Below are 144,179 nucleotides of genomic sequence, written 5' to 3'. Positions count from 1 at the left end.
ATGAGGGGAGGTGGGAGAGGATAGAGAGGCTGTTGCACCTCTTTTTCTTTATGTGGAAATCCTATAGTGCTGGCGTTTATGACCAGCTGCCTGGCTGCTTCCACTCCAGGATTTACAAACCCTGCTCACACACACACACACACACACACACACACACACACACACACACACACACACACACACACACACACACTCAAATCGCACTATAGGCACAGTGTTATCTGGAGAGAGGACAGTAATAAATATCAGCAATATAAGAGGTCAACAAAGGTCAATCGGCGAGGAAGATCCCCTGTCATAATTTGTTTAAGGACTTCCATCCAATAGATGTTTTGGAGATTGTCAATCCATGTGTGTGTGTGTGTGTGTGTGTGTGGTGGTTGAATGGGGGGTGGATGGATAATGCAAACACTTCATTATTCGGTGAAGTTAAATGGGCTTTTGTTTAGATCAGTCACAGCCGTGAGAGCTCTCAGTGACACTGCCATATAAACTGGGTTAAAAAATCCTTACTGGGAGCTCGGCATTTGTGATGATTGGTGATGTTTATCTTATTAAATACAGTGAAAATCAATCAAGGAGGGTAAACCCCATAAACTAGGTTTAGTCCGACATTTGACTCGTGTACGTTCGTTAGAAATTTCAAGTGGTACATTTAAAAGGTTGTGCATTTAAAGGTAAAAAGGTTTAAATTCAGTTAGAAAGCATTATTGATTGTTTGACTTATAACCACTGACTAGAGGTCAGGGACTATACTCAATATGATTTTGATCTTCATATTTATTTCTGTTTTACAGGTCATAATAGTAATCAAGTAATGAAAACTGAAAACAGCCAAGTGTTCACAGAGCCACAGCATGAGGAGTCATTGGCAAACAAGATTTAAACAAGCTCCAAATAACTAAAAAGAAATGAAAATGAAGTTATGTGGGCTATGACACACATTTGCATTATTTATCAGGTGTATATATAATAGTATGTACCATGATTGATACAGTAATATACAGTATATACACATATGATGCATTTACACATCACCACATATCTCAACATTTGGTGATTTAGAATTGTTAGGGTCAACTTCTGGTTTAAGTGTTTTTACATGAGCTAAATAATCAATTAAAAAACTTACAGTGGGTTTAAAAAGTTTGGGACCACTCGTCAAATTAGTTCTATTTTGCATTTGTTTCAAATGTACTACTATTTTTTTCATTACACATGATAAGATAAGCTTACTTCTCTACTTTAGAGAATGACAATATTGTGAAACACATTTGTAATAATATAAAATGATCTTTGTATAAGAAGTTATAATTGTTGACAAACACTGTACATTAATAAGAACTAAACATGTCCTTGTGTCTCCTCGTGACTTCCGGCGCGTCCTGTTACTCAGCCGTAACTGGTGTTTTCCATGGTAACAGGGCGCTAATCCTCTTTCTCAGAGCGAGTGGTATGGCATATCAGTCATTCATGAAGCTCTACTTTAGGCTGTGACTTTATAGAGTGGTAACTACAACAGTAGAAATATTGCTTAATGCTCCTTAAGCTTTGAAAGTGCTTCCAGCTTGTTATTATAATACCTTCTTAATTATGCTACTTCCGCCCAGTACCAGAAATATCTCCCATAATCATTCCCCAGTGACCTCCCCCGGAAACTCGCGGAAACTGCTTATAAATGCCAAATAGGGGGATTTAACATTTTACCAAAATGGTATTTCTCTCAAAACTTAAATATCTTGACAAAGAGAAAAATAAAATTAGTTGTTATTATTTGTCTCTTCTTTGGGAATAAACCTGTGTAACTTAAATTTGCTTTTATTTTGAAATAGTGTGATGTCCCTTGCTTATTAAAGCCTGTTGTTTATGTCCCTGTTGCAGGCAGGACAGGACCAGGCGCATAAAGAACAGCTCTGGGTATAAAGGACAGCTCTGAGATGCAGATCCCTCAGCAGGAGAGCTATAGAAACATACACCTTGTTAATTATTTAAAAGGCTGCGCAGGCTCAGAGGCTGTCCTGATAAAGCCGATCAGAGATGAGGGCTGGTTTGCTCGCTGTCGGGGGAAGAAATGTGATAAAGAAGACCCCCACCTCGTGTCTGCCTGCCTTTAGACCTGCTCCTGTGCTCGGGGTGTGGCTGATGGATGGACCTGCATTTCCTAAGCTTGGGACTCACCCTCCATAAACACCCCCCTTATCCTATCCTCACTGCACCCCCCCTCCAGCCTCACCCCTCTCCCCCAGCTTGGACAGGTGATACAAGTGTATATTTATTTATTTCCTTTAATACTCTTCTTTATCTCCTTCATTGTTAGTGGGCCTGTGAGATTGATCAATATTTAATTTTCTGGGAGAAGGAGTGGGGAGGAATCGGTGCTGCAGTGACACTCAGGAAATCTTCCTCCACATACCTCGCTTCACTCTCACATCCTCTCCCTTCCCTCATCTCTTGTCTCATTCCGTTCCTCTATCTCCCTGACATCTCTTCTTTCACACCTTCTTCCTGTTACTCTGTTAACCACTGTTTCGCCAGGCTGAACAAAAGCGCCTGATCGTCCCCCTGATGGAAAAAAAGGGCTGAGGTTAACCTCTAATGTAATGAAGGATCATAAAGGGAGCTGCCGTGCCCTCTCGCAGGAAGGCCTTGCTATGAACAGGGCCCTTGTGCAACCTTTGACCCCATATGGTCATTGCCCAGTGCTTGGATGTGCCCTTTAATGAGCAAGCAGGCTAATCAATGGATCATTTTTCACTTTAGAGACTGGGAGGTCCAGCCTTATACCATAAGCAGGGAAAGACAGCACAGCGGAAAAAGAAGCCGAAGATTGTTCAATAGTCATTTTCTGTGTCTCCATCTGTTTCTGGTGGCAATCTCAGGAGAAGGTGACACGTTGATGTGCTCGAGCCGCTTTGCAAAAACCCTGAAGTTGCAGCTGTCAAAATAAAGGATGAGCAGTGACAAAGCAAAAAAAAAAAAAAAAAAACTGCAGTGCTGTGGTTTGAAAATGAGAAATCGGAAGCCCGGCCCTGCCAATAAAGCCTTGAGACAACTGCTTAGTCAGGTTCAACTAATCATGTCTTTTTGTCGATGTATTTGAAGCGAGCGCATCGTCATCAGTGACAAAACCATTATTGTCTTGACCCTTGAGCCCCGTTTAATTAACCCGTACATTTGATTTAATACCGGAGGAATCTTTTCCGCACTTTCTCCTGTTTTTCGACGTGCAGATGTTACACGCTGGGAAGTATCAAACATCTTTGTTTATGTTAAGTGGCTTTAAATGTTGTGATTTAAATCGGAGTCTAAGCTCACTTCAGGCATCAAAGGAGCGCACACGTGTTGCGGAAAAGAAGGGTATTTTTTCCTCTCAGATGCCATTTTACAGAAGAATGTTAAATGGCTCTCTGCGGATTGAACACATTCTTGTAGTTACTGAAAAAAAAAGAAAAAAAAAAGACGAAGCATCCCCATTTTGCTCCTTTCATTATCACTGCGCTGCAGTACAGTAGATGATCATGAAAGGGAGCTGATAGTTTTGACTGCAGGCCATCCAGGCTCTCTCCAGATAGAGGGCAGTGCCACCGCGGCTCTCATTATACCCCCCTTCCCTTTGCCCCTCTTGGTAATCGCCACCAGAAGGGTGCAGGAATTTCTCAGCACATGCTGGTGGTTTCTGGCTCGTTTCAACCTCTGCTTCCCATTGAGCGGTGAGGAATTTAAATTTTCATACACAGTGAGGAGAAAGTGCTCTCACAAAGTTGTTCCTGTCCCAGAACGCCTGGCTCGCTTTGAATTATCCCCTCGAAAGACTTTGAAATCGGCTGATAAAATGTTATCAGGAGAGCAGGAATAGAAAGGGGTGCTGGTCTTTTATAGGTCTTTCAGTCTCTGTGAAGTGGCAGCAGCCAGTTTTAGCTCTGTCTATCTGTGATCCACATAGCTGACTAATAGTGTTGTGCAGCATGCGGTCTCTGGGGCTTCAGGCCAGGTGTTGGTGTTAATGCCGGAGCCCTCACAACACCTGTTAGGGCCAGCTTCAGCATCCATACAGACGTCTGCTCTGGTTACCCTGCTTAACCAACCTGACTTACTCTCACTGAGAACTTTGTTAATCTTGAAATCATTTTTAAAAGGAAGTCATTTTGTCAACTAAAACATTTTTTTTAATTAAATCTGGTGGGAATGCATTGACGTTCTGTTATAACTACTATCACATGTGTTCACTTCCTCCAGCAACATGAGGGGTTTACTCATTTGCGTGGTGTTATTAATTGTCATACCAGCCAGCTGGTTAGTCATGTTTCCTCCCTGGCAAAAGTTCATGCTTTGATCCTTTGGACACGTGAGTCTTCACACAAACAAAGATTGATAATTTGTCATATGTCCTTTCTTTTTCATAGGAGCCCCTCTGACTCAACAAAAGGTAATTTACACACAAAACATCTGACTCTAGTTTCAAAAGAGAAAACAAAAATCTTAAATCAAGGTCCACGTACTAGCTGTTTTATCAGCTCAGCATTCATCAACAGATAGAGTTTTTCTCCTCAGTTGTCATCATGTGACCTAAACATGGACTTGTTGTAGCTCCATGACAACAGAGCGATCTACAAAAATGTAATAAGTGGACCTTGAGTTGTTTTGTTTGTTTGCTTGTTTTGTTTCTGGGGTTTTTTGTTCGGGAAGGCCCCCCGCCTTCCTGAACAAAAAAACCCAAAACAAAACTAGTTACTAAAGCTACTTATACCACTTCTACTCTAAAATTGGTGTATTTTTTAAATGCAAAAATAAAAAAAATAGGCAATTAAACAAGCTAATGAGCTGACTTATGAGCTCACAAGCACGGAAGCCACTAACAATGGTTATTTTTTTTAATATCATCTGCTTTAATCTCTCTTTAAAACTCAGCGCCAACTGACAGATGTTAAAGAAATGACTGTATTAACACTGAGGGAAAACCTTGGTTGACTGCTGGTAGGAGATGTGATATAAACAATTATTGCAAAGACTGTAAAAGTCAGCCAACATCTTCCTCAAAGGTCCGTCCACACAGAATATGGAGCAAATTTGAGACACTGTGTGTTTCCCATTCCAGTGGGCAGATATAGACACAATTTAGGTGGCGGAAGTTGATCCAAATGTGGGTCTGTCATGTTGAAAATGATCACCTTGAGTGATCAGCTAACAGGCATCTGTTTGGTTCAGGGACTGTTGGTGGTGAATAAATAGAGATTGCATAAACGGTGCTGTCGTCAAACTTGCGTAAAATGTGAAGACACAACACTTTTCTTCATGTTTTGTCCGAACACACCTGCAGAGGTTTTGTGATGATGCTATTGTGACACAACACTACTTGTGAGAGAGGGCAGTCTTTATTTGTGTGACCAGCGCTGGTGTTTCCTAGCAGAGACAGTTGTGTTTAGTGTCACAGGTTATCGGAGGGCAAAAGTCAGGGGGGGAAGAAATGCCAGAGAGAGGAAGAGGAAGGGGAAACTTGAAATTTGGCCTCAAGTAAGCAAGATTGTTGAGACCGTGATGGACAATCAATGATGATCCTCGTCCCTGAGGTATTTTTTTGGAGGTTGTGTCTGTGTTTACATGTTAAATTCAATGAAAACCAAGCAAGAGTGGTGACTTGGCAACACAAAAGACACGAGTTCTTGCTCCAAACATGTGTCTCAGGTGTGTCCCTGCTGGGGTTGAAGTAGGCTCGCATCCTCCCTCTGATGTTAGCGACCAAAGACACCCGTATCACTTCTGCCTTGACACAAGACACTTTGTCCAACTTGTCCCCCTAAACACTTTGTCTTGTTTTGAAGTTTCCCTCAATGTGGAGACAGCACAGTGCTCTACCTAACAGACCATGAGAAGAAAAAGGGTCAAGAGTGAGGGCAAATGAAAGAAGACTGACACAGGGTGAAACACAGTCGACTCAAACCCACCACACAGAGAGGGGAGAATTTCCCTGTTGGGAAAAGATATATCAAATCATATTCGATGCTTGAAATCCTGCCTTTTGTCTCCTTTCTCAGGTATCGTTACGTGACCCTCAGCAGCCACCACACACAGCTTTACAAGATGTTATGACCTCTTAAACAGTGGCACTTTAAAGTATTCCTCTCCTGCTCACTGGTCCACAGAGGCCAAGTTCTTGCCAGGGATTATCAAAGTTAACAGGATTTTAATGGGCCCAGGGAGACTGGTAAAGACCCTACCAGGGCCAGGTAGTGCCGTTCTCCTGCTGCCCCTCTCGCTCCCTAATGCAGTCAGGCTGCACATCCAAGCACCGGCTAAATAATAAACAGATGGCCACCACCAAATATAGCCAGCCCCAGTTCAAACTACAAAGGGACCCCAAAATGAAATGATAGGGTATTAAAGGGGAGATACAATTTGCAGGTCAAAATGTAATGGTAACCCTTCACTGTGCAAATTGAAAATTAACCTTTGGTGGCACTGAATTATTCACAGCTGATGTCGTACATGTACGGCAGGCGTTTTTCGCTGAGGCAGAGAAAGCTGTGGGGGGAAAAGGGGGGAAATCGGTGGTGATGAAGTCGGATTATATTTATGACTCTGGGGTTTTTCTCTCATTTGTCTCCCCTCTGCAGGACTCATTGCAGCCAAGAAAATCAGGAACGAGACGGGGCCGCTGAGAGAGCAGCAAGTTTAGAGCCTTTGAGTTCTGCGCCTGTCCTGCTCTCGCATTTTATTTCCAAAAAAGTCTGTATTGTTTCCCTGCTGGTCATAAATCAGCCCATGTCTGCGTGCCTACAAGGTATGAGGGCTAAACTTCCAGACGATCATGTTTGCAAAACAAAATGCCACTCATTTTTCATAGAATTATGAAATCCCAAAACAAATGAGTCAAGGTCCAGTGTATTTTTCTCCTGGATTAATGCATTTATACAAATAGGCTTGCCTCTTTTTCGCTGGTCCTTGCGCATTAATCCATGCCCTAAACCCCCATTGCAAGAAAAGGCTTATGATGCTAACCTTGTCATATTCAGCGGCTGTCAGCAAAATGGCCACTGTACTGGGCCAAGCTGGTAAAGTGGCCTATTCATTATCCTAATCTCATTAGTTAAGATCTGTTAAGTAGAGACCGGTTTTAATGCATGCTTTTCCCTTTTAATTATTGACCATAAATACATTGGAGTGCATTAGGGTCCGAGGGCGAAGAGCAGAGCGGCTCCTAATAGATTAGAGGACAAGCACATTATCTAAATGTACATATCTAACTAATCATGCATCAGCCATAGTCATGTGAGCACTGCGACATCAATCGCAGTTTGACATTTGACCCCCAGCTGCGGCCTCTCGGAGCTCCCAGTCACATAAAGGTCCGACGCGGTCAGAAAGAGAGGGAAAGAAACTGACGTCATGATTGCAGCGGCGCCTCGAAAAACGCAGCCTCGCTTTCCTTTTCCCAAAGTGTTATTTCTGAATGCTAACAGATTATTTCTAAATTGCTCCGCGGTTAATCATGTTACACGTTGAATCATTTGGGGATTAGCTTTGAATACATGAATAAGCACTGTACTGTGCTGTACGTCTGCCTGCCTGCCTGGTGATCTCATGTTGAGGAGATTCAGGAGAGAAAACGAGGAGGGGGAGGAGGAGGAGGAGGAGGGGGGAGGAGAAGTAAAGGAGGTTTATCTCTCCTGTCTCTCCTCTCTCCTGCTTCTTCTCTTTTTGTCACTTTTGCTTTCCATCTGTCTCCGACAAGCGTTCTCTCTCTCTCGCTCTCTCTCTCCCTCCGCAGCGAACACACACACACACACACACACACACACACACACACACACGCGCACACACGCACACACACACACACATACACACACACAAACACGCACACACAGTCATTCTCTCAGTGATGAGGGAGAGAAGTGCGCCGTTCGCCACACAGAGGGGCTCTTTTACAGTTGTGAGAGGCTATTGTGTAAAACAAGAGCGAGGTCATGCTGCTTAGAAGTATCATCCCAGCTGAGGATCATCCTCGCCTCGTCTGTGTGTGTGTGCGAATAAGTGTGTGTGTTCCTTATGCTTTATTCTCTATCTGTAATTATTAGGATTGACTTTTTTTATTTCATAAGGCATTGATGAGTTTATTTGAAGATGAGGTCCTTACAATTGCGGACCCTGATTGCAGCGTATGCCTCCTTTCATATGAGTAGAGCTGCAAGGATTACTGGAGTAGTTGTCAACAACTACGGTGAATCTCCAGTTTTTTAAGAAGAAAACATCAAAATGTAGTGATTCCAGCTTCTTAAATGTGAATATTTTCAGATTTCTTCACTCCTCAGTGACAGTTAGCTAAATATCTGTGGGTTGCGGACAAAACAAGACATTTTAGAACGTCATATTAGAGGTTTGGAAACAGTGATGGACATTTTTTCATTTTGTTGACCAAACAGCTAATCGATTAATTGAAAAAATAATCAGCTTTGACTGATTAATCGACTACAAAAGTAGTCCTTAGTTGCAGCCTTACAAATGATGTTATTTAGGTTTAATATTTAAATGCTGTCCTGGTTTAATAGTGATGGGAGTCGATCAGGATCCAGTCCAGCTGTGATGCTTTTACTGGGAGGTGATCCAGAAAAACAAAAAAAGGAAAGGAAAACAAGGCTTTAAATTGAGCAACTCAAGCCAAAGTTCACTCCAACGAAATCATCTAATTATTATTTTCCATAAGTACAATGAATACAAGAACTAAATCCTCTGTATTAACCCACAAAGACCTACAGCCAGTCGTGGCTAAAAAAGCTATTGTTCAAAAATAACTTTTGAACCACTAACTGTATCCATGTGCTTTAAAAACTCATATAAAGTGTTTCTCAGCTTGTCAGTGGTAACACACATATCTTGTGTGGGTATTCAGGGGCTCGATAGTGAACGTGATTACGCCATCACGTTCTGAAGCATTGATTCGTTGAGGAAACCCATTTAGTTTCATCCTCCAGGCCAACAGGAAATGGCTGTGGCCAAGCTACTTTTGTTGTTTATGTTCAATGGATAATATATTTTCTCAGAGAAAATTCAATTTTTCACAATTTCATAACCTTTCTATTTACTCATCTATGGTCAGTTCATGAAACGCAGGATTACAGCTGCTTTTCAGTGGAAAATGCCCTGATAATGTTATAATTAATGGCTCTAACTTGCTCAGGAAAGGTCAGATGTGGATTCATAAAAAAAAGTGAAAAAAAAGAAAAACACACATTTTCACTGATGTTATTTTTAAAATGTTGTAAATTCATCCATTCTTAGACAAAAAATATGTCATATTGGGACTTGAAATGAGCCAAACTGAATCACATGATGTACGGCACTTGATGCTGACTGCTAGAAAAGGGTAGAAAAAAACCCCCAAATTAATACTGGAGAGGCAGATGCCCCCAAAAGTTGTTCGTGGTTTGTGGGTTAAATTCTAAATCCACACTAAACAGAGTAAAGAGTACAGACTTGAATTCTATAGGCTGACATTTCAATAAGAGCGTACCTCAGATCTTAAAGGAAAAAGCAAAAAGACATTGTCTTTACTGCTCCCAGACAGACCTGCAAACAAAATCATCTGTTTAATGTTCACAATCACAAGAACAAAACCTTCACCCTTCACTTACTCATGATAATCCCTGTTGATTTACTGTAAATCTTTACTTCAAAATATGATCAAAACACGTGTTTATGATAACACATCATTCTATCTATTCAATGTATAACCAAAGAGGGACAACTTTTTCCTGAAAATATGTGTATATGTGGTTTTACTGCAGCATCAGGCCACACAGCAGCTATTGAACTGCAGCACAATCATCCCCTCACTCCATATCCAGTTAGAGACGTGCAGAATAACGACTATTGTCTCGTCCAGCAGATATCCGTAACAGCATACAGTGAGTTTGTGTGTGAAATAAGAGCCCCAGTGTTACTCAGCCTTAATGACTGGCTACAGCAGAGTCACCAGTAAAGCACATGTGCAATGTAAAGACAGTAATCTCTGCTCCCCTTACAATAACATTCAGTTTCATCCCCTATGCACGTCATGGTATACAACATTGTTGTGTCATTTTCGCATGTGAGGTAGAAATAATTGCTGTTTTTAAAACACGTTCATAAATCCTGCAGAACTCATGCAAACATACATCACATAGATCGGTTCTGTAATGTTTTCATGTGTCACACCTCTGCAGTCTTTTCTCAGCAACACACTTCCAGCATGTGTGTGTTTAATAAGCTGCCATAAGGATTATGAGTTTTCATCATCATTGTATATAGATGAGATGACACACTGCATGTAAAATAATTACTGTCTTCTTTTCTGATGCTAAATACAGGTGTTGCATTCACAGTGTTTCCCTTTAATCCTTTTAATTACTGTATGTGTGACAATGTGTGTGTTTATATATACAGTATATATACATATTTATACACACACACACACACACACACACACACACACATATATATATATATATATATATATATATATATATATATATATATATATATATATATATATATATATATATATAAACTCCCCTCCAACTCCTCCTTCAGCATTATCAGGCTGCTTCATACATTATGGTCTAATTCAACTGAGGCAATCATTGGCTGGCTAACATGTATGGATGTGTGTCTGAGAGCGGCAGGTCATAACAGTCATATTGTATCGGCCATATTAGCGAGTCAATAAAAGCCCCGGGGCAGGTTGATTTAATTACACCAGTAGCCTGATTAGACTGCTCTCCCTGGAGTAAGTACAGACTATATGTCATAATCATAACAACGGTGCAAATTATGAACAGGTCAAAGTAATATCCGTGTGTGGTTTGTCATTGCTAATCATCCTGGTAAATTATTGTGTGCTGATGTGTATTCACGCTGCGCCCGCGGTGTTGATTTTATTGGGTTGTGACAAATTGTAAAAGAGTGAATGAAAAATGACTGCAGCTTTTAATCTGAATATTAGAAGAGAGAAAAAAAAACACCTTTTACTTTTTTGTCTTTATTTCCTATTCTTTTAATTAAAAATGAAAAAAAAATAAAATAAACCTGTGTTGATTTGTGACAGTAAATACAGGCGTGCTTAAATGACACCCCGGAGCCCATATATTCATATCTCCTGAAAGCATACAGAGGTTAAAAATGAAATTCAAAGACTTAATGAACTATCCCAATCAAAGCAAACTTGACATTTAGTCTTTTTCTTTAAACACGCAAATAAATAAATGACACAGGTTTGTGTTTGTGTTGTCTTTGTTTTAAATTAAGGATTACACCCAAAACCTAGCACCTGTCACCAAGCAAAATAATTAATTTGGAAATGTTATTTAGACATAATTTACATATAAATGTGTTTTGTTTTAAAATAAATGAATAACACAAATACACCATAATGATAAATGACACCCTCAAGACTAAAATTTACAATTAAAATGTTGAACGTGGTGATTATATTCAAGAACAATTTCTTCTTGACCTTTCAGTCACTCACAGAGTGTTCGGGCATTAGGTGGAATTTCACGTTTTCTGTCGTTGTTAAGATTCTCATGGTTTACTTTTCATCACAGTGACATGACAAGTGTTTTGGGTGACACTATACTCTGGTGGTGCTTAAAATTCAACATATGGGACATGAATACTGTTGTAATCACAGGCAGGGTTGGGTGGGTTACTTTAACAATGTATTCTGATACACTGACTAATTACCTGTTGACAGATGTAGATGTAATCCAAGTATCACAATATTAAAGTAATGTAACTTGATTACTTTTTGTTACTTTTGCATTACCTTAGTAACAAAACATAGAAGAATGAGATGACTTTTATTTCATCTTAATAACAATAACTGGCACGTGCATGGTTACAGACTAGTATATCATTATTTACTTTAAAATTGTAATCCTGTTATTAATCCCTCTTTTACTGAATGTACAGTATCTGTAATCTGATTACATCTTTTTTCACAGTAACTTTACTGGAAGACACTTACCTTTTTTTTGTATCCTAATTATACTGTATAAGCCTATTACATGTATCCCATTACTCCGCAAGCCCGATCACAGGTGGAAAGTAACTAAATACGTGCTTGAACTTTACTTAAACATGTTCAACTTATGCTGAAAAAACTGACTTTTCAGACATTTATTTAATTGCTGTAGTTAGTAGTTACGTTTAATTCATATGCAAAACATAGGGTCAGCTTATTCAGCTCTAGTGCATTATGATAAATTAAAAGGCTTTGCACATTCACACAGGTGTTCTCAGTCACTGTGGCTCGTTAAACCTGCTCAGGTTGGAGCTGTTCCAAGGCTCCACAGGGATTTACATGAGGTCATCATGCACTAATAAGAATCACAGTAAATTGACCTGCAACTAAACTAGCAGGAGAGCCCCTAAAGCTCTGAAAAATATTTTACTTTTCAACATTTAGTTCCACCTTGATGCACACAATAATTAATTGTTTGCAAATGAATATCTTGTGTGCCTAATTATTATTTATTTTTTATTTTTTAATCACCTTACAGGACTTTCGGAGCTCCATTTGTTTCACTCTCTACCATAGTTAGAACTCCTATGTTTTAAGCTTATGTTGTAAATTAAACTTCTACACTTTGTTAAATTCTGAGATTTTGCTTTCAGAGTACTGACACTGGATTGTCAGGCTTGGGGAGTAACGGAATGCATGTAATTAGGATACAAAAATAAAAGGTAAGTACATTTTGGTACAGTTACGGGGACCACTAAAAAGTACATAAAGAACTACTCGTAGAAGAACTGACATCTGTCTGGAAATAATGTCTAATTTGTAAAAGTATACCTCCTCTGCCTGCATAAATCTCTCAAGTGTGATTTTAGACACATAAAGCCCTGATCACACGATGTCCAGCTCTAACTAAAGTTGTTAAATATTCATTAATTTTACTAAATGTATGAATATAGCTTCAGCTTTTATTCCTTGCTTACATGTGTAGAACATGGACCGTCAACATCTCGTTGTTGCTGACACAGGCAGATATGTCACGCCTTATCCACATGGTGGCAGCAAAGTAATACATTTGCATGTGATCACATACATTCTGTGTGTCCCTGTGTGTGTGTCTGTGTGTGTGTGTGTGTGTGTGTGTGTGTGTGTGTGTGTGTGTGTGTGTGTGTGTGTGTGTTTGGACGTGTATACACATGTGTATACCATCACATGTTTGACAGCGCTGATCTGACCCATGCTAATGAATGCTGCCACCGTGTCTGACACAGAGTGACACCAGGACAAGAAAAAGACCCTCTTCTCTCCAACGCCTCCATCTCTGGGCCTTTAAATAGCCCCACGTAGCCTGCTGCATGTTTATTAGTCATGTATCAGACAAGCGGCTGATGGACGCGGATGCTCATTACCAGTTAGTGTTGCTTCACAAGAGACCAATCTGTGCCCTGTGAGGGTCATCACTCAGAGGCACACGGGCCTGACACGGGCATAAGTTGAGCCTGAATAGGAAATGTTGCACATTATATTTAACTGACTGAAAAAGGCAGAAAAAAAGTTCCTGATCAGATCAGTGTGTCCATGCAGCATAAAATGGAGGGTTCCCATGTGAGTTTTGACTAATAATAACGTCCCTGTCCTGTTCAGGTATTTTCTCAGTAGGTTAGGTTACCTTACATCTGCATAAGTAGCACATGTCTTTTTCTCTATATGGAGATATCTGATATTTCGGCAATCATGCAGTGTGACATACACAGGCCTCTCTCCTGCCTGCCATGCATGACATCACCATGTCTGCTTTTAATTAAAAAGACACAAAACTGGCAGCGGAGGAAATATGAGCGAAATATTTGAATTTTGATCACTATACTGTTTCCCTTATTTCACACACGCTGCATCCGTGGAATGTGCCGTAGTGCCAGTGATGGGATCAGTCAGTGAGCGTTAGGCCTGGGAGCAGAGCTGCACAGTTCATGCCGGGACTGAAGGAATGCAGTCTGTCTGTGGCAGCAGGTACTTCTTATATAAGAGGGCTCAGCGTGTGGTGATGTTGAATATTTACACTTGATGCCCCTCGGATCTTCCACCACATACCAGCAGAGGTAAAATATTGAATAGAAGCAGATGGAGAGACAGAGTTGTAGTACATTTGAACACATATTTTAAATTCTTGAGAGATAAAGTTTTCTTTTGTCAGCAACTGCTTGGTGATGCTAATTTAAACTATGTTAACTTACTGGTAATATTAAAGTAACATGAAATACTGACTGTGTTCTCCACCAGATGGTGCAAGAGTCCACAACTCATCAGTCAGTCAGTCATCAGTCAGTGTGTCCTTACTTTTGAGCACTCTTTTATGCAAAAAACACACATTTTTTAGACAAACCATATCAAAATCATCTTTTTCTTACCTTCAACATTGAAAAATAAATCCCATAATAGAGCTCTAATACTCCTGTACTCTTATGATAATGAACATTTGCAGCACTCACCCTGTAGGGATGTTCATCATATCACACTGATGGTGTTTTTTGCATTTCCTCTTATCATATTTCTTCAAACTCTCAAAGAAATGTTCTTATAAATTAGTTACCTATGAGGAAGAAATGTGTTATTTATGAAGAATAAGTACATTCGTAAAAAGTGTTAACCCAATGAAGGCTTGTTCCTTTTTGTTTGCTGGTTTGTTTCCTAGCATACGTTGAATGTGTCCTTATATTACACACACACAATGGCCTGCAAAATATAGAGCAAAGATGATGTAGTACATCAGTTGCCCAGCAGATGGCAGCAACAGCATGTGAACTAGCATCACCGCATGTGTAAATGTGGACTGTTTGTTATTTTGAGGGGGAAAAAAAATGCTGTGCAAGTACCCACGACCTGTCACCGATGCACCCTCTATAATGAAAAGACCAGGGTGCATCAACAATGACAACTGGTCGTTATTCATTTCAGTCAGATATCTGCTCTGTCGGAGTATTACAAGGCCGCACAGTCTGCAAAGTGACAGCTCCTGTAAGTTATAAATACACCATAATACTTGTCAGTGGTAAGGTTGTGATGACAGGTGAGCAGACATAAGCAAATTTAACCTGTTAACTTCCACTTCATCAAACAACTGTCCAGTATCCTCAAATATTCCCATCATGCAATTTCCAGATAGCGATGAAGCCTATCACCCTTGAAGTGATACACGACAATCTCATGTTTTGCCAAATGCATGCAAGATTTGAAGAGTTTCATGAAAGCAACTTAGCCATTCGACACTTTAAAGTGGAGTAATTTTGTTTATTGAAACAGAATTGAGTCGAAAGCATTTGGACGTGAATGGCTACTCCTGGTGTACTGCATCAACGTCTTTGTTATGTAATCGTGTGTGTGTGTTTGTGCGTGCATGTGTGTAAAAGATTGAAACAGATGTCACAGTTGACTAAACTGATTTCAAGGAGGTCTGAAAGATGTGTTAAGGAGAATCAAGGATGTTGAGGTCTCGCCACCGACTGTCGAAAATATCCCCATATTCTCAACCTATTAGCTCTGTGACCATGTTTTTCCCTCGTCTTCTTGTCTTTTAAACTTGAAAAATGTACTTAACATATCATTTGAAGTAAATCCACAGTTTGCTGGTTATCTGTTACTACATTTAGTTCTGTTGTGTCTAGAGCCAACCATCAGTTTGTTATATGTCTTCTGTATTTCTACCACTGGATTAAAGTCAGCGTCACGTCAATATGTTACAAAATGGTACTGTCTTCTTCTCTGACTCATCCTCACGTAGCCTGCACTATACCAGGCTGGTCACTATTGATAATTGATAATTATTCAGTTGACCTGAGCAGTCAACTGCCAGCATCCTGTGGGCAAACTCTACCAGTCCACAGTAGGCTCACTTACTGGAGGCCTAAGTGCCCTGTGGACTTCAAGGCAGGTAGAAGGCAGCGATTGTGTTTATCTTGTAAGATTCTGAGTTTGAAAGAAATCAAGATCAATATTTGATCAAACATGCATGAATTTTCAGGGCCATAATTGTGCGTGCTCTTCAATGAGTTACATCAGGAATCAGTTGAAACTGGGCCTCTGTTGGAGCAAAGAAATAAAAATAAACATCTATAGCCCTATCGATGTTTTGTGCCCTTGTTTCCTCTGTGAACTGATACAGAGCTTTCCTGCGCTGGAAAGTAAACTCGTCACTGTAAAGATTTATGAAACTGTTTTCAGCTCTGCCCACAGCGTATACAGCCCACTGTGTAGACAAAGATCTACAGGTTGTTCCAAAATCAGTGTGCTCTCATCACAAACCACAGCTGCAATCTCAAAATCTGAAAACATTCGTTATGGTGAGTGTAGGTGCAGAATGAAACTACTCCCACATTTATTTTTGTTCTTCCTAAAGGTGCAATGTGTAAAACTATGGCCAGAAACAACAGTGCTGACATTATGTCAAAGACGTACTGTGTTGCAGAGATGTCTACTATCTAAGTTAGGCTGCTAACCAGCTACTGTAGCACCAACTTGTTTTCTCTCGTAATAACACTTTACCTCATAAGGCGACAGTCTGATAGTTTGGCCCCCATAGTCTCAGCTGGGAGATATATGCCATGTTTAACAAGTTATTTTAAACTAGTAGGCTAAGTTAAGTCTAATAAATAAACACAATCAACTCACAAAGTGTCAAATAAAAGTTTATATTCTTACACCTTTTTTCTTATTAAAGGTGCAATTTATGAGTCTTATTCCAAGGATGTCAAATACTGACACTCTGGGTTGGTGGTTGGTCTGACTATTTTGCCCAAAATGTCAGTATTTGACCTGGGAAGGAGACTCAAGAACCACATTTAGCATCTTTAAACAACAAACACAACTGTGCACTTTCTGAATTCATGTTTCTCTATTTGACTGAACTAAAACAAGCTTAATTGCCTCGTTAACTCCCTGTACACACTTTATTCAAACTTGACATAAACGAAGTAAAACTCACCAAAACGGTCTTGGTTTGTTTTGACACAATCACCTCTGGTTTGTTCAAAATAAATCCTCAATTTTCAGAGTAAGATGTGATGCCTGACTCTCTTAACTCTCTCTCTTCTCTCTGTGAGGTGCAGTGATCTGAGCTGGAGGTCTACGCAGACTCCAGTTAGCTATTTGGGTCAATTAGCTGCATTGGCTAAGTGAGCTAACTTGCTAACAGCTAGCAGTCAGTTGCTACAGCCAAAGCGTACAGTGAGTTGCAGTTACTATCAATCAAGGATGAGTGAAACTGTGCAAGTACCACTAATACAACTAGTCGGTTCCTCTGTACCATAGTTAAAGAAGGCTTAACAAGTGATGTCATAGCTAAGTAAATAGTTTACCCAGACAAAAACAACTTTTTAAGTAAAGCAGTCATTTTTGGTTTACCTACACTGAAGTCCCAAGAGGAACTGCTTGTTCTACATGGTACCACAGGAGCCGTAGCCCTCTGAAACCACATCATGGAACCATAACTGAGACATAATAACCTATTTGCTCTGCGAGTTTCGTAACCGTCTGGTTGCCTCTGAAAAAAAAAAAAGCCACCATGGCAGCCAGTCTGCACTCTGTACTTAATGTGAAGTAAGGACACAGATCTGGTTCGTGTGATGATATGTAAATACTTTCGGGGGCTAATTTTCCACCTTAAGGATCTTGGAGCTCCCTGTAAAGCCCGCAAGATGGGACACACACACACGCTCGCACTGAGACACAGTACTAATGTGTTCCGACGGTAGAGCGATCTGGAGCCCCACTGATGCAAAAAGTGGGAAATCTCATTCGTCTGGAGGTCTCCTCACTCATGGCCTGGCACGGCTTTCTGGGAAGTGCGGGAAGCCGAGGCATTGAGTCACTCTAGACGATGGGTCAGGGTGGTTTCAGGCTGTTGGAAGAGAATTATGCCGGAGGGGCCAGTAGGGAGTGTGTATTCTCAGCTGGGGTAGCAGGGATTCCCTCTGACAAGACCTGAGCTTTATTTTCTTACACAGGGAAGAGGGGGGCCTGAGACGGTGGGTGTGTGAAGGTGATGATGTGTGAAATTATATTGTCCAGATGTATTTACACATACAGCCACAATTGAATGGTACAGAGTAGAGGGAGCCATTATATTTGGCAGCAAACCTTTCATGACATATGTGCACACCTGTGTGCAGCTTAGCTTTCTAGGTACATTTGCTTGTGCACATGTGTGTATTTCTCGGCATGCTTGTGTATTTTTCTTTGGCTCCTGATCTACTTTTACTGGAGGATGATTATGGGACCAGACGCTTTCCCAGAAGCCACAGCAGTTACGTAGATAGCGGCAGGCTTGTGACACATGGGAGCTGCTGAGTAACACTGCCTCCTGCTGCCAGAACTGACAAGCTCACAAACGATGAAGGCATGCAGGCTTTCACAATATCATATTTTTTACTGGGGGGAATGGTGCGTCATAATCCCAAAACCTATCATGCATGTAGGTCCGGCACGATTATGCCATATGTTCTGGCAAATACGAAACCACACGCAGGACTGATTAATCCATCATGTGCAGAAAAAACAAACATGCTTCCTCAGAACATAACGGCCAACATAAGGGTGTGAAAAAGGGGGAGAATAGATTGAGAAAAAGATTACCCTAAACGCCCCAACCCCCGTGTGAGGAGCCATCATTGCCAGGAAGAACTTCAAAAAGAAGAAGTTGACGGGTAACATGATGCAGGATTACAGCCTGAGCAAGTGGTCTCACAGGAGGCAAGTGTTGGTAAGGAGGAAGGTCTTGCAGCGAGGGGAGTGAAATCTGGAGGCATAGCTCTTCTTCTTTGGATCTTCTTCATTTCTTCCACTTTCAGCAGCAAACTGAGTGAAGTGGAGGGCAGTAACCCAATCGCCAGAAAAAGCTAGCTAGCTAAGTGCGTTTCTGCAAAGCAACAGATACGTTGAGGTTCAATCTTCTCTCTTGTCTCTTGTCACATGCTTATGGTCTGGTTAGGTTTTAGTCATAAAAACCACTTGGTTGTGGAATGTTTTCTACAAATGTCCATACGGTACACCCATTTGTTTGCGTCATTTTGAAATCTGGAGATTAACAGGAGAAGTTACCAATGGAGTGCACGGCGGGAGAAAGAGTTAAAAATAGAGAGCCTCCCTCGAATAATTGTGAGTGTTTACAGGTATGCCAGAATAAACAGGATAAACCAACTAATGCATTGAATGAATTAAACAAGCATCACTCTGTATAATTAGTGATCTCCATGTACACACAAATGCAGCCATGCCCTGTTAGAAAACACCACAGTTTGTACAGTGCAACCAACACGAGTGCACACAATTACGGGCTGTCAATAAAAACGCCCAGCGGCAGGCAGGTGGGCACGCAATCCCGCCCTGTCCATTGAAAGTCGGTGCAGTTGAGGCTAATCCTGGATACACTCGCTTGCTTACACAGGACAGGAGGAGAGTATCCTGTTTATTGTCTGAAACGCGCACCGCCAGTCACCTCAGCTCTTCCCTGAATGTTTTATTAATTGCACAACAGCCACCACAACTGCAGTGAAATCCACATTGGGCTCTGGATCTCCAGACACTGGTCAGTGCTTGCTTGTCGGAAAAGAAGTGGAGCTCATGATTCATTGCATTTTGAGTCACTCTGCAAGAAAATATGACAATGTTTTAACTGAAAATGCTGATTTGTACTGCGGGCAGCAAATGTGAGTGTAACATTGGCAGACGCTATGAAGAAAAAACTAAAAAATGAATCCCAGATACAGAATGGTAATTTGTAAATTGAGACTATTACTTACTAAAATTGTGCTTTTATAATAAACCATGCAAGTTATCAGCAGGAGTAGCAGCCAGTTTTCCTACTTGAGTCTGTTTCCTGGAGAGGGATCCCTCATTACACGATTATACTATTTGGTTTCAGCACAGAGGGTCCAAACTGCAGCATCAGGGTATTCCTCCTGATTGGGCTCACTGTCTGAGGTCAGGAACACCGCTGTAGGATTCAAGTGAAAAACACACCACCAGATCAGGTTTCTAGAGACTGGGGAGACGCTTAAGGCTGCAGGGTTGAAGGGAATGACTTCAGATGGATCCGCAGCAGGGCAGCGTGCTCCCTCTCCCCGAGGAGCAGCACTTTATTATGTCTGGTTTCATCTCAGCAGTGTTTTAATGGTGTAAAATGGACTGAGAGAGGAGGAAAACTCTCCTCTCCTGTGAGTTGTGTGTATGAATTCAGCCACTCATGAGTCACTCTGACCCTGATGAGCTTTTCGTCCGGACACTCACAGTCTAATCTGACCGCCGTGCACACTCAACACGTGCGTTTAAATGCGTGTGTGGTTGCTGTTAAACCTTGTAAAGACCTTAAAAAGCAGAAAACAGCCTGATGTAAACCTGACATCTATCGGCGTGGTATCACTGCACAGGTGATGAGAGGGACGTGAAGGTCAAGCCTCGGCCCTCAGCGGAGTCGTCCAACTCTTCAGGGTCACACTATGTGGCTTATTCCTCATGTGATACATTCTCACCCCGGTCGTATCAGAGCCAGATGGGGCTGAATCAAAGGAGAGGGCTGACTAATAACACAGGGTGAATCACAGCATTCTTTACAAGGGCTTGTGTGTGCTGTCGCTGCACTCACGTGTAGAAGAAGTTACTTTGCCAAACATAAGAAGGATCATTACTAAGACAGAAGCAGTTTAAGTTTCATCAGTTCAGTCTAATTGATTTTTTCACCACAAACAACACAACAATAACATGACTGTAAACACAACACTGAAATATTATCACTTTTTAGAGGGCTGAAAAAAAAGAAACAAAACAAAACAAAAATCTATTCACATTTTCTTTTATAATAACAAAATAACTACACCTGCCTCGGAAAAGAGCCTTAGTCAACAGTAAGTCATGTGGTTACCTCCAAATAAGGAAGATCTTGTTTCTTCAGAATTTCTGTTTTGAGTGGCTTTTAATAAACACTGTTTCCTATTACCCCTGAACCATCTTAGGGAAAACGTCACCAGCTTGATAGAATAGGTGAGTCAAGAGTTTAGAGTGAAAAGAAACACACATTACACTTTAGAAACAGAATTTTGGCAGATACCTTGGAGATAACCAAGTCACAAGGATGCAAGTGCCCATGCTGCTGTGCTGGCAAATTATATGAGAGATACTTTTTATGTTAACAAATTTGTCAGAGACGTTATAAGAGAGGAGACAAACCACTGAAGAATTTTGAATAGAAAAGTCTGTGACGCCAGAGATGGGGGTTGTATGACACATATATACAAGATTTCTGCCTCTGCCTCTTGGTCTCTACCAGCTCCTGAATCACAGATCTGCTCTTTAGCTGCTAAATGCTCCACTGTGTTCATTTACTAGCTGCTAACTTAGTCTACTGTTTGGTGCCAGGCTGTGTGCAGTGAGTTTTTTCATTGAAACAGCAGTTTCCTGTGACTAGAAATGAGTGTAAGGAGAGTCAACCTAAACATTAAAGTTGCAGGTCTTAAAACAAAAACGATGCCAAAATGCACCACAGAGGTAATGGGACCTATAGAGTTGGATGCTAGTTTTTGTGGGTTCATCAGCAACACCTGTTATATTATGCAGTATTTTTTTTCCTTTTGATGCTATAAACAATAATAATAATAGTATACGGTGTAGTCATACGGCAAGCAACCACAACTATGAACAGAAATCAGTTGTGTTTTTATGATCTGTATCTCCATATTCCTTAATTATATTGCTTGAGTCTATGTGTTAGTGTGTAATACAATTAAATACTGTTCACTCATTATTTTATGGTTACAGAGGAGGACAAACCAATTGAGTGGAACGTGACATTACTTTTGCCCGTATATCAAAATGCCAACGTAAAAAAACTTTATAGCATCCCACCCATATGCTGACCTTGTAACCTTCCAACCTCCCCAGTCACACCAGTAAAAAGAAAAACTGGACAGCTGCCATGGTTTCCTAGCAACCCACACAAACAGCAGGAAACAGAAGAGGGGAACCCATCAGAGGGGCCGTGATAAAGGAAGGCTTTGACTGGAGACAGGAAAAGGAGAGAAAAAAAAGGAGGAAGAAGACTGGGGTTGGTCCTTCAGTTGACCCCCCTCCACATAAACGTCCAGCAGGGGTTATTTTTCTCGCCTCCTCAGTCAGAATGACTGTCAGACGATCTTAGACTGGTGTGACTTGCTGCAGCACTGTAAGCCAGGATCGCGCTATTTTTAATCTTTTTATGACATGTCAATACCAACACCAAGGACGGGTCATGGAATCACAGTAACAACACTGTAAGCGACCTGCCTCAAGCTTTCTGCGGGTGTGTACGCGAAAGCTCCTGTAAATCACACCTCTGTAGCAGCACTGAAGGACTTCAATTGAAATCTTCCTCCTGTCAATCCGCTGTCACACTTTCAGATTCCATGAATGATATAATTAAATTGCTCAAGTGAACTATAGTGTTAAAGAATGCAGAACATTAACCTCGCGGATGGGATCTTGTTTCAACTCGTCCCTGAAAATCTGGTGCTGCACGAGTGCCTCATTTGTCTTGCTTTATGAGGGCGCAGACACACGCTGCTCCCCTGACATGTGAAACGGTTTGGAAGAGTCAGAAACTGATTGGACAGAAGCGTCGGTTAGTGTGACAGCACACACAGTATTTATTTTAGTACTACTCAAACGAGTCAAAATTTAAGGAAGAAGCAGAGAAGGAGTGGACATGCTGTTCTCTGTGAATGATGAATGAATCACTTCTAAGCCAATCAGGAAGAAATGCAGTTTGTCACCTCGAGGCACATACATATTTTAAAGGAACTGATCACATATTGGACTGGATTATCAGTTATTTATCTTTTTAGTAAGTCTCATATAAGAAAATGTACTGTCTGACTCTGAGTGGTGTTCTAATTCATAACTTTAAATTAACCAAAGCTGACATTGCCCTATGCTGATCAGAGCTCTGGCCTACTTTAGAGAAACCAAAGTTTGGCCTGTTGGCAGCATTCGGAAAAAGGTCGCCGAAATCAATAGGCTTCCTCCTATTGGGAGTGGTAAAGCACAAAGCCAATATTGTGTGTTTTATGACAGAAGACTCGGGAGATATAGAGTCATTTGAAAATTGAAAGGTTGGCTTGATGTGGTGCCAGTAAAAAAAAAAGGTCATGGAGTCACCATAATTGCCTCTTTATTTTTTTTCCCCTCTTGGGATATTAAGTGTACGCAGCAGATTTCATGCCAATCAGGTCAATAATGAAGGAAATTGTATTTCTGAGGAGACAGATGGACCTCAGCCTTTTTACAGAAGTAATAATAACTATGAAATATGAAAGGGCATTATGGGGGAAATTAATGTAGTTTAGACTGATGGCCTCAGAGACAAATATGAAATATAAAGTAGCCTACAGCTAGCTGCTACTTTTATTATGCCAGATATTACAGGTTATCAGCATTTTCCTGCGCCCAGAATAGTTAAACATTGCTGGAAATACACACATTCACTTTCTTGCATAGAGTTAGATGACAAGGCTGACACCACTGTAATATCCATCCATTAAAATGTGCCTTCCTGAAGTGCCCCTTTAGTGCAGTAGTATAAAGAGCTAGAAAAGTCTGAGTCGGGGTTATTTCACTTATGTACTTTACAAAACTAAACATAGTAATTTTAACCTGAAGTTAGATCTTTTCCTAAACCTAACCAAGTATTTTTTGGAGCCTAAACATAACCAAACCGTGATAACCTTACTAACAGTCCAAAATTCATGATATGCCCAACTGTTTGTCAGTAAGCTTTATTTTGAAAGTCTGACCTGACTTTGCATATTGTGTGTTATTGTTAATTGGCTGTGGAGTCCTTCATGTAGGTAAAGCGTCATAGTTTGAAGCTAAACCCACTGAACAAGCTTCCATATTTGATGAGTGTTGATCAATCTTGACATCCAACTCCTCGCAGGAAAGCAAATAAGTGTGTACGGTATTCCAACATTTTGAAGATCCTCTAAATGTTTCTTCGACTCATATACAGAGATTAAAATGACCCAGTAATGTCATTAACAATTAGTTAGAAGCAGAGGTGGCAACAGAGGGAATTGTGATCCTCACCTGCAATAAGCACCATGTAATGATGCCCCGCAAACAGGGATCAAAAAAATGTACTGCTGCAAAATGCAGATTCATCAAACCCTATTATCAAATACTATACTATAAAGTAAAGTCGAAAAATGTTCTTCTTCTAAATTTGAATGCATTTGGAGTTTGCTGAGTGCCTTGGGTTTTTCCTGAAATAAAATATATATCACTTACCCGCCTGTCCTGTCATCCTCTAGTTAAATAATACAGCAATGGAAACAATGACTGCCTGTGACAAATCACCTCTCAGCATTTAGACGACAAAATGATTCAAGACGCAGGGAGATTGAGCTCAGCTTTGTGAGTGACCCTTTCGCATAACCAGGACCCTGGCTGTGTTGGACTATATAAATGTGTTTTAATGTAGAGCAGCCAAGCCGGAGAGCCCCTGCAGTAAAAATGGCCTTGGCATATATGCTTGGGTTTAAATCACTGTAATGGACCTGGATGTGACAGTCATAGGCCAGAAAAATGAAACCATCCGCCCTCATAATCCCATAACCATTACGGGGATTGTGACAAAAACTGAATGGATACACATTTCGGTGGAGGAGACGAAAAGAAAAACAAAGCTTATATCATGCTGTTTTGTTTGAAACTGACAATATGGCCCTCCTCAGATGTCGTGCCTGAGTAATTATCTGTGTTAGAAGTGATGTAGGAAAATTGTCTCATAGGTCATATGTCTTTGACCTACAGAAACTGTTATTGGCCACAGGTTTTGAATTAGCTACACATGTGGGTAAGATACAGTGCCCATGGTGGAGCGCTTATCACATCTCACACTGTCAGCAAAAAAAAAACAGGCGTAGAGAAAACAGCACTGACAGGGTGCAGTAATAGGTCTTTAGTTAAAAAAACAGCGTGCAGATATTTCAACCCTGTGGAGCTGTATTTAATCTAAAAAATAACAAACAAGCATTATCATACTTTTTATGAGTTTGTTCTGTCTAGTAGTCACTGCTGGTGTGTATTCAGGATTTTGTATTCTGCATTCATATATGTTTTTGCCCAGATATAACGTTAACAGTTAACATTTCTGCAAGTCACAGATGACATTTATACCAAACGTGGCATATCACTTTTACAGTTTGTGCCAATGTTAGCCACCTTTCACATTAGGAGGTGGAGGGGATGGTTAACCTTATTACAAACCAACAAGGCTGCCAAAGGGCCGACCACAGTTCAATATTTTTAAGGACACCTGTGGACATTTCTGTTTTTGTGGATACAAATCAGAGCGTTTTCTTAAGGAGCCCTGCAGACATTACCATCCGTTTTTGTGGAGACAAAGCCAGGTGGTTTTGTTTTTTTAGGTGACCTGTGGACATTTCCAGATGTTTTTGTGGAGACCAAAAACGACTATTTTTCACAGGAAGTTGTACTCACAATCTATGATCATGGCGTCCAAAACAGGTATTTTAAGGGTATTGACCCTAACCAAGTGGTTTTTGTGTGTAAACATAACCAGAGAATATGCACAGCATTGTGAAGAGAGAAATAGAAAATTCAACCAAGAGAATATCTCATCTGTGGTTTTGCAGAAATGTACTTTACTCTGGCAATTGGGTAGATTTTTCCATAATTTTCATGTTTTCAGAAGCTGTATTGCCTTAAGTTGACTTTATAATACAGCACAGTTGCAGGATATTAATCTCACTTATTGTACAAACCACGCCACAATAAGACTAGACCCCAGACACATGTTAAGATTTATCTGCAGTATATCATGTAAACAACTATGACAAAGCACCATCCTCACCAGTTCCTTCCCTTTTTTCTGCCAGCACAGAATCTTAGTCAATGGCCGTGTGACAATGACAGCCCGGCTCCTTTGCTTTACAAGCCAGACATGTACGTTACTTCCTGTTCATAAGAGGAATCTCTGAAAAAAGCCAGTAGCTAAACATACAGCAGTGTCCAGACATGCCTAAGATAGCTCCGAGCAGTTCTCCATTGTGAGCGCTCAAGTATGCGGCTCCACGCGTCTCAATACTAACAAAGGGAAAAGGAGAAGTGGGGAAGTGTGTACAACTGGCCGTGCGTGTGTGCTCCACTCATGCCATAAGGATGGAACTGACCGCAGCCACTCACAACTCACCTTCGTTAACCGCAGACTTCTTCATTCATCAGTCATATCAGACAACAATCAAATGAGCTGACTAGCAATCATGTCTGTAGCTGCAGCGGCTGCAGGGTTTTAAACACGGCTGAGTAATGAACTTGTATCGACAGAGTGCGCACAAATGAGTGTTTACAGCTATTAAAAGCTGCCTGATTCAAGTTATGGCTCATAGAAAAACTTCGAAAATACATAATAATAGTGTAGGGAACTCAAGATGCCAGTGTGCACATTTCTCCGGATATGTCAAACATGAATTATATGTTGTAAAAGGAGAGGATTAAGTGTGCAGCTTTGAGGGGAAGAGCTCGGGTTTGCAGCCTTGAATTTTTATCACAGAGATTCACCCAGAGTTTGCCACACTGCTCTTCTTTACATGTCTTGTTAGTGTCCATTTTAATATCTGCCTTGAGCTCTTTTTTTTCCCCTACTGGTAGCATTTCTGATGTCTAGACAAACAAATATGACAAGACTAAGCCCGCAGCTTGGAGAGCCTTAGATGTGAAAATTTATACCTGTCAACTTTTGGTTGGTCTTTTACATGTAAATCTTTTATGGAGACTTCTAAGAAATGGTTTCTGACCGTGCCAAGATGTAGCCCGAATCCTGGGCCAAACCACTGGTAGTAAACATTTGAGAGACTGGCATTAAGAACAGAACTTGTACTGAAAACCCCACTCTTGTCGTTTATTATATCATCAGCACTGCCGGCAAACATTTCCAGTCCCTTGACAGCAATGCATCAAAAAATACCAATGAGAGAAAACAGGAGGAGGAGAACCTTAAGGCAACATGAGTGAGGTTTGAGCTCTATATTAGAGAATCCTCCTCTTGCTTTTGGCACATTATGATGCGTGTATCACAAACAGCCTTGCATCGTGGAATGAGAATTAGGGGAAAGAGCAAAACACAACAACAACAACTCAATTTGTGTAAATGTCAAAGCAGCATGTGTCTGTTTACAGGACTGATCATTTTCTGTAAAACGCAGGCCACTCATAAATCTGAGAGGACGACATAGCATGTCTCTAATGCTCTCCGCAGACATGTTGTGGCTGCTCCGTACGTGCGGTGTCACAGGGCCAGATGTAGCAGCACTATAAATTACAATCTGTCATTTCTAGAGAAGATGTAAAGCGAAGGCAAATTGTTCCAGATAATACATACAACCTCTTTGGAGCTTTAGCTTTACAGACAGTTTTAATCCAAGTTTTGAACCGAGTCAGATAGACTTACTGTAAAGACAAACTTAAACAGTAGTCCTCTCAAAGAAAAATGAATGAAAAGGATGAGGCAAATAGTTAAAATCACAATGCACCCTTTAATGTCCATATGAGAAACATCAGGTTTTAAAATAGCTCCAATGTAAACCTGTCTTCAGCAATATTAGATGCTCAGAGCCAGTCAGGTGGCGTAGTGTAAAGAGCAGGAGAGGAGGGGTCAGCGGTCAACATATTACTTTAATCCAAACCATCATATTTTACTAAAGCTAGTTTTGCTGCCTAAACCTAACCACACAGCGACTGTTTCGCGACTTTGACCAGATTTAAAAGAAGTCTTTCCAGCAGAAAGGCTCTCTGCTAGTGTCATACTGACTCTAAAAGGTACCTTGTGCATTTGTTTAAGATGCAGTAGGACGTGACAAAACTTCACGATTTGACAACAATGGTTATAAATCAAGGAATCTCTGTCTGTCTGTGTGTTATTCACATATTTCGAGACCTAGTTCATCTGATCTACTTCACACTCGGCAAGTTTGTTGCTGAGGACCCAAGGAAGTGCAGTATCGAATTTGGTGAAATTTCAACACATAACACATTTTGAATGAACAGCCAACATCACTCTGTGCCACAGTGGGGGCGTGGCTTCAGCGCCTTGGCTTAATGGCTCTACAGACTTGCCTTGGTTCACACATGATCCCTCTCATGGGGAAGCAGACCTAAACTAAATGGAGATTAGCGTGGTGCAACAACTTGCTGTTGTCGCTGCAGTAAGAAAAAAAACAAAAGCAGAAGAGTAAATGAGTCTAGATGATCTGTTCTGCTGCAGAACTGGAGGTGAGGTTTTAAATTTCTGTCAACAGTAGTATGCTAGCTAACATTAGCCTCAAATGCAACAAAGTATAGCGTGCTTGGCAGCCACACAGCTGCTCCAGGATACTTATCTCTTTAGTTGTTGTGGTCCGGCCCAGACAGTACAGATGTAATCATCCAGTTTTTAAATCGTAAATATCCAACACATTTTATATAATGAGGGTGGCCTCGATGAGTATGTGAGCAGTTCCTGAGGGTTAAGTTTGTATCTGTAAACCCCACACATTATCAGATAATCTATGCTGAATAGCATGTTTTGAACGGGCACTGCACTAGTTAATTGTATAAATCAAAGCTTCATTAAGAAGCATCGTAACTGAGAGTTGAAGTGACGTAAAGAGGCTTCAGCAAATCACACACAGCATGCTGATGTTAGTTGGCCCATCTGTTGTGACTTTGCAAAAAGGTGAACGATAACACTTCACATAATGTGCTTTCTTATTCATAGCTGTTTAGGACACATTTTGGTTTAGAACCTTGGCTAAGTAATGATTTGGACCTTCCTGCAAGTGCAGAAGAGTCCAACACTGTAGGGTTTTATTTCTGGCACGTTAACAGTCTCAGTATGAATGTTTTCTACATAAAAAACTTACCTCATGTAGCTGATAGTTAAACTGTAGTAGGGAATTGAACCTGAGCCTGTATCACGCTGCTAAGAAAGACAGCCAGACTTATGAATTGATCCTGAGGAAAAGGTAAAGTTACTTAAAGCATACATTGTGAGGAGCATTACACCATCAGGTCTTTAGATTACGCATGTCTTTTTAATGAAGTATAGACTGATTAGTGGCCTGATGGCTACAGTGCCTGTCGCTGTAGAGATGCTCTAAAGTGCTCTGACTACTGTTGACAGACACTGCAGCTAATGGTTCTTTACTCAGCAGCACAGAATCCATCAAGATAAGCCCTCAGACTGCCACTGACCCACACCACACCGCAGGGTTTTTAACTTGTTCAACAACTCGTGTAAGCCCACCCCACTGACAGTGCCAATCAGTCGTGCAGCTACTTTTTTCCTACTGCTGGTTTTGTATCATAATTCATCTCCCAAAGTATGTGATGCTGCTTTTTCATCTCCGTGCTCACACGTGCACATCGGGCCAAGCCGCAGCTGACGCCAGCGAGCTACTGTAGGCAAAGAAAACAGAGCGTACTATTACTTTCCCCCCATGCAGTCTGCTCACGCTTGCCCCACCGCCGGCCTGCCCCCAAAAGGCAGTCTGCTTCTGATTATGTGTGATCATCCTTGAGCTTGGCAGCTACATTTCAGACTCAGGGGAGTCATTTTTTGCTCAAAATCTGGCCCCCGTTCAAAAGGAATTACATTGGAGCTTGTCTAAGGCATTGTTAATTGCACTCACGGTGGCCACCAGCACTCAGTGATATTCCTGCTATACTTGTTAAATGGAGCTTTTTTACTTGTCATTATCATCTCCATACTATTTGTAACACTCATAATGGAGACTCTATTTTCAGTGATTTGCAACAGCCAAATGATATGCTTTCAACTGTGCCACTCATCAGACAGAGTTAATTTTAAACACTCCATCAAGTATCTAAATGGCGCACATCATTACAAATTAAAACTACATTTATCAGTGTCAATAATTCTGCCAATCGCTTCAGTATTACTACCGCTGCATTTGGTAGTCCAGGATAAATTAACACTCAGCCAGGTATATTTAAATGTACACATAAATAATGTGTACATGTTATTTAAAATGTATATCACGTGTCAGCAGTATCTAACCTGAGCCAACAACAAGTCCCTTCGTTTTCACCTTTCTGTATCACTTTACAGCAACACAGTCATATAATGAGAGCTATTACTTTGATGAATGGTAATAGGAGTGCAATTAAGGAAAGAAGCTGAAAAGTGAACTTCTGTATTTTCCTTTAACAAAAGCATAAGGCCTACAGTATGCGCCCGCAGATTCACTTGGGACGGACTTGATACAAAGTAGTGGAAAGCAGAGATGAGGACAACGGTGTTGTTGCGCTGTCAGTGGTTCGGGATAGTTATTTTGGGCCGATCTGTGTAACCGTGCTTCCCTCAAACATGCGGAAAACACATTCAGAGAGGAAATCTGATAGCGTTTGAGTTTTGATTTTAATCGTATGGAGACGCTGAATGTTTGAATAATGTAAATGATCATATAATAACAAGATTGCGAACATTAACATGGAGGGCCATTATGGTCATATCAGTAGGTGTACTGCTGCCATGTGATACTCTGTTGTTCATGGAGGGGACCCCCAACTTCCTCCCCTTCCTCTATGAGTCAGAGGTCAGAATCAGCTACAGAAAAACATGGTTGGAAATGATATTACATTACATGTTTCTTGGCCTGTCACGATAATTACATTGCTGCTTTATCTTTATTTCCTATCTTATCCTATCTGTATTTCTATCATACATATAGAATACATAAATATAGACATTACCTCGATTTTGTGTAAAATCAACATTGTGTAGAAATTGGCATTTTGTGCGATTTGGCGCCCCCCCCACAGTTTCTGAGTGCAACACTGCTGTCGTAAATACAAATCCCAGGTCCGTAACAATTTGTCAGATGTAATGTAGGTGCTGACTACAAACAAAACTCATTATGTCATAACAATGTTATGTGTTGAAAACTTGTATGTTGAAGTAAACATGTATGTAACACTGTGATCCTACCCTCTCACTGAAGTTACATAGTGCAGAAATAAGTGATAGGGAGGCGGAGTGGCTGAGACGGAGACACCATTGACACACACAAGGCACTACCAGCAAAATGATTTTTAAGCTGTTTTTTTAAAGTAAAAAAGTTACATAATGTTACTTTGACAGAGCCGAGAGTCAATTTTGTTTATTGTTGTGGTGGTGTGGTTTTGCACTTTATTCCCAATTATCTATTTTGGATATTTTAACATTTGTTTTCCATTTCAATGTCTGAATATTCATTAGAGTTAAAAGTTAATTTCCCTTTTTGAAAGGGTGTACTTGCATTATAATGCTATTATATTGTAATCATAAAATGTTTTTGAAACAATTATATTGTTTTTTGCAATTATTTCTGGGACAAGAGACCCCCCAACAAAAGTAGCCATAGTGACAGGCCTCCATGTATCCTAATAATATACAGCAGCTGTCAGTGAATTATGGTAAGTTTACATGGCAGGAACAATAATGCTAGAATTCATCACATTTATTGATAGTCCAAGGGAACCACCATCTAGTGAGGAATACGTCCAAATTAATATTTAGCAATATAATAATGATTCATTTCATTAAATGTAATCAACACTGAAGAGAAGTGTACATTTTAACATCTATAATTGCATGACTATGGGAGAACTCCATCTTCTGAGTGTATGGAGTGAGATTGTTTTGTTTAATATATTTTTATAATTATGCTATTATTAAGTTTCACGTTACAGAGCTGGATCAATTGTCCAGAAGTAAAATAAATAAATAAATAAATAAATAAAAATAAGCCAATTATTTCCTTTAGGTCGAGTTAGAAAAGTAATTAATACATTGCTTAATTGATAAGTTATTGGCATTAACAGATTAAGTGGCAGTATTAATTTTGCAATGGAATTATGCCACTGGATGGGTGTAGAAATAGTAAAAAACAAAAATGTAACAGATAAACTTTACTTTACTCTCTCTCTCTCTCTCTCTCTCTCTCTCTCTCTCTTTCTCTATCTCTCTCGCACACACACACACACACACACACACACACAAACACACGCGCACACACACACACCTCCCACCTCCATCGATGGGATCCCAGGGTAGAAGACATCATCAGGCGGTCCGGGAGGTTGCAGGAGCCGGCCGCGTCATCCCTGGATGGGCGGCGCACTGACGGGAGGACGGAGGGTGTTTTCCAGCTTTAAAAGCACCGGAGCCGGCCCCTCTGACAAACCGCGCTGCGTCATCGACCTGGGGACACTCTTGAAAAAGCTTCATTGGGCTGAAAGAGCTCAAACTCACCTCAGCTACGGTGCCCCTCAGCAGCCCTACCTGCGCCGGTCTCCAGATCCAATAGCACAAAATTTAACCGGGTCCGTCTGGTGCGCACGGTCCTCTACGCGTAAACTCGCTTTGCCTCAACTCCGCTATGAATTATGCGTTTATTTGATGCTGTATGAAGTAATCTAGCGCTTGCAATATTATCATCGGCGTTGCTTGTTCCAGAGAAAGTTGCGCATCGCTTGTTGAATGCAGGATACCTTCTGCCTCAGCGTCAATTCCAAGTTCAGCTTTGGAGCAGCAGCCGGTAAGGAGCGGGGACTCCACTTTCTCACCGATATGAAGTCTGCAGAAGAAGGTAAAATACATTGCTTTACGCATTGTTTTTAATGTTTCAACCAGCGCTCGAATATGGATTTGTACTGTAATTTGATTTGAAGATGTGTTGACACCAGCTGCTGCTCCTATAATGGAAATCAATAGGAATCCAGCTGTAAAGTCTAGGTGCAACATTTGGTAAGCTGATATCACAGTGGAATAGATCTGGAGCAATATGATCAGAGGATGTATAATAAATAAAAATAAATAAATCCACTTGGAATTACCTTAAAACTTGTGCAACTGATGACTGGCTTACAATATGCTTTTATTTTGTAAATTTAATACATTATCACGTCATTAATTACCAGTCAAAAGTATTCTGTGTGACTGTTTTTTTTTCTAAAGATGACTCTTTGCGCTTGATCTTTGCTCCGCATGAGGATCACATTAGCACTCACTCAAGTGCGCTGAGTGGCATGCACCCATTTTACATCCACACCATTAGGTGTCTCCAGCTGTCTTTGCAGGTGCTCCTCATCACGAGCAAAGAATGTTGACGCTGTCACCTGCACTGCTCTTGATGAGAGGTTCACCAGCTGCACAACAGCAAGGATAGATTGATTAGCTGTCAGCAATTAAATGATTGATTAATCAGTTTTATTACTTATTGACTTTTTTTAAGTTGTGAAAAGTCTCTCAAATGTGAATATTTTCTGGTTTCTTTACTCCTCTGTGACACTAAACTAAACTGAATATCTTTGGGTTGTGGAAGAACTCACACTTTGAGGGCGTCATCTTTGAGGCTTTGGGAAACACTGGTTGACATTTTTCACCATTTTGTGACATTTTATTGACCAAACAACTGATTGATTTCTCAAGAAAATAATTGACAATGTTCAAATACTTTTTATAATCTTTAAAAAGCAGTGAGATTGTCTATTCGCCCAATGCACAGTGAGGTCAGAGGTCAGGGGTCAGCCAGTAAAGAGCTGCATCAGGGATTGCCTCAGATCCTGTGGCTTGTTTATCTTGGAGGATGATTTAGCCTGAACCATTAAAAGGGAAGCTCTTTGATTCACAATTTATGGTTGCAAAATTTGATTTGGTCCATCAGAAGTCATTGATAGCCTGTCTCTGTTAATTCACAGAGTCTGCCACTGCTGATGTCACCGGCTTTTTGTGGATTTTGTGAATTTCATTTTGTCTTTGAGGTTTCAGATGGACGGGTGCGGGCTGTATTATTATTCATTTCAGCCGCTCAGTCCTAGGCCTTATAATTGGTAACAGATGAGTGTGTGTGTGTGTATGAGAGAGAGGGCTGTGATCAGTGCGCTCAGGGATGCCGAGTAGCTCGCTTGACAAGGAGACGTGCTTAACCACACACAGCTTCAGTAGTATGCCCAGGGCTGCTTTATTATCACACACACACACAAACTCAGACGCAGATGCAGGCACACAGACACACACACACACACACACACACACACACTCCACTGGTGTTTTGCCATAAACCATAGTCAGCCATGTGCGATAAATAGCCCCGGGGTTCTTAGTTCCAGAGGCTGCAGATGACTTCTGTGGGCGACCACCTATCTCTCCCTGAGGTCCCGTCAGTCTGAACCCAGCCTCGACCACAATCCCCGTGGATAAACCCGTCCGTTCTTTAGTCATGCTGGTTTGGTTGTGGGGAGAGAGTGTTTTGATCGTGATAGCATAATTGAGAAAAATTGCTGAGGACAGAAAGAGCACGCTATAATCTGTGTGATAGTCGGTGTTTTCAAATCAACTCTGCTTACACCACATTTTCAATGCACTGCAAACAATTGCAGCGGCTTTGCCTTGAGTGCAAGAGTGAGTCATTTTTATTTTTCTCTGATTTGTTTCAACCGACAAATGAGACTGATCTGCTATAATTTTGTTAGTTCAGCAGATGTGAGGCGCGTGACCCGGAAAAGTCAAGTTTCAAGATCATGCAGCGCGCAAGAGTGAAAGCCCCAGTGTGTTTGAGTGGGTGTTAGAAGAAGTCAAGTTTGTTGCAGCACACGTTCAAAAGGGGGAAAAAAAATATGACAGCTGCAACCCTCAGCAAAGTCAGTCAGGCCTGAAGTAAGGAGGTGTGTCACACCGGGTGGAGTGGGCAGGAGATTATTATCTGTTCAGCACTAGAAGACGGTAAACCAGAGGAGGAAAGCATCAGACGACACTGAGCTGAGGGCAGACTAGTCTGAATGCTGAAGCGGAGATGAGTTTCCAGCATGAAGAGCCAGAGTTTGATTTCAGCTATGTGTTTGAGTACAGCCAAGAGGTCCAGAATGAACCTGAGACAGGTGGGTACTCAAGGGCAATGGAGGGCTTTTTTTTTCTGTATTGCATGTCCTGTATGTTGCACAGTGTGAGGGCACTGCAGTGTACTGTGAGACTTTTAGACATTTTATATCTGTGCAAAAATGCCTAATGCTGCTAACGAACAAAATAGACTATTTTATTGTAATGCCATAATATCATTCTTAAGTCTCTGTTTTGTGAATAATGTGTTTCAAGTGTTTTTAAAAAAGTAAACAGGTGTTCAGATTTGATTTTCTATAATGTGCACATATTATATAAGTCATGCACTCTATGAAAGGTGTCCTGTGCTTCACTGAACTTGTTTTGGCATATTGAACTTGTGTGATGCACATCACATAGTCACCTCTGAAAATAGACTCTCATAAACTAATTTTAGACTGCCTACCCACATATTATCTGGTGTGTGACAGATTCATCATTTCATGTGATCCACTGCATTGTGGTTAACAAATATAGCACGCTGCATCAAGGGGAATGCCCTTCACTGGGTTTCAGACTGAATGGTACTCATTCTTTGACCACTTTTACCCTCATTGACGTTATCAATAAAAGGCAGACGTGAGGTTTACAAGTGTTGACACAGCAACCAGCCACTACAAGGCTAACTGGAGAGGCATATCTGCTCAGCTACATGTGTCTCCACTGACTTGTATGTCATTGCACTTGTCTGCTGGTGATTTCCTTGCGTGCTTGCCTGTGCGCGCCCTTTGTTTGTGTGTGTACCGCGCCGTGCATCTGTGTGTAACGCTGCAGCAAACTCTGGCTTTGACTTAATCACAAGCTCAGAGCGATGCGAGAGTGCTGTCAGTTTTCCACAGGGGAGGGCCTAATTCACTCAGTGAGTGATGCAATCAATCAAATAAAGCATCCATCAGCGCGGCTGGAGGAATTCCTGCAGAGTACATATGACAGCAGGGAGTGCCAAATAGAGCCTTAGCTGAACTGATCAAACAAACAGAGTGGCTGTGCAACTCGCGACTACACAGCAACCACATACAGTAACTGCTTTGAGATGATTGCTAAGCTTCTCCAGATGTTTATGAAAAATGGAGGCAGTCATTCGCTGCAAGACATATTGGTAAGATGTGTGTAGGGGTGTTGTTCTAAGGTATAATGAGTTAACTGCCATTATAATAAGGGGTGTGATGATTTTCCAATTCACTATGCCATTGTCAGACTATGGCATCTGGATTTGTAAAATTAAACAAATGTCTTTGTCAAATTCTTCAACCGCTGAACACCAACAATGATCGGTGATCACACCTGAAAGCACATTTCGATTTCGGTTTAGAATCAAAATCATGACACCCCCAGTTCAAATGTAATGGTGCAAATCTGAGCATTTGCAGTTGCATGCTGTCATAAACTTTACTTCCATAAACTTAAAATATACTCCTTTCTTTTCAGATGCATACAGCTACACACCGAATGTCAGCTTGTCCCTTCCACTCGGCATGGGCAACCCCTGTCTGGCCACCCAGTACCACACCCTTCAGTCCAGCCCAGTCATCTCAGTTTCTTCCTGCCACCAGACAGGCTACAGCCTCCAGAATGATAACCATGCAGCATCAGGCTATTACCTGCCCCACGGCCTGAGACCCAATGGGGCCCCAGCCCTGGAAAGCCCCCGTATTGAGATCACTGCCTACAGCCAGTACCCTGAGGATGAGGTAGAAGAGAGCAGCAGTGAGGACCACATCATCAAACGAGGCGTCAACTCCATCGTGACGCTGACACTGCCCAATGCAGATGGCTACCGTGATCCCACCTGCCTCAGCCCTGCGAGTAGCATCTCCTCACGTAGCTGTAACTCTGAGGCATCCTCATACGAGTCCAGCTTCTACAACTACGACAACTCCCCGCAGAACTCCCCATGGCAGTCTCCCTGTGTTTCTCCGAAAGGCACACCCTTACTCTTGTCCTGCCCACATGCCAGTGGCCCTGCAACTTCCCCACAACATTCACCCTCCACCTCCCCTCAGATCGGAGCTGTGGCCGAGGAAGGCTGGCCAGCACAACCTCGAGGCTCCAGGCCGAACTCCCCTTCCTGCAGCGGAGGCAACGGCGGTGGCATGGGAAAGAGAAAGTACAGCTTCAATGGCACCCCTTACCCCCGTCAGACATCCTGCTCACCCATCCAGTCGCCCATTCCTTCCCCACATGGTTCCCCCAGAGTGAGCGTCACAGATGAGAACTGGCTCGCCAACACCAACCAGTACACCAACTCTGCCATTGTGGCTGCCATCAACGCTCTAACCACAGACGGAGTGGTAGACATGGGAGAGGGAATCCCGATCAAGACGCGGAAGACCATGCTGGACCACTCATCCTCCATGAGCCTAAAGTTGGAGCCTGGTGGCGAACTGCTAGGCCCAGATGGGGAGCTCTGCCATGAGGACTACCCCTCCCGCCTGGCCCTCAAGAAGGAGAACTACTGTGGAGGGTTCCTGGATGTGCCCCAGCATCCGTACTCCTGGTCCAAACCCAAGCCTTACCTCAGGTGGGTTGAGCGGCTCTAGGAACATAGTAGCACTGTAAACCTTAAAGGTCCAATCTGTGAGATAGTTTATTTTTGACTCTCATTCCGAACACTTTGTTCTCGCTTTGGGTTTCTGAACTTGTCAAATACTGACGCTTTAGGTTTCCAAACTCACCCTACCTTCTAACTAAGTGTCAGTATTTGACAAGATGGGAATGAGACTCAACAAAAGTCACAACTGTTTAACCAACCCAGTGGTACTTCCTCTACTGTCAATGTTAAACCAACACAGAAGGGCTGCCTCTAAATTTCCTAGAAAAGACAATGAAGCACACGCGTTTACTTATTTAGACAGATTTATGTTTTCTAACATTCTCCTGAAGGATTACTTAAAAACAATTCAGACAGCACAACGGAATTCAAAGAAATTCTTGCACTAATGCCATTACTTTATCCCGTTGTCGTTTTTATGTTTCTACATTTAGTGTTGTTTATTTTCTGCAAGGACAGGATTGTTTTAGTTTTTAATCTTCAAAGGCCATATCAAAAGGCAGAAATCCAATAGATGCCTGCTTTGCACTTCCAAAAGAGTTCTCTTTGAAGATCAAAACTATTTCATAAATCATATTTCACAGGGAGGAGTTGCTCTGCATGTGTGTGCCACTGTTTCTATAGCAACCCACACACAAACACAAATAGAGACACAATGACGTGCACGCGCTCACACAAATTTACACATGCACTCAACTATATAATTGATTTTTAGACTTTTGAGTGAGGTAAGCTTTTTCAATTTCAATTGTTACCCTCGTGGCATTTTTTTCCAAGCCAATAACACACTTTCCTGTCGGAAATCAAGTGTTTGATTAAGATAGTGAGCAACAGGAAGTAATGGTGACAGGCATGGCTGAAAGGGAAGCAGTCTGTGGGTTAATCAGCCGGCTCGCTGCTCTGGTCTGTCGCGCCATCGGCCCATCTCGTTCTGTGTAGCTAGCCTGATGTCATGCACTGACTGGGCAGATAAAGCCCTGCGGGGGGAAATCTGTTCGTTTTGGGTCAACAAACAGCCAGCAAGTTCCACAAAGATGCCAGAGATTGGTTTCAGTCGAGCCACCCTTCAGGTCAGGGGTTTGCGTTTACCAGGCATCCGGCATAGAGAAATATTGTCTTGCACATGTTTGTTTTGGTTTAGATATCTCCACGGTGTTCACATGGGAAGCTCCGACTCTCCATCTCAAGAACAATGATGTTAAGAGAGGCCAGCTGTGGCTCTGAGAAAGAGATATCAGGGTGTGCTGCTGACCTTATTCCATTGTATAACTCCATTGTCTTTAATACAAGTGTAGTTGGCTGGGCTGTGCTTTAGAGTTTTACAGCCATAAAATTAGAGGGATAATAAATGTATCAAGAGACGATTCCCAGACTTGTTTTTATGCCCTAGAAATATCTGTCATCCCACTGTCACTTTCCTAACTCCCTGTGTCTGTTTCCACCTGCCACACCATACTAGAAAACACACTGCTCTCTAACCGGGGCACATTCTGCTCTCAATTATTCCTCAAAAACAGGCCACTAATTATTACCCAGGCCCAAGGAATTACGGACGTCAACAATGACTTCAATTGATTAGATTATAGACTATGATGAAATGAAGAAGGATCAAGTTAGTTGGATTACACTGAAGTGTCCTAATTTATGGCTGATTTAAAGCACGTTCAGTGATTTAGTGTCTTGGCAGTGATGCTTCCTGCTTTGCAACTCAAATTTTACTACAGTTTTAAGAATAGAATTAAACAGAGAGAGAGAAAAAAAACATACAAAGTCAATACTTTCCATATTTTTGTTCCAAGAGACCTGGGAATGTAAAACACAGTACTTCCTGTTTTTTTTTTTTCAGGAAAGCAGAAGCAGACACAGGGTGTTTAGTACAGAAAATATTAACCTTTACAGACAAGATTCAAGTTAATTCACTATTATTTTATATCAACCAACAGTAGAGCATAAAAACAGAAATTTTCAGCATTGTTATTTTATCCTAACCCTACAAATGTGTCATGTTCCTGCAGCCCGTCACTGCCAGCTCTGGATTGGCAGCTTCCATCCTGCTCCGGCCCGTACAACCTACAGATCGAGGTGCAGCCAAAGTCGCACCACAGGGCCCACTATGAGACCGAAGGCAGCCGAGGGGCAGTGAAGGCGCTGAATGGTGGCCACCCTGTAGTGCAGGTATGTCACCAACACTATGTTAGTCAGCAAAATGGTTTTGGAATCAGATCTTTTATTAAACATCGCTGTTTACTAGAGACAAGGTTAGCTTTGTGTGTTTGAACTGTGCGATAATTTGCTGTCATTACAGCATAAGTGGGAAAACACGGACAAGTGCATGCTGATTAACAGCACTTTATTTCTGTCCAACAGCAAGCAAGTGACATGAACATTTGGCTGTTACTGAATTTATGACAGCATGCAGTCAGAAAGCGAAGTCAGGGCAGCCATTTCAGGGACATTTCTCTCATTAGTCTGGACTCTGTCATTCTCATACTATATCTCTTTTTTTGGACAAAAAATAAATCTTAGTTTAATTCTGAATTGTATGATTTCCTTTCAAACCATTATCATCTGCAAAAAATGTACAACCCTTGCAAAAATGTCACATGTGAACAAAAATTGGCGAAAGTGAAAAAGTGATTGAAGTGAAAAAGCAATTTTTTTGAAAAGTAAAAAACAAAACTAAAAGTTAAATTTCCACATAAGAAATGTGTTAAGTCAGTTCACTTATTCTGGACAAAGATCAGATAACCTTTTTTTATCATACTAAAAAAATCAAAATTGATCAGCTTGTCCCCATTTATTGAACTATACATCAGAGTTTGATTGACTGTTTATTGGCAGCCAATATCCGACATTTTACCAGTGTTTTTTTTTTTGTTTGTTTTTTTGTGACATATAAAAAAAAAAAATAATTTGCAATAGCACTTGTTTTGCACTCACTCAATGTTCCACTATCTGATCGGTTACAGTCTGCAAACTGATAACTAAAGGTATCAAATAAATGTAGTGGAGTGGAAGTATAAAGTAGCAAAAAATGGAATTACTCAAGTATCTTAAGCACTTTAAAATTGCACTTGAGGACAGTACTTGAGTCAGTTACATTCCATCACTGATTATTCTAAATGTTGATGCTAAAGATTTTTGTTTTTACTGCAAATATCAGTTTTACATTTTGGTTTTCAGTCTCCTTAATTAATTATAAGCCTTGAAAAAAAATATTGGTTGCTCCCTGAGAAAAAGAAACTATTGCAAAACAGAAACGACAAGTCAATTATTTAAAACTTTACACTATTCAATGCGTCATATATTGTACTATACTTGTGAAGCCAGTAAGGCAGACCTCAAAACCCTTTTTCTGTGACTTTTGCCAGCAGAGTTGCCCTGTATACACACCGCAGTCTATACATTTCTGTATGTGCCCGTATGCTGTGTTATTAATGTTCCCCGGAGCTCGCAGTCAATCTACTGCTGCAAAAGTTCGCCCTGACGAGCAGCAGTGCATGCTGACTCAATTAGTATAGAGCAGGGCCATCGCCTCTCACTATTGTACTTGGCGAACACTTAAAGAGCACACGTCAGTCTCACCAGCAGCAGCACAGAGCTCCTTTCTCTGCTCCACTGTCATCACACCGCGCTGACATCTTGGTTTACTTAAGGTGGGGATCCAGCCGTGTGTGCGTATACTTAAGGTTAAGGAGGTCACTTTGCCTTTTATGTCGTCAATTCAAATTAAAACTGCACGTAACCTAATATTTACAGGGGCACTGACCAGTACTGTTTCAAGACGGTGGTCCATCCCTGTGACACGCGTAGCATTAGACGCTGTTAGCGCCACGGCTGTTTTGTAAATAGATGTTGTCAGCACATCCTGGTCTGCTCAATGTCAGACGCACTTGACAGCTGTTGGCCAACGTGGTGTTATAAACAGGCCTGTCAACCTTGAGGTTTTCTCTGTAAATACAGGTAATCATCCCCTTTCATTACAAACCTTTGTATATCAACATGCGGGTGAATCAACATTTTACCCTCGCACCTCCCCGTGAGGCTGACCAGACCAAACTGCCATGCACAGCTGTGGCTGCAGGTGAGACTGGTTCTGATATAGTTTACAACACATTCTGACTCACTCCAGGGGCCAGAGGGAAACGTCATGAGTAAGCGTCCTGTGTCTGATTGTATACACAGTGTTCAGTCCAGATTTAGATTGATGACATGGGTTGTTTGTTTCATACTATGCAGGCACCAATTTATTGGCAGCTTTTGCGAGGATGTTTTCAGGTCTTACTGTGTACGACGGTCATTATCAGTAAGTAGTAGTCATGGAGAAAATATGATGACAGCTGCTTTACCATCAAACACACACCCCAACTCGCATAGCTCACACTTTACTCTTACTTTTTGGCGAGGAGTGATTAATGCATCTGATATTGAATGTGCAGTCAATTGGGATATCTTGAGGGTTTCCTAACAGTGGAAACCACTGGAAGCATGGCAGCTGGCAGAAAGATAAATCTATAAAGATGGTGCAATCATGTGTACATGCTTGAGGGTAAAATATAAAGAAGAGCATGTACTGTGTCTTCAGGGGGATTTTGCACAGTTTGCGGTACAAAGTCTCTCATAAATCTGACTGTCTTACTTTTTCTTTGTTGTGCGAAATGGTGTTGTTGTAGTCTTGGAGGATACAGCATGCTGCAGTCCCCAGTGCCCTGTGGTAATGAGTGGCAGGCGTTGGATGGGTGAGGTGCAGTCAAGGAGAATGAGTCAATAATGACACAGGGACACGGGTGTAGGAAGCAGCTAAGGAAGTGTGTGCGTGTGTGTGTGTGTGTGTGTGTGTGTGTGTGTGTGCGTGTGTGTGTGCGTGTGTGTGTGTGTGTGTGTGTGTGTGTGTGTGTGTGTGTGTGTGTGTGTGTGTGTGTGTGTGTGTGTTTGTGCGAAGGACTGGAGTGAGTAGAGAGAAAAAGAGAGAAGGGGCAGAGGGAGTCACCAGGCAGCTGGGGCTTGGCTGCCCCTGGAGATGCTCTGTATCCTGCTGATTAGGGCCTAGGTGGCCCTGAGGTTGGCTGAGCATGGCGCTGGTGGTGGGGGTGGGGTTGTGGGTGGATAGGAGTCAGAATCCCAGCACCCATCAGACACCGCCTCCCCTTTCCATGCACCGGTGCCTTCCTCCCTCCCCGGGGGGCCTGTGGATGTCACTCCTCGTGAACCGTTCATCCTTCAACCATCTCCCAAACCCACACCAGCAGGCCTGCCTCGGTTGAAGCCCAGTCATCCACGGCTCTATTGTTTTTTTCAGCTCATGGATGATCAGACACACGTGCCGTGAGTGATGGTGACATGTGTGTTGGAAAGCAAGGCTGGATGAAAAAACAGCGAGATGAAAAACATGAAGGGATACACTGTTTCTACAGCTCACGATGTCCTTTGGGGAGACAGCGACAGATAGTCAAACCGAGATGCTCAACTGCTCATTTGCTGTTGTTTTCTTGTTATTCAATAACAACCAGAGTTGTTTTCTCTGACAAGCATGCAGGAAAGTTTAGCATCTGTAAGGTCTGACATCATCCTAAGTTGCTGCAGAACAACCACACCACATTCAGGATGGAGAGATTGTGGGATGGATGAGTGGAGAGAATGGAGTGTCTGTACTTCAGCCGCACACCGATGAAAACCTCTAGATTATGGGTTACCTCGACTCATTACCCCTGTGCTGCGCACACCGGCTCTCCGGGCTTCCTGTTTCAAATCTCACTCATTTATTCAGGACTCGGACTCCGTCCTTCACTCCCCTCCTCCGCATCCGCAGCCTTTTAACCTCCTCTCTCTCGATTGGTCCGCTGTGTGACCCCCGTGACTGCTTTTCCACTTTATTTACTGCAGCAGACCACAACGCCATTAAGGGGATCGAGGGTACTCTATAGGCTCCTCTCACACTGTTCCAGACGCTCCCCTCTCACACCGCAGCTATGCCAAACGTCTACAGGATGACGGCGAGCCGTGCTCAGGAAGAAAAAACAACCTGGTCTACCTTCACTTAGAATACACCCCATGACATTGACTGATGGCTTTTTCCAGGGGAGAACAGTGGGAATAAAGTGGGATTGTGCCGAATTATTTTCATTGACAATATGGTGAGCGAAGACATGACCTGACTCTGATCTATGATGTGGGTTCAGGTGCAGCCCAGTCATCAGTCAGCCCAAGGAGTGTGCTGCCAAGCCAGTGATCACAATTTGAGACCGCGTTTCAACATTTGTAAGTGTGAAACCACTGGGTGTTTTTGAGGAGGGACCATGGCGTTTACAGGTCCAATTTGTAAGATAGTTGATTGCTTTCAGTATCCCAGGTCATCAAATATCGACACCTTGGGTTAGCAGATTGGGCCTGCCATCAACCCAAAGCGAGTTGGGAACACGACTCAACAATCAACTATGCTACAAATTGGACTTTTAAACCTTTATAGGCTTGACACTTGGATATTTTGAAGGAAACCTCGGGACAATTTCCAGCTGTCTTTGTCGCTATAAAAAACACAGATTTTTGACAAGAAGTCTGTGTTTATGGCAATGAAACCAGTGTTTTTGACAAGACCTCGGGCATCTCTAGCTGTGTTTGTGGTGACCAAAGTAGGTATTTTAAGCCAAACCTCCTAACCTCTAACCCTAACCAAGTGGTTTTTGTGACACGAGATAAAAATTGAACCCTGAACCTGAAGAAACACAACATAAACATAACATAAAGAAGTGTAAAGGTGACTGGGTTTTTCAGTTGAAGATGTTGCAAAGGCTTTCAGGTTCAACCTCAGTCAGGAAACACTCAGACATCCGCCAGGCCCTAAGTAACAGTAGACACCAACACCTGTGGAGTATTAAACCTATCGTTCTGCTTGCAGCGCAGTCCTGCATATGGCTACTCTGTATAGGATAATGACTGGGCTATAGGGCTTTGCCCCTCACGCATACACACACTCTCTCACTCAGTCTCTCATTAAGTCTAAAGCAGCAACAGACATGGTGTAATTTCAGCAGGATGTGGCCATCATCCCTATTAACGTGTGCGTGACTTAATACCCATCTCCCTTCCTCTGCAACTGTATGTAATGCACATCAAATTTGCAGTATGGTTCCACCACTGCGACATGAAAGACCTTGGCAAACATGTGCTCCGGTTCTTTCGCATGTGCGGTTTCACCTTGGGATCCGGTGCTTGGCGGCTGCGTAACGTCTCAAAAGAAAAGCCCTGATCTACTGCACCCTATACTGTAGCTGCTAATTGCTCATTAAATCTACTGCCGCCTCTTGTTTGATATTCAAAAGGCTTGGTGTACCCTGTAGTGCTGTTAGAGCTTAGTCAGGGCTGTTATTCGTTGCCCAAAGGGGTATTTATGCCACTCTTAAATTGTGGTTCTCCATCTGCGGGGCTTCCCTTACACTGGTATTGGGCTACCACTAATTACGAGTTAATAGCAAGTGGAAAAAATGGAGCGAAATGTGCATCGTTTTCACTGGTTTGAGGTGATAACCAGACAGGCCACAGATTTATGAGGTAAGACACTAGTGGGTAATCGAGCTATTGGGGGGCGCAGCAGTCATCCATGCATCATCTTACTCAAATTCTCTGTAGGTTTGGATGATATTCATAAAGCAGGCTGTGCTGGTAACAAAGTCATTCTTTTTATATGGAATTTGGACCCTCGCTGGTCTAGACATGGGCTTGTGCTTGAAACTATGCCCTCAATGACATAACACTAAAGCGCTCGCTTCAAGAAAAACTTTAGGGGGATATAGCTGTTTGGTTGCTTATAAAAGGAGCAGCATTTGGAGCTATGGGACGGCAGCACATTAAAGAGTTGCATATGTTGCCTTATGCATTCAATATGAGGCACTGGAGACATTAGCAGGGCTGGAGGGTGATGGAGTAAAGTCTGGAAGGAGAGACAACTTGGATGAGTGTACATTTAATTGGGTACAGCAGAGGGTGGCTGTGTGACTGTCAGCACTTGACAGAGAGAGAGGGGAGCGTGATAATGGGAAAAAGCCTGAATCTGCTGTTGTATTTCTCCTCCCCTCGGTCTCCCCCCCTCCTCGTCTGCTGCTTCCAGTCGTCTTCTCCCTCTCCTCTCCCCGATTCTCTGCGCCACGTGGACCTCTACGAGTCATGACATTTCTCCAGGCAGTGATGAAATCACTGCAGAGGGATAGAAGGCAGCAGACTGCAGGCCTGTAGAGTGTATTCACACTCAATTTCAAGCCAGGCCAGACACATCTAATTTACCAGCAAGTCCTTATTAAACATTACATGTTTAAATACTTTCTTTGAACTATTGAGGCCAGATGCAGGCAGCATTGAGAATGTCTCTATTAGTAAAGAAACAGCGGGATAAAATGTGCCATGAAAGAAAAATAGATAGAAAAAAACCTCTAGTATTATTTCATCACAACTCATTTTCATTGAGTGAAGGAAAGAAAATTAAAGGAACAACTCACACAAAAATGTTCAAATCTTTACTGCAGCTGCTAAGCTAAAAGCGTTAGCATGCATTCCGACTGAAGTAGGTGCAAAAGTTTGACCGCATGTCGAGGGTGTAAATAACTTTTCATTGGCATCTGCAGACTTGTCGAATGAGCTGTATGGAGATATATTGGGTGTTTTTTTGGCATTTCTCTCTTTTTTTTATATGTTTTGTCCCCATCTACTTCAGTTGTTGACTGCATTTTCATTTTTTTGGGTGAACTGTTCCTTTAAGAAACAAAGCTTTTTGAAACTTTCTCTCCTGATGATCAACTTGCAATGGTAAAAAGGCACTGGGGCATGAATGGTGGAAAATGAACGGGATGCACTCTCCTTAACACCCCTCCACATCATCACAACTGACCCAGACAATACAGCTGCATACAATTACACAATTAAAGCATCAGCTGCCATATCCGCAGTGTTTTACTTGAGCCTCAGCTATCGAAAATGGCACGTGCAATGGTGGCTTGTGGCGGGAGGTGTAAATGGATCTAGCTGACACAGTGGCAGAAGTTGGCACCCTGAAACAGCTGCAAATCAAGCCTCGATTCAAACTCGGTTCAGATGATCTCAAAATAAATATACAGTGCGTGTGCCAGATAGGCTGCAGTTACAGCGGGGAAGGCTCATCTGGTCAAAATTAGCTGCTCTCTGGTCTAAACTCACGGGCTGGATTACACACAAATACAAAGCTGAGGTCACAGGTGTGTGGAGCCTCTGTCGTCAGCCCACACTTAAAGTTTACGATACTATCTCGACTTTTTCGTTTTTATTCCCCCTTTGAGAATAAAATGAAGAAGTAAGTTTTGCACTCTGCTTGTGGCGTGCATTAGAGTGAGCATCACAGGAGTTACGCAGAAGCTAAAGGGAGAGGGTCAGGGAGCACATATGGTAAAGGGATCAGGGGAGGTCGCCCAGGGGGGACTAGACCGCCTTCCTTTGCTGCTTGGAAGACCAGCGTCACCAAGAGGACTACCTGACCTCATTAATCACTTCCTCCTCTCCATGAGGTCACTACGGCTTTGAGTGTGGACGCCACCGTCATTCCGGCTACCGCAAGACGAGTGAAGGGATAAAGACCCCCCCCATCCCCTCCCGTCCATCCTGCCTCTCTTGCGGGCCTCCTTGCAGCCACGTGGCGGCTGAGGTAATGGTTGGAGGTCACCGACAAATCCAAAGAAGTCTGCCGAGGCAGAAGTGACAGACGACACGGCTTTGTAGCGCGGCTGCCTGCGTTTTATTAAATCATAAGGGGGACGTCATGCAATTTAACGCTCCGGTGTTGCAGATTTGTACCTCATGCTCCTCCATAGTGCTCTCACGAGTCAATACACAAGTAACTGGTAGCATGTGTGGCTATGGATAATTACCTCTGGTGACACCATAAGTAAAATATAACAAGCAGAGCAGGGTCTGCTGGTGAGATCACCGCATAGATGAAGTGGTCCCTTGGGATGCCAAAACTTCAAGAAGCTCCTGACCTCGGCCTAACTCACTGATGACTAGCATGTGTGACTAGCTCACAGGTCAAGACAGCTGCTAGAGACACTATGTGGAGCTGAGGAGAAAAATAGGACAGTTGGAACTGGGGATGAATGACAGGCTTAGCTTTACCACTCCCTTTGCACTCCCTTGATATCTGAATCAAAGAACAAAGCCAGATAACCACTGGTGCTGGGGAACATATGGATATAAGCTCCACTAGTCATATTCTATTTTTATTCAACATAATTTGAAATTCTTTTACTGGAAAGAAAAAGAACATCCTCTGCCTTCCAATCCAAAATCCAAAAGATCTGTCATCAAGTTCAGACCAAAGACGTTTAATCTTCAAGTGTATTGCGAAGCCAGACAGCTTTTATTGCAGTGTCCAGACAAATTTGTTCTCAAACCAAAGACATTAGGTGTCCGTGACACTGTAGCACTAATTTCCACAGACTTCTAATGACGTAGTTCTCCAATCCTCCACCAACCTTCCTCCTCCTCACACCCCCGTCCCTTACCACCCTCCGAAGGATAATTATAAACCCATTAATCAGATAATGTCATAGGTTACATGTGGACTGCATTTTGTTATATGACTCAGTCCGTTAGATAAACAACAGGGGTCTTTTATTCCATGTGATGGTACGACTGTTTTCGCGGCGCTCAAAGAAAATTGGTCTGAAGTGATGCGCCGGTATTCGCCGGGGTAATTGACCAATTTGTGGGATCTTTCAGATGGCCGTGGCTTGGTGAGGAGCTGGTCTGGAGCAAGTGATCCCTCACAGTAAATGTCACATGCGGTCAACTAGCCACCTGGGTGGATCCAAGGAGGTCCACTCGCTGATAAGTTAGTCGTCTTGGTTTTCTCTTGGTTTGATCCAGATGGATTCTTCATTTTCTGATGGTTTTTACGTTGGAGAGGGAAGTCCACACCGACATCCGCCCATATGACCATATGACCACTTAGCACTGCAAAAGGGCATGGATATTCTGGGAGGTCTGCAGTGTGAGACTCCACATTTGGTTGGCAAATTACTCTGGTCAGAAATCACTCACTAAGTATCAGTTGTCCTTCACCACACTTTGGAATTTGAGCCATTACACACTTGGTTAAATCATCAAAATATGTTACTTTAGGCTCTGTCAGAAAACGATCCAGGGATGCTGAATGCAAATTGGCAGCCACAGTTTATATTTGAAGTGTCGTCGACCCCAAAGTCAACAGTACTTTTCAAACTATGCACAACCGTGGAGTTTTTCTTCTCTTTTAAAAAAAAAAAAAGATTTGATCTTTTTATTACTTGAGCAGTAGCAGCTAATGGAGGTCTCCTAGAGGAAGTGGGAGCTGTTTGAAGTGGTGGTTCTGATACAGGAGTCTCTTTCATCACAGTGGGACACAGTCTCGGAGCTTTAATGGAAATCATAATGCATGTTCATAACTGCCCAAAGGCAAAGGGGCTGGGTCCCGTCTGCATGCCAAGCTCCATGAAGTTCTCTGGTGTTATTGCATTTAGGTGTAAAGTTTGCTGAATTTGACAGCCACTGTACCAATATAGGGACATTTATTTTACTCACCCAGTTTGTCAAGGTCCTATTTTTGATTTCATCCCATAGATACAACTTGGTATTAGCCCAATTATCAGTTTCATGATCTTTTTAGACTGTGGACATCTTATCTTGAGGAAGACCTGAGATGACTACCCCGATGTCTTAATTTGTCTCTGTAACGGTCACTTTCTACTGAGTCACTGTCGACTGCCTTTTTAACAGCAGCAGTGAGATTTTAATGAACACTGAAGTGGTTGGAAGCCAGCCCCTCCATCAGCCCCCATGTCTCTGTACCCAAGAGATCCCTACCCCAGACAGACATGAGAAACATCAAAAAACCTTTATTTTTCACCCTAGCCTGAAGGAATGTAAAAGGAGCTCAGCAAAGACCACTGAAAAAGGGTCTCCATCCCAACCAAAAAACAAACAAAGAAAGGGGGCTCATTTTTGCAGCCCCTCTACCATGTCAGAGCTATCATTAAAGCCCCCATTAACTATCAGTAGCTGATGTGCATTCAATCTCTGTTTCCTAAATGAGGGGTTGCCTGAGATGGGGGTCTTAAAATGTGATGTTGCCTCTCACCTGGGTCCCTTTGTTCTCCCGCCAGCTTTATGGCTACATGGAAAGCGAGCCGCTCACCCTGCAGCTGTTCATAGGGACCGCAGACGACCGCCTCCTGCGACCACATGCCTTCTACCAGGTCCACCGCATCACCGGCAAGACCGTTTCCACCGCCAGCCACGAAGTCATGCAATCCAACACCAAAATTCTGGAGATCCCTCTGCTGCCTGAAAACAACATGAGAGCCATGTGAGTGCTCTCAGACCTTCACCTATCCATCTTCTTCTTTCCACATTTTTAGCCCCTACTTTAAAATACCCCCACAAAAACACACACGCATTTCTTTCTCTCTGCACCCTACTCTTTGCTTTAGCTGTCCAAACAGAATGCCTGATGATAGTTACTGTGCAGCACACACTGCTAAATAAGTGCTTCCACCCCAAGAGATGATTTCTAAGTAAGTAAGAAATAAGTTCTCAGAATTCATGACTTAATTAGGACCAATATGTGCAGGGGCTGTAGAGGTTAGAGGCTAGAGGCTTGCAGTTGAAAAATAACCAACCAGAAGCCCTCAAGAAAGTCAATTTGTATGCCAAATAATATCTTAAAAGTAACAACCAGGCCAGAGCCATGAAACATTGACATGGTCCACCAGTGTGATGTAGTCCCGTTACAGTGAGCTTGGCCAACAGTATCTGGCAGCAAGCCGAATGGTATAGATCGCAACCACTGAACAAACAGGTCCGCTAAACAGAATACTGCACCCCAAAATCAGGATCATATTTTCAGGTTGCTCAATTACTCACACCCCTTTAGCTTGTAGTGTACTCACACTAATGAAGCACTGCTTAGTTAGAAAATTGTAATCTGTAATGCACTCAAACGCTAGTCAAACCCAATTTCCCATTAGTGTTTTTTACATTTTGACTAAAATGATAGGCACAGGGGTTAGTAATAACATTATTGTTGGTGTTGTTCAATTCAGTTACATAAGTAATTATTAGGGGTAAGCGAGTACACCGTTTTCTATATCTGTTCAACCAACTAAGTACTCAGAATGGGAGGAGCTCAAGCTGTAAGTAGGTGGTGCTTAAAGCAGAAGCTGGTGGGGCTAGACGAAAGTTGTTCATTTATGCCTGAAATTGATAAGGGTTGATCAGAAGTTGATGTTTTTATTTTTTGATAGAAAAGTATTTACAGAACAGCCTCAGACTTTAGCTTCAGTCAATGTTTCTGATCACAAGAGACAGAGAACTACTGACAGAACAAGATCTTTATAAGCTTGAATGAATAAACTTCAGTCGGCGACCCAATGAAGAGTTTTCTTCATCACGATTACATACACTGACACTCATAACTTGGAAAAAGTACATCACCTAACCCAAACCCAAACCGTGGTAAACATGCATGTTAGCTAAGGTTAGTGTTTACCACATGATGAGCTAGCGAACAAGCTAATTTGCTCTGCCCATTAGGGTGGCTCTCTGCTCGTTATGAGTTCTGGTGGTCCTGAGCTCAATCAGACTTTGTAAAAGTGTGGTTAGAATCACATGAATTGCTCTTCTAAATATAATCTTGGTTTACCTTTCAAAACATTAGCATCTGTTTTATCCTCCCTCCAGCCTTGCAGTAATCTAAGGGGCTTTGTTCTGCAGTGTGTCCAGGCAATAGCTCCTGTCCTGAGGCTCCATTCAGACCAGGCAGCACTGAATATTTTGGACTGGTGCCCAGAACTCTGTGTTATGGATAAAACCGCTGTATCTGAACATAGGTTACATAAGGCCATTACCTCTTACTGCAGCCGGACTGTTTCAAATTTAAAAATACATACATTTATTTGTTAAAGGAATCAGAATGATTAAATGCATCTATATTTTGGTAGGACCTATTTAAACATTTGTTTAAATGCAGGGGAGCAAGATATTTATAGGACATTAGAGTTTCCTGACTGGACAGTGGCCTTGCCCGGTTGGATGATTTTAACATTCGTACTGCCTCACAATATCATTTCCGACACCACCGCAATTTCCCTTATATTGTATCATATTTAGGGGTGACCCTAAAATGACTTGACTTAACGTGTCCCTTGGGAAGAATATGATATTATGAAAAACATAGTAGAGGAAGTTGCTTTTCCTTTGTCGTCAGCACACACGCAAAAAGAAGAGGAGTGAAAGTTCTCCCTTTCTCCGTTGACTGCCTGAAAGGTCAAAGATGAAGAAAAACCTTTAACTGTCTCTTTCCACTGAGCTGTTTAACAGTCGTCTTGATAACGCAGCATCCACTTCTCTGCTCTCGTGCCAGCAATCATTTTCTAGCTGTGTGGGATGCAGACAGTGGAGAGCTGTAGTCAAACTTTCAGACAGTTTCAATCTGTCTTCCTTTCCTATTCTGGGAAAATCTCATCTCATACGCATGAAGTAGCTCAATTTAAAGCAGTATATATCCCCTTCTGCAAATTCTGAGTACAACATACTGTATAATCATTACTACCTGTAACCTTATTAGCAAGGTAACATAACACAAGGTAGGTTTTTGACTTGTTTTTGACTTGTCTTTAGCGCATAATGAGAAGTCTAAAGATGTCCTCATGGAAGATTTAACTGTCCCCCATCTCAAGTTATATAGGTCGTGGAAACGTACTGCCACCTCCTCCATGATGTCCATCATGTTGTGTTTGTTTTAAAACCATATGCATGACAGAACACTTACATCATGCGGGTGTGATAAGGAATGGGTGGTCAGTTTATTTAAACTGTCCAAACCAAAGTCAAGGGGAGGAATGACTAGGTATAAAACCTGACATTTACCATGTTCCAGGAACAGTGCCCAAAAAGCTACCACGTAAAATAATTGAAATGCCAAACCGTATCCCATTCGTATTCCCTCACTTCTTTTTTACCAGCCACACCAGTTTTATTTCAATTCATGAAAGGCCACGTCTGAAAATGAATGCCTTTTTTTCCGCTAAGAACAGGGAAAGAAATTCACTCCTTTACCTCCCAAATTGTGAAATGAAATAAATAAAGACAGGCAGCTCAGTGAAGGGTCTACTGCTACACGTGGCAATGATTAACAGAGGTTTAAACTCTAAATGTATGAAGTGTAAGGACTGGAGAGGCTCGGTGCAATAAAGCGACTCTGTGTACACAGCCTGCAGCTGATGGGACGTGGTGTGTTCGGTTCTGAGGATTCCTCCAGAGAACTGCTAATTCTTGGACCACTGTGACCCCTTAAAACTGTGATGTGAAGTCATTAATGTCCAACTCCGTCTTTGATGACATGCTGGATTAATAATGACACGGTCATGCTCTAGTGAACTTCCAGTGTATGATCTGTCACACCAGCGGGGACTTTGCTGTGCCGCAACTCCGCTCAGTATCTCAGTTTTAACAGCCAGAGTCGAGAAATCAGATCCGCTCCCATTTTCAGCTTTGTCTGAACAGTACTTTCTGTAGAAAATATTTTGTAGGAAGTGTAATAGAGAGGTGAAGTCATGCCCCTTCTGGTGGACCACCATGGGACCTTATTTCAGCAATAGGGTTTTTCTGGAATAAGGTCAGGGATTAGGTGTTAGGGTTGGGGTTGGGGTTATTTTTTCTGAAATAAGGTCCCATGGGGCACACCAGAGGGCACAGGACTACGCCTCTCTATAGCAGCGAAAGCAGAGACTGATACTTAAAAAAGTTGTTTTTTTATCAGCATACAGACCTGCTATCCTGTTTATGTAATGTCATCTATATGATGTTAAACTTTTCCCTTTTCTGCCTCCATCCCAGAATTGACTGTGCAGGGATCCTGAAGCTGCGCAATTCGGACATCGAGCTTCGCAAAGGGGAAACAGACATCGGGCGTAAAAACACACGTGTAAGGCTGGTGTTTCGAGTGCACATCAACCAGCCCAACGGCAGGACGGTGTCCCTGCAGACTACTTCCAACCCCATTGAATGCTGTAAGTCACACGCCCACACAGAGAAATAAACTCACAGCAAACTGGCATGCGTTTTCTCTTGGCTTTAAGCGAAAGGTGGCATCTATTGTTGTAATCCAATAAACTGAGCTGCTATTTTATTACCTGCTGGAGCAAATTCAGTGCCTCTGCACTCAATAAGCTTTATGTGATCAAAGCAATTTGCCAAGGCAATGGATGCATTGTACATGATGCCAGACACACGTGTTATCTATCTCAATTCCCATTTTATGACTGAATGCACAAGTTATTGTGGTAAGACTACCCCATTAGCGCAGGTTCCACAAAGGTCATTTGCCAGCCCCAGTTTTGGCACGGTTGAATGAGCACATTGAAAGAAACCTCTGTTTCTTTGTTATTCATTTGTGTATATAGGTGTGATGTTATTTGCACCCAAGGAAGCCAATTAAAGTTGGATGGTGTGACAGAGCTGGCGTTATAGTTTATGGACCACAATCCGAGCTGGTTCATCATTACAGAGAAGGTTTATTTAGTTTGCTCCTATTCTAAATTTATGCAATGGGATATTTGATGAAATGCAACGCTATGTGATGAAAATATATGTGTCTCTGGCTGTGAATCTGGTCACTGTGTCCCAGAGGCTAAAGGTGACAATCCAGCCAGATTTATAGAAAGCAAAGACAGGTGGTTGGCCGTAAGCTAAATGGAAATAATGACTAAGGATCTGACCACAAAAATATTGTTTTGATCAGTTGTCCGCCTTTTTCGATGTCATTTAAAGAGCTGCTCTTGGCTGAAAACTTCCTAGCGAGGGGTCATGAAATCATCATAATAAAGTTGATAAGCCTGTTCCCCTAACCAAGAACTGCTGTTTTACTGTGCTGGGCTTGTGCTTCTTGGAGTGGCTGGAGATCAGGCATCAAACTTAAGTGTGTGTGTGTGTGTGTTTCCCTCCAACAGCCCAGCGCTCAGCTCAGGAGCTTCCATTGGTGGAGAAGCAGAGTGTGGATAGTTACCCTGCCACTGGAGGCAAAATGATGCTCCTGAGTGGCCTCAACTTCCTCCCCGACTCCAAGGTGGTGTTTGTGGAGAAGGCGCAGGGTAAGCTCACCACACCATGTTTACTGCCTCTCAATTTCCCCTCCTAATATCTCTTTCAAATGTCTCTCTCCCTCTGCCTCTGCCGCATTTCCTCAGTCTCTCCTCCCGTCAAAATAGAGCGGGCCTTGCCAGAGAGCCACATGTGGTGTGCATTAAGCCACTATATTTTTAACCAAAGCGTATTTACATTTGCTGAAGTTTCCATTGCCTGTTCACTGGTGCTCGCCACAAGTTAAGGAATGAATCACAACCAGGGCATGTGCAACGTCTCTTTCTCTCACTTTCCCTCACTGTCTCTCCTCCCTGACTCCCTCTGCTTTTGACATTTAACCCTCTCGCTTCCTTCCACCGCTGCAGCTCCCTCCTGCACCCATTCTAGCGGATCCTCACCCTGCCTGCACGTCACTGAGTCACAGTTTAAAGGCTATTCCATTTTTTTTTATGCCCAGACTTTTTCTGCCATGCGTTTCCTCCCTGTGTGGGAGGGCGCGATGGTAAAAACAGCACTGATCAAGTTTGCAAGTGAATGATCATTTCCTTGATTGCACCCGATGAATCAAAGCAAAGGTCAAGCACAGTGGTACCTCTGATGTCCGATGAAGCACAATGCTGCTGATAATGATGATGATGAGCAACAAGAGAGGAAGGGTGAGGGAGGCAGATAAAGGATGTTTGTTAGGATCATCAAATGATTAGTCATAGATTTCCTAACTCCTGGTGATGGTGGTTAAAAAACCCGAGCCTGACGCGCCAGGTGGTTTATCACATGGAACAATCCGGGAGGTAATTCTTGTAAACTTTGGAAAAACCGTTTTTTTTAAATACGTGGCAGTAGGGCTGGGCAATATATCGATATTATATCCACATCATGATATGAGACTATATTATCTTAGATTTTGGATATCGTTATGTCGTGATATGGCATAAGTGTTGTCTTTTCCTGGTTTGAAAGGCTGCATTACAGGAAACTGATGTCATTTTCCGAACTTACCAGACTGTTCTAATACTTGTTTTTACTCACTTAGTCATTATATACACATTACTGATGATGATTAATCAAAAATCTTGTAAAGGAAACAATATTCATCCCTGCAATATTGTTGCAATACAGATTTTGCAGTCAAAAATATAGTGGTATTTGTGTTTGTGGCCCAGTCATAGCATTTATGAAGGAGATTTCAAGTATCAAGATATACGTATATCATTTATCGCAAATAAAGCCTAAATATATTGCAGTATTATTTTAAGGCTGTATGGCCCAGGCCTACTTGGCAGGTGATTGGACAAACCATCTTTCATGGGCTAATCAGACCAACAGTAGACGAGCACTAACACCAATGGCAAATCAAACTCTTACTGAAGCCATTCAGGGGAAAAAGAAAAAACATTGTTTTCCATCGAGAAAAGACGACAATGTCATGCTTTGCCACAAGTGCATAGTTTGAAGCCAGGCAGGACGGATTCAAGAGAGCACATGATCACATGATTTTGCGAATCCAGCTGTCTGGCAGGGTAAAAGAAACCCCTTTCTTTTAAACACTTCTTAAATCAGCATTGTACGTACAGTGAAAAAACAAAGAAAGAAAACAGGACTCACTTTTAACTTCTCCCAAATCACGTTCCAATTCTTTACTTGTCAACTATTCATGCTTTAATGAACCAAAAGTCCCCTTTGGACCACAAGCTGAACCAGGTCGGAAGGCAACACTTGTACTGAAGTCCCACAGTTGGAGGAAAAATACTTTAAAAATGAGTCAGTCTTGACTCAATTTCCTACAAAATTATGAAAATGCTAATTTCATATTTATGAAAATATGAAAATTGAAGTCTTACTCTTCTCTACACTCATGTCTCCCTCCCTCGCCTCACCCTATGAGTACTCTTAAGCACCTGAGGGGTTTGGGGATAGACAGAGGTGGGGTGAGGGGAGGGGAGGTAGATGAACTTGGTAATAGGGGGTCTCCCTCCTCCTGGCTTAACTTAGTCATGGAGGGGGATCCCCTGGAGAGGAAAGCCCATACATACACAACACCTTCACCTCTCCACCCCCTGCTATTTGAGACTCATGACCCCTTCTTGGTTGTATTTCCCTTTTTTCACCCCCTCTCTGTCTGATCCGGGTTCTCTGTTTCCTCCTTTTCTCTCATTTCACTCCCTCATTCCCCATTCGTCTTACCTCTATCCCCGATACCCGTTAAAGACATTAGCCGGCGTGGAGCTCTGCGCTAGCGGGATCCCCACACTCGTGCCTGCCATCGACATTTCAGTGGTTTGTTTTCCGTCTCTGTGGTGTCGAGAAGAAGAGGGGGAGATCGAAAGAGAGGTTGTCTGTCTACTACTTAGCCTGCTTTTATGTAAACTTTAATGACCCACCACTTCCAGGGTCTCCTAAGTCAAAAAGCCCATTACGGACAGACGTACACACGCACACACAGGAACACACACACATCACTCGCTAATGGCAACTATCTATGGGCAAGCATGAGTGTGGAAAAGTACTTACGTCCCAAATACACTGCGAAATATTGTCTTTTGGCTTTTTTAATCAGAGAATCCTGCTGTTTGATGAAGGTTCTCAGACTTAAGATTTCTCTGATTGTTGATTTAGACGGACCAAACTGGGATGAGGAAAAAAAGAACCCAATAAAATTATAATTATATTACAGATTTATTCTATAACTTTGGTTTTATTTTCCTCTGGAAAAGTTCATGACTAAATGCACCCATGAAATACGGAGCATTGGACCGCAATAATTACAACTCGCAGACATGTGCTTACACACACACAGGCACACTGAGACACACACATGTGAACGCACAGCCGAGCTCTTTGTACAGCACAACACCAATCACCGCTTTTGCCACAGTGGTGACAGCCATTACTGTCGCTGCCATCAAAGGTCAGGATGGCGGCTCACTTTCCAAAATTGACTCCAATAAACACCTTCCAGAAAATTCCACAAATCCTAAGAAGCAACAGACGTTTTTTTGAGAGTCCCAATCCAACTTGTGTGAATAATTATACACAGTCACAATCATCCAAGTTGAGTCAGAGGGAGATCACACACAGCACAAAAGGCCTATTAGCAGAAATGAGACAGCCATAAATCATAAAATACATGTATTTATTTAACTGTTTCCATTTGCCTTTGCTAGCTGCTTTTAGCGTAAACATACCCAGATGCCTGTTTTGGAGTCGCCTGCAGATTACAATTCATTACTGACCTCTTAAATAATGGATGACATCAACATTTGAGAGATTGTCCCATTAACAGTTTCCTGTTAAGTGATGAGAACAGAGACACCAAGAACATACACTAATCCTCAGGAAATCACTGACACCGGTGCTCCGTGTTGCCACTTTAGTTTACGCTACAGGGACCAGAGCCGGTGGTATTATCTAAAAATTGAGAAAATGATTACAAAGTTCAAGTAACTTTAATTGGAGATTCATGAAACAGCTACGAGGGAAACATTTGCAAATATATTTTTATATATATTTTATATATAAATGTTTTATTATTATTTATTTTTTTAACCCTGTGAACCCCAAACAGATTTTGGACGTTCCTGTCACATTTTAAGTCACAACTCAAAAGTGTCATAACACAGCATCAATGCCTTAAATTATTAAAAACAAAAAAAAACAAAAATTAATGCATGTTTTCTCTGATAAATTATTGTTAAAAAAAATGTTGAATTATAAATATTTTAAAGAAAAAAATGGCATTGATGCAACATTTTTCCAACTGCGCATAAATGTGACTGATAATGCAAAAGATAATGACAGCTCCACATGCTATATCTATTCAAATATTTACATTTTGACTTACAAACTCACTTGTTGCCTTCTTTTGGCTGGTGGCTCTCCTCAAACAGTCCTGGTAGTTTGACTGTACTGCTGAACTCTGCCTAGTCAGTCTAGGCTACTCAGCTGTGCTGAGGACCTCAGAAGTTAATGCTTTTTACAGGATCTAGTTAGCGGAAGCAAGTTATTTTTGTCAACATTTTTAAAAGAGAAGCTAAGAATAAATAAATGAAAAGAAAAATAATAAACATGGTTACCCCTAAAGCTGGGTTAAATTTGAAGTTAAATGTTTGAAACTTACGGTAGAACATACAGTAGTGTTTGCTCTGATGGTTACATTTTGCACCAGTACAAATGATGTGTGAAAGGCAGATAAGTTTATTCTTCATGGGCATGTAGATAAATGGGAGAACCTGAGGACCGATGCATTCTTTAACCTATTACATGGTTAAATCATAGTTTCCCTCTGTCACTTGAATCTCCCCCCCCCTCTTCTCGATGTTGTTTTGTTGTCTGTCTGCTCCCCCTGAGATGTCCCCAGTATCAAATGAGCAGAGCTCATAGCTGCTGCCACTGCGGGAGACCTTAATGTGCCTTGAAAAATAATTACTTCTACTTTTCAAATGCCACGTCCATCCCCACTGCTCCGCTCTGTCACCCACAGGATAACTGATGCAAACTCTGTGCATCCACTGCATGTGCTGGTGCGTGTTTGTTGTTGTGTGTAAGTGTGTGTGCGCACTACTGCCGTTAGCCTGCGGGCCTGTTTGCGTTGTTCAGTAGGAAGTGTTTTCAGTGAGTCATCCGCGAGGGATTCCCTGTAGAGGAGTGAAACGGAACAGACAAGACCCTCAGAGGGTAGGGAGGGAGGAGAGGGAGAGGGGAGGAAGAGGAGAGGAAGAAGAGAGGCAGAAAAAACGGGACTTCCTTAGAAATCCTGACTGTGACCTTGTGTGCTGAGACATCGGCGCTTCGGAGTGATCGCATCCTGCCCTGATGTTGACTTTTATTGAGTTAATGAATGCCAAGTGGCAGTCAGATCAATTTCTAAGGTTCCCAACAAAAGGTTTTTTATAGGCTTTAATAGATACACTTTATTTATTCCTTCAATGGATGGATTAATAAAACTGGTTTTCCTAGTTTTTTAGCCCATCACAGAGCGCACAGGGCATGGAAAGCAGCAAGAAAATGATAGACTTGAGTCTAAATTTCTGTTTCTGCGGCAATTTAAACATTCTTTTCACCAGTAATTATTGTTGACATGTATTTTAATAGGTCATATCTTTATTTTTCCTCCCAGTGGAGAGTTGTACCGCGGTATGGGCATCCGTGAAACTTTCCATCTTCATTTGCATTGTTGTGCTTGGTTCAATTTTACTGCTATTTTATTATGTGTATGCATTGAGGTTGTGTCAGTGGTTCAGTTTGCCCAAACCGCTCTTTTGGCTCTGGAGTAAGAGGACATACCTGGCGCACCTATTGCAGTGTGTGTTCTGGCTTGCCCTGCTTTCCATGGATGGAATGAGTGCTAGAGGCAGGGAAAATAGAGAGAGAGACAGACAGACAGACAGACAGACAAACAGAGAGAGAGAGAGAGAGAGAGAGAGGGCTGGGGAAAGCCTACACTCTGACTCAGAGGGGAGGTAAGGGAATTCCCTGGTGAGCTGGATAGTTTTTACATCTGGTCCGATTGGAGCGCTGCCTGGAGCTCGGCAGCACCACACAGCCTGGGCTGCAGCTTCTCCACCTCTGCTTCAGGCTGGTCGAGCTTGCAGCCAAGACTAAGAAAATTCTGAGCTCCAGTCTAATCTATAACTTTAGGACAGCACCGTCAACAACAATAACCCTAGGATATTACTCTTGTCATGTGGAAACTCCTCAGCTACAGGCTGAAATATTTGGGTCCTCATACCTTCCTGATTTAAGGAACGCAGGCCTTACAGACTCTCATCTGACTTCATTCAAAGACTGTTTATACTTCGGTGAACACCTGTACCTTGGGCAAGTCTAAACACCAGACAGATCGGTCGATGTATTGTACTTCTAGCAATATGTCTAGACTGCCCTTTGGCTTTAGGCGAGGATAACCCGCATAATCTTGGCTCAGAGTTTTGGCACTATGGCAGCGTAAGGTCAACCTCCACCCTTGCCTCAGGCTAGAGATCACAGACGAATAACTTACAGTATCCTGTCTAATTAGGATGGTATACCACACCAAAATCAATGATTATGCATAATGATAGTAGTTCTTGGAGGAGCCCTCTAACAGAGCTGTAGGGGTTTAGCCTCTCGTGCTCCTTGGCCATCCCCCATAAAATGAAGCACTGCATGTCTAAAGGTGTACCTATGGAAGATTAATGGGTAGAGAGTGAAGAGTGAATCATAACATAAAGTATTGAAGGGGAAGACATCACTGCCAACTAAAATGAGGTTGCTGAGCCTGAATCAACAAGGATACAAAGTTAAGCCTATGGAGTGCACCAGGAATGAGCCCTATGGAAATAAGCTAAGGTTAGGGTTAGGATAAAGGTAAAGGTAAAGTAATTTAAATAGCATGCTTGTGAATTATAAAGCATTTGCTTGTCTTAAAAAAGGTGATTTATAACAAGTGTCTAAATGAGACTACAGAGGTTGTCAGGGTCATTAAAAGTCATCACACCGAACACGGACACTGATCTACCCACTTGTCCGTCTTTGCAGGCTGACTTTAGTTGCAAACTTGAACTTTCCAACTAGTAGACTACTCATTTTATTGTTAAGTGTGTATAGTAGTGTAGTAGGAAGCTTAGTGGTGGTGACGTTAAAGTCATGCAACCGCTGTGTTGTTTGTTTATAGCGTTAGCTTCGCTTCCGCGTATGCATCATAAACCTGTGTTTGCCACAACGCATATTTTCTGCAATAATCCAAATGAAAAATCCCATAGGCTTTTTGTCATGGGAACAATAATGCTAAGGCGATGCTAACTTTCAGGTTAGCCTACAAAAATGTGTCACCCGGGCAGCAATCGATAGGGTTCTGTTTTAAGGTGAAGCTTATGTGAGATGCAACCACGAGCCTGCATCTCACCCTCAAAGCCTCCATCTCACTAAAATGTCTGTTCGTTCCCAAAGTGAAGATTCATCAGCAACAGGTGAGTGCACCATTTTGGAATGCCCCTGCTTTGGGCGAGTCTATTCATCAAAGGAATCGGTTGGATCATATCAGTATCATAACAAAAAGATGTCTAGATTGTCTTCTGGTCTCCACCCTTTCTTCAGACTTGCGTGAACCTGTTGTAGCCAGATAAGTGTTTCAAATCAGAGCGAGGCATAGGTTGCCAATGCCCTTTCTAGGGCCAGTCTTCAAGAATACCCCTTCCATGGAATAGGAGTAGTGATATATCTTGATGAAACACTGCTCAGTGTCTCTTCTGTCTGGAAGCTGTTTGAGAGATCCTGCACAAATACCGAAACAGCATCTACCTGCACTCCTTTTGGAGATCAACCTTGATGTCTTCCATGTGAACACAAATATAATACAAATGTAGAAGTGTGGATGATCTTCCAGCCATGCCTCTCAGTCTTTAGATCATTTCCAGACTCAGTGCCACGCAGCTGGAGTCTTTATAAAGGGATAAAACCTGACTCTACTGGCCGCCATCCTCCTCAGCCGGCACCCACAGGTCAAGTCAGCTCACGCTTCCCCTGTTATACACCAAGAAAAACTCACTTCCTGACTATAAAACCATCACAAATCTACTGTCAAGTCATAATTTATACAGAAGCCTCTCAATCTGAAGCAGACCCACCTTTCTCCGATTTCACCAGTCCTTTAGTTTGGCAGAGGTCAGGTGCTTGAGAAAGAAAAGCAGCTGCACCTCTGCGATCAGTCATGGGGGAACCCCTTTGGCCTTCTTACTTTGCTTCTTATTGGACAACAAGTTAATTGCTGTGAAAGTGTGTGTAAAATTACTGAAGCATTTCCAGTCCAGGTAGCAGCAGAGTTCTACTAAAATGGAAAACAAGCTTGCCATATGTAAACAGGAAAGAGAGAAAAATACTCCTCAATATCATCTCTGGAAAAGAGGCATAGCTGCATAATTCGTCTGGGTTGTTTCACAAGACGACCTCCGCAATTAAGCATGTGAATCATATTTTCCGCTCCCAAAAATACTAGAGTGAAGGCTCTTTGGTTAGTGGAAGTTGTTGTGCTCTACACAACATTTTTTTTGAGGGGAAGAATCCTGCCTGGAAAGCCAAAACCTGTAAGGTCGTCGTAAGGACAAGTATCATTACTCAGCTATGGGTGGCAATGTCAAAAAAAGTAGACTGATTGGGATGTTGTATATATAAAACCAATGAATTTGGCTTGAAAATATAGTTGAAAAGTTGCCTTTCGTATATCACCAACTACAGTTTACACCAAGTGGAGGACAGAGTCTACATCTTTATGATGAATTAAACTGCAGTCCATCAAAATAAGACACATGAGTGATGTTTGTGTAAGATTAGCTATGACAGCAACACTGTTACTATGTTCACAACATTATGTGTTGTCAAGAATTGAAGGAGAGATGACTCTGAGAAGCCTCCACCCTTCATGTGGTCTAATTGCCTGATGAATGAGCGTGTTGTCCTGGTTGTCTGTGTTGCTCTTAGTCTTTGCGGATCCCATTTACACAAGTGAGTCACGAAGAGCAATAGACAGATGGTTTACCTTCCAGCAGAATGACTGCACGTGTCCGCTCGTCTCTCCGCTTAAATGTGACTGGATTATACCGAGACTTCTCCTGACACAGCTCCTGCACCACCTATTGTTTTGCGCTACCCCCACTTATCATTCAAGTTGAAGGCCAGAACAAAGGTAGAGGATACTGTGGTTGCGTGTGCATGTGTCTGCATCTGTGTGTGTGCATTACGCGTGGGTGGAGGCTGCGTGAAGAAGGAGGAGGTGTTGTCGGGAACAGAAGCATTTTGCAGATGTTGCGGGGAAGAAGGAGTGAATGGAAAGTTCTGTGGTTATCAGTCGTACAGCGCTCTCGAGAAGGTATGCCACATGCGGCCTCATCCCAACTCAGTCTCACTTTTAGTTTGACGGGGTGATCGCTGAAAAGTTTGGGGGAAGAAAGTGACTGAGAGGTGAGAGAAAAGATCAAGAGGAAGGTAGAGGGAGGAAAAGAAGAAGAAAAGATTGAAAAACATGTTTACTCGTGGAGGCTGGGGTTGACGTCGTAGTCTAAGGTTTCCCTCTTGGAGAGTCTCCCAGAGCGGAGGCGGGTGAGATTCCCTCTTGGTTCCCCTAGACGTAACATGAGGAACGCTCATCTCTGTTTGTCTCTGTCTCTCTCCCTTTCTCTGACCTTCTCCCTGTCTGCGCTCACTCTAATTGCCCTTCCATACTCTGAGCCACCTCACAGCATTACGTGTGCCTCATTCTTCTGAGCATCTCAGTCGGCACGGTATCGCTGCCGTGCCCTGTGGCGGTCCTGGGCGTATCACCCTGCTTCTATTCCCCGGTCATCCACATCATCTCCGTTACAGCGAGGCGCATTTCTCCATATGCAACTCTTATTTCCCCCAGTTCAAATACAAAACCCTTATCTGATCTGTTCGCCGTCTGTTTTTCTCCTTCCCTCACTTTTAATATGGCCATTTTGGAAAGAGATATCTACTGATGTTCACTCTCTGAATAATAAAGCTGACCACCCGCCCCCACTGCCACAGCTCACCAATAATAAGCCAACCGTGACTGGGATCCTTTATTCTTTTGCTCGCTGCATGATGTGAAAAACATAATGCGTTGGAAAAAACACAAGGGTTTTACATCTTCCAGAGCTGCTAGACTCGTGCTATCAGTTATTTGGAAACTGAGTCTGATTATCTTATCTGATGGCTTTCTGTCCCAGGAGCAAAGTGTAGCTCTTCAGCAGCGACTGTGCTGGTATCCATAAAGGCACAGCTGCTGCCTACCCCTGCTAACATGGAGTAGCAGTGCCACAGTGCCCATGCTATTGCTTCACATAGTGTGCCACTGACACAAAGGCTGTTCTGTGTCACTTCTATTTCTGACAGCCCTAATGAGTCATCGGTTGAGGGAAAAAAAAACAGAAAAAAATGGCACTGTGGTTGGTGCTGATTGCCCTAGCAGAGCCCAGAGCGTCTGTTCACTTAGGTGTGGCATGAAATCACAGTGAAAACCTAAAGAATGTGAGCTGAGCTTCTGCAGGCTCGCAGCAGCAGCTGCAGGAGCTCTCAGGCCTTTTATTGCAAGGCAGAGAGGGAAACCTCCTTACCACAACAAGATGGAGATGTGATGAAAGAGAGAACAAACAAAAGTTGAAGGGGCTTTTTGGTTTCTTTTATTTTGAAATTTCACAGAGCACTTTTCAGAATAAAAGTAAGGGAGAATATTGACGTGTCTGATCAAGGATGTAAGAAAGGGATAATGACCAATTTAGGATTAAACAAACTTGTATCCATCACTGACCTAACCTAAGACTTTCCACTTTTCAGGAATTTTCACAGTCAGTTTTGTATATATTGACATTTTTATATATAGTGTTTTTAACATTTTTGATCCTTTAGATAGATAACCGATGGTAGCGATGTTAGCCAGCCACATGCTAACGCTAGGCAGCTATGGCTCTTTTTTGCACTCAAGAGCTGCTAAAAATGAAAGCGACTGACAGACACCGTCTTAAAGCGGGCAATAAAGCTAAAGATAAAAGTATCTGGTTCTACTATTGTGTGTCTATGCAGAGCTTTTTGGGAAGCCAGCTAGACTAGCTGACAGTCTAACCTCGCCAGTTAAAAACACCTAAATGATCTAAATGATCGAAAATGCTAAAAACACTGTATGGTAAACTATTGACAATATACGTATACGAAGCAAACTATGAAAAGTTAAATAATTTAACTAACTTACGGATGAGAAAGCACAAACTTTAGATGTACTGTATACTGTAGAGTTGGCACTGGAAGCAGAAGGACGTGCAGTTTTGTATGTCAAAAATTTAAATGTCAACATAATGAATACCGCTTCAAAGCGTGCAGACTATTTGGTACAGCCATAGTTTCAGCACAGCACTAAACAAGATGCTAAAACTCCTATCCCACAAATCAGACATCTCTACTTTACTGGTATGAGTATCTGCAGATTATAGCCACCCTCCATTAAAGGTCCATCTTGTTTGTATATAACGATGCAGTTCCTAATGAGCCATACTAAACATTGTACTTTATTCTTTTGTCAATAGATGGGCATCATCTGTGGGAGACAGAAGCCAAAGTTGACAAGAACTCCGTCAAAAATGTAAGTGCGCTTTCGCCGACGTGACTCACTGGAAATTCTCCTGCTGTCTTCAGTCCCACCCTCCCTTGACACTTTCTCCTTCCCTCTCTCTGTCTCCTCCTCATCTGTCCCCTGTAATGATGTAACCTTTGCTAAGGCGTTGCGAGTTGCAACATAGACAATGATGATTAGCCCATGCAATCCTGAATGGAATTTTCACAAAATCTCTGTACCCTCGCGGAGTAAACAGGAGCTGTCATATTGTTTTTGCATCTCGAAAAACACACACACGGATAACAGAATGGAAGCATAAACACACACGCACACGCACACACGCGCCACAGGCCTCCCAGCATAGCCAGACGTTTAGTTCACAAAGTGTTGTGGTGTGGTGAATTGGACTTCAACACCTCGTCTGTGCTGGGATCACGCAGCCAAGAGTGGATTACACCCCTGCTCTTACCTGCTGCGTTTCACGAGAGCCGTAATGAGAAAATAAACCGGCGCGCTCATTTCACCGACGCTCAGTCACACATTCAGATTGTGTTAATATAAAACGTGAGAGGAAGCCGTCAGGAGAAGGAACGAAGCAAATGTTGTTCCTGCGTGTCACAGAAAGCTTTGTTGTGTTCTGGAGTTAATTAAGATTTCACTGAGGTTCGTTAGATCTGCTTTCAGCAGCTGAGAGTCAAGTAGAGGATCTGCGAAAACCTGTTTGCTTGTGCGTGATGATGGTATGTTCTGAATTGCTGATGCCTTTCATCAGCGCCTCCTCATCCTCCCTCCCACTTCCCCCCTTTTTTGTGTAAACTAACCGAGGCAATTTACGCTTGCACGGGGCCTGAAATAAACCCTCTAAATGCTGCAACTTGAGGGTGTTTCTGTCCTTGTTATTGCTGTTATTTCACTCAGGTAAATGACTCGGTTGCATCAGGAGGGTAAATATGGACTCTGATGTCTAATTGGCCTGTAGGGCTGGCTGATGTGCTATGGCTGGAGTCCCAGATGCTGGAAAATTAGCGGGCGTGCAAGGCTCGGCCGGGGGCGGCGGCATGGGGAGGCGAGGTCGATGAAAGACAAATACAGCAGTGTGTTTATTTGTAGATCTAACAAACAAGTAGGGAGAGACAGCAAGAGAGCGCTGGCCGTCTTATGTCAGCTGCCTCCAGACTACCTTAAATTACTCCAGCCTGACTGACTGGCTGTGTTTTTATTGCCATCCAGAGCGTGCTAACTTTCATTGGTTGGGACGGAGAGGGAAAGCCATGTGCACACACACACACACTTTACACACTCAATCAGCCACCTGCAGGTTTTTCTTTTTCGTCATCTGGAGGGCAGACTGGGGCTGAGGACCCAGGCCCCTCAACTCCAAACCCCCCAACGCACAGCTCCCTCCATCCACAGTGATGACCAGCAAAACCTGCATCCTGTCAAAAGGTCCCCACTCTGGCCCCCAGCGAGAGTGACAGCCATCCCAGGAATTAGACACAAACGCTCAGACAAATTCTCCCCGTGTTCCCCTGTCAGAGAGAAAGCAGTCGAAAGTTCACATCCGTCCAGACTTGCCAAGCTCTGGCCTGAGGGGGGAAGGGGACAGGCTAGCCTCTCCACAGGGAGGCATGGCTGTGCAAACAAAATAAGCAGGCTACCTCTCTCTGCTCTCTCTGCACGGGGACAAGGCTAAAGCCCTGGGGTTTTCCTCAGAGACAAACACGGGCACTGGACCAACCTCCTGGGTTCTACTGCTCCATCTACACAGTCCAGACGAGCTCATTTAGAACGGTTCCCAGTCCAGCCTCTTGGAGAACGTACCCTAAGGCCAGCTGCAAAATAAACATAGCTGTTGATTAATTTGCTACGGGAAGTCACACTATGCACTCACACTTGCAGAGTGACATGAAATCAGATGAGTTTTTTAAAGGGACAGTTCACCTGAAAATCAAAAATACATATTTTCTTACATATCTCTTCCCTGTATTGCTCTGTGTCCATCTAGAATGCTTTGATGTTGATGTTTTAGAGATGTCCGTCATAGCGATGTCAGCCTTCCTCTTGAATATAACGGAACTAGATTACATTCTTGCTTGTGGTGCTCAAGGTGCCAACACGACACATTGGAAAAGCTTAAAGCAGCTGTAAGTGATATATCTTTACTAAATGAGTGTTAAATAGCTCTATATTCCAACAGTACTGACTGTCATAGCGTGTTTGGTCAGTAACTCATGTCTCTCATTCCCCTGTTCATGCAGTAAAAGAGAAGACATTTTCTGGTATCCCTGCCCACTTTATCCAATCAGGACAGAAAACTCATTAAAGAGGTGGTCCTGTCTGCTCATGAACTTGTTGAAAGCAGACTCCTCCCATTCGCTGCTATGTCCGGCGATTACCGCGCCACGTTCACGTGGCGAATGTAGCTATTGTATAGATATCAAAGATGCTAGCAAGGCAGCACAGTACACATGATAAGCACAGCAGAAACATTAGATAGGTCGGACCACCATGTTTTACTATATATCTTTAAACATCACAGTTCAGGATAAAAGATGACAATGGAAATAAACAACTGTGCTGACTCTGAAAGGCAAATGAACTGCCAGTCCACCCGGAAGTGACTTTTGTTGTTAGCGCGACATTAGCGGTTTGTAGTTTGGCAGAAAGAAAACAGTTCCTACACGAATTGCTCACAACAAGGTCTGTGGTTTATCCTGAGAAATCGTGTAATGAGTTTCTCAAATGGATTTCTTTGGCGCTTTGAGCACCGCAAGTTGAGCGCCAACTAGTTCCATTATATTTGAGAGAAGGCAGACATCTCTTTGGTTGATATCTCCAAAACTCTTCAACGCAAACCAAAACAATCTGAATGGATCATTCGAACTACAGATAGGAAAAAAGATGTATATTATTTTGGGGTGATCTTATCAGAAGGTATCTTAATGTATCTTATTTGTATTTTAGAGTTCTATTGTTGTGGAGATCCCGCCCTACAGGAACCAGAGAATATCCAGCCCGGTGCCAGTCAACTTCTACGTCTGCAACGGCAAGAGGAAGAGGAGCCAGTGCCAGCGCTTCACCTACCTGCCTCCCAATGGTAATCATCATAAACATTTCCCACCTCTTTATTGCCACTGACACTGAAAGACTTTTCACAAGTGCACACTCACTGCAGTCACCATGTAGACTATTTCTCCAGGTCTTAACCTCCGTCATCTGTAGTTTACCTCAGCCGTCAACATGCCATGTGAAATTTGCAGCCAGCTATCGGCTGGTGTTTTTGTCGTTATACGCCTGGCACCGCTTCCTTGTGAGCGAGAGCAGAAGATGTGAAGTGTGTTTATTCTGCAGTGAGAGCGCGTTCCCCAGCGATGAGGTGTACCTGCTGAGTGACAGAGCCTCCGAGCGCTGTTGATGCAGAGAAGTCAATCCCCCGGCGACCTGACTTTCACACCCCACCTCACACAATGCCCTCCTGGTTCCCCCCGCACGCCTACGAGCGCACAAATACACATTCACGCACATCTACCAGGCGGTGCTTTGCCCTGTCATTCATGTAGCAACCTGAAAAACCCAGGAATACCTCTCTCTGTGTTTATCATGTGTCCCTGGCCTCAGTGTTTATAGATGGCTTTCATGTTGGAATCTGAAGAATGTATTGCTGAGAGTTTGAAGAAGAGTTCAGCCTCAGAATTACATTGTGAGCTATTGACTTTTCACAGTGGACACAGGTGAAATATCAGCTTTGGTATCACTTTCAAGCATCCGGCTGGAATACTGTTATTGTATCCCTGTGTATCCAGAGAGAGTTGACAAAGCATGTTTGCTCTTCTCCTGCAAAACAATGCTTCCCGTTTATACTGTAGTGCCAAAGTCCTTAACTGTTGGCTGTTGAGCCGCTATAGTGAAGTAGTATCTTTTGTAAACAACTTTTCTGGCATCTGAACAATACTTGCTGAAGGTGGGTTCAGAGATGCTCCAACTCCCACAGATCTCCCTCACACATTGCCTCAGCTGGTTTAGGGATTCCTCCATTTACAAGACCCACCTTCTCCACGTGATAACCTGTGAAATCCATTAGATCAAAACACTGGTATCTTGTTTTCATTGATCAGCGTCTAATGGCTCTGGGATAGCATGCTTCGCTAATAAGATGTGACATTTAGATTATCAGCAGATGTATTTATGGCCACGGGAGATAAGTGATTGTGTTTTTGGATGAGGCTCTGAGAGAAAGTGGAGCAGGACCCTATTTGGAGATGCCTGATTATGTGATGAACGAGTGCATTATGGGTAACTGGACCAATGTGGGGTTGAACAAACTGTGGCCTTATATAGCGTATCCATTTCATATACTGTACTTGCACAGAGAAAGAGAGAGAAGGGGATGCAGAGGCTTCTCGGCCTCCACTTTGCATGTCTAAGTCATTTCCCTGAGCATAAACACGGCTCTAATTAAAAGATGACTCGTTGTGTTCTCTCGTTCGCTGCCAAGTAAACCACAAGTACAGTGTGGACCACACAAGCGGGGCCAATGTCTCCTCAAAGAGGCGTAATTAACTCACAAGTGTTACAGTCAAAGAGGCCATGAATCACAAGCTATCGAGATCTATTTTGAGATTTACCATGCTTTTGAAGAAACTCATTAAAACACAAATTGATGTTTAGAGTTGCAATCTGTAAGATAGGGCCAGAATTTTCATTTAAAACGTTCAAAAAAATGAACTTACATATCAACAGAGTGAGATGTCTACTGAAGTAAGCATGCTAACCTGCTAGCCCTGGCCCATCCCGTGCTGTTGCACTGTAGCTTTTTTAGTCTGATAAATAAACAAAATAAACTCATAACAGGTCAAGAAAGGAAATAGTATCACTCCTATTTCCTTATTAAATAGAAAGTACAGCTGTACACCTTCTGAATTCTGCTGAGCCCAGTTCTGTTGCCCACAGCGTTGTCAGCTTATAAAGCCATTAGCTGCACAGCTAACTCAGCTCACTAGCTAATGGCCCGCTAGAAGCTACAGCCAAGCCCGTGCCATTAGCTGCACGGCTACCTCAGCTAACCAGCAAATGGCAGCTAGAAGCTACACAATTCGAGGTTACTCTAGTGCAAGGCTGCCCAAAGTGGGGTCTGTGGGCCAAATTCAGCCTGCCGTAAGTTTTGCTTGGCTCACTGTTTCTAGTGAAAAAAGTAAACAATATTACAAATCAGCTTATTCCATTGAATTTTTTGCTAAGTATGAAAGCTCTTTAAATATTTAGGATCCCTAATTATTAATTATGTTCCATAATGTGCACATGGCAGCAGAGCGCCAGGAAGTCAGTAAATTAAGACAACTTTGGATCCTCGTATGTTTTTTGCATTATAACGTGATTGCTTTTGGACTACTACTACGTTTTAGTTTTGGCCCACCAAGGGAGAAAGTTTGGGCACCCATAGAGACATGCTGCCTCTGTGTTTGGAGCGACCTTCGACAGGTGGACTATCTTTAAACACTGCGCCTTTAAATCAAATAGATAGAATAATCCACAAAACTGCTGGAAAGCAGCTGCTGCAGAACTGTAATCTCATTTTGTTGCGGAAACCTCTGGGCCATAGAGTCATAAGCAGAGTTGCAACTCCCTATACCATTGACATTTGTTATACATGTGAGGCTGCATTATAGTCTAAAGTATCATTACAGAGCTTGGATACCATAGCTGTAATTAGAAATGTAGGAAAACATTTTAATACAAAGCGGGGCCTAAATGTATGTTTTTGATTTTGCAGGCTGCTCACGATGCTAGCAGGCAAAGTGACTCATTAGTGCTCACTGACTGAAGAGCATTCATAAAGAGTACTGTATAGAGGCTATAATCAGTGTAAACAGACCCTCTGAGGCAATGATGACTGTATTATATTCAGAGTTTCAATACAGCAACAAAGAATGAGGAAATCCTCATCAAGCTGTTTGCTTTTGAGGGTTTCAGTGTGTGTGTGCGTGTGTGTGTGTGTCAACGCTGAGAGAAACAACCAACACTGTGGCCAGGTACTGGGGTGGGCTGGGGCGGAGGACACCCACCCACACACACACACACACACACATAAACACACACTGTTGTCAACACTTTTTTGCTCGCCTGTATGAAAAGACTCTTCCGGCCCGCCGTCCCACTTCAAGCACAGTTGTGGTCGCTGACGTTGTTTAGAGAGAACATTTCTTTCACACTCTGGTGTCTGCTCGTCTATAAAAAGGCAAACCCAACCCTGAAAATAGCCCCACTTGTTTGAAACAGCGGAAGGATGAAGCAAACACTCTCTGGGACACAGATGCTAGTGAAAACCACCTTTATTTTCCATTCAGGTCACGTGACCACCTTGTTATTCTTTGACACTGATGCAAATGCCGCCGGCACCTACTGTGGCTGAACTGCATTTGAAGAACCAAACAGAAGTTTCACTATGCTGTATGTTCCCCTCAGCTCACACCAGACACATTATTTGAAAAGAAAGTTTATTGTTTCAGACTTATAAACAGATTTCTATCTTTCCTCAACGTGAAATTATGAGATATTATCAGATGCAGGCTGCAGTGGAACCATAGCTGCTGTCGCTCTAACCAGCTGACAGATGAAGACAAGCCTGAGTGATAAGAAGAGAGGGCTGCTGTAGGCCTGTTGAAACATCGCCATAATAATGCATTGTGAACATTTAAAACAGGATTTGAGTCTGTCAGAAACGTTCCCCTTCTATTTTGTCATTAGCACTGCAGAGTATGTCAGAGAGCACAAAGGTCAAGTGTCTTCTGCAGCAGAGCAATGCATCAGTTTGCCTTCAGCTCAAAAAAGGACTTGAGTCTTTTACTTGCAACCATCTTGAACCTTTATGAATGTATGTGCACTTTTCTCTATTCTATTGTACTTATTGCTTTTTAGACATTTTTGCTGATACACCTTTTATTGCTATTTATGTTCAGTTGTGTTCAACTTAATATATATATATATATATATATATATATATATGTACTGTGTATATATATACCTTCTTCCTGCTATACCTTTTGCTCTTGTACTTTTTATTACTATACTTTACTACTTTTTCTATATCTGTTTTTTCTATACATTTTATTACTTTTATAGTTTTAACTGCTTTTACAGTCTGTTTTTATATCTTTATGCCTTATGTATACTGTTTGACTAGGGTTTTTCAGGGCTGATACCAATACCAATTGCCAGTAAAACTTGAAAATCTTCCACTAAAGTTTTTACATTTTCTGCTACTTTATAATTCCCTTCTGGTACATTTATTTCACAACTTTACTTAGCAGGTTCACATTATTCAGTGTTGGTAGGCTATTACTTGTGACATGTAACCAATCAGATAGTGCTGTGGGCGGGACATTGAGTGAGACGACAGTCAGTGAGAGGATGCTACATCAGACACTGCACTGTAAAATCTGACAAAGTGATCTTACATAAGGATGTACAACTGGCGTGACAAAAATCATCTTATAGAAATAGAAATAACAAGTTCATTTCAGTTGCCATTTTTAAGTTGGTACAGCCTCACAAATGAACATAAACGTAGGTAAGCTTAACAAGTAGATATTAATAATAGTCAGCAAAATGTAAGACTAATAGTTATATTTACTTACCTTTCAAGAAAGTTGATTTCCTAGATTTTTTGGAAGTTAGCTCAACTTGTCACATCAATATAAAGGCTGGTTTGAAATAATTTATTCAGGTTTGACACATAAAATGTACAACAGTTATGCAATTATGTTACATTTTTTGCTGCTCCTGAGTTACTATGAGGTAAAGCTGCCTCAAGCCACTGGATCATGATGACATGTGATGTTATACCATCAGCACCATTTGTGGTTTGCCTGTCAAGCCTAAATGCTCGTCTGTGATGATCAGATGTGCAGAACAAATGTCCTGGAATGAGTCTCTCTTTTCCAAGCTCACTTCCAATCATTCTTGCGTGAGCAGGGGACGTGACGTGTTGCTCTTCAAATCAGAAACAGTTTTCACCGACCACATTAAACAACAAACGCCAAAGAAGTGCTGGCACTGGTCAAAGCCGGAGCGAAGAACTTCTCGGAACCCCTTTATTTTTACAGGCCGTTTGGAGATTCCTCTGTAATATCAAGTTCTATTCTTAACGCACACGGGTGCCCACTCCCCCCGCTGCACTGGTTTGTGGTTGGAGTTGGAGAAAGGAAAAGTCAGAAACATGTTCTGTGACACATATAGGAAAAGTTGACGAAGCACACATTGTTCTTTTTTTTTCTTTTTTTTTGTAAATATTTGCACAGTCATGTTTTTTTTCCAAAAATTGGACAAAGACTGGACTGTTTCTGTCATGTCTACAGCTTTGAGCTTCGTCAGACTTCACCTACAGTACACTGAGGCCCACAGTACACTGGGTGACCAGATTGCCTACACAGTGGGACACGGTGCACCAGGTACCTTTGAGTTAATGAACTACCACCTGCTCCATGCTTAAATGTCACGGCGGATTCATGCCGTTAGAACAAGATGAGTTCAGCATTTCTGCCGCAAGACTGTAACTGATTTTTTCGCAGTGGCCTGATAATGTCATACCGTAAATGAGAAGGAGAGCCCTTTGTATCCCAAAATCCCTCTTGCCTGATGGCTATAACTAGAGAGGATATTCTTTGGAAGATAATTTGCAAGTCTACATAAGCCCCATTTGCTTCCTAATCAAATAGACAACACACATCTATGTCCCGACTCCCATTCCCTTTCAGAGGAAACGAGTGCTCAATAAAATACCCAGATCAGGCCTGATCAGTTTAATACGAGCAGACAGAAGGGGAAACTGCCAGCGATGGAGAGAAAACCATGTGCAGAACATCAACTGTCTGTGGGCCATAACCCACAGGTTGGGAGGAAATAAAAGCCAGCTGAAGTTGGGACTCGCCTGGTGAATCTGTTTTCTCAGCTCACATACAAAGTGGAATGGAGACTCACAGATGGATCAAGCTGAAGGGAGACCACTGTTGTGAAGCTCAGAAAGCGTGAAAACTTTAAGGCCATTAGTCCGACGTGATTTGATTTCCTGTTTCGCCAGTCTTGGTCATAGTCAGAAGGCATACAGGAAAATAATGTTGACAAATTACTTCAGTGTGGATGAAAACCTTAAGCTGCGCTGAACCAAGCTCCTCTTTAAGAATGCACCTCTTTTCCAAGTGGATTACATTGTGTGGTTGCAAAGGACAACAGTATCCCATTCCTTCTGAGTTACTGTGAATTCACCCTATTTCCCTGAATTTAGTTCTCATGTTGGTCACAGACAGGAAATGTGACTTTGTTACATTAGATTTGTTTAATCATAGAAAGGGCATTAAGATGAAGGCACGATCAAAAACATTGGATAATTTTTCCTTCAGGACTGGTGAACAGTCAGGACTGTGCTTTGTTCAAACTTAACTTTGAGTGCAACCTCAAATCGTGACATAAAAAATTACCTTTTTTTCTAAAACGGTCACATTTAAGGCTTGATAATAACTTAATGTTCTGACTTTGTGTAAAGCAACATTATATAGAATTTGCTATTTTGTGCAATTTAATGCCCTCCGCAGTTTTTGAGTGGAACACCACTGTAGTAAATATAAGTCCGAGGCTTGTAACAATTTGAAAACTTGTACCTTGACGTAAACATGTATGTAACGCTGTGATCCTACCCTCTCACTGAAGTTACATAGTGCAGAATCAAGTGATGGGGGGCAGAGTGGCTGAGACAGAGACAGCCTATTACAAGACACTGTACCATCAAAATGATGTTGATGCTGTTATTTTCAAGGTCAAAAAGCCGCATAATGTCGCTTTAACAGGACTTTGAATAGATTTCAAGCCAAAAGGTCAGAATGTTTCAACCCAGTGATGACAAGGCAACTCTTGATTTGATGCTCAAATGTCAAGTGGATCAAATTCGGTTATGACATCCACATGACAACTCTGACATCACGCTCTTAGATCCATGGCACCGCGCCATCCATTCACACTAAGGAGAAGGCATCGAAGAGAATCACTGAGTGTAGTGACTGTGGATGTGGGACTTACTTGTTACTCCCCAGGCTGTGCAGAGGAGGCCCGAGCATCATGGGACTCACCTTACGATGCTCCCCCTGACACTAGGCCCGCTCCCTGGGCTCTGGAAGCAGACGGGGCTGACGTAAATGCGCTCCCTGTTCTGCGTTATCACCCCATCACGGATCAGCACCCCAGAGGCTACAAGCGCGATTAATGTCTTTTCAAATCCGACTCCCACAAAAATAATAGCAGCCTGTTTTTCATTTGACACACCATGGCTTTGCAGTTTTAATTTGCTTTTACTATCTCTCAAAGCTTCTATTTAGCACCAAACACACAGTTTAGACAGACATCTTATTCATATTGACATCTGTGCGCCTCTGGGTAAATGTCACTTGGAGTAAGTTTAGCCAGAAACTCTTAATGGTTGGAATCAAACGCTCACCACACCCATTAACACATTTTAACAATGTGTAGAAATAGAAACAGTGTGTCCATTGTGACTCAGCAGCCTTTGCTATGCATCTGGGTGTCTTAACACTGCCCCATTAGTTTTCTTCTGGCACAGTCTGTGCATATGTACTTACATAATAACTCACCAGTGAGCTGTTTTAAATGTGGATCCATCTCTCAGCCCAGGCCAGGTAGCTCTGTTTTGAAATTTTCAATTAATAGAAAGTTGTTTTCCGTAACTACACTTGACAGTGAACTGGAGGCATGTGATACCTGTCAGTCAGAACTAATCAGGAAACGCTGCAGACGGTCGGCAGTGGGTTAGAAATTAGAAGAGAGAGAAAGGAGGCAGCAGGATGATCAAGTGGGGTCACTGCACTCTCCTGCATTAGCCGAGGCCTGAAGCTCCTGAAACCACAGGCACAGCTCCGCAGGCTCTTAAGGAGCTCAGGCGGCCTAATCAAAATCAAATCATCCCCTTTTTTTTCACTCTCTCCCCTCTATCTTTCGGTCCTGAGAGAAACAATTACTGGTGCAGTGTGGAGGAAACCTGAGGGTCCCGGGCTCCTTGAGCAGCGGCAGCAGCAGCAGCAACAGCAGAAGCCCAGTGCTTTAAAGTAGTCTTTTATTGGATATCAGAGCTGGAGGAGAGTCCAAAGAAAATAGGTCTTATTCATGATTAGAGCCAGCTGTGGCTTTCCACACTGATGACTCATCCATTTTTCTTTCCCCCCTATTCTTGTGCTTTTTTCATGGTGTGGTAAAGAGGGGTGGCGGTTGGGAGGCGTGAGGGTTTCTCTGTTAGAGAGCTCAGCCAAGTTGACAGCGAGCCCATATCCACTGGTGGTTGTTTGTTTGGATTATGGAGGGTATCGCGGCCGCAATTGTGCCTGCCCACTGCTTTACTCAGTCTCACTCGTGCACTCATTGCGCCACGTGGATTCCCTGCACGTTTTTTAATATCTCCACCTTTTTTCTTTCCACTTTTTTTCCCCCCAGTGCCGATAATAAAGACAGAACCCAGTGATGAATATGATTCTCTGGGGACTGCAAGACTGCCCATGCGTTCAAAGCCCTATTACAGCCGGCTGACTCCCATCATGCCTGTAGCTGATCCTGACGCCTGCCTGGTTGGTGGCTACCCTCCCTGCCCGCCTCGCCACGCCGCCATGCCGTCAACGTCCCCCAGCTCCAGCCCCACCCTGCATGACCTGTCCCCCGTCGCATACAGCAAGTGCCTCCCCAACAGCCCCACTCATGCAGCACCACCGGGCCCCGTGGTGCCCCACATCCAGGACCTCGCCCATCCATCATCGCCAGACCACAGCTCTTCCCTTGGGATGCTGCATTCCCAGGGCAGCCCCATCCACCTCAACAGTCCAGGCCCCCATGGGTACCACCCTATCTATGCCAACAGCAGTCCCTCATCCTCCCCGGTATCCCACCCGTCCACTCCCGGTGGGACTGCGGAGAGCCCGTTGGTTCAGGCCTACAGCCCCAGTCAGGCTCAGGCAGCAGCCAGCTCACCCAGCATGTTACCTGAGGACGGCAGCCCCCCGTCGATGGCCATCACCGTCAAACAGGAGCCCCAGGAACTGGACCAGATGTACCTAGATGATGGTGAGTTACGAGAAACAAGGTGCACATACACTGTCTGCAAGTTTCCACTTGATAATCATCGGAATAGCAAGAGGCACTGTGTTTTTCTTGATGAAAGCATCTCTTTATGAGCTCTCTGTCCGTGCCAAAACTGTTTACGCAGCACATTACATTTATTTAACACCTTTTGCTTATCTGCAAGCCCCCACACTCCGCCGCACCCTGCCGCACCTCTCAGTGTTTCCTGATGAAACTGTGGCAGCAGATTTACGTCAGATTTGTTTAATTTTAGACCTGGCACATTTATTTGCTTTTGGTGTAACGTGCCATCCGGCTCATGTTGTCCGAGTGGCTGCTTCACTTTAAAACAGTAAATTGCCTTGATGGGATTTTGAAACAATCTGTCAAAACATCAGAGCGCCGAGGTCAGCCGGGGTGCAGCAGAACAAAAACAGTGGCACACGCGTGGCCAACCAAACTGTTGATACAACGACTAATGAAGGAAGCAAAACAATGGGTAGGGGTTTCCTGAACCAAGCCATTTTCCCCCCCTTCTTTCTGGGAGCAATGCCGGGCGGCGAGGCTTTGTTTTCCCGTCTTTTCCCCCGGGAGTCGACACCATGCGGCTGTCGTCATCAGGGGAGGCTGTGGGGTCGCTGGTCTCCCTCTGGCAATGAAGCCAGTCACACCCAAGGGACCATATGGTCGGGTTTATTGCCTCCTGTGTCCATCCCACATTCTGTCTCTCAGGTCACCGACCTGTTATCTGCGTTAGCAGAGGCTCCACTTGTTGTCATCATATATAAATATATACATAGAACACATGAATGGCATCGTGCCAGTTTAAAATGTAAAAATCCCCCAGCATCCTCATGGAGGAGGGGGGACAAAAGCTCCACACTGAACTCAGTAATATCACCCTTCCTGTGCACCTTTTGTTCAGTGTGTGTGCTTGTGTTCCTGCATGAGTGTGTGCACACTTCACTCAACAGCTCTGGGAGTAGAAGGGTGATAGGCATGAGGGGACCAGGGGAGTTTTGCTGTGGAACTGTAATTGAGTTGAAATGCAGTTGTCAGCATATCTGTCAGCGTTGATGAGTCCCATTAGTCCTCACCTCATAAACAGACAGTACAGAGACGGGGGGATGTCTGTCTGTTATCGGCTATATAAACTGATTTCCAACTTTTTTCGCTTCCTTTTTCTTTTCTTTTCTCTGAGCGATGCCGGATGCTCCGGAAATCTAATTTAAAACAAAACTGCTCATTTGAAATTCTTCTGAATGTTTATAATAGCTATGGCAGGCAGAGGCTTTCATTTCAGCATTAATTGAATCAACTGAAACTTTAGCTGTATTTTTTATTTTATAATAAGGTTGGCGAGGGGTCCTTTTACACCAACAGTATGAGGATTTGCCGCACGTACATAGCAGTGCTAAAGGTGAAATCGTGTAACCTTGTTTCTCTTCCCCACAACTCCATCCACTGTCACTTTACGGCTCAATCTTCCTCCAACCCAGTGGCCGAACGTTTTCAGCCAGTGATTACAGTTGCATTAGAGACGCGCAGGAATGTGTATTGATTGACCGAGGACAGTGAGCAGTGAGGGCGCCCCTCGAAAAGCCTCAATGTGCTGCCCTTTTGCATCACCTAACGTCTGCGCAGGCATCTGTGGTGAGCTCCTGGAGTCCCTGTAAGTGTGCGGTGGTAACAGCATACTGCTCCCAGGCCCGGCCCTCTCCCAAACCCCACAAATGAGCCCTGAGCTAAAATAAATAAGATCGGAAGGCAGCTCACGGGGCGTCCCGCTCCCCGTCCGCACGCATTACCACTGTGTGTTAGCGAGCCGAGCGCTCCATTAGAGAGGGAAGACAAGCGGATGACCTCACCAGGGCAGCGGTGATTTAACGCCAGCCATGTAGAGGAGCGTTCCTCCCCAGCAATTGGAGGCCGGTGATTTGGAGTCCGCGGGAGCACACTTGATCTTCCCCAAGAGTGGAGCGCCTCCCACGCTCGAACGCTGAGGCCTCCGGCTCTCATCAGCCAGAGGAAATGTGTCTCTCCGGCCAGGCCCAGATTTTACACAGCCCCTGAGAAATCACTCAACTTATCAGCGGTGAGCTACTGTACCGCAAGGAGCACGGTTAGTACGGAGGGAGTCTGAGATGCAAACCCCCCCGACTGCCATACACAGTCTCCTTTGTAATCTGCTAAACTCTTCCCTCAGTAGTGATAGAAGCTTACTAACTACAGTGCGAGACACGAGCCGACGATTCTGGTGTCTGCAGTGAGGATTTGTGGGAAGAATCCAATTGGCAGTCAGATCTATGTTGGAGCAGCCATTTTCACTCAGTGGCACGTTGGCTCTCACCTGCTGCACTCTCACTTCTCATACCTGGAATAAAGCAGCAGATCAGCATGGTTTGGAGGATCAATCCCCCCCCCCCATGCCGCTGGACAACTCTGCCTTGTTGCGTTGTTGACTCACAGTCGTAAACAACGCATGGTGGGGTTCACATAAAACCGAAGTTTTCAGACATTTCGTACTTACTCACAGCCCACTATCTGTGCTTTACAAGGTGCATGACTGTGAGAAAAGGCCAGTCAAATGAGATCACTGCGTATAACAATAGAATTTATAAAAACGTGGTTGGCAGCACTTACGGTAGCCTTGTTATCCTCGCTAATTAAGTTTAAAAAAAGAAATGCTAAAATGACGGCATGGTTTGTCACACGTCTGAAAGAGCAGTTCTGGTAACATCGTACCCCCTCCTGTCTCAAACAACCACTGACACACACATCCCTATACATAAAAATACACATGTACACTTTTGATCTTGGCGTTTTTTATAACATGGGAAAATGTAGACAAAATTACTTATTGCAAACCCTTCACTTTGACCCCTATCTATTCCTGGTGTTTATTGGTCTATTTCTGTGGGTGTGTGTAGAGTGTGTAAAGTGCTGTGATGGGAAAATTCTAATCCACAAGTGAATAAAAGTAAATTGCACATGATGATACGTGACTCACATGTGATCATTTAAATTCCTTTTGTGGAAGTTTCCGATTTCATGTTATCTTTTGTGGAAATGGAAATCGCATGTTGACGTGGACAGAAGCAAATATCATGTGATTTTCCGGTTTGTTTCCACATGGAAATTGTAATCTACGTGTACATATGGAAAAATCTAATTGCATATGAAAGTGTGTCACATTTCAATCGTATGGGAAAAAAAGCCAAGCACGATATGACATTATTTTTTTTATTTTATTTTTGCAATTTTCAAAGATTTAAAGGTGCAATATGTAAGAATTGGCTACTATGTAAATGGCATACTCCAAATAATAGGGGGCAACACATCACCAGAGTAACTATCTATATGTCGCTGACTGTAGCTACCATAAGCTAGTTACCTCAGTTAGCATTGCAGCTAGTGGCCCGGACTGTTAGCTCAGGGCACTGGGGGAGTGTTGGTTAGGGTTAAGGTTGCTACACTGCTAGCAAGTGAGCTTTGGAGTGAGACTGGCCAGGGCTAACTGGTTAGCATGCTAACTTCAGTAGATATCTCAATTCAACACAATACATAAACCTCGTGCATAACATTTCATTTCTTCACATTCTTTTGATCATTTTAGTTCATTTTACATTATGCATCTTTAAGTTTTAGTTTGCATTTGAAAATAGCCAATCACAATCTGATTTTATGTGCAATGTTTGGTTTCCACATGGACATGTGAAAAACATCAGATCACATATGAGTGTATGTTATTTCCATGTGAAATTGTTTTCCTTCCACATGTTAAGATTTTAGTTCACATGTGAAAAAAGCCAGTGCACATGTGTAATTGTAATTGTCACATGCAAAAAAGGCCAATTTCTTGAGTGGGCGAGTTGTTTGTTCCTGTGAGGCTGCTGCTGTGTGTCCTGTTTCATTAGCTGCTGCTCTGATGGGTGATATCATGAAATGCAGCTGAATGCAGCACACAGCGAAGGAACTAGAGCTAATCAGAGGGCCAGATTTCTACCAGCTGCCTCTCTTGGAAACAGAGGGCCCTTATTCCCCAAAATAAGAAAAACACAGAGTGCAGCACAGCCGCTGCCGATTTCTGACATTTGACATATGTGCTCTGATTGCCTCGTGTTGCAGGCTAGTTTTCCTTGTGATTGTTTCCTACTTAATTCAAAGTTTGTGCATTTGAAACTGCTCAGCTTGCTTTCTCAAACTGAAAACAGAATTGTTGTCGACCCCCCCTTTGCTCCTTCCTTTCCTCCGGGCAACAAAAACGGCATTCTAACCTTCCTGAGGATCTCCGTCCACCGCTGATGTGTCTGAAGGCAACTCAAGGCTTTCCTCATGGAAACTTTTACACATCCTGGCAAGTTGCCGAGACCCCAGGACTCCGCAAAACCCCTAATGATGATTGAGAGCGCGTCCGCACCACGCTGAAAACATGCTGAGTCGCTAACATTGCAGTGTGCCGCAAGGCTGGCTCTGGGATTGGAGGGGGGCAGAAGAGAGAGAGGATTTCGAGGGGGGGAGGGTGTTCATTAAAGTGTCTAATGGGACTCGCTAAGGCAGAAGCTGCTCCTGTATGTTTGGACAGTATGTATTTGTGTGTCTCCTTTCGTTAGTAGAGTCAGCGAGATGTAGAGGCACTGTAAGAGCCTGTGACAGCCTGAGCTTTCACAACACTCCACCTCTGACCCTCCGGCCTTTAGGGAGCGGGTCAAGCTCCAGCTAATAGTGCACAGAGAGAAAGGCTGTCTTGTGGTTAAGTGCAATGCCAAGAACATAGTCTCCTTCTAGACATAGTGATATTGACGGGTGCAAGGAGGAGGGTGATGGCTATTTTATTATTTATAACTACAAAGAGGATGTGGATTTTTTTTACGATTGTTGTCATTGCTGCGTTCTCACATTAGGAATCCTGTTTTCCTGGCAGCTCTTGACATGTCGAGGTATAAGTAAAAGTTTGGGCTTGCTGGAGAAGTTTTATAGTCATAGGAAAAATTAATAGGCGGCTGCACTCTGTGATTGGACTTTACGAGTCATTGACCGCCTCAGCTATGGATCAACAACTACACTTTAGGGATCGGCAATAGATTTGATTCAATTTCTTCTCATTAGGATGAAAAATCATTACTTTTACTGTGCGAATTGAGCAGCTAGGACTCTTACTACCAATTATCAGATATTACAGACCTCACCAAGTACTCGGAGGGGAGCTCAGTAGCAAATGTAAAGATCTATGTCAGGGCTGCCCAAAGTGGGGCCTTGGGGCCAAAGCTGGCCCAGCACAAGGTTGATTTGGCCTGCCAAATGTTTGTAGTGAAAGAAAATTCAAAGGCAAAGGCAAAGGCAAAAAGATAATAACCTTTATTCTGTTTTATTCTTGTTAGGTAAAAAAATAACTTTAAATATGTGAGATCCCTAATGGTTAATTATTGTTTTATTAATCTTTGCACAGGAAGTCTGTCAATTAAGTGAATGTATAGGATCCTGGTGCTATTTTGCAGTTTAACTGTTCAATACAATACAAAACAACCCTTTAAAGGGTAACTCCACCAATTTTGCATATTCCAGTGTGTGTTTAGAGGTCTTGGGGAGTACTACTGCATATGTGAAAAAAAGTAGTATAAAGCCTTTAGTGGCTCCAGAGGAAGCTGCATGTACTCAATAAATTGCCTCCAATGATGTCACTCAGTGGCTAAGTTGCATTGTGGGTAGTGTAGGCACCAGGTTTTGAAAAGCAGCCCACTGGCCTCGCATTGCGCTCCTGTTGGACTCATTTTAGACAGTAAAAACAAATTATCAAAATTGATACAGTAGCACAAGAGATATCCCCTTTTTTATTCCACGCATTCTTCTTTCTTTTCAAAACCTGACTCCTACATTACCCACAATGCAACATAGCCATCAATGGAGGCAGTTTATGAGATTACATGCAGCTTCCTCTGGAGCCACAAAAGTCTAAGTTATACTTTGTTCACAAATGCAGTATTACTCCCCAAGACCTCTAAACACACTATAATGTGTACACTTAGTGGAGTTACCCTTGAAGTTTCAGTCTTGGCCCTCCAAGTGAGAACGTTTGGGGACCCCTCGTGTATGTCCAGCTGGTTGTGGTGGATGTTGGGTAAAATATTAATTGATCAATTAGCTTGTAAAATTTTACTGAAAGGAACAAACGTATTGCTTGATCTTACAAACTTGTTAATTGCGGTCGTATAACGTCGGAAAAGAGGAGCGCAGCCAAACATACTGGTGAAAAAAATCTTTAAACCCTGTAGCAGCACACAGTTGGAAACTTGAAGTCACTCTTGTAAAGCAGATAACAGTCTGCTTAAACACAACGTTAGTATTTAATATAAAGTGTGGACGTTAAAATGGAAGTGGAGTAATGGAATCCAGAGAAGATCACGGCGTCTGCAGCAGTAGAGTTCCTCTGGATTACTTTAGCGCCCTCGGTTTTCTCTTACGTCTGTTTTATCTCCGTCCCATTGGCTGAACATTAGAGCCTCTAGATTCCTGGTTGCTATCAGATTTTTTTTTTTTTGTAACATATTATGAAACCCACTCAATTGCAGACACTATTGTCCCGAGATTGCTGGCAGTTTAGCAAATAATTGGATCTAAGTGGTTACACATGACAGTGGCAATGGGGTCACAGTATTAGAGCTTTGATTTTGAAAAACCATTGGAAATATTATGAGTTTTGATAAGTGCAGCAAGATGAATCTGTAAGAATTCAATCCATTCATTACGGCAGCGTGCTGGCTTTTATGTGTGCGTGTGCGAGCCAGAGGATCTGGTCTGGTTTCAGTCGCTCCGTCATAATATCCACAGTCACTGAGAAAGAATGTGTCTGCTGAAAACCTGCAGCTAAATTATCTAAACAAATTGGGTTACTTTTGTGTCTGGGATCTGATACTCGAACACATTTAGATAGGAGACTTTGATTTTGAATGGGTTTAGTGTTTATTTTGTGATGCAGATTTTGCTACCGTAAAGATCTGTGTCTAATTTTCGTCCAATATTCCAAGCTGTGTAAGAAAAAAAATGGAATCAAAGTGGACGCAAATTACCTAGCATAAATAGCTAAATGGATTACACAAGGTAAAAGTACATCTTTGGGCCTATTCATTAAAGCTATATTCCCTCAGTTTATCATACGGCATGCATTTCTCACAGTTTCTCCTGACACAGCGCTTCAGAGGCTCGGTTTATGTGGCTCGCATTCTGAGGTTTAGGAAACACGCGTTGAAAAGCCACCGAGCCACACGGATCACAGCAGGTCAGGACTCAGACAGGGCCTGTGGCTTGGCTGGACCCTTCCTGTGTATATCTGTGATCGTGGAGCTACCACCTCACGCCAGACACTCTCATTACTGAATCATAATATGACAAATGTCAGTGCGGCTGACTGCTCTGACAGGATGATCTGGCAGAGTCACTTTCCCCCACAAGGCCGCGAGCTCGTTATCTGGGACATGAAGCTTGTGTTTAAGCTGTGATTTAAACATGCTTACTTTATGGCTCATTTTTTTATTAAATTTAACAGCCTGGTCTCACCAAATGGCATTTAAATAACACACCGATGTCTTGAGTCATTTCCTGTATTATCACAACACATCTTTTGCTTTTGCGTGTGAATTTAGGTGTGAATGTCAAGCAGAAAAAAATGTCAAGTGACGTAATATAGAAAGCAAGAAAGTATGCATGTGGAGGAAGCTGGATGAGACTTATTTTAACATATGAAATAACCTTGGCCTTTTTTAAAACCTTACCGAGTGGTTTTGTTGCCTAAACCTAACCAAACAGCATCTGTTACACAATTTTAACTACTTATTTACATATAACTGTTACCATGACTACGAGGGTCATCTGACTATGATGAGGAATGGCGACGGTCACCTGACTTTGTCCTTTCCCACATCTGAAACTCATTAAATGTGTGAAAGGCTTAAAATGTGAGAAATGGTACGTAAAGCGTTCTTAAAGGTTGCGTGCTATTTATACGCCATTGCATGAGATCACGTTGAATTTAAAGGAGACATATCATGCTCTCTTGGCTTCTGTTGGTGCGAACTTTGACCTTTTCAATTTTGAAGATCTTTTACATGCAGAACATTTATAAAACACTGAAGGAAAAAAGAAAAAGGCATAAGAGGTCCGCTTTAACAGTGAATTTACGCTGTTTTCTGCATCAGATGTTCGGAGGGTAAAATGTCGGTTTGTTTGTGATTAAAAGAGCAGACTCTAATCCCCGCAAACATTTCACCACCACTGCATAAAACACTGTTCCTCTGTGGAGACAACTGATATATCTGCGAACAGCACACACACTGCACAGTCACAGAAACCATAAATTTGCCTTGAATCTCGGATATTTCCTGCTGGCATTGAAAATATGAGCACATGGAAAACTCATACAGTCCAGGCACATCAGTCCAAACACCAAACAAGCACAATTGATTTGCAGAAAGACACGTTTTTCCTTTGTGACTCTCTTCTGGGAGGTCAGGGGTCGGGATGGGAAGGACACGTATGCAGTCATGGACAGTTGAATGTGGTTCAAGGACGAGATCCGCCATTTGAACAAAATAACCACACTGTCAGATACTTGCCCCTAGCAGTCGCAGTGTTTTTGGTTGGTATTTAGGGGATGTAAATACCTGCGGCATCAGTAAACAGGAGCAGGTCTCCATCCCAGACCACTTAATAACAGCTCCCCATCTGAAATTTGTTAGCTCAGTGAAATAGTATCCTGTAGCGACGGATGTCAACAGAGAGGCCTGATCCAGCCGGGTGGGATGGGGAAAGCCGTTGGGTTTTGCAACTCTTGGCAGGGTTCGCTGTCTATTCCATGTGCAGATACTTCAGAAAGAAGAGGGTGGGAGGGATGGTCATAAAGAGAGAGCTGCAGAGAGAGACGAGGAGGGCGCGTGTGGAAGGAAAGTAGAAAAGAGAGTGAAACAAAGGTGCTGATGTAAACTTTAAAAAAGAGTGAGAGTCCTGGTAGAATCTGTCACAAGAGAATTAACCAAGTGTCCCCTGTGTTAGTGTTACAGGCAGGTTAAAGCTGCAGTGTGTAAGAACTCATACTCCAAACAAATAGGGGGCAACGTGTCACCAAAGTAACCACTAACTGCTGCTGGGTTTAGCTGCTGTTAGCCTGTGAGCCATGCAGCTAGCAGCCGTACTATCACCTCTTGTGATCAATCTTACATATCGCACATTTCATGTTTGAATATTTTAAACTAAAATTCTTACATATAGCACCTTTAAGGTAAAGTGCAAAAAAATGAATTTGTCTAAAATAATTATCATCATGCGAGCCTCAATACATCTCTGTCCCGGAACGGAATCGGTGTTTTTTAGTGTGATATCTGGGCCGAAAGTGGAGGGACAGCCCCGAGTCATGAAATGTAATTTAGTTTTCGAGATGTTAGGGTCAGGACATACTCTTCGTGTCCTCACATCCAGGAATATTCAGCGAGCATGAGAAGAAGCAGGTCAGCCATAGAAATAAAGGAGACACTGACACAGACAGACAGACTGAGAGAAAGAGGGGAAAAACTGAGGTGGAAGAAAGTAGCATGCAATCTTGGTGATTTTCCCTGGCAGCTTCTCCCACTGCCCCTGTTCTTCACACACACGCACACACACACACACACACACACACAGTACGTGCGCCTTTCACAGCTACAACTGTTAAAACCTAAACACTGACAGTCAAAGGAAGATAAACACTGCCGAAGTTAAAGATCACATTTTCTTCCTCTCCCACCAGTGACCGCTCGCAGTGCAGAGACTTACCAAGCAGTGGGTGAATGGGTTTACTTCAGGGGAGGGAATGATCATAACCACTGAACTGTAAGTGTCCTACTGTTGACATGTGACCCACGGTGGTTATAAACCTCAACGGGTCCCCTGACTCTCCTGATTGTACTCGGCTGAGCTCAGTTTCTCTGAAAACAACATGCGAACAAATAGGGAAATCCTTTCACGCTCACTAAGCCTTTTTTATAGTGTGAAGCATTGAGAGATTAAACGATGAAAGGCTACAGCAGTGGTACACAAACCTCAGCTCTGAGGTGTTTAGCTCAAGAAGGAGCCATGGTGATTTGAACTAAGTGCTGTGCGGTTATAATGCAGCTTTTAAATGTTTATGTATAATGATTTTCAAATTAATTTGAGGTTACACTTTATGTTACCCCCCAAAGCCCACCACTACATCCTTTAATTAGCATTTCTAAACAGTATATAAACATAAGAAATAGTTTAAAACACACTTAAATATAGTTGTATAAGAGAAAACTGACAATATACTGACACAGTTGTTATCATCTGTCCTAATGTTTTCTATGAATATGAAATATCAGTGCAGTTATGTATCCTATTTATTAGTGTAATACTCAATATAATGATATGTATGTAAAGTTAATATCCAAAAACAAATAAACACTATTGGAAACATTTATAAACCAACACCAATTTGATTCATTGTTACAACAACATTTTTTAAATGACATATGTTCTCAAAACAAGCCAAAACTAGGTTGATATTTCCTGGAGTGCACAAAAAACATGATTAAGGAGAATAAATTAAAACAGAAATATCAGTTTTTGCATATAAATGCCTCTTTTATTCATGAAGTACTAATTTACTGTACTTCATCACTTGTGACAATTGCAAAAATCATATCCACTGATGAAGGCCATGAGATGCAGCTAAAAGCCCTAGAAGCTATCTAGCTAGCAGACCTTGAGTTAATGATTTTTTCCTTTTCAAACAGAATATTCATGCTTAACGCTTCTTCGTGAGCTCTAAACACATTTAGAATCTGCCTTTTTAAATGATTTTCACATTTTTGAATAGTTAATAAATGTCTTTACAATACATTGAAAGGACATGCTAATGTGTAATGCTAATGCTAATAAGCATATAATATGCATATACTGTATATATACACATTTATGCTATACTGTGTTATCATCATTCTTTAAGGAATGAATTGTTAACGAGTACAAAAATGAAAATGTACTTATTTGCATATGTAGCGTCATTATAGTGCATTATAATAATTTATTAAGTATGAATATATTCATTCAATTATGTATTATACATTCAATTATAAAATATTAATATATTATAAATGCTTAATACAGGCAGTTTAAGTTAATTGTTCCCATCTAAGGGTTGGTATGACTTACTAATAAGGTAGCCTTTATGAGGAGTTTATTTATTATAACTATTTATTGTTGTATAAATCTAATGTTTTATAACAATGTTATAAGCCATTAATAATATCAACTTTTAAGACGTAATATGGCCATCTGTTTGGTAAAATGCATTTTTGAATCATTTATTAACCATGAACACAATCATTCAATGCAGTTAATTACAACTTATAAGCACTGTCCCATTGTTTTTCTGCCCTGAAAGTTAAAGCTGATTCTTCAGTGAGACTTCTCTAATCCGTTAGACCTTCTAGTAATTGAACACGAGACATGTCTTTCTGCTCATGCTGTAAATCAGCCATGTCAAATCTGCAGGGAGCTCGAGTTGGAAAGCTCGGCTCCCAAACACAGTGTGAATGAAAATGTCACGTACGCTTTAATTAAATCAGTTAGATTTACTGCGTCATAGAGTGAAGTAGCAGGCTCTTGTTTCTGTTAAGGCATTTAAGGAGCAGGTTCGTTTCCTAAGCCCCAGCGACTGTATGATTTGAAGCAGTAACGAACAGAAGCAGGTGAAAATGTGGCGCTATAGTATGATTTACAGGTGGCAGCAAACGTCTCCTATCACCTACCGTCCCTGGAGGAGTAGCCCTCTTCGTCTGACTCTGACACTTGAAAACTATACTATACAGCCTCCAGATGGATGAAAGTTTCTGCCTATGAAAATCAAAGCGAGGTCGAGGGTGTTGGAAAGGAGATAGTGGAGTGGAGCATTTGCCAAGATGGCCTCTATCCTGCTTCCAGACTGGTCTACGTGAACAAGTCCACGATGTGCCCTGAGGTGACCTCCTCTTCGGTCTCTTTGAATCCCTGCAGGCGTCGAGGATTTAGAGTTGTAGGGCACCTCTCGGGGTCAGCAGACAGAGTGTTAATCAGATCGCACTCTGCCTCGGTACAGAGTCAGATCACTGGAGCTCAGCGGGGATGGTGAAAAGAGAGAGGCCATGTCTGTATGTGCAGCAGGAGCTATTTAAGATTTTGTTACCTTTAGCGTACTGTTCATTGCCTCCTCTCTGACTTTAGGTTAGAAGCCTGCAGAAACTGTCTGTCCAGCTCAAGCCAGTCGCAGAATAAATGTTGGTAATGTGCGTTTATTTGTTGCAACTTCATGTTTCTTTTGGTTCAGTTTTCTATTTCATGTTGTGATAATGCTGTGCTTATGGTCTGGTTAGGTTTAGGCACAAGAAACACTTGGTTAGGTTTAGGAAAAGATCACGTTTTGGCTTAAAATTCCTGATTTTGTCGCCACAAATACGCCTGGAAATGTCCTGACATCTCGTTAAAGAATATCCGACAACTGCTAAAACGTTGTCTTGAACAGTGGCAGTCTTGGCTTCTGCACTGATCCAGCAGGATCAGTGGAAATGCAACTCTTATCAGAGCAAACTTTCTTCGTGTTGCAACTTTACGTTTCTTTAGGTTTCAATTTCAATTTTCTGTTGTTACAACACTGTGTTTATGGTCTTGTTAGGTTTAGGCCCCCCAAAAAAACACTTGATCAGGGTTAGGAAGATATCTTTTTTCAGCTTAGAAATACCTGGTTTTGTCACCACAAATACAGCTGGAAATGTCCTGACATCTCCTTAAAAATATCTGGTTTTCTCACCACAAACATGCCTGGAAAGTGTCCCAAAGTCTCGTTACAAAACATCCAGTGACTTCATGCTAAAAAAATATTCAAACGCCCTCTTGAGCAGTGGTCACTGGCTTTGCAGCCTTCAGGATCAGCAGAAATGTTACTTTCATCAGAGCATGCTTTCCAAAGCTGTAATACAACCCAAAAGAGACTAGAAGTGCAAGTTTGAGCACTGGATTGTGTAGTGTGCTGTAGTTCTACTTATATCTGAATAATAAGAAAAGAAGAGTCCAAAAGCCATGCTAGTGTCCCCTGGAGGCCAAATGTTTGCCCAAAGTTTTGGCACCCTTACAGACCAAAACTCTTGCTAGCAGAGTGCAGAACAGATGGGTTCAGCAAAGGCCGCGATGAGCAGATACACACTCACCAAGCAGACATGCACATTAAAAAACAGGAAGCAGCCTCTCTGAGCCATCTATCTGTGATGGATAGTGAATAATAAAGCTTGCATTGAGGTAAGCGTTTTTGGACACAGCGAACACAGTTTCTCTATGTATAAATACAAGAAAAACAATCCTGAAATCCCACATAACAACTGACAGGCAACAGGTGATTTAAAGAGGCACAATACAAATGCAGTCATAAATCGCACTATATGCAGGTGCACTGCCAAATTCTCACTCAGACGGCTGCGACCCGCTGAAGTATGATTGTTTCAATATGCTCATATTTTTTCACTGTGTGCCATTTTCAGAACCAGTGAAATCTGGAGCCGTCTGCGTCAGCCTCCGCAGGAGCATACGTTTCTAATTCTGAATCAATCACAACGAGTTTATCAGATGGCTGAGTTATTTTACCATAAACCCATTGGTAATGAGCCATGCAAAGAGTTTGAATCTGTCTCCTTTTATATCTCAATCACAGAGATGTGTGTGTTTCACTCAGTCTTGGTGTGTTTTCAGGCTGGGGTGTTTGCTTTATGCGGTTGTGCTTCACCAGTTGTGTGAAACTGAGCTTTTGATTTCTCGCAGTCTTGAGTCATCCGTACATACTTTCTGTCAGAAGCTCTCAAACTTCGTACTTTTATGTTTGCGTTTGATAAACACTTTGTTGAGTTCTGCTGTGGTGTTGTTCTGCTGCAGCTAAACAAACACTTCACAAGTCAACGCAATCAAGCTCAAGTGTGTAATCAGAATAACTGAGAGCACCATTTTGCCGCTTAGCATTTGAGCATCTGCACTGCGCTTGTTAACCTCGCCTGTCAATCAAACAGTGTGGGTGGAACTGTGGCATCCTTTGCTTTTTCCGTTGAAAACCTTCACAGTACCCAGATGTTGTCTTTAAGTAACAACAGTAGCAAAACCACAGTGTAGAAGTACTCTGAAAAAGTCCTGTATTTTAGTTTTTACTCAAGTAAAAGTACAAAAAAAAATTGCCTTAAAAGACACCATAAGTAACAAAAGTAAAAGTTCTCATTATGCAAATTGGCAAATTTCAAATAAAGTACATAACATTATTATAATTGATGCATTAATGTGCTCATCTTTTAATGGTGAAGCTGGTAAACGTGGTTTACAAACTTAGTCTTCAAAGTAACTTGTAACTCAAGTTGTCAAATACATGTAATGGAGTAAAAAGTACAATGTTTGCCTTTAAATTGTAATTGAGTAGTTGTACACGTAGCAGAAAATGGAAATACTCAAGTAGGGGGGTAAAAAGTAAAAGCATCTCACTTAAAGGTCCAATATGAAGGATTTAGTGGCATGTAGTGGTGAAATTGCAGATTGTGACCAACTGAACTCCCCTCATCTCACCCTGCATATTATGATTATATTCCATTTGTGACCAGTTGTTTTGGGCGGCAGTAGCTCGGTCCATAGGGACTTGGCTTGCTGACTGAGACCTGCACAAACCAGTTAGTATTGAGCTTGGACTGGTAGCTGGAGAGGTGCCAGTTCACCTCCTGGGCACTGCTAAGGTGCCCTTGAGCAAGGCACTAAACCTCTAACTGCTCAGGGCTCTCATCACATTAATGCATGTGTATGTATATCGGGCCTGTGTGTGTATAAAAGATAACAACAAAAATTAAATTTCCCTAACCCTCTCTAAAAAATGATTAATGAAGTACATATTTCTTTTTCTTCTACTTCTTCTTTTGCCAATAGATCTTTCTATATTCAGTACCCTTTAAGTACTGCACTTAGTAGTAGTTATTTGGCAGCTAGTGTACTAGATCAGTGGGTCCCAACCTGGGGGTCTGGACCCATGAGTCCTGACATAAGTCTTTGGTGTAAGGATAAGAGGAGAAAACCAAATCAGTCTCTCAAACCAAATTACAGGTTTATTGTTTCTGGCCTTTTCTTGTAAAATACTGGAAAGGTAGAAAAAAAACACCTTTTGGGGCCAAAAAATCATTTGAGTGAAACAATCTGCAAAGGAGAAAAAATATGGATTCACTCATCAGTCACGTCCAGAGTAAGGCATTAACCTGTCTTACATATTATTAAACATTACTTCATTTTAAGAGGTTAATGTATTTGGAAGCAACTGTTTGATAGATGATAGTATCAACATGTCAGCTTATATCAATTCATATGAATTTTGTGAATTTCTAAAAATTTAAATTAGTTTGTTTTGTTTGTTTGTTTAGTTTTGTGAGGGCAAGCAACATTTCTTTTTCTTCTGTCCAGCTGTGAGAAGCACCTTTTATTTTGGAACATGATCATCCATTACTGCACTCAAAAATAGATTTTTGTATCCAGTTCAAGAAAAAAAAAGTCATTTTCTCTTTAATTCTTCAGTTTGTTATCGTTTGCAATGAGGTCTGAACCGACTGCGCGATGATTTCACAGAAGTCAGTGATGAGGGCACAGGAGAGCAGCTCCAACCATGTAAACACCTCCCCCTCATCCTCCCAGGAGACCGACCTCGAGTGAGCACACCCGCGGCCTCCTGGGCCCGGGAGGAAATGAGAGGAGGAGGAGGAGAGGGAAGTGGCAGGCTCACAAAGAGAGACAGAGTGAGGGGAGATAGGGAGAGGCACAGCACACCATGAGAGATCAAAGACGAAGGTTATGCACCACTGCGGCCAAAACAAGCACATCAGTGGCGGGGCTTTTAGTAAAAGTTGTTGTCTTTAGATTTTCTAATTTGGGACGCTGCTGTTTAATTGTTCTCGAGCCTGGATCTCATCATCTCTGGTTAATATTCAGGTGATTTTAATCTGGACCAGGCAGGCACCTAAGCTCTCCTGGGTCGGGTCATTTGGTTTGGCAACATGTCAGATTCAGCGGACTACAGAGAGCAATAAAGCATGTCCTCTGAACAATGAGGCACATCAGAGACTCGCAGCTCCACTTTGTCTCTCTGCATGAGGCACAGAGACGATATGTCATCTTGATTTCTCAAGGCAGCTCCGGCTCTGTGATCCGACTGAGCCAGGAGCCCTCGTCTAAAAACAGCAGCAGACGTATTGATTGGAAATCTCTTCAGTGACGTCAGAGCTCCTGCTGTTTACACTCTACACTTTATTTCTTATTTTCTCTTCAGCTCTCCAAAATAATGACTGCATCACTCTTCATTTAGCACATCTGCTCTGGTTCCCTGTGTACTGTACTGTTGAAGTTTAAAATCTTGCCTCTGGTTCATTAAACACAGTAACACACAGTATTTCTAGTTATAGGCTTGGTATTAGAAGTGGGTGTAACAACAAAGTTGAAGACAAAATGTATGAATTCATTATGAAATTGTGCCCCAAGTAGTGCCAAAAGATATTCAAGCTCAACCCTCTGGACTTGCGGACTGAGCCCTGGCAGACGTCATTTGTACATACTGTGATGTGTTCACTGTCATCATGTAAAGTCTAAGAAGGCATGAGACTGCAAGGCAATATAAACTGCTTCTAGACTACAAGACTACAGTAATAAAATGCATTTGATTATCTCTTTAGCCTATACTACTACATATTTCTGTGTTTTAACATTGGAGACAGCATTTTTTTTCTGGCCTACATGATTCAAGTAATGCTTGAATAAAGTTCTTCTCTGTTGGCAACTGGAAAAACTACACTTTTAAGTCAATATTGCAATGAATTGTGGGTAATAAATTCAGTGAAGTCAGTGGTGAATTCTGCAGAAAGTCTGCCTGATGGCCCTTGTGGACTGGATGAATTGTGGGTTCAGACAGCCCTCGGCATTCACAGACTTCCCGCTTACCCCGAGTCTGCAAGATTCCGGACATTTGTATGCAGCCGACCTCTAGCATTAAGGTGGTTAAGCCTGTATGTTGCCTGAGAGGCAACACCCGGGGCAAAGACAGTCGGCCAAGATCTCCTAGCTCCACGCTGCTGCTCATTAAGCTTGTTGCTTTGAGCACTCAGTAATAATTGAAGGTGTCTGAGATGAGTGTGTCAACAGTTTTATCAGATCAGATCTTCTCTCGGCTGGACAGTAGGAACAAATTTGAGTGGCATGTACACTCTGTCCTCAGAAGAAATGAAGAAATTCCCTTCACTCTATAAGTCCAAATCACACATTTTTCACAGCACCATTGTTCACTTCAGCAGGGTAAGGAGGGGATTGGCCTGCAGCACTGCGGGGCGGTTTGTAAAACCTCAGCTCTTGGGGTTAAACTCAGTTTTGTTTTAAGACAAACCCTCGCTCTGCAGCACCATCTCCCTCCTCTTTCTTTTATTTTTTTCTCTTCTCTCTATCTCGTCTGTCAGTTGTGGAGACTGAGTGGTTCCACATGGGAAAGCCCGGGGCTTCACACATCAGACTAGCTGTGGGGATGAAATATGCTGTCTGTACATATCATCACATCATTAGGCCCAAAGGGATCCCGGCGATGGATTAGAGGCTGTCTACCTGCGAGGCTCCGATGAATTTATGAAGCACTTTATCATGATGAAGCATTAGTGGAACACTTTGTCTCTTTCCATTTGTGTTTATCTGTGGGAATAATGATTGTGTCTCGCTCATCCTCTTTCACGCCCTCCGTCTTAATTCCTCTCTGTCTGTCATTTATGTGTGTGTTCTGACCTTTGACCTCTCCCTGTTTTGGACGCTGCTAGTTATCGGCGAAAGATAAGTGACGTCGCCCGAGCCTCTCCGTCCGTCCAGCCGTTTGAGCCGTGCGTGGGCGGCTGCAAATTGTCCATTAAGTGTTTCTGCTGAGGCCGAGAGAAGATTTGATATAGCGGGGAAACAAAAGTAATATGTACCAGGAAATTCAATTGTCTCTCTCCAGCAAGTTTGAGCTTTAGTTTGGCTTCCCCACCAAATCAATTTCACATGAAAGCAGTTCAGATGAGGTTCAGCTCTGAGTGTGTCCTGCAGCCAGTCTCCTCCTGCACAGATCCGATGCTGCTGTTTATCTGTGTTTGTACGAAAGAGCTCGTATGACTCACACTTACTTCCTCAAATGCTGCTGAGTGCCACAATAGAAGGAAGCTACCTCCTCTTTCTCACTAACCTGGTGTGCTACTACAGGAGGTACAAGCAAGCATAGGAAACACCCTCTCTTTGCTACAGTGTGAAGGTCCTTGACCCTGACACGGCTGAGGTTTATTCATGCAGTGAAAGTGAGGAAAGCTCAGGAAGGTGCCCTCCAGAGTCTCCAAGTGAGAACAGAAGTCCCTGTCAGTGAGCCTCCGTCAGTTCAGAGGTTTTGTTTTGGTTCGTCAGCTGAGGAAGGTGAAGTCACTCTCTGCCAGGTCATTGCCAGTCAGGACTGATTTGGCTGAGGGTGATCATGTTACGACAGCAGGAACCTCCTGGAGGCTCTGCGTCTTACCAAACCAGAGGGCATCCTCTGCTCTCCGAGGAAGCCCGGCTTTTATCGAACCCCTCTCCACAGCGCTCTCCTCTAACAATGCTAACTAAATCCCCAGTGCGGGTCAGGTTCACGCTGAACTCTCAGAGAAGCCAAATGAAGTTATAATACCAAGGCTTGGATTACTGAATAAAAAGGAGGCCAAACTGCAGCACCATAACTTCATTCAAAAGTACCTGTTTCTGCTATGGAAAAACGTTGGAGTGCATCACCTTCCAGTGTCAGACCTAGTTGAAACAAAAAACTAAAAACTGTGACACAGGTGTTTTAAGTCAACTTACAAAAAAGCAACAACCCTTAAACTGTCATGTTTCTTTGATTGACATGACAAACACTGAGTCAAATCAATACTGAGTGGCGAGGGGCAAAATAAGCCCTCTCCCTCAAAATGTGAAATGGCACAATGAGCACAATGTCAGAAATATGAAGTGAAAACACTTCTGGAGATGTATCAGCCCTGTGTATAAAGTGTTACACACCTGAGACCTAATTTCTAAAATTGTTCTTAGATTTAAACGTGGTCTTACGATCATATCTGATGGTCGATTCATTAAAGATGGCGATGGTGGAGGAAACTGAAGCCGGGTAACACATAATCACTGCTGCTGTGAACAAGGTGGAGAGAAAAAGACAGACCTGTGTCTGGTATTTTAAAAGAAATGATCTGACCTCAAAGGAATCGTTAACCAGAAAATTTAAAATTCAGACATTATCTACTCACCCTCATGCAGATGGAAAGTCAGGTGAAGTTTTCCGGAGCTTGACGTCATTAGTCGCAGATAATGACTGAATTTTCATTTTTGGGTGAACTTATCCTTTAAACTACAAGAGAAAGAAAAAAAATAGCCATACATAACCGCAGCATTAATAAAGACTGTAGGTTGGCTAGTTCCTCACACCTTTCATTGATAACTCCTATCACATTGTTCGATAAGCTCATACAGTTCACCACAGGCTTGGACACATATGTATATGTGCCATACTGCAGAACCACGACATAACCAGCAGTAAAATCACTTAATAACATAATTTCGACATCAAATACGTTTTTATTTAGACCTGTTTTTTTTTGCTTAAGTCATCCTTAAAATCAAAACTGAAACATAAGTCAGTTTTATAAACGAGGCCCCAGGCTTTTTTTTTCCACTTATAAAACCCGGGCTCATGCAGTCATATTATAAACTGCTGTTCAGTATTTTGTCTTCTGTTAAGCCGTCATTATCATGGATATGTTACTCAAACTAGACTTCCTAGCGTGGGTTGTATATTCTCAGCAGTACCTGTAGCAACATGCCCCTCATGTTTTTTTAAACCTGGGCTATTTTTGGTCTGAAATCCCGCCGGGCCTTCTGTTATGGTTGGCTTCAGACAACCTGTCACACATGAGCAAATTGTTGCTCACCTGTGTGTGTTACATTGATGGCTTGATAATTGAAATGATGTAGTTTATAAAAGTTGACCTGTACTGTGAGGAGGCACTCCACAGGTTGAAGCAAATCATTTTCAATCCCAATTGATACAGACAAATTATTATAGCAAGGGGAACATTCATTCAGCCAGCAGCCACGCCCGATGGAGAGGGGAGTTTAGCTACAAGCCACCGGCCAAGAAACACTGGTAGGCTTTCACAAAGGAGCTGAATTGTCCATTGAACAGTCGTATTTTTATGTCACTCTCACACCTGCCCTGAAATAGATCTCCCAGCCGCCCGGCCCTAAGTATAAGTCCTGACAGGTTTGGGCTGCGGTCTGCTGATTGCACCGGCGCTGTGGCTAATAAAGGATGTCGCTCTGTTTAACCAAGACTAGCAGAGCACGTGCTTTTTTTTTTTTTTTTCAACAGGGGAATATTTGCTGTGCAGTTTTCCGCTGTTTTTGTTTATTCATGAGAGGGTATCCTCCCAGTTACAGCTTTCCATTATTAACCTGGGCAACTGAAAAAAGAAAAAAGAAAACAAGTTTCCAGTGCTGTTGAGAGGGATGCCAGGCCACAGAGAGTTCATTTACGTACGTACCTGACAATAAACATAAAACTTTGCATCTTTATTACGTAGCAGAATGTACCAATATTTTTATAAACGCATATATAGATCATGAAAGTGGAAAACAACCCTCTGGCACACTACAATGAGATTTACAAGGCCTAATTTATAGAGAAGGTCTCGCACTATGCCCCTGCCCATCCATATTATGCAAGGTTTTGAATTATTGGAGCCAAATTCCACTCTGAACAAAATGTTCCCCGGCATGTCTGACTGCCTTCTCTTAGTCAGAATATTTGTGGTTATCTCGTCACTTCATGGAAGGTGAGACTCAAAAATCAAGATCTGTCATGAGAGAGAGTTTGACTTAAAAAGGAAAAAAGACAGAACAGGGCAGATCAAGATCAGATGTCGATCTGAAGAAAATCCTAAAAACTTTTGATTTCATTAAATTAAAGTGTAAAAATGAGGATATTTGAAGGGTTTAAAATGTATGTGCACATGTGTTCATTCACAGTCATTACCTGTGCGTGTGTCATTCAGGTTTCAGGAGCTGTTCTTTACAATTTCTTCATTTCTCAGAAGTTGTTGCAACCAAATACCTATTAAACAGCTATAAATAGCAGCTTGGTGTTGTGTTGTGGTCTAACAGTTGGCCACATCCTGTTTCTGAGATTCTCACAGTGCCGACAGAGTACATAGATGAAAGCGCAGGGATCAGTGCTTTACCTTTCATTCTCTCTTTATCACTCATTTCTTCAGAACGGAACATCGCCGGGCATGCCAATGGAAAATATCAGTTGATAGAAGGCAGAAAAATAACACTGCAGTTAATATGTGGGCGGAGGAGACGTCACTATTTTTTTTACGGTGACTGAAAAGAAGAAAGGAAGCCAGTGCTTTCCTCTGAGAAAAATAAAGGGTACATTTGTGGCTTTTTGCCGACGAGCTCTTGGGTTTTCCCTTTTCCTTCTCCAAAATTACCTGGAGCAGTTTGCCTCGCGTCGGCTAACAGAGACAAGCAGTGACATTAAAGTTTGATCATTTAATTGTTACATGTGCCTGCACTTCCTTTATGTCCTGCGATGGCAGAGCTAAAAATAACCTCGGCATGTAAATGCCTGTTTAGCCCAGAGTGGAACAGAGTTGAAAACAGGCAGCAGTGTTGGCACAGGGTGGGTTTTTCCAATGGGAGTTCCTCCTGTTTAAGGAGGTGAGTCCCAACCAACCTGTTTGTGTGTGTGTGTGTGAATAGGTTGGTGTGTGGCCCACTTTTTTTTAACAAGCGCAATCTGTCCGGCAAAATATCTGTTATTATATATTTTTTGCCTCCATCCTTCTTAATAAGTGTATTTATTGCAGTGGTGTTTCACACTTCATTTCCCATAGGTCCGTTCAGCTGACATCAGTACCTTTATTGTACAAGAAAAGGCAGAAAAAACATGCATTTTTTCACATTTCTTTGGCACCATCAGCACCGACTCCATCTTGTTTCCTCCTGCTGATGCTTTCGTCTCGATCGGTGCAGATGCACAATTCACCAAACAGTATCTAGTGATAACAAACTTGCAGGCCTACTTCGGGCCTCAGAGTGGGTGGACTTCCTGTCTCGGCTCCTTAGTGCGAACGGTGGTTGCATCAGACTTTTGCTTTCTCTCTGTGTGTCTACATCAGCCCACTTTATCACAGCGAGCTCTGCAAACTGAGGGAGCTTCTTGTTTGCGTCGAGCCACGGGGCTCGAGGTCCTCGCCATCTACGTAGTCACTTCCCTCTGTTTTGCCAAAGAACACAGAGCAGATAAAGGCAGGGGGAGTGATGCGTGTCTGCCCGACTGTGGGAAAGGCGCGGGCACAGGAACTGAAGCAGGAAAGACAAGACGATGAGTTGAAAACAGAGATGTGTGTACCGGGCCGATATGAACTTTAGAGGCTGGCAGCGACAGTGATATGTTTGGATTGCGGTGACTGATATCCAGTGTTTTTCAACTTGACCGCATCTATGCCAAGAATTCAGCGTAGTATCGCCTCATGTGACTCCATTGAGGGTTACATCATCTTCAGTCAAAGTTTAAAGTGGTTCATGAAAACAAAATGCCATGTGATGCCCTTAAATGGAGGCAAAATTTGAAATCCAACACACATATACTCACATACTGTGTATCCTGGGGCAAACGGAGGCTTTAGATACTTACCTTATGATCACTTGTCTTTCCCCTGCATTCCAAGGGCTCATGGGTGCTCCTGGGGCCTGGGGCAAAGATGAGCTGCTGGGCCCTTATTAATCCCTCCACCCTGATCTCACTGTGCAAAGTGTACATATTTTCTATACTTCCTTCCACTGTATTTATATTAATTGATTTGACATTCATTTAGGATTATGAAGCATACAAGCACAACGCTGAAAGGATAAAGACATTTAAACCAGGCATAGACTCAGTAAGGCCCTGTCAAGATTAGGAAATAAAGCAGGATCCACCAGAAGGCCCTTTGTTTATTTGGGCTGTTGATGAACATTCAAAAAGAAATTCCAAAGAAAGAGACTCCAGTGATTTAGTTTTGTACTTCTATGAAGAGAAACATAGATTCTTGCCCCAAAACTCATTAGACTCACCCTGTCTGACAAACACCCATTTCTTCAAACTCCACCAATTTTGCAACACAGGCTTTATATGATGAAGTCATAAGCAGACATGTGACTCAAGTGTGGTCCAAGGCTCAAGCAAGTCCCAGGTCATCTTGTCAAGTCACAGGTTGTGTCAAGTCAAGCCAAATCGAGTCTCATAAATTATATTGTTGGCCAAGTTAAGTATTCAAGTATGATAATGAATTGAATGTGTAGCATAAATATTTTAATTCACTGAAATAAATCTGATGTAAAATATCCACTCATATTTCAGCCCCGTCCATCTTCCTGTTAAGAGAATATCTCAGTTATGAACAGAATCAAGCTCTTCAGCTACACGTGTTCCCGTCCACAATTTGAATAACTATCCATGGAATAAAATCGAATACTCAAACATAAATAATCACAGACAACTGTTCAAGTCGTCGTGTCTCAAGTCAAGTCATTTATTTTCAAGTTGCAAGTCATAAAAACAGTGACTCAAGTTGACTTGAGTCCAAGTCACTCCACTTTAAATAGCTTTAGAAAACCCCCATCACAGTTACATAAGACATCATACCACTGTTTTATTACTTGACAAGTAAACTGATCTCAGTGTGTAGAGTATGTGGTGTGTCCCTTTAAATTAGCACACATCATTCAGAGTCAGTGAGGTCCAGACCTCTCTGAGGCCCTGGAGTTGTGGGGACCTTGGCAGGGATTTAAAGTGATAACCCTCCCATCACAAACTTTGCCTCTGTAACTTGTAGGCCGATTCTATTCGTTAAGTATAATAGTGTTATAATCATCTGAATTGTTATTCAGTGTGACAGAATCTCACTTCTTCTTATACTGTGAGAAATATCCAGATCAGAAAGAGGTTGTCTTTGAAAGAATAAATCATACATATCCTGAGTTTATCCATCTCCCAGACCGTCAGAAGCTGCTTTATCTAAGTGGAACGACGTGTCTTATCTTATAATCATCTATTTAGTTTTCTTTTCTTTTCTTGTGTAAAATGTAACCATTAGCGATAATGTAACTCGAACATTCATGCCAGTAAAGCTTGTCTGAATTTGAAATGTGGTTAGTTAATAATGACCTGCAACTTCTCTCTCTTGTCTTTCTACAGTTAACGAGATCATCAGGAACGACCTCTCCAGCATTTCCGTGCACACTCACGCATAGACGTCCAGAAGCCTCCTGCAGCGGCACACACACACTCAAACAGCAGCAGCATCGACAACAAAAAAAGAGGACAAATTAAAGCGACCGAGAGATCCAGACGATGAAGAATAAAGTTTTGACCAGGATCTCCCACCTGACCATCAGCTCCTCGTCACTCAAAGACTGGCTGCAGACTTACATTGACAATCACTGGCGAGCTCCATTTGAATAAACAGATGAATGTTCTATTTACAAAAAAGGGAAGTGATATCAGGGGCAAAGTACACGACTACACTTGCCTTAAATTCACAGCAGATGTTCTTTAGTGGACCAAACAGCTCAATGAGACTGATCTATCGTTGACAATCTTCATTTTCGAGTGTGATCTGTATGTTAATGCATGGACAAGCTAATGGGACAGTAAGTGTCGCGCTTCATCACTTTGGTTCATTTGTTCGTGCAGTCAGTCCGCAAACAACCGAATCGGTGCCTTACAGCAGTGATACTGACAGCAAACAGCAGCAGCAGCAGTCACACGAGTGCAAACTGTTGGTTGCGACCCAAAGTGGAAGTTTTTATATGAGCTTTTTGTATCATTTCAACGATTTGTTTACAGGGAAACAGAATAAAAGGCTGGAAAATATGTAGGGAATATGTGAATAGATTAGAATTGTATTTTCTTCCTGCTTCCTCATTATTATCTCATTGTTCATTTATACTGAATGTTATTGTATGATATTCTTTTGTATAAACATGTATTTGAAAATGTACTTATACGTATGTATGCCTTATGCTTATATCATGCAGTTTGCTATTTAGCTTTCTTTTTCATTCGTCTCCCCCCGATATGATTTGTACCATTTCTACTATCCTGCATTATGCTTTTTCACCTTAGTGCCTATTTTTTATCATCCTGCCCCCGTCTTCCAGTCCTTCCAAACCAACCCATGTCATAATGATGCACAGACAATCAGAGAAATATATAAAACATATCCTATGACAACAGTTCCTGGTTGCGGGGGCTTATAAAGGCAGGTATCAGAGATTTCTTCTCCCCCAGCTATAAGATGTAGTTGAACAATGGTATGCTTACCTGCTGAATTTAAATGAGAAATACTCGTGGACAACGATATATTTGTCTGTTACTTCTTGCACTGCAGGTTTGCTTGTAAATAGGCACAGGGATAATCTAAGTATGCCACAGGCTCAGTTGTACTCGTCATTTGGGTGATTCCACTGAGGAGTTGGCAGGACTGTTACTTACTGTTGGCAATAATTGATCTGAGTAAACCAAAGGATTTTCTCTTTGGTGAAATTATTGTCCAAGTTTCCTTTTTTTCTGTCGGAGACTTTTAGCGTAGAGCCGCTCCCCGTTCAAAAGAAACATTATGCACTTTACCGTAGAAACAGAGCAGATTTTCTTGCTTCCAGACCAAATATTGTAGATTGACTTCCTCTGTCGTGTCATAAACTTACCCACACCGACTCTTCTTGCACACAGCTGCAGTCTTTCCCATGTTATCTGTCTTTCGGAGCATGCACATCGTAATAATGTTGGGGATCATTTAGCTGACCGTAGCTTACAATATAGCTTCTTAATACATTTTTGGAAATATAGTATAATAGCATGATTAAAGTGTATATGAATAAGGTTTCTATTTTGTGCCTTACTCTCTTTCTTGGCTACATGATGGTTGCAACTCTATAATGCTTTTCTGTGTAGGCACAAAGGTGAAACATATTTCTCTTTAATATGAAATATTTATGAAAAATGAAATGTGTTTTAAATGCATTTAATGTGTTCTCAACAATGAATTAATAAATTGCATAATGGTGACCATATATAATCGGAGATCTCTTGTATTTTTCTGTAATATTTAAGTTGATTGATTTTTATTCATATTATTTTTTTCAAGGAAAATTCATGTTCTTGATTTTTCAATTAATTTTAACAGTTCAGATTTTGACATCAAACATTTTTTAAGGTCTAGTGTGTAGGATTTAGTGGCATAGAGTACTGTGGTTGCAGATTGTGACCAACTGAACACCCCTCATCACACCTTCCTTAGGTGCCCACCTTCCAGTGGCTGCTATAAAAGTGAAAAACACTAAAGGCCCTCTCTTTGGTCAGTGTTTGTCCGTTCTGGGCTACTGTAGAAACATGGTGGACTTCCTGGAAGAGGAACTGCACCATCTGTAGATATAAAAGACTCATTCTAAAGCAACAAAACACATCCTTATACCCAAATGACTGATCATATACCAGCGTTGCCAAAACAACATGGTCGTTGCAGCATGAGAGCAACACACCTACCGGACTTCCGTTTTGTCGCAGTTTGGTCAGGTTTAGGCGAGAAAACTACTTGGAGAGGTATAAGCAATCACATTGCTTGGTTAGGTGAAGGAAAACATCATGGCTTAGGTTCAAATCACTATATTATTTCTGTAACCTCCATTAAAAATGTACTCACGTTCCCTTACTCAAGTTACATATGTACTTTTATTTTTTTTTACCTATATAGTCGTTTTTCTGAGGAGGAAAGCCTGCAAAAACCCTGATTCTTAATTTCAGGTGATGATAGACTAATGAAAATGGTTTTATTCTTAATATGAATATTATTCCATTCCTGCTAATGTTATATTCCATTTCTGCCGATAAATCCTATGCACTGGATCTTTAAGTAAATTATTGTCCACTTTAGTTTTTGTTAATAATAACTTATTCAAACTATTTTTCAGCCATCTGCAAGATTTGTGTTTTCTAACAAATATTTCTCCTGCTTGATCAGTGAGATATGTGCATCACTTGCATCACTTTATAATGGGTTTAAGAGCCTTTTCACGTTTTTATAGTAAATGTTTTTATAGTAAAACTTAACATTTAGAGGGTTGGGATTTTTTTCAGAAATTCAGCTACATTTTGGATTAAACATATATATATATATATATATATATATATATATATGTTTAATCCAAAATGTAGCTGAATATATATATATACATATATATATTGGATTAGTTGGTAATGGATTGAGTTTTCTCTCACTTTCATTTCTTTGACTATTGCATGCATGGCCCATATGGCTGTGCTTTAGTTTTAATGCCTTCACTGTAACTTGGCTGAATGAATTTCTTGTTATATAGTTTGACCTTAGTAAACCTCAGACTGTTCCAACCTGTACCTATATCCCTAATAAAACCTGGAAAGGAGACAGTTTGACATTGACAAGAGAAGGGAGTTTTTTCACACATTTTTTGGTGCACATGCTTGCTTTAATTTTTACCTTGATTTATTTACTTACAGTATTTATTTAATTTGACTTCATTATAATTCTAACTGCTGCACAATAGTTATAGGTGTTTCACACCAAACAATTTTCCTATGTGTTTGCCAGCAAAGATGGCACTTGGTATTTGGTCTCGTCTTTCACTCATGTTTCAAACTCAACTATAAACAAACCTACACTGTACTTAACCGGGATCAAATGCAACAGGCTGTTGAGTACAAGCAGGGGCCTGTGTGTTTTCCGGTGAGTATTGTTAGTGGTGGCTAGTTATAGGTAAAACAGCTCCTCGCCATGGGAGCTGTGCCACGCTCCTGTGTACCACCTGCCAGTCCTCCAGACTTTTTCCATCCAGCAAAGTTATGAAGCGCCCATCCCCATAGTGACAGAAGGCAGGCCTAGGCGGTGCTCCCCTGTACGACCGTGGCAAGCCCAAAATAGCTCCACTATTTACAGATGCAGTCACGCCCCTTTTTCCTGGCACCCTGTTCTCCTTACCTTAGTCTTCCTCTGACAGCGCCGTACCCTTTGACACAGTGGAGAGATGACTCCGGGCCATAGTTTCCACCAAGCAGCAGTCAAGTAGATTAACTAAAGCAGTGGAATATCCATGAAAACAGATTGAGTTTATGTCTGTCTATAAATCTATTGACATCTGTTGTAACATGCATCTATTTTTAGATGATTAAAAGAACTGATCTATTATTTATTTATTTAATTTATTTTGCTGGATTCAATGTTTCGGTTGTCAGAGCTACACACTGAATTATGCATGCTTAAATAATGAACGCTCAACAGGTTTGTCTGCTGGTGTACAGGCCAAAATTTGGACATGTTACATGTTCTTTAGCGCATTTATTGAATGCTTATTGGCTTTCTTGCCAAGAGTTAGATGAGAAAAAATATTCCACTCTCATATGTGTCAATTAAATGTGACAGACTGTGTCGGGAGAAGGTTAGCTGGTTAGCTTGAGCCACACTACCTGAAGTGTGAAAGGGTATTTACAGGGCAGTTATGAGCTGGACTTTTGAAGGCCGACTCAAATCAAAATGATTTATTCTTTGTCTGCTATAGAAATTTCTATTTGATACTAGGTTTTAGGATAGGGTCACCCAGTTTTTTAGTTACTCGACTGTATCCATTCCTAAATCCGTCTACGTAGATGGTCCAGCCAATCATTATCATTTCGATCCAGCCGATCAAATCTTGCATGAAACAGTAATGTCAGCTCTCTATCATAGGTAAGGCATCCAATATAACATTCCCCAGGAAAGGTGCACTGCTACCACTAAAAACATGCTGTTTTTCTTATAACACATACACCAGTTGTTCTCAAACATTTCACGTCCAGGACCCCTAAGCTGACACAAATTAGACCACAGACCCCCATGTGATAAGATTTTTGCTTTTGGATATTTTGTTACAGAAATTGTACGAAACCCATGATCAAAATAGTAATACGTAATGTCATTGTGTGACTTATGAATGAAATTAAAATGAAAATAGATGATTCCCCTTTTTGCTGGGGATCCCATGGAACCCCTTCAAGGACCCTTTGAGGACCACTGATGTCAACTACAGCGCAAGATTGTTTACTTTGTCTCTTGTTTCCATAACTGCTGTCAAAATTAGACACCAACACACCTCTCCAGTCATCTGAGAGAAAAGGAGCATTTGTGATATTTCCCCAAAGACAATTTTTCTTCCATTTAAAAAAAAAAAACAATTTAAAATACAGTTTTACAAAAATTGATGACTAAAACTGATTATAGTTAGATTGTGTTACCTTTGAGTAAGAGTCAGGTTAGCTGTTCCCCTCTGTTTCTGCTTCTAACTGTCTCCTGTCTGCAGTTTCATATAAGGCAGACATATAGATATATATAGAAGTATATTGTCCATTTACAGTCTATTGCATTTAAGGTTAACAGCAGTATTCATACACCAGGAGCGTTGCTTTAAGTTTGAGTTTTATAGAATAGGTTCAAATAATATGCTGATGTGGCTCACACAAGCAGTGTTAAAATAAATGGCCCCCATGCATTTAGCAATAGCAATGCTCTAAGGTAGCATTTGTATTTCAGTGTGTCAGGAATATTTTTTTATTGCACTTCTTATCTGATACTGACCAGAAGTTTGAATAATAAACAGTCACGCATGCTTTTCCTATTTGACATCATAAACTTGTAGGTAGCTATGGCCTCCTGGTGTGCAAATGACTTACTGGTAGTTCTTTTAGATTTGTGTTTGTCTCTTAACTCCAAACAAACCGATATTCCTCATGCGGGAAATTTGATGTGTGTGTGTGCGTGTTCATAACTTCCTTTTTCCATGATTTCAATGCCTTTGCAAAGGAAAAAGTAAACACTGATGTATTACTGAGAATATTTGTATAAAAATGTCACAGATGATTAATCTACATACAGTTGTCTCATGCACACAGGAGCTGTGACCAAATGATCATATGACTTGATTGACTGATGATCTGGCTGACTAACTGACCCCCAGCATCTCTGCAGTGGAAGACAACAGCAAAACAAGCCATCTCCGATCATAACGATTGCAGCGCGTGCCATTTTCTCCCCGGGGGCCACATGCACACAGCACCTGGCAGAGGGCACGACTTAGAAGTTTCATTGTACAGATTTATAGCATCTTTACGGCCCTGCTTCCTCCTCCATTGTATTCCCACAGAGCCCTTGATTTGGGCTTTTATAAAGTGAGTGCATAGGCACGGTGCTGGAGCGCCTGCCCTCGTCTCTCATCGGCCATCTGCAGGCAGTAAATCCTCAATATACCTCTGTTATGAAGGGCATGTTGAGAGAACCATGGGGGTGGCTTTAAGAGATGCTTTAAGAGATAATTGCTTGACCATACCGAGGGACCTTTGATAGCTGTGTCCCATAAGCCGGTTCCACATTTGATCTTTTTTGGTCCCTTGAGACAGTTTTAGATTTTCTTTGTGTGTCAGCTGACTATAAACAGACCGTCTTATCAATTACCTTCAAGATGATAAAGAAAGTAGACGAGGACCATATGCGTGTGGACTTGAGCATGTGTTTACATGTGTTTTTTTAATCTGTTTAGGGTGGGGTTTTTATCAGGGGCTCCCCAGGTGTACACGGAGCCCTTTCATGGGACCGTTTGACGTGTGACAGGGCCAGCGGATGACCCGCCGACATGGTCACATCGTTGCGGACCCACAGACAAATCACCTTTTTAAAAGACACTTTAAGAGACCCTCAGAAAGGCAACCAGATGGGGCCTGGAAAATCTTGTGCCGTCTTTTATTCTCCATCTGCAATCATTCAGCTTGATTCGCTCTCTCTTTTGTGATGCGTGAAATGTTGTGCAAGGATTTATAAAATTTAGCGGCGGGACAGATGTTTGCGCTTAAGAGATGTGAAAAGTGAGAATGATCTTTAAGAGTCTGTTTATATGATCACAACACGTGAGTTCTCTATTGCCTACATCAAAGTTGATGCATTGAATACTCCATTCTAGTTCACTTAGAGAGCTCTATTTCTCAATCAAAAAAAAAAAAAATCCAAGACATCCCAAACAATCATTCTTCCAGTGTTTGCTGTAAACGATTCGGTACATATGCAGAATGTTTATGTTGAAGTACATCGTAGCGCACATTAGGGATGCTCTTAATGGGCTACAGTAAAAGCCCTTGCTAGTCAAGAGTTCAGGCAGGTGCAGACTCTTACAGTAGATAAAGGAGCCTGGCACTGGAGATGAGTTCACGACAATCACTGTGAGGCTTTTAGACGCCTTCTCCAAGCTCAATCTTCATTTCCCCTGACACTGATTTTGCAATAAGGATCCGGAGAAAAGGGGAATGTCCATCTATTCATTTTAATGATCCCTCATTATTGACTGCTGGCAGGGAGGGGGCGGGCAAAGGTAATGATTCTTTGTCTTTGCTGGCCAATCACTCCTCTTAAAGGAATAAGACTCTAAATAAGGCCACTAATGGATGCCCGGTGTGACCTAAAGCTGACCCCACAGGCAACCCATGCGAACTGACTTCCCGACATGAAGGAGTGAGAGTTCGCCGCTTTAGTTATTTCTCTTTTACACTGGGTTGGTTATGATTTGTGCAAATAGTAGGAGGAATGGTCATCAAAAATGTCTAACCACAATTAAATATTGATTTAAGAAGACTTTGACTTTAGTTACCCATTTTAACTCAAATTATTAAAGCAATCATTTGATATTTTTAGGAAAAAAGCTAATTTGCTTTCTTGCCCAGAGTTAGATCAAAAAAGATTAATACCACTCTTATTTCTGTGAGGTTAATATGAGGCTACAGCCAGCAACCAATTACCTTAGCCCAGCAACAACATTAAAGACCGATCTAACTTAAAACTTGGCTGTAAAAATGATAGGTTCTGGTTTTACGGGAGGTTACTGTACGTGCTGCACTATTGTAACTTATAAAATGTAACTTTCCTGAGTCTCCACTGGTTGTCTGACAACTTTATGGCAACAACAAGACCAGAGGAAGATACTGTCCTGTGCCCAACTACAAGATCTGATTTTGTTCCCATTGGATATATATATTAAGCTACAGCCAGGAGACAGGTAGCTTAGCTTAGCATAAAGACTAGAAATGTAAGAAGAAGCTAGCTTGGTTCTGTCCAACGGTAATAACATTCTGCCTGCCAGCACATCTGAGGAACTTGATCACACTAAGACTCGTTGCTACAGGTACAGCCTCTTCATAAACGCCTTGAGCAAAGTGCGTCACACAAAACACTGTGGTGTGTCTGTCGAGCTGAGCCTCGTGCCAAGTGTGGCATTGTCTCACAGTGTGACTCTGAATCATTATTGTGGATCCCACCTGAGTTCTCACAAGCTCTGCCCTACTCCACCCTAGATTCGTTGGCTTCATTGATTGTGTTCTCTATACTTGACTCAAGCTGTTAACTCACACAGTAGCTCTGGTGATTTCTGTTTTTTTTCTGCGGTTTTTGAGCTGTAATTTTGCAGATAAACACACCTACAGCAGAGAACAAGCACTCTGCCGCAGACGGCTGGCCAGTCCGCTCTAATGAGCTCAGAGACACTCTTGCAGAGTAGAGCAGCTCTGGAAGATGTGCGACCCGGAGCAGAGCAGCAGAAGACATGGAGAGAGGCCGAAGAGGTCAGTGTGTTTACCCGCAACACTACAGCACAAAGAACAGACATTACCAGAGCTACTGAGCGCGTTAACATTCTGAGTCGTATACATCATATGGGTCTTATGTATATATACATCATAGCACAAGGAGCAAATTATTTAGCCTGTGTAGTATTCATATGTGTGTTTGTGTGTGCGTGCATGCACATGCACATATCTCACCAGCTATTGGCTGTCATCAGTCTGTCAAGGTAATGAACCCTACTTTACTGCAGCCTCCAACAGCTCTTTAAGGCGTACTTCACACCACTGAAGAAATACTCTCAGGTATTAGTTGTTTTGCCTGGATGGTCGGCGGGATGATGGGTGGGCGGGGATGTTATTAGGAGCGTTCATCTACAAGGCTCCCCAAGCCATACTATACTGAAACTGACCACAAGACAACCCTATCATCCTCAAAGATTACCTGTCTCCTGCTCTGTATATGAATGTTTTATCATAAAAGCTTTTCTTTTTTGCTAAGTGCCTCCTTGAGTGTTTGCTTTTAACTTTTGATTACTTTATGTCTTGTTGCGAAGAAGAAAAAAGAAAACGACCCGGCCCATTTGAATATAATGGACTTAACGGGAAAAGTAGTCTCCGTTGCTTCATTGAGGGGGTATATCGCAGTGGTGTAATCCAACACAGTGGGTGTGAAAAGGTTTGAACAAAGCGGTCATTTCTGTGCCTCGGAGTCGCAGAGTTTTTATCTTGAGATTGTCAAAGTGGGCCAAGCAGGTGGAGAGAGTCAAGGGAAAAAACAGACATGACACAATCATATAAATACAACAGTATGGCGGGCTTTGTATAGGATCCATATGTTTCCGTCTGTGAGGAAATATAGGATGTCATGCATTACTGTGTAAAAAGACTCATTTACAACCATTAAAAGCAGCCCGACTCAACATCTCTGCGTTTGATGTGGTGGATCACATCTCATTTGGCTCTTTTTATATATGATAGCTGAGTTTTCTCTTTTATACAGTCGTGAGTCATTGAGAAGAAAAAATATTTTTTCTCTCATTCGGTCTAGACGTTGAGGTTTCCAGCCCCTTCGCCCCCCTCCCGCTCCTCCAGTTTTTACCAGACGTCGCGTTGTGAGAGGGGAATGGTCGATTGCATAACGGAAGGCGAGACTTGATCGTTCCTGGCCTTCTCACAAAATTCAATCATTCTCTGCATACTCCAATCCCATGACGGCCCATTAAAGAGCAGCGCGGGCTAGGATTTCCCCTCATGTGTTTTAAATTGAAATTACGGTCACAAAGTCTGCCATATGCATGAATGGAGGAAGACAAGGAGCCTGGGGAAAAGGAGATATCAAAAATAGTTGGACAGAAGGAGAGGAAGACAGAGGCAGGCAGAAAGATAAAGACGACTTAAGTCCCCTCTTTTTCTCATTTGTGTCATCCTGCCACCCACAATCCTATGGGCAGCATTTCCACCTGTCTGAATCTCAGCGCACTAAGATCATTTCATTATGCTTAAAGGGCCTCGTTCCAACTTTTTATGAGACAATTTCATAAAAACAAATTAAAAATAAACCCTAATCTTGAATGTTTCCCCATACTCTGACTATCTACCTAATGCTAAAATCACTCCAAACAGGTCTGCAGCTTTTAAACTCAGCACGCCATAAGTCATACAAAAGCTACGGGGAGAGATAAGGGGAATAGGTGAAGTATGAGACACCAGGAGATGATGACCCCAGATGTTCTCTGAGGAACCACTGGGATCTGAATCAGACTCTGACTGGCCATGAGTTCCTCATTCCTATTTGTCCCCGTGGACTGGAGGAAGGATAAACACACACACACACACACACACACACACACACACGCACACACACACACACACACACACACATGAATACACCTACATGAATGAGACACTCTCTCTGATTTAGTGTGAGGGGGATGTGATGCAGACATGACCTGGGCAAACACCCTAGAGACGTGCATTACTCCTCCAGATAAACTGAGGTTGAGCAATTTTTCTATAAATATGGAAAAACACAAATTTTCTCAACTACAAGTTTTTTTCAACCAAATTGATTGAACATTTAACAACAACACTTCTTCAACACTTCTTCTTCTTCTTTTTTATTACCCATATAAATATATAAATATAATTTAGTCTTGGGGATCAAAACTGAAGCATGACTTGAATCATGACTGCAGCTAAGCTGTGCAGAAGCCTCAGCTCCTCGTGGGTATCTTTTAATCATACAGTGACATCTAGTGTTGAAATTAAAGATGTGCAGGCTACCGATACTAATACAGTACATTGTTCAAGGACACATCATATAAAGACAGTGCGCATAAATTTGAACCAGAAATTGATGAGCTTGTTTGTAAAAACAGATTAACACCATATTAAGCATGAATAAACCAACACAAGTTTGACTGATTGTCCCATGAGTGCTCAATAAATAGAGAAATGTGAATTCAGAAAAAATAAATACAATTTTATTTAACCCTCAGTTGCTTATTTGATAAAGGTGCAAAGAATAGTTGAAAGTTACTCAAGTAGCATAACAATAGACACGATAAAGAGCTCTTGATAAATTGTTTTGCATTGAAAATAAAGCCATCCCTTTATCTTAATGGCAAACCAGAAGAAAACATCACTTTTCAGATGTCATGAAAGTGTTTTTTTTATAACTTAAACAGAATTACTTACTTTAGAATCACCTGTTGTCAACATATGGCTGAAATTTTGAGTTCAAATTAGTTCATGTGGCTTTTTTATCTTGTATCTATAAAAATTAAATAATGCATGGATATATAGATATAGTGTCTTTGTGGAATGCAGATCTATTAAATGGGCACTGTGTAGTTTTTGGACAAGAAAATCAAACTATAATAGTATAGTATAAATGAGGTAATAATACAAACTCAGAAATATTGTTTTTTTCCATAGCTGAATAAACAAGCTGTTCTCAGAGGAAAATAAGGTCCCCAGAACACTGCTTGAAGCTAGAAAAGTGGCAGGGCCGCCACATATAAACAAAGTAAAACAGTCTGAAACTGTGTTGTCCTTTAAGGTCAGTTTGTATATTCAGTTTATTCAGTCATGAAAACAAAGAGTGTTTGTTTATTTAGTTTGTTTAGGCGTAGAAAATACATCAAAGATCTTTCTCTTCTGATTAAAATTTCTTCCAAAAAACTACACAGTGCTCCTTTAAAGCATATGCTGACTATTAATTGGAAAATGATATAGTGAAATATTTGCTTAACTTTGTGAAGTAACAACCATCAAATATTACATTATGAAATTATTTATACAGTAAACACCATTTATAAACCGATAGATGCAGCTAGAAATTATACCAACTCCAATGTGCTCCCTCTGTAATAAACAAAATGAATAATATGAAAAGATATTGAAGACAGGTTCATGCAATTTGTGTCTCCCTCTACATCTGTGATTGACCCTGCTCTGGTATGTTCTGCCCTGGTACCCACTCTACCCTTTGACATAAAAAGCCTTGTGCCACTACTGGGTTACGATAAGGGAAATGTTGAAGTAAATGCTTGACACACTCACTTGATCGGCAAAAAAACACATGTTTTATTCAGTATTGACAGTTTATCACTAAAGTAACACATACAAAGCAAACTATAGTGTTAAACAACCATGTACACCAAAAAAACCCACAAATCTTTCAGTGTCTCAGATTAAGGCACATTTTAAAGCCAACAGTACCATAGGGTCTTATAAAAGCAACATCAATCATTTATACTTTGACATAACGGTAACAGTTCAACTAAACTGGTTTTGACCTGTGTGTAATATGCTCCGCAGCAAAATGGTCTCGTGAAGTCTGACATATTAATAATGTAGGTGTCATTTTTTATCTTTGTGTAGAGCTCTCTCCATAAGTCAATAAATACAAACATAATCTACAGTCTGACACCGATAAGAGCAAATATTTAAAAAAAAAACAAAAAAAAAACATCAGGAAGTGATAGTTGTGGATCTGTTGAAACTAACAGGAATATGTAAAGCTCACGACTGCAACAAGTTCAGTGCTACCAAAATAAGAGCAAATGACATTTCAGTTTTGTACAGCAGTGCTTAATTTAAACATACATATTCACTACATTGGACACTTAGTGTTGCAAGCATCCCCTGACTTGAAAAGTCCATAGACACTGACCAATGGGAACATGGATACGGCTCCAACCATGGAGCCCAACTGCACTACCGCCCCACACCACAGGAGGGCACTGTGGCCCTCATCCCTCAGAATCACCGCAATGATGACCTTCACGTAGGACAGGGAGAGGACAAACAGGATCCAGGTCAGCACCTGCAGCACAGAAGAGGTACATATTAGACATTAGCACAATGATCTGACACTCAGTCTTTGTTTCACAGCTAGCTCAGGGACTTTCATGGGTTTGCCATCATGGGTGTGAAGTTTTTCACTTCAGTCAGAAACTGAAACAGTTCACTTGATACTTCCTCATTTCCTGTGGAAATAGTTTTTGTGGTTGAAACATCTCACAGCATTTGTTTTAACTATATTGTTCACTGTTTGGTAGTATTTTTGTGTGCCAGCCATTGTTACTTAGTTAAAAACACAGTCTTATTTTTTGAGAAGTATTTATTGTTTACTCTGTTTTACTGTTATGGACACTGTAACTCTGTTTAGAAAATGACATTGCTATACAGTGAGGACAAATTATTGCACACATCAACAATGGAGAAATGGAGGATGTAATACATTCATGCGAACTGAAGAGAAGTAGACTCTCACAACTTCTTCTTTCAAACTTTGTTTTTTCAATGTCTGTTGCATCACAGTTTCTCTTTCGCTGCACTCAAAAATTAATAAAATCATGATAACCAGAATTCTAGTTTTAGGACACTGTTATAAAGACATGAATCCCAAAAAGAGGAAAAAAACAAAAACAAAATATTATTGAATTTTTTTTCCCTTAGGGTATTTTAAAGCTGCCTTTTCTTTTCTTTTTCTCTACAAAATCTTTATTTTGAAAGAGTGCGTGAGCCCATTATACCAGTAACATAGCAGCACGATGTTTCTTTAACTTTCATAATGCCGACACTCAGGGAGTGACAGTATTATGCAACCCTGTACAGGCGCACCAGCTGATAATCACTTGATTCAACACGTCTGGGAAAATACATGAGCGCTCGCAAACATGATTTGATTATCCTGTCCTCATCGAATCAGACATAATTGAGTTGACACAACTTATCTTAAAACCTGCCAATCACACTCCACTCCCAGTTCATAAGAAATGTGAACAGAGATGTAACTATGCCAGGTGGGTTGTACTGTCATTCTTTTGTAAGGTGTAGCATGAGCCCCATTTACAGGTTAGAAAATGAGCTCTAAAAGTAACTGCTATGAATTAATATATGTTGCAGTGTAAAACGTCTTTCTGCCCCAGTGTATTGAAAGAGTGTGAAGAAAGAGTCTTACTATAACTGCAGTTCCAGAGGTGCTGTGGACCAGCAGTGGGCAGGGACTAAGAGCAGCCATGGCCATGATGTAGGCTCCAAATCCAGACCCAATCATGGTCAAGAATCCCATGAAGATGAGAGACCTGGAAACAAAAAATGATGCAAATGGTTAAACTGGGCATTTGTTGTTACACTTAATCACTTTGCTTAATAAAAACACACTAATATGATAGTTTGAATTCAGATAGATAAATTCCCTACTCATAACTCCTTTCCACCCACCAACACCCACTAACATCTGGCTTTGGTTTCAGTGGGAGAAAAGGGTAAAATCGGCATTCATTCCTCAGTTGACTCTGCAGTAGTCATAAATATTTATTGTTTCCAGCACTGATGAAAACATGACATTTGGGTGGACACGCCCATTTTTGCCCCTTTTCAAGCACAATTCTATGACGCACGTTGAAGATCTGGATGTTGGCACCAGCCTGTTGGCCCTCTGCTTCTAGGTTTGATGCTGTATATATCCCTCCAGTGTCACTTCTCTAAGTGCCCCTCCAGTGCAGTATAAAGAGCGAGAAAAGTCTTAGTCCAGGGTTGGTTGGGCTGGTTGATTGGCAAATACTGGACATGTTGGAGTTCACATCCTGTTTGTGACCAAGAGTCAAGAGTGATTTGTTTTTAGGTTAAGGTACGTAAATGAAGTAACTTATGTTACCTGAGTGACGTACTTATGTAACTTCTGTTACATGATGTGAGTTACATCACCTACGTAACTTACATTACAAAACTGAATGTAGTTACAGTAATTTAACCCTGAGTATGATCTATTCCTAAACCTAACGAAGTAGTTTTGGTGCCTTAACCTAACCAATCATTTATTGTGCCTAAACCTTACCCAACCATCACCATTTGACAATGTTAATATTGGTCTAACCAGCCGTAGCATATTATGTATTATTGCTAACTGAAAAACAGAGCCTGAAGCTAAAAACTGAAGCTAGAGGGGTAGGTAAATCTCTGTCAGCAGTGCTTGAACATCTTTCAGTCAGTGTTAAGTTTAAAATAGAGACTGAGGTAAAAAAGTAACCATGGTAACTTTGTCTACTGTTCCCTGTTTACAGGTGTGTTTTTCATGTTGAATGTGACACGCAAGAAAAAGAACATAAAGGCAAACTCATCTACTGGCACTGAGAAAGGAGTCAATTGCCTATTTTCACTAGGGTTACCCACATTTACAAATCCTGCATTTAACTGCACATGCTAATTTTGTAAAAAATTGTCATTATTCTTCTTATAAAATGATCATTTCATGTAAAGAGAGCGATCTAATAATCATTCTTACCGAATGGGCACGAACATGGCGATGCAGCAGGCTACCGGGTTAGCGACAGCTGCCATGGTGGCTGCAAGATGGTAGGCCTTGTTCCCGTAAGGCAGACAGGAGTACGACTGAACTGAGGGCAGCACTGCGTTGGTCAGAGCATTGACCCAAGCCAGTACGACAAAGATGAAAACCACCTCCAGACTGCTATATGTCCCCCTCCCAAAGGAGCTCCTGGGCCTGGCGGCTTCCAGGGGGCTGATCATAGGCTTCTGCTCTGGTGTCTGGGCGTGCAGAGACAGAACTTGGTCTCTCTTCCCAGGAGCCAGATCACCACTGAAGTACAGGTCGGTCTTCCTCTCCCGAGCCACAGCTGGGTGATGGTTGAGTAGGATAAAGGCTACCATACACACAACCATCATGGCACTGAGGAACACGAAGAACACCTGGGCAGAGAATTTAGCTGGCTGGTAGATGGCTTCTAGCTTTCCGCTGCCAACCATAGTGGCATTATTAGCTGTACTGTTAGCTGCACCAGCCAAAGTGGCATTCTGACAGTGGACTACACCAACACCTTGAATCAGAGCCACCAGTGCAGGTACCAGACCACTGAGGCCTTCACCTGCAAAGTACGTGGTGAGGTAGTGCGGACGTAGCCTCATCATAAAAGGCAGAAAGGTAACAGAGGAGGTGCAGTCCACTACAGAGAGCAGGAAGCTTAACACCAGCAGGGGCACACTGTGCAAAGAGCCCCCTATTGTCACTGTGTGCCTCCAGAAGAAAGCCAGCAGGAATGTAGCAATGATCCCCAACCCTACGATGCAGTAGATGACCGGTCGCTCATCTAGCACCCCTGGGCGGAAGCGGTGCATTAGAGTGATGAAGAGTGGACCTATGTTGGCCATCTGGATGAGGACTGTGAGGTAAGATGGCAGATGCCAGCCCTCCGGGATCTTTGATACGACCAGGGGGAGCTCCACCCACATCCCGTTGATTGCCACCCAAGAGCCCATACCGAAGAGGCACGCCAGCACGTGAGTCAGCAGCGACATGATGTAGGGATGATGATGGAATGAGGTAAATCAGGAAATGTAGATCTACACAATCTGAAATAGACACAACATTGGAAGTTTTATCAGTAGAATGCTAAATTTGGAGAATCCAACCACAATCTAAAAAACAGTTAATTAAAAACTGGAATACAAGCCTTCAAGTTTCATGGAACTCAATTATGATATGTTACAACATTTACATTTAGTGTGTTATTGCTAAGTAATAAACTAGCTGTCTGTTATCATATAATATATATCTGGATATAATAAGACATTAACATTATTTCACTGAAGAGTTTTAGGATTTAATAGTGTAAATGTTGTCTCTGATTTTGCTTACATTGGAGAAAGGGAGACAGCGAATAGTCTAGTTTTATATAGGCCCAATAATGACATTAGAGAAGATGTTAGATAAGGGATCACTGAAGTCATACAATTCACATGAATGACTAATCAAAATTCACAATAATCCATCCAATAATTGAGTGATTGATTGTTCAGTATCAACACTGCCATCATCCTAGTATGGCTAAAATAGAAAACTGTCTTGAGGGTTATGTTTGCTTAGTACATTACAACAAATATATTAAAAAAAACACTATTTCAATAAGGAAGCAGAGTACAGTATATCTGAATGTCACCTACCACAGCGTGCCAATGTGGCTGGCATTGACCTTCCCAGTCTCCCTTTACTCTGCCTCTTATCCCCCCCGCCTCTCATGTGCTATTTGGCAAGGGGCGCCTGACCCTTCACATACTGACACACTGCTCCCATAAAAAGCTCCATGTGCTCGTGACATAAACAGATACATTGAAGGGGAGTTAAACAACATCACGGCTGTCATTGTGAAGGACTTCTTCTAATTAAAACCACAAATAGTAAAATTTCATTCATTCCATACCAACACAGTGAAAGGTTAGAAATAAGTATCTTATACCAAACTAATAACATCATGTGTATCAGAAATATTTAGAAACAAGAAAGTTTCTGAATACTGAATACTGATTAGTTCCTGTTCCTGATTCTAAATCTAAAATCATTCTGGTTCTCTTTCATCCCTTCATATTGTAAAGGAAGTAAATGGGATAACCAGGATAACCAGGAAGTCCTCTAATCATACATGGATCCTCCACAGTTCAAGAAGGTGTCAGGATATCATCTTACCTGGTTCAGTACATAAGAAGACTCTGCTCTCCTCTTCCCTCTTCCCTCTTTTCAAAAAACCCTCACTCCATCCTGGTCACTGTTTTTTTGTTTCTGTTACATCAGCCAAAAGTGTGTGTATGCCTTCCCTCCCCCTTTTCTCCTCCACACGCACATTATCCACAGGCTTAAATTCTGCTTCCGTGTCCCTGCTGCACTTGACGTGGGAGGGACTGCACAGGCGTACATGGGCCCACACCACCATGACACTCTGACCGTCCTTCTATTGGAGGGTGGTTTCAAAATCAGACAGCCATGTGCTCTCTGTGTTGCCGGTGAGCTCAGTGATAGGAGGAACGAGACAGAAGGAGGAGGTCTCAGCGAGGACAGCTCCTCCTGTTCCTTTTCCCTCCCCCAACCAGCATACGACCTTGTGGTCTGCCCTCCTTTAAACACACAGGCTGCAGTGTGAGAGAAGAGGGGGAAGCTGCCTTTGGTTTCACACTCAATCAAGTTATGTACTAAAATACCACACTGACTTTTTTTCTATTACTCTGTCTCTGCCTCTGATTATTTCTTATGGCATGTTGAGTCTCTACTGGCTCTTAACTGTGCCAGCAGTGCTTTGCATGTTGGGTTGCGATGCACTGCTTGTTTCAAAATCACCTGTGGTGTGAATAGAATTTCTCAACTGAGAAAACCGGTATGTCAAGTTCAACTTCATCAGCACGAACATGACGGTGCAGTTTAGATTTCCGAGTTTCTGATGGTGTTTGTTTTACCCATGCTGAATATGCCAACACTCCTCATTTTCAATCAGTTACATTTGACACTGTTAATGTCCAGTGAAATACAGTTTTAATTATGATTAGTATTCTAAAGCGTAAAAAGGTTTGAAGGATAGTAACTTACAGATATTATAAAACCATCAGTGTTGATCGGAAGCACCCCTGGAGCCTGGCAGCGCAGAGACAAGAGGCATCTGTCTCTAAACTCCTCAACCCAAAGGAAGTGGTGACGGAGGTAGTTTCAGAAAGTTCTGCAGGGCTTCTGGTTGCCTCCTCCAAGCAACTCCTCCTCAGTACCTCAGTATACCCTCCTAGCAGCTCAGTGAGATGGCTGGAGCAGCAGATACGTTCACTTGGTCGATCACCCTGCCTCGAATGCCACCGTGTGTCTTGACAACTTTAGGATAACTTTCCATGAGATTTGTCATGCACACTCATGCCCCCTCCCCCTGAGGTTTAATTGTAAGTACTTGCGCAATCATAATCATAATTTCTTGTTTTTGAAAAATGCCTGATTTCATTCTATGGCACTGACTTTAGCAGCCAGCAAAATGTTTAAATGTTCTAAAAAAAAAAATAAATAAACCAGATTGCTCTTCTGCAAGTTCACATGAATCTGTGATACCATTGTCCACAGACAGTCAAAACAAGACCTTCCTTCAAGGTTGTTAGTTACAAATAGGAGGATTGAGAGCAACCTGGACAAGGTTACAAATGCAGGAGTAGAGTAAAATGCTAACAGACTATTTTACATTGACACTGAGGTTATGTTGCCCCTGTCTTATAGTGCAATATCTGCATTTAAATACATGAAATTACGTAATTTGAAATGATACAAAACTGTCGCATTTGGCCTTTTTGTATCATTTTATGTGTAGTAAGTAGCATAAAAAAAACCACAATTCAAATTTTACAGAGTTGGGTTAGATAAGGACAGTTGCTAAGTGCAGGCAAAACAGTGCAGTGGAAAACTTACTCAACCCTGCTATGGTTGTTAAAAATACTCCATGTGACAAATTTTCCTCATTATGCGATTACACAGCTTCACATTTAACACTGTCTGAGCTCCTTTCAGCATTTTAAATTAGCTCTATTCATCATTCTAAATGAGACCACATACCACCTACCTGCTGGTGGGAATGGAAGTGCAGAGTCAGTTCTGCTGAGAGGTTACACAAGCGAGCACAGTGGAAAGTGAGCTCAGGGCAGCTCTCCTCAGATGCGTAACACCACAGTGGCCTTGTGATGTGTCTGCCTGTAGAGTATGCATGCACATTGAGTTGATAGCTTTGTACTCTACAACTCTGGATCCCTGAATCTGTGCCATGTGACAGCAGAGGGCTGAGCCAGGGGTCCAGTATGGGAAGCAAAGTCCTCAGCAGCAGGGGTGGGTGGAGGAAGGGAATGAGGACGGAGGAGGGGAGGATAAAGGATAAAGGATGGATGGAGGAAAGGTAGTTAAGAAAATTGTTGGCAAGAAAGTTGAAAAAGGGGGAAAAGTCTACTACATGGACATGACGGTTCCTACATTTTTGTAGGGTGGGTGAATGCAGCTTAGCCAACCAGAAGATGACTCTGGACAGCTTTCTGAGCTTTCTGAGTGGGTGTTTAGTCGGGGTCAGTCTGGCTTTGTTCAGCGCAAATTCCAGCCCAAATGAATGACTCCTGTTGAGCACTAACTTCATGGTATTTCATTTGGGTGCCCTGACGCCCACCTCTGCACTAACTTGTGCTAAATGTTCCCTTCCTCAATAAGAATAACAACAATAGATTTGTGACAGTAAAGCAAATTAGTTCTGATACAGTCAGTAAAAAGGATTGAAGTTTTCCTGGATGTTGGATTAAGGCGACTGTTGCGTTACTAACTAATTTAATCTTTGGACTGTTTGTTGATGCCAAATGTCAATTAACTCTGTTTTTTCCTGTTCCAGAATAGTTCTGTTCAAATTAAAAGTAACAAGTATCAGTACAATTAATCAATTATTGCTTCATTCTGTTTGTTGTTTGTGAATTGGCCTTTGTAATGTTTGGTTATAAACCACATTAAGCAAAGTCATCAGTTTAAATGACATTGAAGTGTGTCTATGCAAGTTCAGTTTCTCGAAGCGGTTGAGCTGCAGGCTATGTGCATTATCCTGTGAAGCCTGATCTTGTTATATAACCGTTTTTAAACATGCAGTTAAAAATAAAATGTCAGTAACTCAATAAACAATGAGGTTTATTTGGTTAACTAGTTAACTCCAGTGTCTTTCAGAAGAAAAAAAAAGAAAAGGAAAAAGAAAAGTGTAATAAGACAACATATCACACAACCCATTTACCTTTGCAGCTGTTTTAAATACTAAAAACAATTGTTTTCCTCAGGGAATAATGCAAGGACCTCGATACCTTCATTTGAGGCATATTTACTGTAGGTGGCTGGTATACATGAGTGAGGACAATTTGATGTGGATCTTAGATCTGGTGAGCTTAATTCATGGTTAAGCTATTACGGGTGGGAGTGATGCTGTGCTATCAAGTTTGATATTGGATTAAGCTTGACTGACTTAAAGGGGACTTTTGGGCCTTGGCAGGGGTATGTGCAAGCAAAAGCACAGGTGAATTACATTATGTCCCTGAAGATCCGAGTCACGAAACACGTCTACTGTTCAGTTTCAATGATACCTGCTGCATTGCATGAACACTCAGAGGCATCACTTCATCATAAGTGTGTATATTTGTGACTAAAAGACTGATGTGCGGTCACAGGACAGTGTTGTTTTGATGAAACCTCAGGACTCTACAGGGCACATTTTTGACCTGGATTGATGGTGAGTGTTTGTGTAGAAGTACAATACTCTGCTTTCTTTCTCATAACTGCTGGGCTCTGTGTTTAAACAAATATGTCTGTGTTTTTGGAACTGTATGTACGGTGCAAGCGGGTCTCAAAGATTCACTTGTTAGACATTGACAGGAGGGCAACTTGAGCTGGGGAGCCACAGATGGAGGTACTACCATTGAGAATTCATCGTTACATAAGATATCACACACAATACTATGTACACTTGACCTTTATCCTTATTCTTTCATTACTGGTGACTGGTGACGCATTCTTTGACCTAAATATGTGGATGCTCATTGTCAGAATAGTGAACCGTTATGTCTTACACAGATTCACCTTTTTTTTTAAGTAGGCTTTTTAATTTCAGTCTTTTTGAAACAGACTGTAATGCACTTGTGTACAAAGGTGCATCAATGTAATGTGGCATGAGAATGGTGGAAACATTAATATTGTTAATTATTTAATTAATTATTAAATATATTTATAACAATAGAACCAAATATCAACGTTTAATGGAAAAGGGGTCACTCATAGTAATTAACTGTAGAGAATTGCTACCCAACCCTGCAGCTCCCTTCATCACTTTTTAACTGCTGTTGGCTTCCAGCACTAAATGGCAAGTGGCCAGAGACAAAGTTTGTGACTAGCTGGCAAACATAGTGGTGCATTTAGCAGCTAAAGAGCCAGATACTACATCCTCTGGAATTGGTGGAAACCAAAAATCTGAGTGAATATTGGACTTATATTGGTCAGGTAACTAGAAACAGGACTCCAATGTCCATTGCAAACAACTTCATCTACCAACTTTTATCTACCAGCGGCTATAATTATTGACATTGATTCTTATTGTCCAGCCACACTCGACTGTTTTCGTTCATGCTTAACACTCGGAAAGGGTGATTTTTCTCCCCACACCAGTCAGCTGTTTTGAGTGTAAAGACTCTACAAATTCACTGTACACCACCTGCCCACAGTTTGCGAGTAGCTGATGAGTATTTAGCAAATACAGAGCCAGATATTCTTCTCAGGAGTTTGTGGAGACCAAAAACAGAGCTAAAAGAGAGTCAATAGTGGACTGAGCATTCACATCACAACACCGCTGCTGTTCCAATCATCTGCCCCCTCAAGTGGTTGCCAGTTTGTGCACTAGCTATAGTTAGCAATGCTAGCTAACGTTAGCTAATGTTGCCAACGTTAGCTAGCTAACATTAGGGCAGGTACAACTCAGCAATTCTTATGGTTTCTTTCTGTTGACCATTGAAAATGTAATAAACAAAACAATCATTTAGGACCCGACAAACATTGTAAAACGATTAATTCACAATCAAAATGTATTACTTTAAAAAAAGATTTGTCTACATAAAACATGTTATCAATATGACCTTTAAATAAGTAACTTTTTGCGAACAAATTCGCAATCAATTTAGAAACTGCCCCCAAGTGGCCAAAAAATGTACTACCGGCATAAGAAACTAAACATAAACTAACTACTATTAGTTAGACCAACTGAACAGGTAAACATACTATGTTTTAAAGTCACATGAATGCAGCTCTGTAAAATACAAATGAAGTAATGAACACGGCAAATATTTGTTTCTTTTTTATTACAAAAAGATTTATTTTTTATACAAGTGGACGTAAAATTATTAGTGACATTCATCTACAGTTTCTCTAAATTAGACATCAGAACGAGTGCTGGGTATAGAAACATTTACAGTACAGAAAGATTAGGGTGCATAGCAATAGAAGTGAAATCTGGCTGTTGTATTTTTTTTACAGTACAGTAAAATGTTCAACCTTCTCCAACATAAACACATTAAGCCCAAGAGGAAAAGGTACTTTTATCATGTAAAAATGTTTCCGACTTTAAAAAATCCTTTTTGACAACTGCATAGACCAAATGCAATTAAACTACCGTCTTCAACCTCAGGAAGATCTAGTACAAACGTCACATACAAATAGAGTAACTTTACACTGCTGATAACATATTGTTAAGCTCCATAATAAAAACCAAGCACAGTGCAACACTGATGGTGGAGCTGCATTTGCTTCTCTCTCAGGGACAATGTATTTCAGTATTTTTTGCTGAAACGATGCATGTTGGTTTCTTTAGCATCATGAATAGACCTTGCAGGAAACGCATATAGTGCCTTACATATTTCTTAAACACCTTTGAAAGCAGAGTAATAAAATCAAGAACAACATTTCTGACTGGATTGGAGGTCAGAGAAAAGAACATCAAGGCAGAAATACAGAAAAATTAAAATATACTGCTTTTGGTAAAAGAAGCTGGAAAGGAAACTAAAAGGTAGCTTTCACCGAAAAACCAACCAGACCAACCAGATCACCTCCAGTGCATTCTCATGACAAATTAAATCCCTTACTCATGACAACTGTCAGATTTCCCACATATTTACAGTAGTTGGACACAGAAAAGTGCATTTTCATGAAAAGAATGTGCTAAACAAAACTTTTCCCAAGAAGTCATAAAGAAAAGAAAAAAAAAACATCTACATTTTTCACAGTCATGTTCCATAGAAATACACACATCCAAAGATAAAACCCATCCTGAGAAAATAATCTCTACAAATCAACAATGACCTGTCGTACTTCAGTGCATTGTTCGTTACACAATATCCAGTGTTTAAAACATCCTTACAATAAAGAACAATAAAAAACACATAAGTATCTGAAAACATGGTGTCAAAAAAAAGGTAAAAGAGAATAACAGCGTGGCCCTGCCAACAATGTCGTCTTCATGGAATGAAATAAAAAACAAAAATATCACAAAACTGAAGGACAGCGAACTGTTCCTCTCACATACTCATGATTTTGGTATATGTATTTTTGGATGCTAGTTGGGGCAGTCAGACAGAACAACTCTTTTACATACCATGTACAGATTTTTACATCAGTCACACCACATTACTGCCCCAGTTCTGGTACCGTCTGACTTTTGTTCATCTTTACAACCAAAAAAAGAATAACAAGCTGGAAAAAAACAAAATCTGATTCAAGCAAGGCTCTGGCTATCATGCAATAAGCATCCATGCAGAACTTTTCAATTCCTACACTCTAAGCAATCAGATACTACTGTATGAAATGCAACAGGGGACAAAAAAATCTTTGTCTCACATCTGGGCTGACCCCCTCATTGTCCACACAGAGAAGACATGATCTTCACACAGACTTCTCAAAGTTAAACACCCTTTAGCATCACCTCTGGTGCCCCTCGCTGTACTTTTCTTTTTGGCCCTTCGATCACGTTACTTCTGGTTATCACTCTGTTTTGGGGCCCCAAGGCTGTGTTTGGGTTCAGCTCAGCAGCAAACACATGGTGCTCAGGGACAGAGGTCATCATGTGGGTAACCTCTCAGCTTCTTCTGGAGAATGAAAACAGACAGGGCAGAGAGTTAACTCACCATCTCAAGTTGCACCCAGTGAAAAACATAATTTTCTAGGATGCATGACAAAGAAAATTGGCTGACCTGATGGCGAGGGAGAATTGTCCTCCCCTGTCGTGACAAACTGTAGATCAGACCCCAAAGCAGCGATGGAGCTCCTGGGACGGATGCAGCGGTCACCTGAGAAACTTCTGCGGAGTAGGGCCTAAAGCAAGACATGTGAGACTGATGTGAGTATGATGTCTTAATGTTAAGACTAAGCCTAATTTTCTTGTATGACATAACTTCAGAATTCAACGAATACTTACAGAGAGGGCTATCCCGAGGCATTAATTAACTTCTGACTCTCGAATCAAATTCCCTGAAACTGGGAAACTGAACTCTTTAACCAAATCACACAATATTCTATGTGACCTTCTTGTGATAACTAATGTAATAACTGTAATATTTTAATCACTTCCATTCACTGAGCTTCCTTAGAAGTGGGAGCTCTCATCTCACTTCTATAACCTCTGGTCTACTGTGCTTATGGTCATGACAATAATGTCCCATAACTAGTGTGGTTATGATTTTTTGATATTGATATTTGATACAGAAAAAAATGATTAAAAAAAACAAAAGAACAAAAAAAATAAATAATAGATGTTGCTGCGGCCAGCTGTAACAGCACACACCTTCTGACTTGCCTTGCGTGTCATGGGGCTGGTGGGGGCGGAGGCACTGCTGTAGAGGCTGAGGCTGGAGTTCGACCTGCTGACGGTCAAACCCTTAGCAGAGCTTCCTGCAGGAGACAAGTACTTCTCCTTGATCTTCAGGTTGGTCCTGCCTTTCACTGTTGGTGACACAGCAGATGAATTTAACAGAATACTGTAAAAAGGGAGTCATCTATAGCAGCCGGCAGACACCGTCTACATGGATAATTAAATATGTCAGTACCAAAATGTTTGTATTCAAAAGGTAGAACATATTCACAGAATAATTACTAAAATATTAAAACTTTACCAGAAAGAGTTTTTGTGGATGCATGCAAGCTAAATCATGTCAAAATTCTAAATGCACGCAAACGATATCTGACAACAGTCAAGCATCAAGTAGAGCCTAAAATTCCACACATACATATCAGCAGGACGTGTCACTGTAGGTCATACCAGGTGCTAAGGACTTGTTATACTATAATAAATAACAGCTTGTCTTAAGAAAAAGTTTGCCCTGTCTTGTAAAGAATAAATAGTTTGCAGGAAGTGAAGACTACTGCAGTTACTGACCTCTGCAGGGGTCATTCTTGACCAGGAACTCATCTAAAGCAGTCCAGCCTCCTCCCACCCTGACCATCAACGTGCTGCGAAGGATACGAACCATCCGCAACTGCTGGGAATCCCCAAACTGCAGCAAACAGACAAAATACGTAATACAAAGTATGTTTTTTTTAAGCAATCGTTGATTCCAAACAAAGCAGAACTATAAATCATATATCATATCCTGGGTGGCCATTTGAAATCAGAGGACTAGATGTAATAGCTGCATTCGCATTTGTCTATAAATATGACTCACCCTGTATCTATTGGCACTGATTTGCTCCACTTCGAACCTCTTTGGACAGTTACACTGTGATACCTGTCGACTCACCTAAAGAAGAAAAAGTAACGAGTGTCTGAGTGAGTGTCACAATAAATCAAGCTACACATTTGTGTGTTTTGTCGCGCACACGCTGTTCATACCTCTTCGTTGATCTGATCTGCATCCAGAGGTTTCCTGTAGGGATCTCTGCTCGGGTGGAGCGCGCTCACAAACTCGTAGTAGTCGATGAAGCCGTCGCTGTTCATGTCGAAGATGTTTGCCACTGCGTTCATCTCCAGAGAGTTGGTGGGAAATTCTACAGTGGAGAGGTGTGAAGCCAAGTCATTTAAACGCGTGTTACCTTAATTACACAGATATGACAGAGTATACTTTGTTTAAACAAGTAAATATGGGAAGTAATGGAGATATTGTCAGAAACACTTAGAAGAGAGTTTAGAAGAGTGTGAAACAGAATCATTGATCTATTTTAAATAATGACAGCGACAGATGGGTCAAAACATTGAACTGAAGTGGCTCTTACTGGAGGCGAGGACATAATCAATGAACTCCCTCTGGCTGATGCGTCCGTCCTGGTCTCGGTCGATGCTGCGGAACACGTCTAAGATCCGTGACTTCATATGACTGATCCACTGCATGTAACGCTTTCGCCAAATATTGAAGTCGAAGTTTGCAAATTCTTCCATCTGTCCAGAAATTCAAAAACAACATGAAATCTATGTTGGTTATTACATTAGGTAATGAAGTTTGCTGAATTTCTTATAAAACTTGCTCAAATGACTACATTGGACAGCTCTAATGTGTGAACAATGACCTCTTTGAGCGCTTGCTGGTGTTGTTCCAGATGTTTTTGTCTCGCCACAGCCAGGAGCCAAAGTTTCTGCCACTGACTGACCAGCTGACTGAGCTCTGGGGTCTGGGGGTCGAGGTGCTCCAGGGGAATCGGTACAGGCGCCTGCAGCTTCAGAGCACTCCTCCTCTCTGGATGGAGAAACAGCGATGGAGTCAGGAATCAGCTCTGTAATGCTTGTATAAAATATTGACTTCTTTAATAATGCTGTTTTCATGATGGCTTACTTGTGAGTGGTCGCTTGCTCGGGGAAACCTGCTGTTTCGAGATGCTCTTGTGTTTGCAGGACTTTGTGGCATTTTCAACCTCTGGAAACTTTTTTTTCAACTCTTCCATGAATACCTGCAAAGGAGAGAAAAATATACTTCTCAATGATCTGTACATGGTCAACTGTAACCTAAGATGGAACGATGGTATAGCTCGAAGAGAGAAAGAGAGAAGAGAGATAGCTAGAAGAGAGAAAATGCGTACTATGTGCTGTGCGATCAGTTCTTGGTTTTGCTCTGTAGTCTCAACTGGAGGCTCCTGGTCTCTGAGGCTGAGGGCTTCCTCCGCTGAGGAGATCCAGTCCAGCAGCCTCTGGACTTCCTCTCTCTCTGCCTCCAGTGCTGCCAAACTGGCGTCGATCTTCTGGCCCTGCTGCTGAGCCCAGGTCTGGACCTAATTCACGAAACAAGGAAGGGCAGAAATAACACCAATGCTATTAAAATGCTAGAAATTGCTAAACTAATAGTGTCATATTAATCACATATTCAATCCTTTTGGAAAACTAAAATTTGCTTGTGCACATCCTGCAGAAACGCACCTCCTCAAAGCGAGTCTTGGTGACACTGATCCAAGATTTTAGGGTGATTATGGAGTCTGGGTGACAGGAGGCCAGGATCTCCTCACCCAGACAATGGATGTTCTGTAACTCCACCGCCTGAGCCTGTAAAGCATCCATCGATTCCTTGAGAGAGGCAGAAAAAAAGGATTTATTCAGTATTTTATCCACTAAAACACATATTCTCAGGTAGGATGAATGAGTCATTATTTATATAATTTTCTTATTTTCAGTTGCTGAATTCATTGTTGATTTCTTTTTTTAAGAAGTAGTTAAACAAAACGGTACTAACTTCGGGTCAGTGTATCTGTCCTTCAACCAGTTGAATGGGTTCAAGCATTAGTGCAAATATCCCCCCAGCTTAACTGAATCTTTATCAGCACTAACTTGTTGTTCTGTAGAAGACCCTGACCTTTGACCTCCCCAGATGCAGACAAGAAGGGAAGCAATGTATGTCCCTACAGGGGGTGGTAAAGTGTCACGTAATACTGACCTTGTGTTGTTTGCGGAAAGCAAGCAAACCTTCCTCGTCCTCTGGTATCGCCCCGTATTTCAGCACCCTCTCTGCCTCAGTGAGGCGCTCCATGAAAGAGTGGACAAGGCCATCAAACTTCTCAGCCTAACAAGAACAAAGACAAGGATTAAGATAAGTGAAGGGGTGGGCTCTTCTCTTCTATTGTTTGTTAATAGTCAGATATATATTATTTATTAGCTTATGACCACAGCTTTCTGCAACTTGAATTTTATGTATGGGTGTGTTTTGTCTGAAGAGACAAAACTCAATAAAGTAATTCTCTATGATTTGCTGGTTAGATTATTCCAGCCTAACAAAATTCAGAGTGAAACACAGCTAATTTAGATTTTGTAGTTAACTGTCAGAACAGTTTATTGCATATTGACAGCTTCAGTCCAACGATAACAAAAATGCGATGATTCATTTTGATTCAAATGATTCATTATGGAATTAGTTTGCTAGATGGCCAGAGGAGAAATCTGAACAATGGATAAATCCAGGTTATTCTTTCAATTTTTTGACATATAAGGTATTTCTTGAGTCAGTTTTAGATATCTCTTTGTATCACTCCATAAATCACAAAAAACTGTTACTTGCAATAAAAATCCATCTTTTTGTAGGAATAAAATGTTCAGGCTATGAATGATATATGAACAAACCCATTGTAAAAACCCTCAGAATTTGGTTTTAATGTATTTACTGGTTAGTGCTACTGAGTACGAGGGGAAAGAAACTCATTTTGACAAAACTGCTTTTAAAATCTGGCATCTTATGGAATCAAAATAGCCCTAAATCTGAAAATCATTCATTGCATGAAAAATTGGCCTTTGCCTTCCTTGTGTGGCCTTTAAAGCTCATTTATTATTTGTGAGAACTACCTGCTGAAGTGCAGCCTCCAGCCGGTCCTGCTTGCTGACTGACAGTTTGCACACGGCCTCCCAGCGGCCCTCCAGCTCGTCCATCTGCTCCTGCAGCCAGTGAGCGTCAGCTGTGCTGCTCCTGGTCAGGTCCCTCACTGAGCGCTTCAGGGTCCTAATGCATCCGGCTCGCTTCCCTAACTCCTTTTGGAAGGCCTGAGACAAAGACAATCTGATGAGAAATTGCACTTTTGCTAGAAGACAGAAATGTGAGGAAACTGGCACAAAATATACTATAAAAAGTCTTAGTGTAACTTAACATCAAGGAATTATTACCAGATTAAAGGTAGAATCATTGTAAACACATCGCAGCAGACTGAATCACAACATCTGTGTGTTTCTATTGCAGCAGTTTTTATTTCTTTAACATTGTGAATTATTGAGGCGACACATTAAACTCTTGACATATGTTGTACCTTGTGTTTGTCTATCAGGTTGTGTACTATGTCTTTGTCTCCACCAACAGGGACGTCCTCAGCCAGTTGGGGCTCCGCTCGGTACAGCCAGTCGTTCAGGGCCTGGAGAGCATCAGTGAATCTTCCTGAGAAGAGCAGCGCTTCCTCCAGCTTGTGTTGCCTGGGGAAAGCAAACCAGAAAGAAAGTGGGTGCATTTCCAAGATCAGGATTATTTTTTTTTAATGCTTGGAAGAAATTTGAACCCTGTCCCTATCGACTGTATCATACCTCTCCATGGACTTGCCAGTGATGGTGTCCCACGTGTCTTTGAGTTCAGCCATGAGATTTTCCAGATGCTGTCTGTCACGGCCGGTCTGAGCTCTTTCGTGAAGGCTGCGTCCGTTCTTCGACGTGGCGTCGTACATGGGCCGCTTTGATCGCAGCAGTTTCTGGAACTCCTAATGAGTAATTAAGTGATTAGTTAGTCCATTCATTTACATATAGCTATGAACAAAGTTGTATTCACTGTAAGCCTAATGCACCTTCTGTTCAGTCAGCTGTTGTTTAATTTCCTCGTGGGACACTGCAATCTCTTTATGTGTGTCTAAAGTCTGTTCCACCTCCGTCATCCAGTCCAGCAACAGGCGCCATGACTCATTAAACTGAAATATGAGCAATTAAGAGATATTATACAAAACTGCATGTTTAGTTTGAGAAAGCTGTTGAAGGTCATCCATTTATATTGCAGCTGATGTAGCGGTGTACCTGTTTGGCACTCTTTTTAGCCTCCTCCAGCTTCCTTCCTCTCTCTGAAACGCGCTGCTGGAGCTTTTTGAAGCGATCCTGGACGGTCATGATGAGGTTATGGATGACATCACAGTCTTCCTTCCTGCTCATCTCCGTCAGTCTGCGGGCCGTGTTCTCCACTGTGCTCTTCTTCTCGCTGTGACCGTTCACCTCGTTCAGCAGTGACTGTGCAGAAAAAATAGTATTTTTAAACCCAAAACTACCAAATGTGCATGTAAGTCTGGATGTGAGGCTGATAGTAGAAGAAAACCTACTCTGTGTTCCTGCAGTTGAGTACAAACAGTGTCCAGAACAAAGCTGGGACCAGGAAGAAGCCTGACAGACTCTTCACACTTGCTCATCTTGGTGAGAAGCTCCTGGACGGTGCTGTGGAAGTCCTTGGCCAGACTCAGGCCTTCTGTGAGCTTTGCCTGTGGGAAGATCACCACACTCAGATATAATCACGCACTTAATTAACGATGAATCAACAGGATGACACGTGACTATGGAGAGTCAAACAACCTTTCGCTCCTGGATCTTGCTGTAAACAGACGCCCATTTCTGCTCAAGAATAGACAAGCTGTGTTCGGTGCTCGATCCCCGCACAACGTCGCTGCTCTCCAGCATCCTGTAGATGGCATTCCTCACATCTGTGTAGGTGTGGAGCTTTGACTCCATCTCAGTGCACAACTCCTGATGTGGGTGAGAAGAAAAAAGAAAGTCGGCTTTCATGGAATTACTTGGTTACAAACTTTTAATTTCTTGTGCTTTTCTCTTTTTTGACAGTTAAATGTCTAATCCATTTTACCAAGTGTGCATTGAGCCTTTCACTGGCAGAGTCCGGCATACTCCACATGGTTTTAGAAGAGGACAGTCTCATGTCTGTGTTCTCCAGCCACTGCAGAAGATCTTGAATCTCCATTGTAACATCTTGAACCTGCAGTAAAAGAAACAGAATGAATGCAAAGGTCTCCTATGGTGATGTGGATGTCATGTTAGTTATGGCTAAATTTTCATCATCTATCATTAATTGCCATCAACCTTTGTGATCTACTATATTGAAGCATAAGTGGAACAATGGCTGCCAAATGAGAAATTATTATTTATTTATTTTATTTAAAATTGAGCCTTCCTTCATGACAATAAAAGCCAACAGATTAAATTTGGCCTCGCCTTTTCACAATTGTATGTTCACCTTTACAAAATAACCACAAGAGGGCGCCACAATATACCCATAACGAAGCACAAAATGCCGTATAGGTGAAAAATGCTGTAGTTAACAATTTCTCTCTTCTACTTTTGTTGCAACTCTGAAAAAATAATGGATGTTTTTCTCTGTTCACCTGACTCAGTCTGTTCTCTAACTCCAGCTGCCTACGTTCAGTCTCACAGCGGACGAACTCCCAGCTTTCATTGAGCTGCTCCAGCCGAGACTGCAGACCGTGCGGGCTGTCCACGGTCCCGACCTCCAGCAGCCCCCTGCCTGCCTTGTTCAGGGAGTCCATCGTGCGAACATGGGACATGACGTCATTTCGCAAGACCTTGGAGAGGGAATAAGCAGTAGAGGTTAGAGATTTATCACGGTATAAGTAACTGTTTGATTCAAATGTGTTACTTAGAGCTGCTTTTGGGAGTATAAATGAACAGAACTAATACAGAAGGTACATACACTGGCAGACACAATGGTGAACAGAGAGTGTTATTCATTCAAGGCTAAGTGTTCAGTGTTATCTAGCAGATAAACCCATAGCTCTATGAGAAAGTGTTACTGTTTTCTGAGACCTTCAAAGCCTGGAGGAGCACTATCACACTACAGCCTCCCTGTTACAGTGCAGCTGTATAAAGTTGCTGTATTTTGGCCATGACCAACCTTGTGTTTGGCCAGCTCTATTTCACAGGCCTGCAGGTCAATGCTGATTGGCTGACTGCCCTGCAGTTGTTCAGCAGTTCGGGAAAGCCATGTGTGAAGCTCATCCAGTGTGTTTTGGAACTGACCCAGACCCAGCAGAGCACACTCCAGTTGATGCTGATGAAAGAACAGGAAAAAAGTTAAATGTAAATCTTTTTTTTTTTTTTTTTACACCATTTTTCATTTTCAGGCTACATGTAGTTTCTACATCATATCATAATAAGATTGTGCAAACAGTGTATTACATTGGCATACTGATATTAATATTAGACATTAACATCTGCATATTCTCACCTGTCTGCCGACAGTCTCTGACTCCAAGCTGTCCCAGCGCTGTCTGAAGTCACACAGCGGTGAGACGGAGCCCGGACGCTCCGAACCTGGAGACAGCCGGCACACAAAGCGATGGTTCAGGCTTTCGATCTCGATTTTCTTCTGGTAGAGTTCTCGCTTAAACTCCTGAAGAAAAGAATAAAGACAGATTATTAATTAGCCTCATAGGCCACCAAAAACAACAAAGACTAAAGTGTGTTGTAGTAGTTTTAATGGAGCGTTCCATTGCACTCAGAAAAAAACAACCTCCGACATGGAAAAGTCGGAAACTCGTAGCCCGAGTTCACTGACATAAATGCAGATGAAACCACAGCAGTATGATGGAGCACATAGTGAACAATTACTTTTTACCGCTTCATCATTTCCACTTCATATAATGTTTGTTTGTGAAATGTGCAGTAAATACAAATTTGTCTTTTTTACTTTCATTCAGTTGATCTGTGCTCAATAGAAGTCTTGTTGATGTTAGGAGCCTGTCTTTTTTTAAGTGCCCTTAACTGTTACATTAGCTGTTGTAGTTGTAGACTTTCCATCCAAACACCCTTTCGAAGCGGGTGTCCATGTTTTTCCAGGCAGGTTCCATGGGGCGCCTTTAGATTGGAAGTTGGGAATACTGACTCGGAAATACGGACTTCCCACTCGCAATGTAACGCACCATAAGTTTCTTTACAATATGAGACGAAACATATTCATCAAGAGAAACTTTTATCACTGCTGGTGATGGGTATACTTCAGCGTGTGAACTCACCTTGAGATCACATAGCTGCTCTTTGACTGATTCCAGGTCAGTTCCTACCATGAACTCTTCAGTGGACCTCAGCTCAGCTGACTTCAACCACTCAAAAAGACCCTATAAGCAAAACAATAACCACAGTGAGAGTTAAAGCAAAATGATTCACATTCTTTACAATCATTCAGCCTTGAATTGTTGCCATGTTGTTTGATTTTACATTGAATAAATGTTGTTTCCAACAGCCAAACATGAATCTCTGTTGGTTTACACAGATGGCTTCATTTCAAATTGTTTTCTTTTGATTCAGTCTCACACAGTTTGCATCATTAAACTCACTGCCTTTGGCAGAGGACCACACAATCTGTCAGTCACTCAGAAGTGAAGCTGCAGGGAGTAAGAGTCTGAATTGTACTACTGCAACAGAAGACCAGCTTTGTGTTTGGCAGGATGCCTTGCGGCTTGAGTCAGGCAGTGGTGGCCCAGTATCCTGTTTGATATGTTATGTTTTGATACTGACCTAGAAATATTTAGTATCCGGGCACGCACCTGCATAGTGTCTTGATAATGCAGTGCCATCTGCAATGACTCCTCCAGCTTTTTGTGACATTCGTTCCACAGTTTGCTCAAGTTGTTCCACGTGCAATAGAGCTTAAAGACAGCGAGAAGACAAGGTGTTGAGTTAGTCAACAAAACATCATGAGTTAAAATGATTTTATTCAGATTCATTTCTTACTTCATCAAGGCTCTTTGTGACATCTGGTTTGTCTGTATCCCCACATGCAGACATCAGATCCATTCCCAAAACGCCAAGCGTGTCCAGATCTCCCTGTAAACTGTCAATATCCTCCCTGAGAGTCTATAAGTTGAAAGGATGGAAACAGTTACATAGCGTCTTATATGTTACAATGTGGGTTTCTTATACATGATTGCTTTAAGAGCTTCCAGACAAACCTGCATGGTTTCAAGGCTCTGGCGGATTGTTTCGGAGTCTGTCCGACTAGCATTGAGATCCAAAACTGCCTGCTGAGCGTCACTGAGAGCAGCCGTGACATCGCTGACATCACTCCAGAACTTCAAAGCCAGATCCAAGAGTTTGAGCAGCCAGCTTTCCCTCTCTTGCGCCTGAGTGTGCGTCTCATCCCACATCTGGGACAGGCCGGACACTCGCTCCTGGATTGCTAAGATCACAAAGATATAACAGGGATAACACTTAGAATTTTATCCCATGTGTGCTAGATTGTATTATTGAATACAAACACGATCACATTACCTGTGCCGACGGATCCATCACCAGCTGCCTGTGTGTTGGCCAGCAGCTCATCTGCCTGAGCCCTGACACTGCTGAGGCCCAGCTCCAGCTTGGACAGCTCAGACAGGGTGAGCTTGTTGTCTTGCAGCTGCTCCTGGATCCTTGGGGTGAGGCCTTGAAGGGAGCTGGGGGTCTGTATGCGACTGCGGAGGCGGTCGAGACTCTCTCTGATAAGGGTCATCCTCTCATTCAGCTGTGAATACAAGACGTGTGTATTTGTGATTGCGTGTGTAGGGCTGTTTATATCAACTTAACATTATCTGAGCATTCTTACCTGCGTGAATCGAGGCAAAGACTCCTCGAGCAGATTAGCAGTCTCTCTGACCCGGTCTCTGATGGCCCTGTGCTGCTCCTCGGCCTCTGTAGCCTTTCGACAGAACTCGTCCCCTTGAACGGGGTTTAGTTCTGACAAGCGTTTTGCCACGGAGCATAAGCGTGCGATCAACGGTCGGTGCTCTGCTATAGACTCCCTCAAACCCTTAACAGATGAGACATAAAAAGAAGAGCAGACTTTGTTCAGAAAGAACCCAATTTGAGTCTAATCCCTAAAATACATGGAGGGATGTAAAAAGAAATCACACTGTCTCACTTTTCATGGCATACCTGACAAATCTGATATGCCATTATGGTGAAAATTAAACCCTGTCAGGAAGTAGATTACAGTGCACACATACAATGAACTGTTCTTGAACAGAACAGCTCATTTACCCAAAAGAAAATGGTGGCGGACTGCGAAGCATTAAAGGACTTCTTTGTTAAACAGGACAAAAAGGGGGTGATAAAAAAAAAAAGAAAAGCTGGCACTCAAATGTGAGAGAGGCAGGTTTCTTCTACCTGTAAGAGGTCCTGTTGTTCCCGAAATGCCTCGTAGCTAATTGTGCTCAGGGAGAGCTGGCCAATTAGGGTTTGAGTTTCTTCGAGCCATGGCGAAACCTCAGCGAGGCCCTCTGAGAACTGGAGAAGAAGCGACTGAGCGTGCTCGAGCTGCAGGACCACATGGGAATTGGTGGCTGAGGTGGTGTTGCATTGTTCCTGTAAGGCCTCTAACGGGGTCTGCATGGAGAGGTGACGGCAAAATACAGAAATTATAAATATACTTTTAAATTGAATCATTGTCAGTGAAATAGTTGCATTAAATGAAATGTGGAGAATACCCTCAAATCTCCTGTTTCTCCTTCATCACTGTATGTCAGTAAGATCTCAGCGATCTTCACCATCTTCTCAATGTTGAACCGGTGCTGCAGAATTTCCACTGCCAAGATCTGTTCAGGAGATAATACATCAAATCAAAATCACTGACCAAAGATCATTGAAGTGACTTTCTAAAGCTTCAGAAGTTACAAATAGCATACACATGTAATGATCTTTTTTCAAAGTCAGTTATATTTGTATAGTGCCCTGACCTTCTGCTCGTAAAGTTGCTCTGCTATGAGCTCCGGATCCAGATGAATGGTTTTCAGCTTTTCCAGACTCAGCGCTGTGTCTCTGAACCAAGCCACCTCCTTCACCACCGCCTGTTCCAGCTGATGAGAACATACTGCATGTTAGCCTGGCAGTATTGACAGCATAATTAAAACATGATACTATTATTTCTGAAATGGAAAACCACTTGGCAGCACGTACTGGCAGTAGTATGAGTCTGGATTATAAAATAAGATCAGAATTAAAATTCAAGCAAATAATCTGGGTATACAAATTATGGCTTAGTGTTCAAAGGCAGTTCTTGTACATTCTTGCTCACAAGTGTGGTCAGCAAATTAAACAGTTTGCTATGCTATGGCAGGCTACTAAGCTAACGTTACATAGTTATATCTTAGGACAGAATTTGCCAAATCGTATTAATTCCAGTCAAAAGCTGCAAAACAATTATTATCAACCTTTGTTGTCACAGCATAGGCCTGTTGATATTTACACCCTCTCTTTTGCTTTGAACATCCACTAATGTTTCAGTTTTCATCTAGGCTAACGCTAACTTACTAAAGCACAGTGTTGACTTTGAAATTAGATGTAACGTTAGTGTAGAATTAGGTGCATGCTGATGAAATGAATGCAACTTATAAGTGATGAACTTATTGCTAAAGATAAAGCTAGTCATAGTCGATTAAGTTTAGCTTGTCTATTTTAATTTCATTAAAGAATATCTTGCATACACAGTATGTAAATGGGTACGAGACTTTTCAAGTAGGCCTTCGCTTCTTTTCATTGAAAATAGTAAAGCTAACCACTGCTACAGTATCTGACTGGTTCACTGCAGGATTGTGTGGTATATTACCCTCTGTCTCTCAGCTGCACATAGAACTGCGTCTCCAGCATGTGTCTGCGCTGCTGCAGCCCCCAGGAGCTCCCTCTCGATGCGGCCCAGCCATAGGTGGAGGTCCTCCTGGCTGGACGTGCAGCGACTGGAGGCCTCAAGGGCCTGCTCCAGCCTCTGCAGCACATCCAGACTGCTTAGACTCAGCACAGAGCAACGGATACGAAGAGCATCCATCTTCTCCTGTACCTGCTGGGCTTCCTCCTCTGAAACAAAGGATGGTTAACACATGTTGAGTTTATCAGAAGTCAGAAGGTAAGGCCGATTTAGAAGAACATATTAGTTTTGTTGTAGATCATGTAAACTATTTATCCAACCTCAATGACCATACAATGACATCAGTTTTACCATAAGAAGAGATCATTACCTGAAATTGCCTCCATCAGATCATGTCCTGACTTTTGAATTTTCCCTAGATCAGCAGTTTTGACTTGAATCTCTTCAACAACAGCCTAAAAGAAAATGGAAAAATGTCAAAAATATAATTCCCTACTCAAACAGCATGATGCACATTCACTATTTACTTGAATCAATATCCAACCTTGGCCCTTTCTGTGGCCTCTGAGAGATGCAGCATCACTCTCTCTGCATTTCGGAGTTCAGCGAGGGTCTGTTCCACAGATATGAGCCATTGCTGCAGGCTGTCGACTCCTTCCTGGAAGAGCTGGGCCCTGGGCAGAATGAGCTCCAGACTCGCTCTCCTATGAACGACAAAATGTCAGTGATAAAGATTTGTATCATGAAGGAAAGCCTTGCCAAATGACAGCGTGGCATTGCCAGTCGCAGTAGCTGTACCTTTGCTCTGCTTCTCGCTGTAAGGCCTCCCACTTCTGTTTGAGAGTGGAGAGCTTGACCTCTGCCTGCTCCCCCTCCTCTCCTGGGTGGGCCTCCACCAGCCGAGGACCCTCCAGCATCATAGAGTTCATACTGCGCCTACGGTCTGTTAGGAGGCGCTGCAACAGCTGTAAAAGAACAGACAAAGCTATATTTAAAGTGGAAACCAACTTTTCGACTCCTCTCCCAAAGTGTTTCCAAGAGGTACTGTTGGCGCCATTGTTGCAAAGACAACTGCGATCCAATGTGATCAGTGCAAGGTGAAAACCTCAATCAATTTGATCATTTTTAAGATGCACCTTTATTTTGAAATTCCACTAGCACGCCCCTATCACCTTTACTACCCTCCTTCCTAAACATTCAAACTGTGCTAGCACCAGGCAGGTAATGACAAGAAGCCAAGAACAAGACAATGAGGATATTTACTCCCCTCAATGGAAATAAATCAGCTGTGTGGGAATGTTTTTGGACTATTTTTCTGTTGACCCATTTTTGAAAAAATGGGTCAACAGACAAACAAGACATGTCACTCAACTTGTTGCTCTCGCTACGGCAATATCAGCTGCTTTGTTTCAACAATGTTTGGCTGAAGAAACGTTCATACAGGAAATTCAACCATAATATTCTGTCTGGACATGCGGTGACTTAAATTGTTCAAAGAGTACAGCAGAAAATGTTTGCCTTGCACGTATTTGCAGTACTTGCAGTACTTGCAGTAAGAATTGACATTTATTAAAGCCCAATTCTTGTTTTTTTTTTCTGCCTTTGTGTCAGGGAGCCGTGTCTCATGTGTCAAGCTTACATTGTTAAAATCCAGGCAGGTTTCACCTCATCCAAAGAGCTCACAATGGATGTGATTACAGCTGAAAGGTGAGACACTTCCCTGCTTTTCTCATTCCCCCAGGAAATGTTCACAAAGACTCACTGAAAGCTCATTGTTGCTATGAACGCCACCCATTCACCATTGAATAGAAATGAGTTTATATCATAAAGGAAGTGGTTCAGCATTTTCCATGACCTCGGCACACCTTTCTATAGGTAGTATATCCTCTACTGTGGTACTTCAAAGATGTTCTTTGACACAAGAAATGAGGTGATGTGATGTCGGTGATAACACACCTTTTGTTCTTGGAGCTGTGCTTTCACCACTTTGACCTCAGAGGATGGGGGTTTCTGATTGGCTGTGAGCTCCTCTATCTCACAGACCCATGTGAGCAAAGCGTCCAGGTTTTGGAGAAATGTCTCAGAATCTGTTGACGCATCCTTCAGTGCCAAGGGAGATCTCGTTCCCTTGAGAAAGACCATTACAAGTATTAGCTAATCTATGAATGGATGAAAATACTGTGAAAAATGAACAGTTTTTACTTTTGCAACAGAAGAAGAAAAGAGTTAAAGGTCCAAAGTAAGTTAGTTGATTGTTGAGTCATTCCCAACTCATCAAATACAGATGCTTTAGTTTAGTTTGGTGACCTTCTAATCCAAAGTGTCAGTATTGATGACCTGGGAAACCCAAAGCATCAGCATTTGATGAGATGAAAATCAGACTCAACAATCGACTATCTTACTTTGGACCTTTAAGGGTAAAAACATACCCTCCATCTATCTAGGCTGGAATCCTGGTCTGAGCTTGAGTGCCCATCGCTTTGGAGCTGCAAAATAAAGACAGTCCACATGTTTCAGTTCATGAAATCCCTGTTTTAAAGAGACCCACAACAACGTAATAGACAAAACATTGATTTTGAAGAAAGAGTCTTGGTGAGAATGTATGAGAATTTTAAGTTGAGATGAGAAGAGGAGAAAATGAAATGAAGACGAATGAGATTTGTCATGTTTGAAAAAGTTGGTGTTCTTATCAACCTCAGCGAGTTGCTCTGCGGCACCATTCAGGACTCTAACAGTTCTGGTGACTATGGGGTCTCCTCCCTTTTGTCCAGATGGATACTCCGTCACTTCCACGATTTCGGTTACGATCGTCTCTGTCACCTCCGTCACCTCTGTAACCTCTCGTGATGCCAAAGTCTTCCAGGACCAGGGGCTTCCTTCCCTAGAGTCTCTTCGCTGGAAGCTGGCCCTCCTCTCCGCAGCGCTCTTGTCCGAGTGAGCCAAGGGGGATCTGGCATACTCCGGAGGCATGGTTCTTCTAGTTAGTGTCCCATTTCGCGATGTTTTTATCGGAGAAGGGCTGCTATGCCAGGCGTTGTCCAGAGTACTGGTGCTCCTGATTGTAGAGGCAGGAGAGCTGCGGAGGGGTTTGTCCGAAATGGGAGTTCGAGCCCCCTCCTCTCTACTGTATTCAATTTCCTGTGGTTCCTTATCGTTCTCCACCTCTTTATCCTTGTTTGCATCCTCACTTGCTTTGTCTTTGACATCCACCTCTGGCTTGGCATCTCCATGTTGCTCCGGGGGCTGCCACTCTCGTCGTCGTTGGTAGCACTCCTTCAGGAAGGCCTCGTCCGACCTCACATGCTTGGACTTCTGGCCCAGGCAGCTGGGCCGGCTGATGAGGTTCCCCATAATCCTTCAGCCCAGAGGCTAGTGAGGTAATAGGTGAGGTAAGGCCCCTCGGCCATGCATGCGGAAGATCCTTCAGCTACCTAAAATAAGACAAGTGGGCTCTGGGTCAACATGCATTGAACAAGTGCAAGTAAGTGTGAGTAAATCAACAAAAAATATACCACTGCTCTAGTTTCTTTAAAAGCGCAATTTCACTACTTCAAAGTCGCTAAGTACTGCCTGCCACAGCTTACAACTTCAGGAAAATGCCATGAGACCAAATTAAACCAGGCTCTCACATCTTTTATTTGCTAAATTTCTGTGCCAACGTTGCCCTTTTTTTGGCACGGAAAGACCAGAGGGAACTACAGCAGAGATACTTGGCCTGGATACTCCCTGTCCCTTTTGTCTTCCTTGAGACCACATACACACACATGCTCCCCATCTATCTCACATCACCAACTAAAATATTCCAGGCTTAGAAATCAATGTGACAGGCTTGTCGAGGATCCCACTGCTGAGCCTGGCACGCAGAAGCGGTGGCAGACAGCCAGCTTTTTCTCTAACTCAGTCTGGACCAGTCCTGGGAAACCCGTTAGGGATCTGATCAAATATGACAGCCATAAAAACGCAGACATCGCCTCATTGCTCTGGGGGTGACGATAAGAAGGGGGGGTAGGAACACATAGTGGCACGGGGGAAGTGGGGGAGTAGTTAGGGAGACAACAGCAATCAACAGTGTACCTTCCACTATAAAATGGGGTTTTTATGGTGAAATTAAATGTGCTTCCAAAATAATAACCCAGTGGAGCTTGTAGGATCCCAGGTTGTTCTCTTACCACTACAATTTTGAATCCAACAGTGATCTTATCAACATCTTTTTTGACTGAAATTAGTGTATTAGTGTAAAGAGTCTGATTGGCAGTGACAATTTCAAACTGTGTCAGCCCGTCTGCTTCCCTGTGAGCTCAGTGCCTTCATTGCTTTGACAGAAGGGTTAAAGGTGGATGTAATTATCTTGGTCCAGAGGAGCTGAGGTGAGCCCATCAGGAGATCCCAAGGAGGGTTCCTCTCGAGGCCGGATCCTTCCTCTGAGGTGGGTAGGACTGATCCATTCAGAATTACAGAGGTCACCTGAGGTCATGCTTGGTGACTAAAGATCTGTGGGGGGCCTATATGGGTCACCAAAGGGGAAATTGGGATGTTGGCTCCACAAGCTACTGAGAAGGCTTTTTCTCTGGATTGATAGTGCTGCATGGGTACGGTAACATGTTACAGTCATGCTGCTGGCAGACAAATTTATGCTGAATATGCAGCTTTCTTATCTTTGCCAGAGGTTAGACACAAAGACGCTCTGCAGGCAGAGAGAACTTCACATTGTGCTGCTGTCAATATCCACCCATATCTGACTCAAATCTCCTTTGTGCGTCAACCAAATATGAAACTAATTTTAATTCAGTTAAATCACAGCCTTTAACTAAATGAGAATCAAACAATGACCTAGTTTGATTTGACTCCATGTGCATTAGGCTAGTAATTACTGACATCATGCACGTCTCTGCAGAGCAGATGATGCAGTCAAGGGATCCACAGGGGAGGACACAGTCGGATCAGAGAGTGGTGCCCAGACAAAGCCCCAGTCTCTCGATCAATGATTACCCAGTTAGCTCAGATCACTGCCCAGCGGTCTCCTGAGGAGGCCAGAGAGTGCCTGTGGCCGTGTTCACATGGGTTAACAATTCAAGAGAGAGGGTGTGCCGTGTCTGGTTACTGCAC

General features: G+C 42.1%; 3 protein-coding genes across 4 annotated transcripts; 1 reads left to right on the top strand and 2 right to left on the bottom strand.

Annotated features, from left to right (window-relative positions):
- The first annotated feature begins 32,352 nt into the window (after nucleotides 1-32,352).
- Nucleotides 32,353-102,972, top strand: LOC141012140 (nuclear factor of activated T-cells, cytoplasmic 1-like). Of its 2 annotated transcripts, XM_073485542.1 has the most exons (10): nucleotides 32,353-32,658; nucleotides 36,375-37,467; nucleotides 39,513-39,672; nucleotides 49,656-49,858; nucleotides 53,389-53,561; nucleotides 54,501-54,641; nucleotides 65,685-65,740; nucleotides 68,678-68,810; nucleotides 77,204-77,824; nucleotides 102,171-102,857. In XM_073485542.1, exons 1-10 carry the CDS (start codon nucleotides 32,550-32,552, stop codon nucleotides 102,224-102,226), a joined length of 2,745 nt encoding a protein of 914 aa, XP_073341643.1. In that variant the 5' UTR covers nucleotides 32,353-32,549; the 3' UTR covers nucleotides 102,227-102,857. The 2 variants fall into 2 exon arrangements, with proteins under 2 accessions (XP_073341643.1, XP_073341644.1); XM_073485543.1 differs by lacking the exon at nucleotides 77,204-77,824 and having other exon boundaries at nucleotides 102,171-102,972.
- An 11,231-nt stretch (nucleotides 102,973-114,203) lies between these two features.
- Nucleotides 114,204-119,775, bottom strand: slc52a3-2b (solute carrier family 52 member 3-2b). Its single transcript, XM_073485726.1, has 4 exons — nucleotides 119,632-119,775; nucleotides 117,436-118,520; nucleotides 116,110-116,233; nucleotides 114,204-114,969 (listed from the first exon to the last, which is right to left on the bottom strand). The coding sequence occupies exons 2-4, from the start codon at nucleotides 118,464-118,466 to the stop codon at nucleotides 114,757-114,759; spliced, it is 1,368 nt and encodes a 455-aa protein (XP_073341827.1). The 5' UTR covers nucleotides 118,467-118,520; nucleotides 119,632-119,775; the 3' UTR covers nucleotides 114,204-114,756.
- A 6,798-nt stretch (nucleotides 119,776-126,573) lies between these two features.
- macf1b (microtubule actin crosslinking factor 1b) lies at nucleotides 126,574-142,424 on the bottom strand. The gene is made up of 37 exons (XM_073485424.1): nucleotides 141,807-142,424; nucleotides 139,872-140,038; nucleotides 139,618-139,777; nucleotides 139,444-139,528; nucleotides 139,038-139,282; nucleotides 138,169-138,288; nucleotides 137,920-138,027; nucleotides 137,699-137,818; nucleotides 137,040-137,243; nucleotides 136,727-136,958; nucleotides 136,408-136,634; nucleotides 136,190-136,312; nucleotides 136,003-136,104; nucleotides 135,472-135,573; nucleotides 134,685-134,849; nucleotides 134,352-134,507; nucleotides 133,825-134,022; nucleotides 133,290-133,418; nucleotides 133,004-133,174; nucleotides 132,757-132,912; nucleotides 132,461-132,667; nucleotides 132,238-132,357; nucleotides 131,984-132,153; nucleotides 131,716-131,875; nucleotides 131,261-131,455; nucleotides 130,362-130,487; nucleotides 129,851-129,994; nucleotides 129,517-129,705; nucleotides 129,301-129,387; nucleotides 129,010-129,156; nucleotides 128,719-128,881; nucleotides 128,339-128,493; nucleotides 128,172-128,246; nucleotides 127,886-128,003; nucleotides 127,295-127,452; nucleotides 126,705-126,825; nucleotides 126,574-126,599 (listed from the first exon to the last, which is right to left on the bottom strand). Exons 1-37 carry the CDS (start codon nucleotides 142,422-142,424, stop codon nucleotides 126,574-126,576), a joined length of 5,949 nt encoding a protein of 1,982 aa, XP_073341525.1.
- Between the last annotated feature and the right edge of the window lie 1,755 nt (nucleotides 142,425-144,179).

This window comes from Pagrus major, chromosome 17 (assembly GCF_040436345.1).
Source record: "Pagrus major chromosome 17, Pma_NU_1.0".
Classification (NCBI taxonomy): domain Eukaryota; kingdom Metazoa; phylum Chordata; class Actinopteri; order Spariformes; family Sparidae; genus Pagrus; species Pagrus major.
This window is presented reverse-complemented; position numbering and strand designations above follow the sequence as displayed.

Bases quoted from the DNA above. Each gene is read 5' to 3' on its own strand.
- LOC141012140 (XM_073485542.1), top strand. From the start codon at position 32,550: ATGCAGGATACCTTCTGCCTCAGCGTCAATTCCAAGTTCAGCTTTGGA. The intron at 39,673-49,655 runs GTATGTCACCAA...TTCTCCCGCCAG, and splicing joins GTGGCCACCCTGTAGTGCAG to CTTTATGGCTACATGGAAAG. The intron at 68,811-77,203 runs GTAATCATCATA...TTTTCCCCCCAG, and splicing joins CACCTACCTGCCTCCCAATG to TGCCGATAATAAAGACAGAA.
- slc52a3-2b (XM_073485726.1), bottom strand. From the start codon at position 118,466: ATGTCGCTGCTGACTCACGTGCTGGCGTGCCTCTTCGGTATGGGCTCT. The intron at 116,234-117,435 runs GTAAGAATGATT...TTTTGTTTCCAG, and splicing joins GCCATGTTCGTGCCCATTCG to GTCTCTCATCTTCATGGGAT. The intron at 114,970-116,109 runs GTAAGACTCTTT...TCTGTGCTGCAG, and splicing joins CCTCTGGAACTGCAGTTATA to GTGCTGACCTGGATCCTGTT.
- macf1b (XM_073485424.1), bottom strand. From the start codon at position 142,424: ATGGGGAACCTCATCAGCCGGCCCAGCTGCCTGGGCCAGAAGTCCAAG. The intron at 134,850-135,471 runs GTGAGTTCACAC...TCTTTTCTTCAG, and splicing joins AGCAGCTATGTGATCTCAAG to GAGTTTAAGCGAGAACTCTA. The intron at 134,023-134,351 runs GTTGGTCATGGC...TCCCTCTCCAAG, and splicing joins TAGAGCTGGCCAAACACAAG to GTCTTGCGAAATGACGTCAT.